General features: G+C 43.7%; 1 protein-coding gene across 2 annotated transcripts; it reads left to right on the top strand.

Annotated features, from left to right (window-relative positions):
• The first annotated feature begins 25388 nt into the window (after positions 1-25388).
• Positions 25389-129863, top strand: ESYT2 (extended synaptotagmin 2). Of its 2 annotated transcripts, XM_031007314.3 has the most exons (23): positions 25389-25853; positions 55488-55529; positions 56488-56622; positions 60786-60862; positions 72229-72301; positions 72557-72646; positions 87491-87546; positions 93119-93239; positions 96050-96226; positions 97694-97776; positions 99319-99367; positions 100713-100802; positions 101278-101373; positions 108113-108175; positions 111241-111315; positions 112687-112773; positions 117166-117315; positions 118916-119289; positions 121671-121769; positions 123604-123735; positions 125182-125287; positions 126319-126368; positions 126538-129863. In XM_031007314.3, the coding sequence occupies exons 1-23, from the start codon at positions 25524-25526 to the stop codon at positions 126581-126583; spliced, it is 2601 nt and encodes an 866-aa protein (XP_030863174.3). In that variant the 5' UTR covers positions 25389-25523; the 3' UTR covers positions 126584-129863. The 2 variants fall into 2 exon arrangements, with proteins under 2 accessions (XP_030863174.3, XP_030863173.2); XM_031007313.3 differs by lacking the exon at positions 108113-108175.
• Positions 129864-140193: the final 10330 nt, after the last annotated feature.

Here is a 140193-nt window from a genome sequence, read left to right as displayed (position 1 = left end):
GCAGGAATCAACGTTGAGAGACTGTTTTTATACAACACGTAAGGGAAAATCAAAAACTCTCAGGACCTCCGAACTCCTTCAGCCAAAGGGAAAGTTAGGGCTGAAAGCCGGAAACCGCCTTTTCAAAATTATAACTGAGGCAGTAAAAGAGGTGTAACTTAACCCACAGCATCTTGCTTCTGACCTCCAAGCTGTCCTTGTTCCTTCCTGGCAGTAGGCTGAACTAACTTTGGGAGAAACTTAGTTTATATTTTATAGTTTAAACACAGACGGTAACAGCCCTTTCCCAAAGCAGGCCTTCTTCTTGCCTGGGGACTTGATTGCCTTTGTAGGACTGATGTTAGCCACAAGATTAGAAATTACGTTTTAGGAGTCACGCAGCTGGAGGCTACAATATTCTGACCCTCCCTAAACTGCTCCTAAGATCAGTGCTTGAGATATTTTGCAGAACCTGCACTTGATGGATCAGCTGGCACCACCCAGATCAATAAACTGGCTCATCTGATCTTGTGGCCCCTCACCCAGGAACTGATAAGGGCAAGAAGACTGCTTTGACTCCCTATGATTTCATCTCTGACCAATCAGCACTCCTGGCTCACTGGCTTCCCCCCACCCAAGTTATCCTTGAAAACTCTGATCCCTGAATGCTTCAATGCTCAAGGAGATGGATTTGAGTAATAATAAAACTCTAGTCTCCTGCACAGCCAGCTCTGTGTAAATTACTCTTTCTCTATTGCAATTCCCCCATCTCGATCGGCTCTGTCTAGGCAGCGGGCAAGGTGAACCCCTTGGGTGGTTACAAGCCGAGTCGCCCAACACCCTCTTCCAAATGCACAGCTGTTGCTTTGCAGGCTGCAAGGCTCCTGCCAGCCAGGCCCCCGTGAAGGCAGGGCCGGGCACCTTGGCCCCCACCAGTCTCCCAGGTGTAAATGTTTTGCCAGCCTGGAGACCTTTCAAGATGTGTGTCCTCACTTAAACAAAGACACGCCAATTGTAACTTTAGATCTGCAACTTAAGTCTGAAACTACCTCTGCAAGAATTAGAACTGAGAAAATTATGACAGTGAAAGAGATCTAACCTGACTCCATCTTTTTCTAACCTCCAAGCTGTCCTTGTCCATTCCTGGTCGTAGAATAGTTTAACTTTGAAAGAAAGATAACAGCCCTTTCCCAAAACAAACCCCCTTCTCTTATTATTATTATACTTTAAGTTCTGGGGTACATGTGCAGAACGTGCAGGTTTGTTACATAGGTATACACATGCCACGGTGGTTTGTGACACCCATCAACCCGTCATCTACATTAGGTATTTCTCCTAATGCTATCCCCCAGCCCCCCACCGACAGACCCCCATGTGTGATGTTCCTCTCCGTGTCCATGTGTTCTCATTGTTCAACTCCCACTTGTGAGTGAGAACATGCGGTGTTTGGTTTTCTGTTCTTGTGATAGTTTGCTGAGAATGATGCAAACCCTCTTCTTGCTGGGGACTAGATGGCCTTTGGAGGACTAACAAATTAGCCATGAGATTAGAAATTATGGTTTAGGAGTCATGCAGCTAAAGGCCACAAGATTCTAAGCCTCCTCAATTACTCCTAGGGATAATGTCACTATTGTAAAACCTAAGATTGGTGCTTGAGACATTTTTCAGTCCCTTCACTCAGTGGGTTGGCTGGTGCAACCCAGGTGGATAAACTGGCTCATCTGGTCTTGTGGCCCCCACTCAGGAACTGACTCAGTGCAAGAAGACAGCTTGGATTCCCTGATTTCATCTCCAATCCTACCAATCAGCACTCCCCACTTCTCAACCCCCCCTACCCACTAAATTATCCTTCAAAATCCAATCCTCAAATTTTGGGGGACACTGATTTGAGCAATAATAAAACTCCACTGGGCGTGGTGGCTCATGCCTGTAATCCCAGCACCTTGGGAGGCTGAGGCAGGCAGATCACCTGAGGTCGGGAGTTCGAGACCAGCCTGACCAACATGGAGAAAGCCCGTCTCTACTAAAAATACAAAATTAGCTGGGTGTGGTGGTACATGCCTGTAATCCCAGCTACTCGGGGGCTGAGGCAGGAGACTCTCTTGAACCTGGGAGTGGGAGGTTGCAGTGAGCCAAGATCATGCCACTGCACTCCAGCCTGGGCAACAAGAGCAAAACTCCATCTAAAAAAAAAAACAAAAAAAAAAAACTCTGGTCTCCCATACAGCCGGCTCTTCGTGAATTAAATTCTTTCTCTATTGCAATTTCCTTTCTAGATAAATCAGCTCTGTCTGAGCAGCAGGCAAGGAGAACCTGTTGGGCGGTTACAAGTCCAGCTCATAAAAACTAAGGTCTAAAACGAAAGACTGTTCAACTTCACACTGATAATGACCAAGAAAACCTTGGTCACCCCAGGCAGATGAGGCTTCCAGGTAGCAGGCTTCAGAGAGAATCGACTGTAAATGCTTCTTACCAGACTTAAAGAAGCCTGTTCCATCCGTGATTCCAAAAGGGAGGAGGGTATCATGAGGCATGTCCATCTCCCTCTTCCCATCATGTCCTGAACTAGTTCTTCAGGTTAAGTTTGGAATGCCCTTGGCCAAGGAGGAGTGGTCCATTCAGATGGTTGGGGGTCTTTCAATTTTATTTTTGGTTTACATCCTCCCCTTGTGGCCAACATTTGTCAGAGGCAACACCAGTGGCCACCAAGCTTTTGTTTTGTTACATAGCATTGCCAGGGTGACATGGCTGCCTGCCCTGGATCTGTCCTGTCTCTCGGTGGGACACCCTATGGCCAAGAGACTTAGAGTCAAAAGACTTGTAGCCAATTAAAATGTTCTAGGCCAAATGGGAATGGACACAGACAAGCATTCATTAACCCTTAAAAATTTAAGTAAAAAGCCAACAAACAAAAAGCCAAGGGCGAGGTTACAAACCTGACTGAGCTACCAAGACTGTAATCTTGGTTTTAGTTACAGACTTATAGCAATTAGCTATACAGAACATAAGCATTGTTAAAACCTTTTAAGCTAAGGATTTTTAGAGACTTTTGTTGTGCTGCAATGCTTTTTATTGTCCTTTAGTAATTTGTCCTAAAATGGCTAATAAAATTTTTTATTTTTATTTTTTTGAGACGAAGTCTCGCTCTTATCCCCCAGGCTAGAGTGCAATGGCGCGATCTCAGCTCACTGCAAGCTCCGCCTCCAGGGTTCAAGCAATTCTCCTGCCTCAGTCTCCTGACTAGCTGGGACTGCAGGCACCTCCCACCACGCCTGGCTAATTTTTGTATTTTTGGTAGACACGGGGTTTCACCATGTTGGCCAGGCTGCTCTCGAACTCCTGACCTTGTGATCTGCCCACCTCGGCCTCCCAAAGTGCTAGGATTACAGGCGTAAGCCACCATGCCCAGCCGGTCTGAACTAATTCTCTCCCTCAAAACCAGCCCTTACAGGCTGGACGCGGTGGCTCACGCCTGTAATCCCAACACTTTGAGAGGCCGAGGCGGGCGGATCACAGGGTCAGGAATTCAAGACTAGCCTGGCCAACATGGTAAAACCCCGTCTCTACCAAAAATACAAAAATTAGCCAGGCGTGGTGGCAGGCACCTGCAATCCCAGCTAGTCGGGAGGCTGAGGCAGGAGAATCGCTTGAAACCAGGAGGCAGAGGTTGCAGTGAGCCAAAATCACACCACTGCACTCCAGACAACAAGAGCAAAACTCCATCTAAGAAAAAAAAAAAAAGCCCTTACAATCTCAGGCGCCCAGCTCTTCTGCTATGGTCCCTGGCCCTAGAGGGAGGGTGCCTGTATAGGGTTAGCAGGGCATTGGCCGTGAAAAACAGATCAGGCACAGTGGAATGCCCGAGTGCCAATGCCACATCTCTTTAGAATTCCGTGATTCTGGTTTCCTTGGAAGTAAAACAAGAAAAGATAAATAACATTAATAATTTGATAATCAGAAGAGTATTTGTGTGTCAGAACAGAAGAAAGAACCTATTCTGCTGGGGCACCAACTATAAATATGAATAAAAATTATAGCCTGGTGCTCTTTAGAGGATTCTTGCAGCCCAGAGATGATTCATGATTCAATCTGCACTCAAAAACAGAAGTCAGGACTGTCATCAGTAACAAGTGTTACACTTTTCCTTTGACTCAGTTTCTCTCTAGCCCTCCTTTTCTAATAAAGAGACATTATAATAAGATCAACTTGTGTGGAAAATACGTTTTAGTCTTATTATAGTTGGCCTGATGATTTGCATAAAGTGCAGCAAGAACCGATTGACTATATACGCTCTTCTTAAGTTGGCTTTGCTAGAACTTCACCTAAAAATATGTTATTCTTTTTTTTTGAGACAGAGTTTTGCTCTTGTCACCCAGGCTGGACTACAATGGTGCGATCTCAGCTCACTGCAACCTCCGCCTCCTAGGTTCAAGCAATTCTCCTGCCTCAGCCTCCTGAGTAGCTGGGATTACAGGCACCAGCCACCACCACACCCAGCTAATTTTTGTACTTTTTGTAGATGGGGTTTCGTCATGTTGCCCAGGCTGGTCTTGAACTCCTGAGCTCAAGCAGTTCATCTGCCTGGGCCTCCCAAAGTGCTGGGATTACAGGCGTGAACCACTGCGCCCAGCCAAAAATATGTTATTCTAATCAAAGCCCTGATAAAACAACCAGTGTCTCCAATTATCCTGTTTCAAAAGAAAAGACTCTTACGAAATGTATGTGAATAACTATATTATCATAAAATCACAAATAATTTGCAAATTTAGTCAAACTCAGAAAGGTAAATTTGCTCACAAAACCCAATTGCTCTAAACTATAAATAACTCAAAAGAAAAAGATTTCCTTGACTCTTCTTTAACTAGAGCAGTAGACTGCCAAACTAGATGTCATTTGTTCCTCTTGAAACTGTCATTCACGACCAAGCAGCTCGTTAGATGAGAGCTATTTCTCAGGCTCCGTAGACTCCAGCAGCTCCTCATAGAGTTAGAGTCCCGGGGAAAAAGAGGTTCCCTACTTAAAAGCATCTCCTCCTTGTTGCCCCAGGCAACAAGATCCTATGTAAACTATTTTTATTTTATTATGGAACTCTTTTTTGGCACCATATTCCTGTTAGCATAGGGATAGCTTCAGTTAACATTCCATAGCAAGCGGAAATTCTCTGGTCCAAAGTCCCAGTAGTCGTCATTGGGAAGGCCCACAGGTCCATAAGCCCCAGTAAATGCTCCACAGAGGGCTATGAAGTGGAGGATTTGTCCCGAGCAACATTCCAGCTTCTACCCTACATTCTGTGGGCTCAGGCAGTCTTACTAGTTCCCATTTAACATTTACAATTGATAGCACTGGCTAATGCCATCACACCAGCTGCAGCAGGGAGGCCTGGCTGGGGCTGCACACTGCGTGGAGCTGGTTGGAGCCACATCCCTTCTGAGTTGGGACGGGAGCTCCCTGGGTGTTCCTGCAGCCTCCCAAACTGTGGCTGTGGATCTTTGCCTCCCTGTGCTTTTGCCTGGGAGTGGCCAGGAACAGGCAGGATCTGCCCTCCTAGGTGCAGCTGCAGCAGCTGGACCTGTGACTGTAGACCTGGGCCTCCCACTTCCTGGAGCAGGCAGGAGCTGGGAACAAGCAAGAGCCCTGGGCCCTTCCTAGTTGGTGGGGCGGGAGCTCCCAGGTGCAGCTGTGGCCACTCTCCCAGGTGCAGGACCCAGGTGTCTCTGTAGCCTGCACCTTCAGGAGCCCCAGAAAGGATCTCCCCTCCCCACTCCCCAGCTCTGCAGGCTCAGGGGTGTCTACTCCCACTGCCTGGCCTCTCTCTGCTCCTAGCACCTGCTCCAACCTCTGAGCAGGGGTTGGGGCCATGAATGGCAGTGGGAGGCAGATTGATTCCTGGGCAAAAGGGCCAGGCCCCCAGTAAGGCCCCACCTCTAGGCCAGGGAGGGCCTGAAGGCTGGAGGCCAGGCTGCCAGTCCTACAGACCAGAGTGGGGGCTCATGATGCCTCTTTGGGGCTGCCCTTGGCCACCCATGGACCAATCAGGATGCACTTCCTCCCCTCTGAGGTCCATAAAAGCCCTGGGCTCAGCCAGAGCAGGGCAGAGGATAGCCAGAGGAGGAAGAGGAGTACCCTCTCTGTTGAGAGCTGCAGAGAGACAACCTGACAGCAGAGAGGAGCCACCCTCTCCAGAGCCTCCTCTCTGCTGAGAGCTGCAGACATCAGGACGACCAGCTGCAGAGCGGAGCTGCCTTCTCCAGGGCCTCCTCGCTGTGAGAACTAAAGACTCCACAAATGACCTGCCTACAGAGAGGAGCTATCCACTGTGGGTCTCCTCCGAGCTGTTGTAACACTCAATAACGCTCATGTTAGTGTTGTTCACCCTTCACTTGTCTGTGTACCTCATTCTTCCCAGATGCAGGAAAAGATCTTGAGCAAAGGCACTGCAACCACAGAGGTTTCCAGCCAGAAAATGAAACCCCCAAAGATCCTGTAACACAATTAACATTTCTCAAAGGGCAGACTGACATGCCTTCAGTTTGATAGTTCTAGATAGGGAAAACATTCCTCAGTCAGATACAATATCTATTTTCATATGACATTTAGGTAAGAGTCACAACTACATTTCATAAAACTTATTTAAACATCTCAAATTTCATAGTCCTATCAATCTGTACATGTTTATGTTCCCATCCCAGGAACTTTTCTTCTCTACCCACAGACCATTTTACCTTTTCTAGTAAAAAGGGATTTGGGTTCCCAACAGGGAGCTGAGCCAAGGGACTCAGGCCTTCTGTCAATCTTTATCTTAACATGCCTCAATATAAGCTTTCTCATTATAACCTTTGCCTTTTGATTTCTCTTAAAATTTCTCCAATCTGGGGCAAATACAGAAAACTTGTGTGGGCCCTTTAATGCTGGGGGAACAGCAGGGGTTCCCTTTGGTCCACCCAATTTTTTTTTTTTGAGACGGAGTCTCACTCTGTTGCCCAGGCTGGAGTGCAGTGGTGCGATCTCGGCTTACTGCAAGCTCTGCCTCGCGGATTCACGCCATTCTCCTGCCTCAGCCTCCCAAGTAGCTGGGACTACAGGCGCCTGCCACCATGCCTGGCTAATTTTTTGTATTTTTAGTAGAGATGGGGTTTCACTGTGTTAGCCAGAACGGTCTCGCTCTCCTGACCTCGTGATCCGCCTGCCTCGGCCTCCCAAAGTGCTGGGATTACAGGCGTGAGCCACCGCGCCCAGCCTGGTCCACCCAATTTTTGATGGTGTTGTAAAGACCTTTGTTTAACCCCATCAGTTTTCATTTTATTTTATTTCCTTTCTTAAAAACCATCTAAAGATTCCCACCACCCTTCTGGGGCGAGTCCTTTAACTCCCTTTTGCCTTTGCCATTTTGCTTTTTTGGTAATTGCCCTAATGTTTAATTAAGCATCAGTAAGACTCATGGGGGACAGAAAATTTGATGAGGCTTCTCAAACAGTAATATCACCCAAGGTGCCCATGTAAAATGGGCCCTTTTACAAACCCTCAATATTTACCATGACCTGGATAACAGACATATTCAGGGGGAGAATATCCCAGTCATCATAAATCCAGTCCCACATGATTTACATATAAAGCATATCAGCTGCTTCATCTGGGGTGCTCCACTCAGCATTTTATAGGGAGAGTTGAGCAGTTCCCTTCTCAGGGCAAACAGACCTTATAGCGGCAATTATCCAGTCCACTAGGCTGCTCATTCTCTTGGGAATAACCTCTTGTGCAACTGGATCACATATATCCCTCAGGGATTGTTTAATAGTGAGCTGTGGGTCCTACATCAACCCAATCATGCTCTTTCATTCTGTAGCATTTGAAGATACTGTCCATATCTGTCTTTAAAACTAAAGATGCTGTCCATTGGATACTGTCCAATAAAGTAGTTATTTTTACAATCTATTATAATAAAGGTTTCTCAAGAAGCTGATGATACCAATCTAAAAATGGAACAATTCCTTTACATCATACCCTCTAGTTTTAATAGTTACTTGATTTTGCCCTTCCCCCACACTGACTGTCTTCTTAGTAACCACAGGTCTCAGAAGTCACTTTTTTGCCTTGGCTTAATTTTTCCTTTTGTGGGTAGCTCTGAGGCTAGTGACTGAGCTGAGACAGATCCACATTGGAGCATGGCCCAGTGTTAAGGCCCAATCCAGCATTCTTTTACTTTCATTTTAGCTATTACAGAAAACAATAACCAAGGGATGAATATTTTGCTTTTTATTATTTTAAATTTCCCTTATGCATTCAGTGAGCTAACTGCCTGGGAGTATGAGTATGATCTGTCTCCGAATCCCACTGGTAGCTTTTACCTTCAGGAACAGAATGTAGCCCAGCTGCAGCTCCTTAAGAAGGGTGACGATATGGCCACCCAGGAGGCAAAGATTTCTCATTCCGTGCCTTTTTTTTCTGTATCCATTTAGTTTCATCTATATAATTTTTTCTTTATTTTAAAGGAAATGCTAAAGAGTTTAAGGTTTAAGGTTTAAGAGTCACTATTTAAAGTGACTTTTAAATAGTCTCTAAACTAGAAAAAAATACATTTTCTTTAGCAAAAACCACATCCTTGTGTTTGTATAAACCACCAGAAACACCATTTACTCTCCTACTTTTTTAATTCTTAGTAACCCAAATTCCAAGTGAAAAAAACTGAGGTTACTTAATTTAACATTACATGACTTTAAGATTTAAGACAGAATTTTGAGATTAAATTTACCAAATTAATCTTACCAAATATTACTGAAGTGATGTGAACCAAAAGGCATCAGAGCTAGCTTTTATGAGTCTGATAAGCACTTACTTTTCTTTAAGTCAATTAATAAGAACTCTTTCACATAGTTTGGTAGTGAACTATCACTTCCACATGACACATAGAAACATACAGATATTACAGACATACAGACAAAGGAAGATCCAAAAGATTTTTTCATTTTCCTGTTTTCAAATATTCTCTCCTTTACCTTAGATTATTAATTTTTAAAAAGCCAACAAAAGGTAAAGTAGCCAACAAAAGGAGAAGGAGAGAGTTACCATCCCAGGCCTTCTCAAAAGAGCTGAAGCAGCAGGGTACAGTAGAAGTTGTACTTCTGAGCTATCAATCCGAAGAATATTTCAAAGAGAAACAGATTATAGAATTTAAAAATTAAGGACTTCTTGCATTAAGAGTAATTCAATATTTTCAAAAAATCTTGTTCTAACCAATTCTTTAGTTTTGTATTATGTATTTTAATGAGTCCAATTTCTGTAAAGACTATAATTTATTTTTAATTACATCCAATTTAATTATGTAACTTTAAAAAATTCCTTTTTTTACTAACAGTATTACTACTTACATAGACAATTCCCAACATGCTTGAACTTTATGGTTTGTCTTAAATATCCCTCTTTCTTGAACAACCATTTTATTTTAGAACAAAAATTCACCATATAAGATTCTTTTTCATAAAAAATTTATTTTATCTTCTTACCAAAAAAAATCATCTTTATATCTATAACTTTCTTTACAACTCTCTTATTTCTTGGTTCCTTTTACCTTGTTTTATTTTATTTATTTATTTGTTTTTGAAATGGAGTTTTGCTCTGCTGCCCAGGCTGGAGTGCAGTGGTGCAATCTCAGCTCACTACAACTTCTGCTTCCCAGGTTCAAGCGATTCTCCTGCCTCAGCCTCCCAAGTAGCTGGGACTACAGGTGCGCACCACCATGCCCAGCTAATTTTTGTACAGATGGGGTTTTACTATGTTGCCCAGGCTAGTCTTGAACTCCTAGTCTCAAGTGATCTGCCTGCTGTGGCCTCCCAGAGGGCTGGAAATACAGGCATAAGCCACCATGCCCAGCCTACGTGGTTTTATATGTAACCTTTAAATAACCTTTGAAGTAGACAAAAAATATTCACCATTTAATAAGAACACATTTTTTAATGTTTTTCTATAATTTTTAAATTGGAAATCCTAGGCATTTAATTAATATTTATTATTTAATATAACCTTAGATTCTAAATTATATGACGTTTGTTTACAAGCATTTGTTCCGTTACATTTACCTGGTTATTTAATAGTTTATCTAGATTGCTTATGAAAACTGTGATAGTCATCATCTAAAGTTATCTCCGTTAACCATCTTTGTAGTCTATGAATTGCAGGCATTTACCTAAGTAATAAGGTTAAGTATACAGGCATTTTACCAGTAACTTGAGATTTAGCTGTTTTCATTAAACCAACAATATTAAATGTCTTATTTATCAAAAATTACGCAAGCAACAATTATTCTATTTTAGGCCTGATTTAGAGTTTTATAACCCTTACGGCAAATTTTGACACCTTATAGTATTCTGCAGGGCTAAGTATGAAACCACTTGATCAATAAATGCAAACAAAAATGTTGCCAGTTCCTCCATTTGTAACATTACTTTACCAATAATTTTAAAGCCAACTTATTGATTACAGATTTTACTTAAGTCATGTGAACTTGAGAAGCATTTGGGCTTACTATTTAATTTATGAGTACTCTTTACCTTTAAACCAATTTGGTATCTTGTGGCCAAAAATACACAACACACTCACCATACAAAAAAAATCCTATAGCTTTTACTTCAGAACTCTAGCCATGAGATATTAATACAAACTTACTGGTTTGTAAAACAACAACAACAATAAACCAGTTGGATCCAAACAGTGATTTTTATCTCAGAAGAAAAGTAACAGCAGATTTAAAGCAAGCAGAAAAGAAAATAGAGAAAGAGAGAATTATTCATGTTAACTTTGGAATGCCCTTGGCCAAGAGGAGAGGTCCATCTAGATGGTTGGGGGACCTTAGAATTTTATTTTTGGTTTACACAAGCTGATCTTCCCAGGTGCAGAACAAAGATAGAACGAGAGCAATTAGGCTGGGCACAGTGGCTCACGCCTGCAATCCTAACACTTTGAGAGACTGAGGCAGGTGGATCACCTGAGGTCGGGAGTTCGAGACCAGCCTGACCAACATGGAGAAACCCCATCTCCACTAAAAATACAAAATTAGCTGGGTGTGGTGGTGCATGCCTGTAATCCCAGCTACTCGAGAGGCTGAGGCAGGAGAATCACTTGAACCTGGAGGCAGAGGTTGTGGTGAGCCAAGGTTGCACCATTGCACTCCAGCCTGGGCAACAAGAGCGAAACTCCATCTCAAAAAAAAAAACGAAAATGAGAGCAATTGTTCCTCCACCTCCCCAGAGAGGATTGCATAATTGATTCTTCCTTTACTCCATTTTTTCTGAAAACTTTCACCTTATCTTGTGTAAAATGTAGATTTACTAGCACTAAATGAAGTCTCACAAGAACGTGACCATTTTCCTTATCACCCACCCACCCCAATTCCCACGCGCTCTCCCCCTTTAAGGAAATGAGTAAACATGAGACCTCCTGAAAACCTCCTCAGGGTCAGTAGTGACATCTGCATCTATGACCCACGTTTTTCCCAAAGGTGCCCTCCACGTCTGGCTTAGTAAACCAGACTGATTGAGATTCTTGCATTTTGGTTAACGAACACAAGAGAGGAGAGGAAAGAAACGTTAAGACAAGTATTCCATATCTCAAATGTATTTCCCTTTGTGAAAGGAAAATCTCAGGACCCCAAACTCACTTGGGAACTGAGTCAGGTGAAAACTTCCTGCAAGATGAAAGAAAAATGAGAGAGGAGAGAGACTGCCTTCCTTTTGTTCCCAAACCGATGGCTGTAATTCACATGCTTACTTTATTTCATGCAAAATATAGATCCATTGAGCTGGAGAAGAATGCATGATTGACTTTCCTGCAATTCCTTTCTTTCCACATGTAAAGTAGATTCACACTGACCGGTGCCTCACAGGAATGTAACCACTGCCTCACTGCCTACCCTCTCTCCTTTTTCTTTCCTTTTTTCTTCCCCTCCTGCTTGCACATTCCCCTTTAAATATTAAAGTTCCCAAAACCCTCTTTGGAAAAAGCACAGGACACAGATCCTACTGTAACTTGTGTCTCTTTTTCCCTGGCTTGTCTTCAACCTCAGCAAAATAAACCCCTAAACCTACTGAGATATGCCTCTGTCACATTTTAGTTTGTAATTTACAGCTTACACATAAAAGCCAATCTTGGCCAGGCACGGTGGCTCAGACTATAATCCCAGTACTTTGGGAGGCCAAGGTGGGCAGATCATTTGAGGACAGGAGTTTGTGACCAGCCTGACCAACATAGCAAAACCTCATCTCTACAAAAAATACAAAAATGAGGCTGGGTGCGGTGGCTCACACCTGTAATTCTAGCACTTTAGGAGGCTGAGGTGGGCAGATCACTTGAGGTCAGGAGTTCGTGACCAGCCTGGCCAACATGGCAAAACCCCGTTTCTACTAAAAATACAAAAAAAAATTAGGCGTTGTGGTGGGTGTCTGTAAGCCCTGCTACTCAGGTGGCTGAGGCAGGAGAATTGCTTGAACCTGAGAGGTGGAGGTTGCAGTGAGCTGATATCATGCCACTGAACTCCAACCTGGGCAACAAGAGCGAAACTCCATCTCGGAAAAAAAAAAAAAAAAAAAACTGGCCAGGCATGGTGGCACACACCTCTAGTCCCAGCTACCCAGGAGTTTGAGGTGGGAGACTCACTTGAACCCGGGAGGTGGACGCTGCAGTGAGCTGAGATCATGCCACTGCACTCCAGCCTGGGCAACAGAGCAAGACTCCATCTCAAAAACAAACAAACAAAAAAAGCCAATCTTCAGCAAGGTGGAGCGGAGGTCCTGTTGATACTTAGCTGTTTATGTAATCTGCATTTGCTCCAGTATGTGGATGTTACTTAGAGAAGATTCCACTTACTGTCCTCACAGAGAGTAGAATCTCAAATCCTGTGTTAAGGAGCATCTGAGTGGACATCTACTAATACTCTGTGCTTTGATTTCATGGTCTTTCTGTAGACAGAAAATACAGATACACAACGTGGTGTCTGCTTTGCAGACACTATTTTAACTCACATACTATTATGAATCAGCTTACAGTTTTATATCTTTCTACTTGCTTCAGACACAAAGGCCAATAACTCAGCTCTTTGCCTTACAGAAATTAAGAGCATAATCAATAAGCCTTTCTCATTTCCTGCACTCTGGTGTCAGACACGTCACTATGACCTTCTTCACTTCCACTCATCAGCACTTGACATGAGCGAAAAGGAAGGCAGGAAAGGTGATGTCTGTGACAGCTATCATTTATTTAGTGACTGCTCCAAGCAAGGCACCAAACTCAGTGCTGGCCATTGGTAATTCATTTAATTCTCATGCCATAAGTGTATGAGGAGACTGCAGGCCAGAAAGGCTAATTAGCTTGCCCAAGGTCACTCAGAGAAGCAGGTGGACGGGCTGAGGCTAAAGCCCACCTTCCTAACCAGGAGGTCACACTATGTCAGCTGAGGAAACGGTGACACTAGAAGAGCTGCCTACTCTTTGTTGAATGTCAGGTTGAATGTGAGGAATAAAACTGCCAGCCCCGGCTGGGCACGGTGGCTCATGCCTGTAATGCCAGCACTGTGGGAGGCTGAGGCAGGTGGATCACAAGGTCAGGAGTTTGAAACCAGCTTGACCAATATGGTGAAACCCCATCTCTACTAAAAATACAAAAATTAGCCGGGCATGGTGGCGGGTGCCTGCAGTCCCAGCTACTCAGGAGGCTGAGGCAGGAGAATCGCTTGAACCCTGGAGGCGGAGCTTGCAGTGACCTGGGATGGCGCCACTGCGCTCCAGCCTGGGCAAGAGAGCAAGACTCCGTCTCAAAACAAACAAACAAACAAAATACCCTGCCAGCCACAGGATCTGGAAATGTCACACACGACGTGGATGCCCCAGGCCTAGCTCTTAAGATCCGCATCCTGAGCTTCCACTGGCAGTCACAAGCTCCCATCAGAGGACTTCTAAATTATACCTTAAATCTGCCCATTCTTCCCCACTCCAGCAGACAGAACCATCTAAAATGTGAACCTCACGTCAACCTCACTTCTGTGGCACTCCCTCATTGCCAAATAGAGCAACCTAGAGTTTCCCAAAGGCGCCACATCCACAGAGCTTTGCGACGCTGTCTTCTTTTTCACTGTGCTCCATCATATTTGCTGAATAAATGGATTTATGACTAGAAAAGGACCTAAAACAATTATTTTCTGAATAGCTCATTTCCCAATCAGTTACATTCTATCTTATAATATTTCTTTCATCATTTTTATTTATTCACTATGTGACATACGGAGTTCATTTGATACCCTAGGAAGTGACAGAATGCTAGAAATAGAAAACTAAATAAAATACTATCTGGGGCCGGGCGTGGTGGCTCACGCCTGTAATCCCAGTGCTTTGGAAGGCTGAGGCAGGCGAATCACCTGAGGTCAGGAGTTTGAGACTAGCCTGACCAACACGGTGAAACCTCATCTCTACCAAAACCACAAAAATTATCTGGGCATGGTAGCACACACCCTGTAATCCCAGCTACTCAGGAGGCTGAGTGAGGGGGGGAGAATTGCTTGAACCCGAGAGGTGGAGGTTGCAGTGAGCTGAGATCGCACCACTGCACTCCAGCCTGGGTGACAGTGCAAGACTCTGTCTAAAAATACATATATATATATTTGCAGACCTACAATCTACGGTACACGGCATGTGTTTTGTGACTGGGAGTTGGGGGATAGTTGGAGATGAGGCTGAAAAGTAGGCACGATCCCATTTGTAAAGGGCCTTGAATGTTGTGATACAAAGATTAAAATTTAAAGTGTAAGTCACTGAAATGGGAAAGCACGCTGTAATTGCATGTTGCAGGATGGGCTGGTGGAGACGGAGTGGAACTCAGGGACAGTCAGGAAGCTTGTGGCCTCCGTGGGCATTGCTCTCTGCTCCAGCCAGTGGGCTGGCCGTGGTTCCCGATGAAGCACGGAGCTCTCTCTGGCCACACAGCCCCAGCACAGGCTCTTGTCGTCCTGGAGCAGGCTTCCCTGCAGTTCACAACAGGCCGAGGCCCACTAGTCTCTGGAGAGTCAGCCCAGCACCACTCCACTGAAAACCTCCCCCACTGGGGCCCATATCTGATTCGTGTGTAAATATTCTCCCAGATCCTCTTTTGTATAATGTTAAACATTAATTTCCATCTCCCTAACTAGACTATAAACTAGTTTATAATTGCATGATTTATAATTTATGATAGAAACAATCAAAACCATTTTTTTAGACGGAGTCTTGCTCTGTCACCCAGGGTGAAGTGCAGTGGCATGATCTCAGCTCACTGCAACCTCCGCCTCCTGGGTTCAAGCAATTCTCCTGCCTCAGCCTCCCGAGTAGCTGGGATTACAGGTGCCCACCACCATGCCCGGCTAAGTTGTGTATTTTTCCTAGAGACAGGGTTTCTGCCATGTTGGCCAGGCTGGTCTTGAACTCCCGACTTCGACGGATCCACCTGCCTTGGCCTCCCAAAGTGCTGGGATTATAGGCATGAGCACCAAGCCCAGCCAAAACCATTTTTTCTTAATTTCTGATTTTTTTTGTAGACAATGTCTCACTTTGTTGCCCAGGCTGGTCTCGATCCTCCCACTTCAGCCTCCCAAAGTGCTGGGACTGCGCCTGGCCAAAAACCATTTTTTCACAGTAGCAAGCAACTTTGTCACAAAAGTCAACCACCTCTGGGTGAAGTGGCTCACACCTGTAACCCCAGCACTTTGGGAAGCTGAGGCAGGAGGATTGCTTGAGCCCAAGAGTTTGAGACCAGCCTGGACAACACAGTAAGACCAATATCCACTAAATTTTTTTTTTTTTTTCAATTAGCCGGGTGTGGTGAGATGTGCCTGTAGTTCAGCTGCTCAGGATGAGGCAAGAGGATCAACCCAAGAGGCTGGGGCTGCCGCGAGCCAAGATGGAGGTTGAGGCTGCACTCCAGCCTGGGTGACACAGCGAGACCTCATCTCTGTTTTTTTTTTGAGACGAGTCTCATTCTGTCCCCCAGGCTGGAGTGCAGTATCGCTATCTTGGCTCACTGCAAGCTCCACCTCCTGGGTTCACGCCAGTCTCCTGCCTCAGCCTCCCGAGTAGCTGGGACTACAGGCGCCCGCCACCACGCCCTGCTAATTTTTTTGTATTTTTAGTAGAGACGGGGTTTCACCGTGTCAGCCAGGATGGTCTCGATCTCCTGACCTCGTGATCCACCCACCTCGGCCTCCCAAAGTGCTGGGATTACAGGCGTGAACCACCGTGCCCGGCCAGAGACCCCATCTCTTTAAAAAAAAAAAAAAAGCAATCACCTTCCTTTCCCATCCTCTTTAGGTTTTGCAGTCAGGTGTTATGGAGTTATATTAGCATAATGTCTGTATGCCCAGTAGTACACAAAGCCTACCTACAATGTTAACACAAGCAAGATAATTATACAAAGTGGCAGGATCTCGAATTGGCCTAACAGTGGCAGTGGAGTCCAGTTGCCTGAGTCCATAACCCCAATGGCTTCTCAGTAGCTGTGTGAATTAGGGCAATTTGTTTTACTACATTGTACTTCCATTTCCTCTTCTATAAAAATGGGAGCCACCCTGTAGAGCAACTGCGAAGATTAAATAAATAATTATGTAAGGAATCCAGCATGGTGCCTAGTACAAACCAAGCACTCAGTAAATGTTACTGACACGGTTGGGATGTGTGTCCCTGCCCAAATCCATGTTGAATTGCAATCCCCAGGGCTGGAGGTGGGGCCTGGTGGGTGGTGACTGGCTCACAGGGCAGTTTCTCCTGAATCATTTAGCACCATTCCCTTGGTACTGTGTCACGACAGTGCATTCTCCTGAGACCTGGTTGTTTAAAAGTGTGGCGCTCCTTCCCCCTCTCTCTAGGTCCTGCTCCTCCTGCCAATAAGATGCCTGCTCCCACTCTCCCTTCTGCCATGACTGGAAGCTCCCTGAGGCCTCCCCAGAAGCAGAAGCCGCCATGCTTCCTGTACAGCCTGAGGAACTGTGAGCCAATTAAACCTCTTTTCTTTACACATTACCGAATCTCAGGTATTTCTTTATAGCCATGTGAGAATGGACTAATACAGTTATTAATAATGTTATTATTATGGGGATTGTACATTATTACCTGAATTATAAGCATTTAGGAAAGATGAAAATGTATGGAATGATAAAATTATAACCCTGTTTTATAAATTTATAAATTTTCCACTATTACAGAAAAACCATAATTGAAGTACTTTTTGGAATTTCAGAGGGCCAGTCAATGCTCCTCTCTTCTCTCTACCAATTACGACGTTGTGCAGGCAGAAGTCTCCCCTGTGGTCCATGCTCTTGATAGTCCTCTGTCCTTGAGGGTGGGCAGAACCTGTGAATGTGATGGGCTGTCACTCCTGTGATTAGTCTACTAATCAGTTGGCTTTGAATTAGTCAAAAGGGAGATGATCCTGGTGGGCCTGACCTTAAAAAACCAAAGCCAACATGTCAGAGAGAACACATGGGCTGTCCCGGAAGAAGACGAAGCAAACGCCATGTTGCGAGAGGCCTGTGGAGGGGCCACATGGAAGGCCAAGAACCCGCATGAAGTGGGACCTCAGTCCTACAGCCCTGTAGGGAACTGAACTCTGCCAATGCACTGAATGAGCTTAGGAGAGGATCCTGAGCTCCACATGAGAACAAGCTCAGCCAACACCTTGGCTTCACCTTGCAAGGCCCAAGTGGAGGACCCACGCGTTTGGCATTTGCTAAGCCATGCAAAATATCATTTCCACTAGTGATAAAAACTAAAATGGAGCTTGTGACTTGACATATGGCCTTAGTTGGGGACTCTAATATGTACCATCAAATTCAAACTTCCCCCAAGAATATGGGGAATCCCCCTCATACGCACAGGGCAGCCGCGGGGGCTCCTGAGGACCAGCATCTCCAAAAAGAGACAAGCCCAAAGAAGCGGAGCTGTATTCAGTAGAAAAGGTGATCATAGTGACGAGCACAAGGTACAGAGATGACTGCTCAGGGGGAGGAAGACTCCACAAAAGCCATCCCAGAGGTGGACACACACACATTGGACTTGGAAATGTGAACAGGAGTTCACCAACAGGATTAGAAGAAGAATGGTCCAGGCACAGAGATGGCATGTTAGTTCGTTTTGTGTCACTGTAAAGACATAGCTGAGGCTGGGTAATTTATAAAGCAAAGAGGTTTAATTGGCTCAGGGTTTTGCAGGCTGTACAAGCATAGTGCCAGCATCTGCTCAGCTTCTGGTGAGACCTCGGGTAGCTTTTACCCATGGCAGAAGGTAGAGTGGGATCAGGCATGTCACATAGTGAGGGGGGAGCAAGAGAGAGAAGGGAGAGGTCCTAGACTCTTTCAAACAACTTGATTTCATGTGAATTAACTGAGTTAATTCATGTGAATTAACTCACTCATCACCAAGGGGATGGTGCAAAAGCATTCATGAGGGATCTGCCCCCATGATCCCGTTACCTCCCGCCAGACCCCACCTCCAACATTGGGAATCACAGTTCAACATGAGATTTGGACAAACATCCAAACCATATCCCATGATTTGAGAATAACTGGCAGCATGACACCACATAGGAAAGTGGCCGGAATAGCGGCCAGACAAGGCCGGTCCCATTTTGAAAAGCTCTGTCACACTAAGGAGCTTTAACTTCATACCTTCAGAAAAGGAAATATTTTATAAGCAGGGAAGAGATTCAATCAAATATGCATTTTTAATTGGCCATTTGATGGAAATATGGGCTTTAAAAATAATTGTTTGAAATAATTTCAAACTGAGAGAACATATGCAAGTATAAAAAGCTCCCTTGTCTCTGGCTGGGTCACACCTGTAACCCCGGAACTTTGGGAGGTCAAGGTGGGAGGACTCTGCCTGAACCCAGGAGTACAAGACCAGCCTGGGCAACATAGCAAAACCTCTTTTTTTGTTGTTTGAGATGGTGTTTTGCTCTTATTGCCCAGGCTGGAGTGCAATGGCGTGATCTTTGTTCACTGCAACCTCTGCCTCCCTGGTTCAAGTGGTTCTCCCGCCTCAGCCTCCTAAGTAGCTGGGATGACAGGAGCACACCACCACACCCAGATAATTTTGTATTTTTGGTAGAAATGAGGTTTCAATATGTTGGCCAGGCTGGTCTTGAACTCCTGACCTCAGGTGATCCACCCACCTCGGCCTCACAAAGTGCGGGGATTACAGGCATGAGCCACCATGCCCGGCCACGAGACCCCATCTCAAAAAAAAAAAAGTAAACAAACAAACAAACAAAAACAAAACTCTCTTATCTCCACCACCCAGATTCCCACTGCTAGCCTCACACATTGCTCCACTTTTCTCTATCATCTATCTACACACAGACATTCATTATCATTAGTCTTTTTCTGAATCATTTGAGAAAGAGCTTCAAATATGATTATTTATCACTTCCTATCTTAGCCCATTTTGTGCTGCTATAGGGTCCAGCCCTACGGGGCCTAGCGGGTGTTCTCCGCATGTGCAGAGACGAGATTGTAAGAAATAGACATAAGACAAAGAGATAAAGAGAAAACAGCTGGGCCCAGGGGACCACTACTACCAAGACGCGGAGACCGGTAGTGGCCCTGAATGGCCAGACACGCTGATATTTATTGCATACAAGACAAGGGGGCAGGGTAAGAAGGGTGAGTCGTCCAAGTGATTAATAAGGTCAAGCAAGTCACGTGATCATGGCACAGGGGGCCCTTCCCTTTTAGGTAGCCGAAGCAGAGAGGGAAGGCAGCAAACGTCAGCACTTTCTTCTATGCACTTATAAGAAAGATCAAAGACTTTAAGACTTTCACTATTTCTTCTACCGCTATCTACTACAAACTTCAAAGAGGAACCAGGAGTAGGAAAGGAACATGAAAGTGGACGAGGAGCGTGAACACTGAAACACAGCACCACAGGGAGGGGGTTAGGCCTCTGGATGACTGCAGGCCAGGCCTGGATAATATCCAGCCTCCCACAAGAAGCTGGTGGAGCAGAGTGTTCCCTGACTCCTCCAAGGAAAGGGAGACTCCCTTTCACGTTCTGCTAAGTAACGGGTGCCTTCCCAGGCACTGGCGTTGCCACTTGACCAAAGACCCCTCAAGCGACCCTTAAGCAGGTGTGACAAGAGGGCTCACCTCTTGCCTTCTAGGTCACTTCTCACAATGTCCCTTCAGTACCTGCCCCTATACCCGCCAGTTATTCCTTGGTAATATGAGTAATACAACAAAGAGTAATAGTAAAAGCTAATGATTAATAATGTTTATACTAATGATTGATAATGCCCATGCTCATCTCTATATCTAATTTGTATTATAACTATTCTTATTCTATTTTCTTTATTATACTGAAACATTTTGTGCCTTCAGTCTCTTGCCTCGGCACCTGGGTAGTCCTTCACCCACATGCTGCTATAACAAAGTACCTGAGATACGGTAATTTATAAAGAACAGAAATTTATTTCTTACAATTCTGGAGACTGAGAAATCCAAGATCAAGATACCAAGAGGTGCCGGGCGCAGTGGCTCACGCCCGCAATCCCAGCACTTTGGGAGGCCGAGGCGGGCAGATCATGAGGTCAGGAGATAGAGACCATCCTGGCTAACACAGTGAAACCCCGTCTCTACTAAAAATATAAAAAATTAGCTGGGCATGGTGGTGGGCGCCTGTAGTCCCAGCTACTGGGGAGACTGAGGCAGGAGAATGGCATGAACCCGGGAGGCGGAGCTTGCAGTGAGCTGAGATCACGCCACTGCACTCCAGCCTGAGCGACGGAGCGAGACTCCGTCTCAAAAAAAAAAAAAAAGATACCAAGAGGTTTGATGTCTGGTGTGGGCTCCTCTGCTTCCAAGACAGCACCCTGTTGGTGAGGGGAGGAGTGTTGAGTGCTCACCTGGCCAGAAGCCTCGTCTGCAAGGTCACTACCTCCATCCACAGGGAGGAGCCTCATGGCCTAGTCACCTCATGGTCTCACCTCCTTATACCATCACACTGACCACTAAGTTTCTTTTTTTTTTTTTGAGATAGGGTCTCACTCTGTGGCTCAGGCTGGAGTGCAGTGACGTGACCAGAGCTCGCTGCGGCCTTGATCTCCTGGGCTTAAATGATCCTCCCACCTCAGCCTCCTGAATAGCTGGGACTACAGGCACATGCCACCATGCCAAGATAATTTTTAAATTTTTTGTATAGATGGGGTCCCATTGTTGCCCAGGCTGGTCTTGAATTCCTGGGCTCAAGCGATCCTCCTGCCTCAGCCTCCCAAAGTGCTGGGATTACCGGTGAGCTACCACACCTGGCCTTGGCCATTCAGTTTCAACATCTGAATTTTGGAAGGGACACATTCAAACCACGGCACCCCCAAATACTCTAAAAACAAGGATCACCTCCACTACACAACCTTCCCAGTGGAGAAATCAATATCAATACATTGTCCAACCCATAGACCCCATCCAAGCTTCACCAACTGTGCCCACACTTCTTTTCCCATGTCTGGGGCCTCCCAGGAACATGCATTGCATGGAGTTGTTATGTCTCTTCAGTCTCATATGATCTGGAACAATTCTTAGTCTTATCCTGTCTCTTATGACAATTTATTTATTTGAGAAGGGGTTTCCCTCTGTCACTCAGGCTAGAGTGCAGTGGTGCAATCATAGCTCACTGCAGCCTTGAATTCCTGGGCTCAAGCAATACTCTTGCCTCAGCCTCCTTAGTAGCTGGGACTACAGGCTCGTGCCACCATGCCAGGGCAATTTTAAGATTTTTTTTTGTAAAGATGGAGTCTTACTACATTGCCCAGGCTGGTCTCGAACTCCCAGCCTCAAGTGATCCTTCTGCCTCAGTCTCCCAAAGTGTGAGCCACCGTTCCTGGCTCATGACAGTAATAAAGAAAACAGAATGGCCTTCCTTCTGGGTCTGATATTCCCTAGGCTAGACTGAGGCTGTGGTTTCTGGCAGAAAAGTGTCAGGCGTGCTGCTGTGCTCTTCTCAGCACAATGCACGGGGACTCAGTTTCAACTTTTCTCCACTGGTGACAGGTGCCTCATTACCTGGCCACGCTGGTGTCTGCTGGTGTTTCCCACCAGAAAGTCTCAATTTTCCTCTTTGTAATGGAAAACTATGCTGAAGAAAGATGTCCATTCTCATTCCTCATCAAATCTCCACCTACCACCCTGAGCCTCCATTGATAGCTCACTCCTGCAACAACCCCACTACAGTGATTGGTAAATGGTTATTTCCATTCTCACTCCTGCAACAACCCCACTACAGTGATTGGTAAATGGTTATTTCCATTCTCATAATTCCTTCTCCATTTATGAGTTCACATTCTACTGTAAAGAAGAACCTCCCCTTCTCCACTATTATTTTCCCTGCATTCATCACTGGTTTGTTGATCTACATCAGTGTGGACTCAACTCATGCGTTTCTATTTTGCTCACTCAGTGGTAATCTGCCAATATCATTCTTTGTTTTGTCGCTCAAATTGTCCTAGATTTCACCAGCAAGAACTCCCTCCAACTACTTTCCATGTCCTTTGATCTCCTGTCAAATCTTTGAGCACTTGTTCACTTCCTTGAACAACAAAATTATTCCAGGATCATCTTGTACTTCCACTCCAGCCCTGAAATTAACCATTTCTCCAAAGAGCCCTGATTCCTTTTGTTGGAAAACCTTATTTAGAAGATAAGATCTGGGGGCTAGCTGTGATCACTGGTACTGGGGTACCACTGCATCTAGATACTCAGCAGACAGAACTAGAAACTATTTCTGTGTTTATATGCACATATACCTACACATGTGTGCACACACATACAGCTATCTTTATATCTGTATATACATATTTTTAAAAAATGAGTTCATACTACCACTTCCAGTTCCAATCCAATCCCTCAGTGTTCTTTTTAGCCTTCCCTCTTCCACGTTTTTACCTTCTCCAACAGCAAGAAACCTGGCTTTCACTGTCCCCAGTATATTTAATTTGCTGGTATAACCTCCAAACTGAAGAGATGCAGAGCACGTGCTCCCACCCTCCATAACGAGACATATTTAGAGGTGTTGGGGAGGACCCAGAAGCAGGAAGAGTTGAACCTAAGCGCAAGATAGCACTTTCCTCTGAAACCAGGAAGGCTGGAACTTCGCAGCTGTGCACCGGAGCACTCGGAATGACACTCCAGAGAAAGCAGCACTTTTCCTTGTCTACAAGAAGGAAAGGATGGAGGGGTCATGAAAGGTCACAGGAGATTGAGGGGTATAATATTAGCAAAAATCTAAGAGCCGAGCTGGACCTGCAGTCAGACCGGACACCTGTTAAGACTGAGCTGTGGCAGGGCCTTAGGATCTGCTTTCCGCAGGCAATTAACCACAGGGAGGGGCTGGAAACCCGGGGCTCACACAGAGGGAAGCTGAGGACACTTGGGCTGACTGGTATGCAACATGCGAACTTCTCTTCAATCTAGTTTACATCCTTGGGTCAACCACTGGATGGCACATGGCACAGGATTTTTTTTTTTTTTTTTTCTCGAGACGTAGTCTCGCTCTGTCGCCCAGGCTGGAGTTCAGTGGCGCGATTTCGACTCACTGCAACCTCCGCCTCCCGGGTTCAAGTAATTCTCCTGCCTCAGCCTCCCGAGTAGCTGGGACTCCAGGTGCGCGTCGCCATGCGCGGCTAACTTTTTGTTATTTTTAGTAGAGACGGGGTTTCACCATGTTGGCCAGGATGGTCTTGCTCTCCTGACCTCGTGATCTGCCCTCCTCGGCCTCCCAAAGTGCTGGGATTACAGAATTTTTTACGTGGCTTATGTTTATGCAAGTCTTTGTAGGATGTGATCCTACAATCTTCCAGTAGAGGAAAGCTGCAAAAGAAAGGCTCAGGCTCCTTTCTGTGTCAACAAGGCAATTACTTGCTTTTGTGTTGAGGCTTAGTTTTGAATGAAAGGTGATGTTAGGAGCATTAACCGGTTGCATATTTACAATCTACATAATATAATTTGTTGCTGCAGCAAACCAGGGACTGTGAAGAGTAAGAAAAGGGAAACCACTTCCATTCCTTGCTTGGGGTTTACTGCCCTTGCCTGGAGTTGAGCGTTTAGACTCTGCAATGTTTTACCTATGTGATATAATCTCCACATACATATGCACATAAAATTATGCAGACGCAAGAACGAGGGGAGAGAGATTCCTATGTAAAGGTGACCCTGCTTCTTCTGGGCATTTGTTTATTCATTCAGTACCCGCCAGTGCCCTACTCTGTTACAAATTCAGTAAAAATTTCCTTGGAATTCACTGAATATGCTCAAAAACAGTCAAGTAGGATGTTCTTTGCTACTGTTTGGCTCGGAGTTTCCTTGAAAGAAACTACAGAACAAATATAATTAACTCGATTGAATTCACTGGAAAATAAAGTGATCAATAGTTGTGTTTTTGAGTTAACTGAAAAGTGACCTCAGGAATCACAGGCAAGGCCCAAAATTAGTCGTTTGAAACAGCTATTCATAGTTGGCCACAATATTAACACCCTCGGCGAAGCTGCGTGGTGCCCGGGGTGGAGTTCCCGAGTGTCAACAGCGTCCCTTGGGCGCTTGCGGTGGTCTTTGCCCGGCACTACCAGACCCCTCAGGGAGGACTTTTGGGATTAAAGGCATCTTAAAAGCCAACTGAACTGTGTGAGAGTTGTCAGGGTCACAACGGAGTCGTTCGTGTTTAAAACCCTGACAAGCAGGGTGGGAAGGGCCCCAGAGGCAGCGTTCTCACGCCGGAATGCCCGATAACAAGACCATCCCGAGAGACTCCGCAAAAGCCACAACCTTGCACACTGGCTAGGCAACCTCACACCGAAAAATACTGGAGGACTCCCGCCAGCGACGCCCGTCCGACCTCCGGCGGGCGGCGCCCTGTCCCCCGTCCTCGTGGCCGCGAAATTACCGCAAACAGGGACGCCGCCCTCTCATCCCACCGCCACCCCGGCTGCGCTCAGCGGCCGCGCACCCCCACGTTTGCCAGCAGCTCCCAGAGGCGGTCAGCCTTTGGGTTTGACGACGGCAACTTCCCGGGCCTCGGCGAGCGCAGCCACGCACCCGGAAGCCGCCTCGGGGCGCGACGCCGAGCCAAAACCGCCCGCGGGCTCCGAGGCCACAGGCGAGTGGGGAGGGTGCCCTGTGGGGCTCCGGGGGACGCAGGCACGCCCAGCCCACGCAACGAGCACTCTCCTTTCCCGTCCCCGACTCCCGCCAGCCGAGACACAACGCTCGCGTGATGACGTCGTGCGCCTGCCCGGCCCACCCCAGTAGTCGCCGACCCGGCCCACGGCCCGCCCCGCGCGATGACCTCAGTATCCACCCCGCCCGCTCCCGGTGACGTGCCAGCCCCAGGCCCACGCCGCTCCCGCCCCGCGTGATGACGCCACCGTCCCGGGCGGAGGCGGGCGTGCGGCGGAGCCGCGTCCCCTCAGAGGGGCGCTGGCGCGGGGCTGAGCCGCCCGGGATCAGCGCGAGCACCCAGCCCGCCTCGGCCGGGAGGGCAGCGCGGCACGGCGGGGCGATGAGCGGCGCCCGGGGCGAGGGCCCGGAGGCGGGCGCCGGCGGGGCTGGGGGCCGCGCGGCGCCGGAGAACCCCGGGGGCGTGCTGAGCGTGGAGCTGCCCGGGCTGCTGGCGCAGCTGGTGCGGAGCTTCGCGCTGCTGCTGCCCGTGTACGCGCTGGGCTACCTGGGACTCAGCTTCAGCTGGGTTCTCCTCGCGCTCGCGCTGCTCGCCTGGTGTCGCCGCAGCCGCGGCCTCAAGGCCCTGCGCCTGTGCCGCGCGCTGGCGCTGCTGGAAGACGAGGAGCGCGCCGTGCGCCTGGGGGTGCGCGCCTGCGACCTGCCCGCCTGGGTGAGTGCAGACTCCTGCCCGTCCCGACCCCTGACCACCAGTCCCGATCTCCCCTCGTCCAGGCAGGCACTCCCCTCCCCGCGACCTGCCGCCTGGGTGAGTGCAGACCCCAGCCCTGCCCCGGCTCCCGCCTTCGTAGTCCCCCACCCACCCCGGTCCAGGCAGGCGCTTGCCTTCCGCCTGGGCGAGTGCAGACCCCAGCCCCGGCCCCCGGGCCGGTTCCTGCGACCTGCCAGCCTAGGTGAGTGCAGACCCCGCCCCGCCCCCCGGCCCCGACTCCCAGCCTGCGGGCGACCTGCCCGCTAGGGCGAGTGCAGACCCCAGCCCCGCCCCGGCCTCCGGCCCACTCCCTGCGAACCTGTCCGCCTGGGGCCGCCGCCCGCTGCTCGCCGCTCCCGCCCTAGACCTGAGTGCTCAGTGCCCTCCCTCCGTCCAAGTCGGGCGTCCCCTTCTCCGCTTCCCCGCCCGCCCAGGCTCCGGGTCCGGGGCGCGTCTGCCCTCGTGAAGCCTCCCCTCGCCGTCCCGCGCGGCTTTCCCGGAGACCCCTCTTCACAAAGCCCGCTTCCCTCCCCCGGCCTGCAGACCCCGAGCGCCAGCGGCAGGTACCGGGCTTGGCGCCCCCTCTTCGGCCGCGGCCCTGCCCGGAGCGCGCGCTTCCTCCTGGTGCCGCCCGCCGGGTCTCCTTAGGGGCCTGAGCGGCCGGTTCTGCTCTCAGAGCGCCCAGCGCGATTCTCGTGCTCATTCCCAACGCCCTGCCGGCCTGGACATGCTCCGGGTGGCTTCAGCTTTTCCTTCTCTCTGTTTTAAAAAAAAACGTAATGACAGCTGGTGGGGGAGAAGTTAACTTTTTCTTCTACGGGGAGAAGACGCACTCGTGTCTTGGTTGTTTCTGACGCATTTCAAGGGCAGTGAGTGTCTCTCGAAAGATGTGGAGATATTAGATAATTGAAAGATTGTTTCAGTTTTTTGCAAGTATAATTGTGAGACTGAGCATTTTTATGTGGGATCGACCTGAATCCAGTGTGAATGTGTGTGTGTGTGTGGCAGGAAGTTTTGGAAGAGTTGCAGCAATAGCAAGAGTCATGGTATTTTTTAAGTCGGCAGTTCCCTACCTCATATATTTATGGACTATAGACACGAAGAGTTGGCTTCAAATCTTTTTCTTGTCATTCCCTAATTCTTTCTTAGCCATGACTTGGCGTCACAGTTTCACACTGCAAGAAAGGATGTTAATGATTCTTCCATTAGGCTTAATATAAACTTTGGGGTGAAGGTGACCAGCAGTGGGTTTCGGAAGGGTCATTTTCTCTTAGAGGAGAAAAGTCCCTGTTTCCGGTCATGAGACACCTGAGAAGTAAGGCATGACACAGATGGCAAACAAGAATTAGAAAGGAGGCGTGCCCAAGACACGAAGAAGGTAGTAGATGCTACTTTCTGACGTCATATTGCAACTGGAGTAAGAATATAACGTAAGGAGCTTGGGAATGTACAGTTGTGCCGATGCGTGGTGAGCATGAGGGAGTCATATTTGGAGAACCAAGGTAACTGGCATGGTGCAGCTTTTAGCTAGCGGCGGGAAAAACCGAGGGGTGTGTAGAAAAGGGAAGTTAAGAGGAACCGAGGTGGGAAAAACTAAGAACAGAAGAGGTGCACTTTAGAAATGGAAAAGGACTTTAAAGTGACGTTTTGTGTCTGTATTACACTAAGATGCATAATACTAAAAAGTGGCTAAAAACAGAGTCCATTAGTATCCATTACCAAAACAGCAATGTTATCAATGCTGAAATTTGCAGGAAGTGATGATGCTGACTTTCGTAGATACTTGGTTATTGGCTAATATCAAATTGGCTTGTTAAAAGTCTTTGTGAAACAGAGACTTTCTTTTTTTTTTTTTTTTTTTTTTTTTTTTGAGACAGAGCCTCTCCCTGTTACCCAGGCTGGAGTGCAATGGCGTGATCTCGGCTCACTACAACCTCCGCCTCCAGGGTTCAAACGATTCTCCTGCCTCAGCCTCCCGAGTAGTTGGGATTACAGGCGTGCGCCATCACGCCCAGCTAATTTTTGTATTTTTAGTAGAAACAGGGTTTCACCATGTTGGCCAGGCTGGTCTCAAACTCCTGACCTTGTGTTCCGCCGGCCTTGGCCTCCCAAAGTGCAGGGATTACAGGCGTGAGCCACCGCGCCCGGCCACACAGACTGTACAGATGAAATTGCTGCCCTATTGAAGAACTGAAATTTTTTTTTTTTTTTTTTGAGACGGAATCTCGCTCTGTTGCCAGGCTGAAGTGCAGTGGCGCCATCTCAACTCACTGCAACCTCCGCCTCCCGGGTTCAAGCCATTCTCCTGCCTCAGCCTCCCGAATAGCTGGGACTACAGGCGCACACCACCACACCCAGTTAATTTTTGTATTTTTAGTAGAGACTGGGTTTCACCATGTTGGCCAGGATGGTCTCGATCTCTTGACCTCGTGATCCACCCGCCTCAGCCTCCTAAAGTGCTGGGATTACAGGTGTGAGCCACTGCGCCCAGCCTGAAATTCTTTTTTTAAAAAAAAATACAAAGGTAATTTAGCCAAAGATTCTTTTCGAGTTTTTAATTTGTGTGACTTAAACTGATGAACTGTGGTGTTCACCTCATGAAGAATTTATGTTTTCTCCAGAATGTTTTACTTGTTTATTCCAAATTTGTACTTGAGCTCATAATCCCACATGTATAAACTTCAGTGTGCCTAGGTTGCTTAAGACGCTTCTTGAAGGATTCACGTGAAACTTGACAGTGATTATGTTAACAGTTTTAGAGAGATTTTAAAAATCTTTTAAATTATACTTATGTATCTATTTTGTGATATTTATTAAAAGTGTAATATACTTTATTTTCATAATAAAACCAGCAGGTTGCATGGTCTCGAAGTGTGCCTGAAATTCTGCTGCGCGGCAGGGGTGGTGGGGGTGGCCAAAGCACATCAATAATAGAAGAAACTATGAATAACAAAAGTTAAGATTTCAGTATTACTTGCACTTTGGATTTGTTTTTGTTTTTATTTTTTCTAGAGGTGAGTTCTTACCGTGTTGTCCAGGCTGGTCTCAAACTTTTGGCCTCCAGGCATCCTCCCACTTAGACTTCCTAAAGTGTGGGGATTACAGGTGTGAGCCACCATGCCTGGCCAATATTACTAGTACCTTGATTTTTACCATACATACATTGATGCTTGGGGTTTCTGAACTTTGGACTGGTATTTTGCCTTGAACAAGATGTATCTCTACATCCCAAAGGCTGTACTTGTTTTCATAGTGTGTCGCTGACGACCGTGAATTCATGGCAGAGTGGAAACATAGGAAAACATGAATTAAGGAGATACTAATTTCCTCACCTCACCTTTGTATATATTCACTGACAGCTTTTCTTCTTACTGAGTAAAAACTGAAGCTGGATATGGAAATGGGATAAGAGTATTAATACTTTGAGAAACTATATGTACTGTTCCTGATTGAGGCTATTAGGATGTGACAAATGGCTCTCACTTAACTGTGATAGTTCTGTAAGTTTGGTCCTACAGCTTTAATATAAACAGTGTTGTTATTCTTCACTTATTTTCCCATGAACAGTTATGTTCCAACTGCTTAGGGGAAAGGCCTGGCAGGCTGGATGCATTGAGGACAGGGCTTTTTGTTGTTTAAGTGTCTACCCTGTGTTAATGGGCCCCTTTACAATTAGACTACTCTGGGTGAAGAAGAGAAGATTTATTTATTTATTATTTCATTTATTTATTTATTTTTGAGATGGAGTCTCACTCTGTTGCCCAGGATGAAGGGCAGTGGCATGGTCTCGGCTCACCGCAACTTCTGCCTCCCGGGTTTAAGCGACTCTCCTGCCTCAGCCTCCCAAGTAGCTGGGAGTACAGGCACCCGTCACCACGTCTGGCTAATTTTTGTGTTTTTAGTAGAGACAGGGTTTCACCGTGTTGGCCAGGCTGGTCTCAAACTCCTGACCTCAGGTGATCCACCAGCCTTGGCCTCCCAAAGTGCTGGGATTACAGGCATGAACCACGGCGCCCAGCCTTTTTTGTTTTTTAAAGAGAGGAGGTTCTCGCTGTGTTCCCCGGGCTGGTCTTGAACTCTTGGGCTCAAGCGAACCACCTACGTGAGCCTCCCAAGTAGCTGGGATTACAGTTGCATCCCACCATGCTCAGGGCTGTGAGGAAGAGTTTTTATAGAGATGAATAAGGGCAATTTTTCATTACTATTTTTATTTATTTGAAAATATTATCTCTTCATAGGATAAAGTCTGACTCTATCCTGCTTTTACTATTGCCAATAAATGCTGATTGTATGGCTGCCATGGATAATACTGTCATGGATAATACTACTTAACTGTTCCGACAGTTGGTCTTTTATTACCCTCATACTTGGATTATTGAGAATTAAAGCATATTAGCTTCCTTGGTTATGTTGTTCTGTACTTTTGTATACAAACTTTCTCTGGGGAGAGCTTTCTTCCCATTGCCCTTCTGGGAAGTTCAGGAAAATTTAACTCTAGCAAAAATATGCTATGTATAGTCTAAGAACCAAATGAACAGAAGAAAATAATGCACTGTGAACTCATGTAAAGAAAGGGCAAATTTGTTTTATTCTCAGTGTTAATCATTGACTTAATACTTTAATAAAATATTGTGAAGACTTGTAACTGAAAATAGTTGGCATAGCTAATTCAGGAGCCACAATTTAGCTATTTTAAACAAGTGCTTCTTTAGCACCTGAATCCGAGTGGTCATGTGGTTGAGGAAGTGTTGGAGTCCTCATCGTAGCTGCAGATAGGATGAGGATACTGCTTGGGTTTCTTGTTCACACCCACACTGCGGCTGAGACAGAGAAGGGAAAGGATGTGACCGTTGTTGCTTCAGTTCTGTGGTCTGAGAACCTCCTTCAGTTAGAACATTAATGCCCCAAGATGGCTAAAAATAAAGCAGTAAATATCAGGTTTTTAGTTTAAGCTAAAAAATAGATTTAAATTTAGGATATATGCATCCATCAGCCTGTATGTTGTGGATTTAGTAAAATTTCTACTTAAGATTAATATTATTATCATTCTACATTTCAGGATGGGAGGATATAGAGCAAGGACTGAAATATAAATAGTTTATATGGATATATACACTTAAAACATAATATATTTTATAAGTACATATTCATAAATGTAAACTTCCATCCTGTGAAGATCAGTTGTGGAATAGTGTTATTGTTAGACCTAATGAACCTATGATCTTTTCTGTAGGCTTTCATGATTTCCACATTGGTCACAGCCTTTAACCTTGAAGTAGACATTGTGAATATACTAAAAACCATCAAACTGTATACTTTAAATGAGTGGATTGACGAGTATGTGAATTATATCTCAATAGCACTGTTAAAAAATATAGACATCAGGGCTGGGCGCGGTGGCTCACACCTGTAATCTCTGCTCTTTGGGAGGCCAAGGCAGGTGGATCACGAGGTCAGGAGATTGAGACCATCCTGGCTAACACGGTGAGACCCCGTCTCTACTAAAAATACAAAAAATTAGCCGGGCGTGGCGGTGTGCGCCTGTAGTCCCAGCTACTCGGGAGGCTGAGGCAGGAGAATGGCATGAACCCGGGAGGCGGAGCTTGCAGTGAGCTGAGATCGCACCACTGCACTCCAGCCTGGGCGACAGAGCCACAGTCTGTCTCTAAAAAAAAAAAAAATCCAATGTCTTTTTTTTTTTTTTTTTTTTTTTTGAGACAGAGTCTCGCTCTGTCGCCCAGGCTGGGGCACAGTGGCACCATCTCGGGTCACTGCAACCTCCGCCTTGCTGGTTCAAGCAATTCTCCTGCCTCAGCCTCCCAAGTATCTGGGACTACAGGCGCACACCGCCACGTCCAGCTAATTTCTTTTGTATTATAGTGGAGACAGGGTTTCACCATGTTGCCCAGGCTGGTCTTGAACTCCTGAGCTCAGGCAATCCGCCTGCCTCAGCCTCCCAAAGTGCTAGGACTACAGGCGTGAGCCACCATGCCTGGCCTGAATTTCTTTTAATAATGGATGAAAAGGTGGTCAGTTATAGTGCAAAGTGGGGTACACCTTTGCTTACAGAATTCTAGCTAAAACTGTGAAAGTTTTTAAGGAATATTGTTCTAACTTAAGTTTGGGGGCATTTACATTTTAAAGGATAGTTAATGAAAGGGTTAAGTATATGAATTTTAAAAACTAGGTAAATATTTTTAACTTAAACCTAATAGTACTTTATTTATTTTTTGAGCTGGAGTCTCACTGTGTTACCCCAGGCTGGCCTCGAACTCCTAGGCTTGAGGGATCCTCCTGCCTCAGCCTCCTGAGTGGCTGGGACTACAGGTGTGAATCATTGTACCCAGCTCTAATATTACTTTATTTTTATTTATTTTTTAATTTTATAAATTTGAACATTTTTTATATTTGTTGTAGAGCCGAGGTCTTGCCATGTTGCCCAGGCTGGTCTCAAACTCCTGGGCTCAAGTGATCCTCCCATCTCAGCACTTCTGAAGTGCTCTGATTACAGGTGTGAGCCACCACCTCGGGCCTCTAATAGTCCTTTAAACACTGATGCTATACTGTATTGGCTTAAACAAATATTAATTCTAATTGCATAACAGTAGAAATCATGCTTCAAAAATATAAAAAACCGAAATCTGTTTTTCTGTGAGTTATTCCAAAGTCTTAACTGTGATTCAAGGTATCAGTATATAATCATCACATATGTTTGAGTAGTTTAGCTTATGGATTGGTTTGTTTCATACTGGGTACATTCTATCAGAACATAATTTTATCATGTATTATAGAATACATTGTGGTCTTTTGTCGTCTCTTGCATTTTGTTATGGTTTGGCAAGTCATTATCTTTTTTAGTTTTCATGATGATTCTGTCTCAGAGGAATTTTATTTCTTCATTTAGAGATGTAAGGACCCACTATATGCAGATGATTGTGCCAACACAAGTGTAAGAAACCATCCTGTCTTCATATTTACACTCTGCTCAGAGTAGTTAGAACAAGCACCTGGGAGGCGGGCTGTGGTGATGGCTCCAGTGTCACGGTGGTTCAGAAGAAAGGAGCAGGGAGGGCTTGATGGTAAGTAAGGGGGTGTGTTACAAATTTACGGACATGTTAGGGAAGAGATTCTATTCTTACTGAAGGGCATGGCCTTATGTTCAGTGGCAACAGCGCGAGCAGCCGTGTGGAGGACAGTTGCAAAGGCAGATTTCTGGGCCGTCTCATCTGGAGGGAAATGCACGGAAGTTCTGATAGGGTTGTAACTCCTCCACCTGGTAGAAGGCTGCACTCAGCTTGGGACTTACTCTGGGCCCAGCAGTGAGGAAAGGAAGTGGTCCCACTAGACCCCAGCCCAGGTCCCCATGACCTGGGAGGAGTAGAAGTGCTCCTTCTGGATGGCTGGCCCAGGCCCTCAGGGCAGTTCTGATTTACAGGATGCGGGGACGTGGCTGGGATTACTGTTGTGCTTTTAAGACAGAGTTTGGACATGATGGGGGTGAAAGTAGTGATGTGTTCAGATCTAAGCTTGTGAAATCAGAAAAGGAAAGCTACTGTGTAATGCAGTATACTTCTATTCTTGCTGTAGCTACCAGAAAACTCACAGCCAAAATTATTGCTGGATGGTTGGGCCCTGTACTACTGTAATAGCTGGGAGTACCCATCGCACTTTTCTTCAAATAGGCGATCTTCTTTTACTCTCAATGATCTTATTGTTCCTTGAACACTGAGTCACCTCCTGTTCTTTTGGAATTGGGTGGGGCATAGTTCTTACACAGATGGTAAATATGTTAGTAGTTGTCTTTTGCATGGGATCATTTTTTCCATAAAGCATGTTTTATTTATGGAGGGTTTTCCAGAGTCTTTCTCCCTGTCACTGAATTTTTCTTCATTTATTTTTCTTAACTGTTTTTAAAGTTCTATAATGTTTGTTAAAGCAAACTATTTATTTTTGTGAATTTTTTCCTGGATCACATTTTAAGAAACTAGTCCAATTTATATGTAAGGATTAAAAATGAGTCTTGATGAATTTATAGACATTTATTAGGCATTTCCTATGTTCTAGGTACTGTGTTAGGTGCTAGTGACACAAAATATGTGTAAGACAAGGCCTTAAACTCAGAAATTTACTAGCCGGCAATAACACAACAAATCTGTTTAATCCTAGCATTAGTCATAGTGTGAATTGGTGGGTTTTTTTCAATTATTTTTATTTATTTATTTTTTGACACAAGGTTTCGCTCTGTTGCCCAGACTGGAGTGCACTGGCACAATCATGGCTCACTGCAGCCTCAACCTACTGGGATCAGTCACCCCTCCCGCCTCAGCCTCCCCAGTAGCTTGGGCTACAGGCATGCGCCACCATGTCTCACTAATTTTTAAAATTTTTTGTAGAAGGGAGGTTTCTCCATGTTACCCAGGCTGGTCTTGAACTCCTGGGCTCAAGCGATCCTCCTGCCTCTACTTCCCAAAGATCTGGGAGGGAATACAGGCGTGAGCCACTGCACCTGGCTATTGTTATTTTTTTATCTGATAAAAGTATTATTTTTATTGTGTTCAACATGTTTTGAAATATGTATACATTGTAGAATGTGCTAAATCAAGCTAATTAACAAATGCATTATGTCACGGGCTTACCATTTTTTGTGGTGGAACACTAGAAAATCTACTCTTAGTGACTTTTTCAAGAATATATTATATTGTTGCTAACTGTAGTTACAGTGTTGTACAATAGATCTCTTGAACTTATTCCTTGTAATTGAAATGTTTTATCCATTTGTTAGTATCTCTCTAGACTCTCCCCCATTCTTTTAGTAAAAATAATACATGTTCACTTTCTTAAAATCCAAGAAAAAATATATTTAAAAGGTCATCCATAATACCAAACCATCCATAATGGTAGTTGGTAGTAAAGTATAAATTGGATGGGGTTTAATGGATTACGGCAGTGTCTAGATGAAAGTATCAATACAAAGTAAGAAGCACATCCCACGTGCACTTGTGTGTCGCAGCAGCAGTGTCCTTTCGGATAACAGCTTCAGTTTTGTGCTTGGTGATTGCGTGCTGGAATTAGTGATAACCACACCAACAGCAGATGTGGAAATACTAATATGATGGTTTTCATTATGCTTTCTTTATTACTTGTAAAATTGTCATTGAAACTGAGTTTCTTTTTTTTAATTTGTTCAGTTACACGGTGAAGTCCCCCTTTATCTTTCTATATTTAATGAACATGTAGTTGTATTTTTCTTCATTTCTTATGTTATGGCTAGACAGGTTTCAAAAACATTTTTTCTCATTTAAAGAAGAAAGTATGCTCATTGAAGAATAAGCTTTGGAGAAGAATAAAGAAGAAAAAAGTTACCTGCAGTTCTACTAACTAGTGATAACGTTACATTGGCAACATTTCCGTGGATTTTGTTAATGTTTTAATGATATGTTTGGATATATGGGTGTGTATAGTATCCTCCTTTCTTAAATGCTATATTATGGATATTATGTTATTCTTTAGAAATATGACTTTGACTATTGCAGTATCATCTGTCTTATGGAACTACCAGACTTTATTTAAATGATGTCTGATAGACATTTGAAAAACTAGATTGTGAGATATGATATAATTAGAAGAGTTAAAAATAGAATTTGAGATATTTAATTTTCTGCTCTTTTTACGTTATGAAAACGTATTTACTAGAGCTATTTATTAGATCTGTGTCTAGGATATATGAATTATTTTTGAACTCATTAGACATGATAATTTTATAAGCAAAAGTCTGGCCATGGAAGGCAGTGTTTGTTTTTGCATGGTATGATGTTAAAAGACAGAAGATTTATCCCTATCTCTTATTGTCTGAATAACCTTTGGAAGAAAGCATTCCCTCCATAATGAGTCACAGCTTCAGATTGCTTTTCTTCCCCTGTGCTGTGTTGGTATATTAAAGTTTGCTAACAGTTACAAGTATTTTTAACTGCCGTGGTTTCGTGTAGCACAATTGAGTGATGGCTACTTTGAGGTTCCCGTGATGATTTGTTGAATTGGGGTGTCCCTGTCTGGACATGACCAGTCATGTGGCCAGGGCCCGTGCGAGTGGGGCTGCCCTTCTGTGGGGTGTGCTGAGGTGTGGCCACCGGCCTCTGGTTAGCTTTGAGGCTCCCACCGTCTCGCAGAGCCCACAGCTCAGGCTCTGGCTCTGGTGGGTGTGGGTTGCGCCCTGAGACCCACCCCTTCCTAACTCCCTGCCCTTGGGTGAGTCAGGTCCAACTCTTAGAACCTTGTTTCCTCTTTGGTTTGATGGGGGTTGAGCCCGACTCTGCTGTGGTTGTGAGGCTGGAACGGGGAGAGGCCAGTGAACACACTGGACATGGGCGGGCAAGGAGGCATGTCCTCGGGTCAGCCGTCTGAGTCACAGGCCCAGAGATGCCCAGCTGTGACCAGTGCTCCGCTTGCAGGCAAGTCCTGGTGTGGCCTTTGCCACCTCCCTCCCCCACCTCTGCTGAAATGGAACAGATGAGCCCTGGGGTTTTTCTTTGTTTCTGTTCCACCGTGGTTTGTTTACGCTGTTGCTAAGAATTTATCTACCATAATGCTTTGTTGTTATTAACACTTGCAAGTATGTGTGCCGTAAAATTTCACTTTCTCAACCATTGTGGAAGTCAGTGTGGCGATTCCTCAGGGATCTAGAACTAGAAATACCATTTGACCCAGCCATCCCATTACTGGGTATATACCTAAAGGACTATAAATCATGCTGCTATAAAGACACATGCACACGTATGTTTATTGCTGCATTATTCACAATAGCAAAGACTTGGAACCAACCCAAATGTCCAACAATGATAGACTGGATTAAGAAAATGTGGCACATATACACCCTGGAATACTATGCAGCCATAAAAAATGATGAGTTCATGTCCTTTGTAGGGACATGGATGAAATTGGAAACCATCATTCTCAGTAAACTATCGCAAGAACAAAAAACCAAACACCGCATATTCTCACTCATAGGTGGGAATTGAACAATGAGATCACATGGACACAGGAAGGGGAATATCACACTCTGGGGACTGTTGTGGGGTGCGGGGAGGGGGGAGGGATAGCATTGGGATATATACCTAATGCTAGATGACGAGTTAGTGGGTGCAGCGCACCAGCATGGCACATGTATACATATGTAACTAACCTGCACAATGTGCACATGTACCCTAAAACTTAAAGTATAATAAAAAAAATAAAAAAATAAAAAAAATAAAAAAATAAAATTTCACTTTCTCTCTCTTCCTCTCTGTATATCCCTAAAATAATATCCAAGGAGCCCACAGTGTCACTCCTCTTCCTTGCCTTGATTTGCTCTGTATCTTCCTTAAAACAAATATTGTTCCAAGGACATGGCTAATCTTTCTTGACTCCACTTCCAGGAGTCACCCTGATGCCATAGATAATGATAGTTAATTTTACATTTTGTACATATAACATTTAATTATTCTAATATTCATTAACTTCCTTTTGTGAATAAGTGCTGGTTAGGGACTAAAAAGTGAGGATTTGAAAGTGCCCATCCTATTTCGGGGTCAGTTGTAATAGTTTAATTTTAACGTGTATTATATGTGGAGTTGTTTCCTGTCTGAGGGATTGATATGTTTTAAGCTTCCCAGAGTAAGGTAGATCTGTAGAAAATAAATCCAGTGATTTGGGAGAACATTATCTAACTTCATGCCATAAATATTATACTGGAGTACCTATTATATGCTAGTTTTTGATTATGCTGCTCACATTTCGAGAACCAGTATCAAATTGCTAAAATTATTAATCTGAATGATACTTTCACCTTCCATTTTCTTATGAAACTTTGTTACATATTTGTTAAAGCATTTAGTTTAATCTGTAAACCAAAAGTATTTGAGACAAGTCTCAATTAATTTAGTATTTTATTTTGCCAGGTTTAAAGGATGCTGGTGACATAGTCTCAAGACATTTGCCCAAGGGGGTTGACCTGTAAGTTTTAGGGATACATAAGACATCAATCAATACATGTAAGCTGTACATTGGTTCAGAAAGGTTGGACACCTGGAAGTGGGTACATTGGTTCAGAAAGGTGGGACACCTGGAAGCAGGTACATTGGTTCAGAAAGGTGGGACAGCTGGAAGCGGGTACATTCATTCAGCAAGGTGGGACACCTGGAAGCAGGTTGGTGTGGGGAGTGCTCCAGATCATAGCTGGACTCAAAGATTTTTCTGATTGGCAATTGGTTAAGTTACTGTCTAGAGACCTGGAATCAATAGAAAGGAATGTCTGGATTACCTCGTGGAGACCAAGGTTTTATTGTACAGATGAAGCCTCCAGGTAGCAGGCTTCAGAGAGAATAGATGGTTAATGTTTCCTGTTAGACTTAAAGAGTCTGTCAGTTCTTCTGTCAGTTCTGTCAGTCTTAAGTCTGTGTTGTGGTAATGAGGTGTGTCCGACGCCCCACCCCCTCATTGTTGCCTGAAGTAGTTTCACAGGTTAACTTTGGAATGCCCCTGGCAGAGAGGAGGAGCTGTTCAGATAGTTGGGAGCTTAGAATTTTGTTTTTGGTTTATACTTTGTACCCAATTTGTAAAATGTTATATGAAGCTGGTGTTGATATTTATACACAATTAGAAGTGAATTGCCTACTGAGATCATTAATTTATTTCATTTGTGCTACAAATCTTTAAATGGCTAGTAAGTGCGTGCCTAAAATTTGTTAACACCGTCTACGTTAATATCTGAGTGCTAGAATTTTGAAACCAAAACTCCAAATATAATCCAATACAAAGTAACAATACTCTTCCTACTTATTTTTTCACACATATAAAGATCTTGGAATTTATCCAGTAACTAGTAGAAAGAATTGATTTTACTTAATCACAAATGGTGCTGTGTGTGAAACAAAGTTTTAAAAGAAATGCTCCGTAGATGTCAACGTCAGTACTGGAGCAGGAGGGAAAGGATGACATGGTTGGTGCATTAGGGCGCCTGTGACAAAGTGCCATCAACTTGGTGGCTTCAAACAACACTCTTATCTTTTAAGGGAGGCCAGCAGTTGGAAATCAGTTCCTCTGGGCTAAAACTGAGGGGTGGGCAGGCTGCGCACTCTGGAGGCTCCTGGGGAGAAGCTTTTCCTGCTTTTCTTGCTTCTCAGCCACATTCCATGGTTGCAGGCCCTTCTCCGTTCAGAGCTGGCAACTGCTTTCATCCTCATGGGGCCATTCTGCTTTCTGTTTTGTCAAATCTCTGTTCCTCCCTGTTTTCTTTCTTTTCCTTAGACAAGGGTTGAGGCTGCAGTGAGCTGTTTGCACCTAGGCTGGAGTGTGGTTGTGTGATCGTAGCTCACTGCAGTCTCGACCTCCTGGACTCAAGCAACCCTTCCACTTCAGCCTCTCGAGTATCTGGGACTACAGGCCTGCACCACCACACCCAGCTAATTAGCTAATTTTAAAAATTTTTTGTAGAGATGGAGTCTCACTGTGTTGCCCAGGCTGGACTTCCTCCGTTTTTAAGGATACTGGAGATGGCATTTAGGGCCTTATGGATAGTCCTCCACCAGCGAAGATCCTCCATTTTACCACATCTGCAGCGTTCTTTTTGCCATATAAAGCGACACTCACAAATTCCAGGGATTAGGACGTGACCATCTTTTGAGGGCTGTTACTCAGCTTCCCACACTACCCTGTTTCTTGGAGTATTCAGGAGCCAGGAAGGCTTAGTTCCAGCACTTTCCCCATGCCGTAACATCTCAGAAATCAGATTTATTTTACAAGGGTGCATCACTGTTAGTGGACTGTGCTCTTAGTGGCACATAAAGTGATGGTGCAGCTTATAATTGATCACATCTTGGATTCAATACTAAGGTTTTTTTCCATTTTTGGCGGTAGTCCTGGTGTCTGAGGTTGGATGTGGTCTTTCAGAGGTGGGATGAGGAGGAGCTGTGCAGTGGGAAGAAGGGTTAGGAACTGTGGGAACTGAGGTGACCACAGGAAGCAGCACCGTAAGTTACACAAGTGGAAGAGTTGGGCTTGATCCCTAGACACAGGGCAGCATCCAGATATCCACTAGAGGGATGTGTCCCAATTTAAAAGGGGGGTTTAGCAAGATACGTTTGGCAGGGATATCCAGAGGGACTGGGGACACACATCTAAGCATGAGGGGGAAGGAGTGCCTGAATGTCAGGGGAATAGCTTTGGGGAGGAAGGAAGATAGATGAGTGAGCCAGGAATGTGAACAACAACCCCAGGGTGTAGACATGATGCTGGAACAATAGGAGCAGTAGTTTGAGGCTGGGGCTGCGGTGGGAGATTACTTCAGTCTTTAATGTTGGTGTAAGAAACCCAAGGAAGTTCCAAGAGGACTCAGCCCAACAGCAGCCAGCACCTCCCTGGAGAGACAGGAGACAGGCAAGCGAGAGGAGGAAGATCGTGTGGATAGCTTCACAAGGGGGCTGCCTCTCTGCACTCGGAGGAGTGTAACAGAAAACCCATGAGAAAACAAATGGTGAATGTGCTTAGCACTCATTGCAGGCTCTCTTCTAACTCTTTACATGGAAGTCATTTAAACCTCACAGCTAACCTGCCACCTTTGTTTTACAGGTAAGGAAACAAGCTCTGCTAATGTCAGAGGTGAGCACAGGCAGCCCTTGACCTGTGAGGTCTGTGCACTGCCGTGCATTCTCTGCTCTCTCCTCTCTCTTGATGGCAGTAGGGGAGGAACTGGGGATTTGGCACCATCTAATCTAGTCATTTTTACAACCCCAAGAGAATTGTATGTCATTTCCGCTCTTCAGAGGAGGAGCTAAGGTCTGAGAGACCCTGCAGTCACCCCAGTACAAGTCAGGTGTACCCGCCTGGTCATACTCAGTGCCCTGGGAGCTGGGCCCAGCCCGTAAAACCTGTGCTTTGCAGAAGGCACCAGAGACACCAGGGTGGTGGCAGGTTACTGTTTCCAGAAGAGCAAAACCAATGCAAGTGAATAAGCCACCACCTTGTTAGCCAGTGGGAGTTTCTCTGGGTGTTTTAAGTTTATATACTGTTAGCATTCTTAAATACGTTAGGAGGTGACAGCCAGACTGTGATATGTTTTTAAATGTTTCACATCTGTAGAGTAATCGGGACGAGTAACGTATATTTTTAAATGTTTTAGATCTGTGAGGGTAATCAGGACGAGTAATGTATAGTTTTAAAACGTTTTTGATCTGTGAGAGTAATCGGGACGAGTAACATATATTTTTAAAACGTTTTTGATCTGTGAGAGTCATCTGGATGAGTAACGTGTATATATACATATATATATGTATATATATATATATATTTTTTTTTGAGACGGAGTCTCGCTCTGTCGCCCAGGCTGGAGTGCAGTGGCGCGATCTTGGCTCACTGCAAGCTCCGCTTCCTGGGTTCACGCCATTCTCCTGCCTCAGCCTCCCAAGTAGCTGGGACTACAGGCACCCACCACCACGCCCGACTAATTTTTTGTATTTTCTAGTAGAGACAGGGTTTCACCATGTTGGCCAGGATGATCTCGATCTCCTGACCTCGTGATCCGCCTGCCTTGGCCTCCCAAAGTGCTGGGATTACAGCGTTAGCCACCGCGCCTGGCCTGAGTAACGTATATTTTTAAAATGTTTTTGATCTGTGAGAGTCATCGGGACGAGGAACGTATATTTTTAAAACGTTTTTGATCTGTGAGAGTCATCGGGACACGGAACGTATATTTTTAAAACGTTTTTGATCTGTGAGAGTCATCGGGATGAGGAACAGAGGTGCTCTTCCTTGGTCTTTGTTTCCTTCTTACTGTTAACATGTTTTGTCTGGGATGATTTTCCTCCTGCCTGAAAAACTTACTTTAGTATTTCTTTTACTGCAAGTCTACTAGCAATGGATTTTCTCAATTTTTGTCTGGAAAGGTATTTATTTCCGTTTCACTTAGTTAAATTAATAGACTTCATTTTTTAGAACAATTCTGGATTTCCAGAAAAATTGAGCAGATAATACAGAGCCCCCACATCCCTTCTTACAACTTCCTTTGCTATGTCTGTCACAACTAATGAGCCCGAGTTGATATATTTAATACTAGTCTGAAGCCCACAGTTTACAGTACAGCTCATTCTCAGTGTTGTACATTCTGTGGATCTTGACAAATGGATAATGGCATGTATCAGCTATTACAATGTCATACGAAGTAGTTTTGCTGCCCTAAAATCTTCTGTGCTTCAATTCAACTCTTCCTCTCCGTCTGCCTGTGCTTACTGATCTTTTTACATAGTTGTGCCCTTTCTAGAATGTCATATATTGAAATTATAAAGTATTGGCCTTTTCAGATTGGTTTATTTCACCTAGAAATATGCATTTTAGGTTCTTCTGTGTCTTTTCATTGCTTGATAGCTCATTTGTTTCATTTTTATTGCAATAAATTCAAATAACATAAAACCATTTTAAAGGACACAATTCAGTGCCATTTACTACCTTTACATGTAGTGTAATCATCACCTCTCTCTGGTTCCAAAATATTTTCTCTGCCCTAAAAGGAACCCTGTTTTGTGCCCATTCGTGGTCACACCCTGTTTCCCCTCCCCCAACCCATGGCAACCACATCTGCTTTGTATCTGTGGGTTTACCTGTTCTGGATATTTCCTGTAAACAGAGGCATGTAATATGTGTGTGATCTTTTATGTGTGGCTTCTTTCAGTTAGCTTAGTTTTGAGGTTAATTTGCATTGTAGCGTATACCAGTGTATCATCTCTTTAAGGCTGAATATTCCGGTACCACAGTTTGATTATCCATTCATCCACAATGGCCATTCGGGTTGTTTCCACCTTTTGGCTGTTTTGAATGGTGCTGCGATGAACATTCATGTACACGTTTTTGTTTGAATATCCATTTTCAGTTCTTTTGAGTATATACCTAGGAATAGAATTGTTGGGTCTATGTTTAACATTTTGAGGAATGCCAAACTGTTTTCACAATGCCTGTACCATTTTACATTCTCACCAGCAATATATGAAGGTTGAATTCCTCCATATCCTTGCCAACACTTGTGTTTTTCTGTTTTTATTGTTATTGCTGTCCTAGTGGATGTAAAGTGGAAGTCACTGTGGCTCTGACTTACATCTCCCCGATGACTGACTAGTACCACCTTTACATGATTTCGTGCATTTCTTCCACCTCCACATTCAGTTAGGTCATTCGGTAGCTTGAAATTGGCCATGGTGGGAATATTCACACCTCAGAAGTTAGCAGTCTCGGCGAAGTGGCTGTGAGCAGGAGCCAGCCCAAGCCCATCCCTGCTCTGAAGCATGTACTCCTCCAGAGGGGCTCCCCCGTCCTCTGGAAGGCAGAGTGGGCACAGGCTGCCCTCTCCAGGGTGGGTCTGAGCCGGCCTGTGGCTGTGTGGCAGAAGGAAGCTGTGGCTGCCTCTGATACTCTCTGCTGTAAGGCCCAGCCCTCCAGATGTTGTGACTGGGAGTCTGCAGTGTTTCCTAAGTGCCTCCTGGTCTGTCCCAAAGTCCAGTTTGTGCTTTCTCAGTACAACATCTTGCCAGAAGCTCTGTTTTGCTCCTTCGAGGCTAGCTTCTTGCCCTGGGTAGCTTAGGAATTTAGCAAATTCCTCTTGAAAGAGACTGTACCCTTCTTCCCACTTTCCTCTTTCAGGGATCTTGGCCCCTCAGGTTCCGGTTGTTTAGCTGACCCAGACTCCAGTTCTTGTCCTGCCAATCTCCTGAGACGTCCATAAACCCTGTTGGCTTCTTTGAATCTCAGCCACATTTCTCTGGATTTCTCAACCTCTTGTAGCACAACCTTGAAGGAGAACAGCCATAGAAAGTTGACTCACCACTCTGTGGTCTCTGCCTCCCCTGAATCCTGCAACGTTTCCAGTGTTTGCAGGTGTGTGTGTGAGCTGTGGCGGCCTGTGCACACGTGCGGGAGCTTGTGTTCATGCGCCTGTGTGTTCCCGTGAACGCGCATGGTTCATCTTTATGGTCTCACCAAATACTTCAGTTCTGATGTATTTCTCAGTGATTAACTAGTTTGGCAGATAATTTGGGACCCACAAGGGAATGGCTTTGCCCCTCATTTATCACTGAGCTGAGCCATGTGCTCTTTAAGGACCAGATAGCTCACTGGGTACCTTTGTTGGTTGGTTAAGCCACGAACAAGGAGCTCTGAATTAGGCCACTGATTTACTTTGGGTCCTCTGGCTCTACTTACTTGGTTCTGTCATTATTTGGGGAAGTATCTGATTAAAATAAATGGGCCATGGTAAAAGCAATATGTGTTTTATAGATTGAGATATTCATTTCTTTTTTCTTAATTTTTTATTTTTTATTTTTTAAGAGACAGTGTCATTCTGTTGCCACGCTGGAGTGCAGTGGTGCAATCATGGCTCACTGCAGTCTTGACCTCCTGGACTCAAGTGATCCTCCCACTTTGGCGTCCCAGAGTGCTGGGATTACAGGCTTGAGCCACTGTGCCTTACCCCTTTTGTTTTTTTTAACAGCTGTATTGAGCTATAATTCACATACCATACAATCCAGCCATTTAAACTATACAATTAACTGTTTTTCAGTATATTCTCAGGATTGTGCAACCATCACCGAAATCTCTTAGTAGATCCTTTTGTCTTCTGTAAAGAAACCCTATACCCATCAGCCCTCAATCCTCAGACCCCTCCACTGCTCTCCCTGTCACGCCCACCCTAGCCACCCAGTAATTCGCTTTGTCTCTAGAGGAAGACACCTTCTGGACATCCCATGTAAATGAAATATTATAACATGTAGTCTTTGTGATGAGCTTTTTTTTTTTTTTTCCCCCAAGACAGGGTCTCACTCTATCACCCAGGCTGGAGCGCAGTGACACAATCACAGCCCATTGCAGCCTCCACCTCCCAGGCTCAAGTGATCCTGCCATCTCAGCCTCCTGAGCAGCTGGGACCACAGGCATGTGCCACCATGCCCATCTAATTTTCAGATATTTTGTAGAGATGGGGCTTCACTGTGTTGGGCTGGTCTTGAACTTCTGGGCTCAAGTGATCCTCCTGCCTCTCAGCTTTCCTCCACAGTGCTGGGATTACAGATGTGAGACACACCATGCCCGGCCCACTTCTTTCACTTACTAGATAGTGTAACATTATTAGTGTTTCGTTTCCTTGTATTGACAAATAATTCTGTTGTATGAAAAGGCTATATTTTGTGTAGCCATTTATCAAGTAATGATCCTTTGAGCTGTTTTGACTTTTAGGCAAATATAAATCATGCTGCTGTGAGCATTCATGTACAGGTTTTTGTGTGAATGTGTGTTTTCCTTTCTGTTGCATATATACGTGTGGGTAGAGTGGGTCATATGGTACCTCTATGTTTACATATTTTGAGAATATGCTAAATTGATTTTCAAAGGGGCTACATCATTTTACATTACCACTGGCAACAAATGAGAGTTCGATTTCCCCACGTCTTCACCAAAACTTGTTGTTAAAAGGAAAATCTCAGACAAATTAAGTTTAACGTAGTTTAATTGAGCAAAGAATGATTCACAAATTGGGCAGTCCCTGAACCAGAATAGGTTCAAAGAAGCTCCAGTGCATCCATGTAGTGGAAGAAGATTTATGAGCAGAAAAAAGAAAGTGAGCTACAGAAAGAGCCAGCCAGGTTATAGTTCTGCATTTGCCTTATTTGGATGTGGTTTGAACAGCTAGCTGCCTGTGATTGGCCAAAACCTGGTGATTGGCCTAAGAGTACGCTAGTCTCTTCACACATCCAGTTAGGAAACCTTCAGGCTGAAACTTACAATATGTTAAGGAGACAGCTTTAGGCTAAACTTAACACTGTCTATATTTTAACCATCCTAGAGGGCATGAAGTGATACCTCATTGTGATTTTGATTTGTATTTCTCTAACTCATAATGTTGAGCATCTTTTCATGTGCTCCTTGGCCATTTTTATATCCTCTTTGGAGAAGCGTTTATACAAATACTTTTGCCCCCCTCCTCCCCCCTGGTTTTTTTTTTTTTTTTTTTTTTCTTGAGATGGAGTCTCACTCTGTAGCCAGGCTGGAGTGCAATGGTGCAATCTCGGCTCACTGCAACCTTCGCCTCCCAGGTTAAAGCGATTCTCCTGCTTCAGCCTCCCCAGTAGCAGGGACTACAGATGCACGCCACCACGCCCAGCTACTTTTTGCATTTTTAGTAGAGACGGGGTTTCACCATGTTGGCCAGGATGGTCTTGATCTCTTGACGTTGTGATCCGCCCGCCTTGGCCTCCCAAAGTGCTGGGATTACAGGCGTGAGCCACCACGCACCACGCCCAGTCACTTTTGCCCATTTTTTAATTGGCTTAATGTGATCCAAAGTTTACTACAGTAGCCCCCCCTTATCTGTGGGGGATATTTTCCAAGATCCCCAGTGAAACAAGATAGTACCAAACCCAGTTGCTGTCAGTCAGAACATCTGTTTTGTCTTCTACCCACAAACTTATTTATTTGTTGGTTTTGTTTTGTTTTGTTGTTGTTGTTTTCTGAGATAGAATCTCACTCTGTTACCCAGGCTGGAGTGTAATGGCGCAGTCTCAGCTCACTGCAACCTCCGCCACCCGAGTTCAAGCAATTCTCGTGGCTCAGCCCCTCCCAAGTAGCTGGGACTACAGGTGCCCACCACCACACCTCGTTAATTTTTTTTTTTTTTTTTTTTAGTAGAGATGGGATTTCGCATGTTGGCCAGCCTGGTCTTGAACTCCTGACCTCAAGTGATCTGCCGGCCTCAGCCTCCCGAAGTGCTGGGATTACAGGCAAAGTCCTGGGATTACAGATGTGAGCCCCTGTGCCAGGCCCCAGCCACAAATTTAATGCCTTTTCCATCTTAAAGTTTGACATGTGACAGCAAAACTAGCATGAAATTATTTTCCTTCTTCAGTTTCACAGATGGAAGATTCGTTCTTACATCTTAGCAACCTCAGCGTATGATACTTAGTAAGTCAAGAACTTTCACCTTTTCACTTAAAGGAAGCACTTGATGGCTTCCCTTTGGCATATCTGAATGGCCAGCATCACTGTTGGTGTGTTTTGGGCCATTAAGTAAAATAAAGGTGACTTGAAATGAGCACGTGGATCCCACGACACTTGAGCTGACGATCAAGACAGCACAGGTGAGTGGGCGGGAGCATGCTCGGCGCGAACGTGCCGGACGGGGCTCGTGTCTCAAGCTGGACAGAGTGAGATTTCATCACCTTACTCAGAACAGCATGCAGTTTAAAACTGATGAATTGTTTGTTTCTGGAAGTTTCCATTTAATATTTTCTGACCTTGGTTGACTGCGGGTGATTGAAATCACAGACAGTGGGACTGCCGATAAGTAGGGGATTTCTGTAATAGGTAACAAATTGGAGGTCAGTGGGTTCAGTTTTCAAACACTTTAGTTACCCCGATTTTAAGATTTGGGGTATTTCTAATAAAAAAAGGAACGTTTGGCAGGCATTTTTCTGCACCTGGAGCTGTGGGGCCTGCTCTCTGGAGAGAGAGGCTGGACGGCCCTACCCCGTGGCGCCATCCTTTTGCGGGTTTGCGCATCCTTCTCAGCGGGCAGCGAGCCTCAGCTCATGGCCTGGCCAGTGAACAGCTTTTACATTTTTTAATGGCTGGAAGAAAGTAATTTGTAGGAGGTGAAAATGTTATGAAATTCAAATTTCAGTGACCATATTAAAGTTCTTTTGGAACACAGCCGTGCTCATTAGTTCACACTCCAACTGTGGTTGAGTTGTAGTGACAGAGACCTCATGGCCCGTAAGTGCCTCAGATATTTCCTGTCTGACCCTTTATGGGGAATGTGTGACAGCAAACAGCAGTGAGGCACACAGGCTATAATTGGGAAAGATGTTCTGGAACCTTGGTATCAAACATCCAGTGAAGGTAATGATCATATTCAGGAAAAAAGTACTAGTGTTTTCACGTGTCTGATTATTTACTGTTTCTTCATTGTGTACAAATAAATAATTAGGAAACAGTAAGTTTTAGGGTGGTAAATTTCCGACCTCCTTCTCATAAGTCGCGATAATTTCCTATCTGCATGAGAATAAAGTTAAGCTCCTAGGAGATATATAAACTTATTTCTTCAAAATGTAAAATTCACAGATAAATTTTAAGTCCGATGTTAATTCTGAATCCATGTAGATAGATTTTTAGTATTCCAGTCACTTCTGTAATTCTTTTTTTTTTTTTTTTTTTTCTTCAGACGGAGTCTTGCTCTGTCGCCCAGGCTGGAGTGCAGTCGTGCGATATCGGCTCGCTACAAACCCTGCCTCCCGGGTTCATGCCATTCTCCTGCCTCAGCCTCCTGAGTAGGTGGGACTACAGGCGCCCACCACCACGCTTGGCTAATTTTTTGTATTTTTAGTAGAGACGGGGTTTCAAATAACCCTGTTTTTACAATCTCATGTAGTTTCTCATATATATATATATTAGAATAAACTATATATACTATGTATATAGTCACACAAAGCTGGATTCATTTAAGTAGTATACAGAATATATGCAATTAATTCAGTGCTACAATTGCCCATCTATCTTTTAATCCATTCCAGTCAAAACATAAGCGTGTATATTTGAATTAATATTCATTTGATTTAAATTTAAAATAAAAACAACCGGATTGTCTTAGGTGTTTTAGTGAAGGAGATGAGAAGACAGATTTCCTATTCTTGGACTTATTTTAATTTGTGATATTGATGTAACTCATGCCAGAACTTCAGCTTAAATCACGATTATCAAATAATTGTGTGACCTTTCTTTTAGCAGAGACAGGAAAATGTCTAAAGGACTTCAGAATTTTGTGAGAATATGCTTCAAATCTTTGAAAAATATTCTTCACGGACTTGTGTTTATATGTAAATAAGTCTGTTGACGTTAGTGTTTCCATGAAGGGATACCCTGTTCTCCTGAGTAGAAGCTGTGAGGCATCCCTATTTTGACTCTGCCATTGAATATTAGTCCTGGTTTAAATTCTCCTAATATTTCACGCATGCACTAAAAGGGGGCTTAACCCCTTTAAAAAATAAATGGATAGAGGAAGAGTATATGTCAGATATAACGTGAAATTCAGGGTACGTTCTCTTAGGAATTTAAGACTTGGATTTCAAGTGACTTAGACAGCTTTGTTATGAAAGGTATGCTGGGATGAACCTAGTTTTTAAGTTTTTCTTTGACTCTGTTTTCTGATCTACCAGAATAGATAATGGTCACTTGTCTAATGAAGAAATAGTGATGAAGTGTTGCAAACAGTGAGGAAGCCCTCTCTAGGCCAGTGCCTCCAACGCACTGTGCCCCAGCGCCTCCTACGCGGTGTGCCCCCGCGCCTCCTACGCATTGTGACCCAGCGCCTCCCACGCGCTGTGCGCCAGTGCCTCCCACGCATTGTGACCCAGCGCCTCCCACACGGTGTGCGCCAGCGCCTCCCACGCGGTGTGCCCCAGCGCCTCCCACGCGCTGTGCGCCAGTGCCTCCCACGCATTGTGACCCAGCGCCTCCCACACGGTGTGACCCAGCGCCTCCCACGCGCTGTGCGCCAGTGCCTCCCACGCATTGTGCGCCAGCGCCTCCTACGCGGTGTGCGCCAGCGCCGGCTCTGCTGCCAGTGTCCTCCTTCAGGCCAAAAGAGCCCTGTGTCCCTGGGGCCCATGGTGGCCACAGCTGTGGCTCAGCCGTCGTTCCTTTCGTGGCAAGAGTCCTTATTTTAAACTGTTAAGAGTTTTAGGTGACATAAGAAAGTAACAATTTGCCATAGCTCTGGTAGACAACACCATTTGATTTGTGGTGAGAAAGTCAAGGAGTGACCATGATCACTACCTGTGGTCTCAGTTAAAAACTTCAGGGATATTAGTGTCTTTGGGGATTTCCTAGTGAAATTTCTCATTAATGTAAAAAGCACCTGGGGAGAATTTTGAAAATGTTTTCTGTTAAGAAATGACCTTAAACAGATGGATGTTTAAGCAGTGTCATTGCACCAAAGCATTGGGGTATCCAGTTACTCTGTTGCAGTAATCGAAGCCCATAAACCACAGAGAAAATTACAACCTTGTGGATTTTGGAAAAGATCAATTGCTTTATTTACTGTGTGAATTAATTGATGGCCTGCTTTTTATGTAGACTAGAAATAGATAAAAATGGTTATCTTGTGCAATTTCCTTTTACTATTGGAGGTAGTAATTTGACCATACTGTGACAGCTTATTACAGGGTTGACAGATGTTTTTAGATTCCTCTCTACCTTTTTAACCTTGACTACTTTCTTTGTAGAAGCAACTATTTGGATAAAGCATCCTAATATCTTTGAAAAAAATACCATTTAATCAAGATTTCTGACCTGCTTTTTCAGTTTCCATGAATACTGACCAAAGTCTCTAGAGAAGACAGGCAGATAGGATTTGAGGATCTTGAGGAGGGACAGATAGTTTGGGAGATGAGTAAAGACATTTGATTACACAAAGATCAGAAGGCACAAATTTGTGTTGGTACCAAATTATATTTAAGTCACTCTACTGCTAAGTTCAGCAGCCCAGCTGTGGGGACGAGCAGAGATCCCCACTGATGTGGAGAGCTAACAAGTGCTCCGTCAGATCCTCGTGCCTTACAGTTCTAAACATTTAAGCGCCGTGTGCCTGGAAGTCTCGTCCACTGTCAGGAATACTGTCCCTAATACTTTTTCTCATCATAATCTGATAATATGAAGAGGTGGCTCCGAGTTGCTTTTCCCCAGGCCCCACAGAAGTGCTTCTTTTCCCTCCAGTGCAGGACACCAGCTTTCTTGGAAAGCAGTGAATGAGGCCTTGGGTTTTTCACTCGCCTCACCCTTCTCGGCCGTTGGGGTTTTCGCGCGCCTCACCCTTCTCAGCAGTCCCCAAGTCCTGGCTGCTCCAGGAAGGTGTTCTGTGTGTGTTAGAACCTTGGACTCCCTTTTGTTGTGCTGTGTGTGAACCAAAATTTTCTGGGCAGTTTTAACTTTCTGCAAGTCTTTTTGACCATTTGCGCTGACTTTAATTCATATTCAGAGAGAACAATATAAAACATTTTAAATATTTAACGTTTTTAGTATTTCTCCAGAATTATTTGAACGCAGGCTACATCTGTTTAAGTAAACCTGTAGTATGCCGAGTGCTTCCAAGTAAAGGTGTGTTGCTTGCCTAAAGGCTTCTAGAAACCAGAGTTTCCGATTTCTCTTGTGATGTAACTGATAAAGAAGAGGCGTCTCATGTTCTTGTAGAACCGAGGTTCTCTGGTCCTTTTTGCCTTATCTGTTCCATTTTTGAGACTGTGTTGATTTTACACAAGGAAACAAAGCTACCTGCTTAGATGTTGTTCATTTTATAGGCTTAACGTAGAACTAGCCACGTGGTGTAGGAAGGTTGGTGTTTTCAGATGGCCAGTAAATGGGTGACCCTCTCACTTAGGTGTGCTCCGGGGAACGGCGCGTTGGCCCCCACCTGTGCTGGTGGGGCCTGCCCCAGGGCACACTCTCGATTGCCGTGCCAGGGACTCAAGATTCCTTCTTCCTTCCCCTTTAGTTGTGGTCTAAGAGAGGGAAAGAATTCTTCCCTGCAACCAACCATTGCTTCCAGTAAGAATTTTGTGTGTTTTGTTTTTTTCTTTTTAAAATAGTGCCTAAAGGGTTATGCAGCATTGAGCAAAGCTCAAATCCTTCTTGGAATGAGGAAGAATCTTGAATAAATGAACTTGATTGGCAAGTTCATGATTTCATGTTTAGTGGCATTTTGTTTCTAAAAGAATCATTTTATCCATTTATCTTTTAAATTTTACTTAAAGGTATTAAATCAGCAATGCCTGAGGTATAGCATCTTTCTTCATATTTTGTCAGACATTACCTATCTAAACTTATTCTAGGCTTTTAATTTTTAAAAAGGAATGAGTCAGCAGAATTGATACTGCATATTTCAGTGTTACTAATGTTAATGGAATTTTAAAATAACTCCTCTACATTCCCTGTCAAGTGCCTGCTGTACTTTTTTTTGTAATTAAAAATGCTTATATCAGCCTGGTGTGGTGGCTCATGCCTGTAATCCCAGCACTTTTAGAGCCCGAGGCAGATGGATCACTTGAGGCCAGGAGTTTGAGACCAGCGTGGCCAACATGGCAAAACTCTGTCTCTACTAAAACTACAAAAATTAGCCACTTGTGGTGGCGGGCACCTGTAGTCCCAGCTACTCGAGAGGCCTAGGCAGGAGAATTGCTTGAACCCGGGAGGAGGAGGTTGTAGTGAGCTGAGATCGTGCCACTGCACTCCAGCCTGAGTGACGGAGTTAGACTCCATCTCAAAAAAAAAAAAAATGCTTATATCGTGCATAGGACATGGAATTTATGAACAATAAAATCCTATGCAAGTTCTGATTGTTAATACTGGTCTTCAAGGGGAATGTTGTCTGAAGAAAGACATTCCTTTTACTTAATTTTTGTTTTAAATGTTAGCTGTCAATTTTTTTATGTTTGGATATAGGAAGAATATGATTTAATTGGCAAGAAAATTTTGACCAGTTATGTCAATTCCATCCTGTATACTTCAGCAGGGCATAGCAGGAAGGACTCTGGAGTCCTTTGGGTCTGGATCTCTTTATTCTACCTGTTCCCCTGAGGCGTTTTGTTTTCTGTTAGATGGAGCCACTAATTGTTCAAAGGTTCTGGTGAGGATTAAACAAAATATTGTATGTAGAGTTCCTGGAGCACAGTTAAATGTTCTGTCTTTGTATATTTGGTTTAATTTTTCCAAACAAAACAACTTTGGTAATAGCAGCAGCGTATTAGAATCTAAAATACGCCTTTGTTCTTTTAAAAGATAACATTAAAGAGATTTTTGCGGGTGGTGTCAACTCAAATATAATAGAAACGTGAATAATCGTACAATGACTTTCTAGTTCATACAGATAATATAAATATAGAAATTTGTTTTATAATTAGAACTTAAGAGAGATTTGAGTCTTTTTTTAAGTTGAAAGATAAGATTTAAAACCGAATCTGTGTTCCTGTGTTCCTGTGTGATTGAGGACTGTGTTTTCTGTGATCCCTGTGTGTCCCAGTCTTTCTCTGTGATGTTTTTGCTACTTTAGATTCTGTTTTATGCGAAATAAGCAAATGTTTATGAATATGTATTAGTGAGAAGCAGATTTTTGACTTAGTGAACAGAATTTAAAATTTCGTAACAGATTTGCTTTGTTCAAATCTGATATATTCTCTTTCTCTTTTTCTTTAGCACATTGGAATAATCACTCATAGATGAAAAACCTCAGAACTATTGAATGCCTTGGGATAACACTACTAAGAGACGGCTCGATTTTCAAAGCCGCTTTGTGTAAATTCTAATACAAGCCAGTTAACCAGTAAATTCTAATACAAGCCAGTTCACTTATATTCAAAGCTTATTTGGGCAGAGGGTTTCTCTATTCATTCCAGAATAGAATGGGGCACTACAGGCAGCTCCTCCCGTGCTCCTGTCCATCGCTGCCTCACTGCAGGAGTGGGTGCCGGCTCCTCCCACGCTGCTGTCCATCACTGCCTCACTGCAGGTGTGGGTGCCGGCTCCTTCCACACTCCTGCCCATCACTGCCTCACTGCAGGCGTGGGTGCCGCCTCCTCCCGTGCTCGTGTCCATCACTGCCTCACTGCACGTGCTTTCTGTGCCACTTGGGGGGGTGCTGATGTCACCACACACCACACTACAGTGAGGCAGTGATGGACAACATGGTGAAACCCCATCTCTACTAAAAATACAAAAATTAGCAGGGTGTGGCGGTACCCGCCTGTAATCCCGGCTACTCAGGAGGCTGAGGCAGGAGAATCACTTGAACCTGGGAGGTGGAGGTTGTGGCGAGTCGAGATCGTGCCACTGCACTCCAGCCTGGATGACAGAGGGAGAGTCTGTCTCAAAAAAAAAAAGAAAAAAGAGAAAGAAAGAAACCTATTAAAAAAAAAAGTGGACTGGGCACAGTGGCTCACACTTGTAATTCCAACACAGGGGGAAGCTGAGGCAGGAGGATTGCTTGAGGCCAGATGTTCAAGACAAGCCTAGACAACATAGTGAGATCCTGTCTCTAAAAAATTTTAAAAATTAGCCAGTTGGCACACGCCTGTAGTCCCAGTCCCCGCTACTCAGGAAGCTGAGGCGGGAGGATCATTTTGGCCCAGGAGTTCCAGGCTGCAGTGAGCCATGATTGAACTACTGCTCTCCAGCCTGAGTGACAGAGTGAGACCCTGTCTCTGGATTTAAAAAAAGAGAAAGAAAATATTTTCTCTGCCATTGGGGCTAAAATAAAATATCCTTGGCCGGGATCGGTGGCTCACGCCTATAATCTCAGCACTTTGGGAGGCAGAGGCAGGCGGATCACGAGGTCAAGAGATCGAGACCATCCTGGCCAACATGGTGAAACCCCATCTCTACTAAAAATACAAAAATTAGCCGGGCGTGGTGGCGGGCGCCTGCAATCCCAGCTACTCAGGAGGGTGAGGTGGGAGAATCACTTGAACCCGGGAGGCAGAGATTGCAGTGAGCCGAGATCGCGCCATTGCACTCCAGCCTGGCGACAGTGAGACTCTGTCTCAAAAAAAAAAATATTAAGAGGCCACATAGTCTTAAAAATATCGTACGCATATGCAAGTGTGCATAGAAACATGTCTAATGTAAGTTATACATGCTTATAAATGCATAGAAAAGAGGTTTGCAAGAATATGTTGGCCAGGCTGGTCTTGAACTGCTGGCTTTAAGTAATCCACCCACCTCAGCCTCCCAAAGTGTTGGGGTTACAGGCATGAGCCACCATGCCTGGCCCTAAATAGGTTTCTTTTCTCCTGTACAAACCCTTCTCCAGTATCCAGGCCCTACCTGGAGAATTGTAAGAGGGATCCCTATCTGGGTGAAGGTGGGAGATGATGGTACGGAGAGGAGCCACGTAAGGAAAGGTGTCTCTTAGCTGGTTTGGGCCAAAAGAGAAAAGCAAAAGGGAAGAGTGAATTTTATTTTAGTTTATATTTTGTTACTTTATTTTATGGAGTCTCATTATGTTGTCCAGACTAGGGTGCAGCACTAATCACAAGCATGATTGTAGCACATTGCAGACAAGCTCCTGGGCTCAAGGGATCCTCCCACCTCAGCCTCCTGAGTACCTGGGGCTTGCAGGTTTGGGCCACCACGGCTGGCCTGGGAAGGGCAGGGGCTCTGAGCCTAGATTGCCAGGACATGATGATAATACTACTGACAACTTAGAAACATTTTTTTTAAAAAGGTAGAGGTCAGTTTTGTATAATTTATGATGTTTCAGATTCCAGTGAATTTCCTCTGGACAGTGGGGTGCAGAGAAGACTCTGATGGCATTTTCCACACTCAACTTTTCTGCTCATTGTGTTCTCAGAACGCGAAGAGCTGGGGTGCCATGCATTTCACTTTCCCTCCTTGGAGACCAGTTTCCAAAGCTTTAAAGCAGAGTGTTTTAAAGAAGCATCTTGTAAACATAGGACATATGATGAGAATATGAAATTGCCTGCTTGACATTTTATTTACAGTTGTTGGGAGTTAATAAGTCATATGTGTGTATTTTCCTCCTAGGTTCATTTTCCAGACACTGAAAGAGCAGAATGGCTAAATAAGGTAAGATTAGACTATACCAACTACCATCCATCAGTGGAATTGGAGGATGAGATACCATCTTTCCATATTTGGGGATTTGCATGTTGGTAATATTTGAGCTTGTTTGGACTTTAGTGGGTTGGCTTCTGGTCCCCAAAGACTTCAGTCATAACAAATGCATTCTTTTCTTTCCAGAGAGTGAGAACTGTCTCTTTGACTTGAGAAAAGTATAGGCATGTGCATATTTGTGTCTCTGGCCATGTGTCTTCTTTTCTGAACAGCCAGGGCTCAAGTCTATTTTAAAACAATCATAAGTTTTAAAAAACATGACAAAGAAAGAAATAACTTACAAGAAACTCAATAATCAATAACAATCTTTTTTTTTTTTTTTTTTTTGAGACAGAGCTTCACTCTTGTTGCCCAGGCTGGAGTGCAATGGCATGATCTCGGTTCACCACAACCTCCACCTCTTGGGTTCAAGTGATTCTCCTGCCTCAGCCTCCCGAGTAGCTGGGATTACAGGCACGTGCCACCACGCCTGGCTAATTTTGTATTTTTAGTAGAGATGGAGTTTCTCCATGTTGGTCAGGGTGGTCTCAAACTCCCGACCTCAGATGATCCACCCGCTTCAGCCTCCCAAATGCTGGGATTACAATTGAAGAACTATATAAATATTAATGTTGTTTTCAGCACCAAGTTGAAACCACAGGACTTCTAGAAATCTTTAAATGTGCTGACATATTTAAACAGAATATTTAACCAGAATAACTAGTTCCTGCAACGTATTGGTTAATCAGTAGTTGGTTTTTCTAATAACTTTTTAGAATTTAGATCATGTTGATTTTGCATAACAAGAAGATCCTCCCGCCCTTTATTTTCAAAACCAGGTTTGGTCTGTTGCGAGAGTTTCTCACGAGCACTCGTGTGTGTCGTGCATTATATAGCATTTTGTTTAAACTGAGTTATTTTTCCTTTCCAGACTGTAAAACACATGTGGCCTTTCATTTGCCAATTTATAGAGAAGTTGTTTCGAGAAACTATAGAACCAGCCGTGCGGGGAGCAAACACCCACCTTAGCACCTTTAGTTTCACGAAGGTCGACGTGGGCCAGCAGGTCAGTGTTCTCTTAAGTATCCTTGTGTGCACACAGTCAGATTGCTGTGAAAACACAAAACAACACATTTTCTTTTTTTTTTTTTCTTGAGACGGAGTCTTGCTCTGTTGCCCAGGCTGGAGTGCAGTGGCACTATCTTGGCTCACTGCAAACTCTGCCTCCCGGGTTCACACTATTCTCCTGCCTCAGCCTCCCGAGTAGCTGGGACTACAGGCACCCTCCACCATGCCCGGCTAATGTTTTGTATTTTTAGTAGAGACGGAGTTTCACCATGTTACCAGGATGGTCTCGATCTCCTGACCTCGTGATCTGCCCGCCTCAGCCTCCCAAAGTGCTGGGACTACAGGTGTGAGCCACCGCGCCCGGCCGAAAAACACATTTTCTTTTAAAATTTTTTTTTTCAGGCGGGGCCTCACTATGTTGCCCTCCCTGGCCTCAGACTCCTAGGCTCAAGTGATCTTCCTGCCTCAGCCTCCCAACTAGCTGGGTGTATGTTTTTTAAACAACTTCAACTGGGAGCGGTGGCTCATGCTTGTGACCCCAGCACTTTGGGAGGCCTGAGCTTAAGAGTTTGAGACCAGCCTGGGCAACAAAGTGGGACTCCGTCTCTACAAAAAAATTTAAAAGTTAGCTGGGTGTGGTGGTGCACACCCTTCTATATAGAAGGTTGAGGCAGGAGGATCACTTGAGCCCCAGGAGGTCGAGAGTGCGGTGAGCCATGATCACACTACGGCATTCCAGCCTGAGTGACACAGCGAGACCCTATTTCAAAAAACAGACAGACAGCTTCAAATTATGTTCTGAAGAAAATTGTTCACCAAGGTCTACCGGGTGCCCCTGTGTTTCCCACTCAGGCTCTGCCTCCAGCCACGGTGCCTTTTCCCATCTGTCGGGAGGCTGTCCTGCTGCCCTCTCGCCCGTGGTGCCCCTTCCTGTCTCTGTCACTCAGTCTCTGCCTCCAGCCGCAGTGCCTTTTCCCGTCTCTGTCGAGAGGCCTTCCTGCTGCCCACTCGCCTGCAGTGCCCCTTCCCGTCTGTCACTCAGGCTCTGCCTCCTGCCACGGTGCCTTTTCCCGTCTCTGCTGGGAGACCGTCCTGCTTCCCTCTCACCTGCACTGCCCCTTCCCATCTGCCGGGAGGCCGTCCTGCTGCCTTCTTGTCCGCGGTGCCGTCTTGGCCATGTCAGCCTCCGTCTCATGGCTTCTCTTTAACACTGACTTTTTCTCCACCACATGTCTTTCTGCTCCACTTTCTTCTGTTAGCACGCCCTTTTCGGAAGCACTAGTTTTAAGTAGTCTTTCCTGTGAGCGAGTTTGATATGTGAATTCATGCTAAATGTGCAGTAATTGACAAGTTTAAGGTGTTTACCCCTCTCGGGATGTTAAAAAACAAAACTACTAATGACTCTAATGCTGGTATCTTAGGTACAACATTCATTACGTAGGTGGAAGGAAAGATGCATTTTGTTAATGGAGTCACATTATATAAAAAGGAAAGCTGATACTTCCTAATACCACCTTTTGTAAAAGCCTCAAGAGTACATTTAGTTGATCATGGGAAGTTTTTCTTTTTCTATTTTTAAATCAGTGTTTAAGTAGCAACAGTCCAAGGTAACATTGTTTTATATGCCTAAAGACTCAGAACGTGATAGTTCTTGTAAACACACACACAGTCCGCACACGTTGTTGCACACACAGCAGAGTCAGCAAACAGACATCCCCGTACAGTGCGGTTCAGGGTTGTGATAGATGTGGCTGTGGGAGGGTCTGGCATGGTCACTGTGTATTTGCCACCTGTTAGTGGGCACCAGTGTACACCCCATGATCTCCAGGCTGCTGGCCACCTTTCTCCATCAGAGCTGACTTTCTGTGTGCAGAGAATGCTCTGTCTCAGAAGCAGTTACTCCAGACCCCGTGCCTCCAGACCCCGTGCCTCCTGTGCAGCCTTACGTGTGACACCTGCCTGTATGTGCTGCTGCTTTTCCTGTGACATGCCTGAGGTGTGGCCATCCTGTGCAAGAGTCCATGTCTCTACACAGGACGCCCGTAGGACGAGCCCATGTCTCTACACAGGACGCCTGTAGGACACTTTCAGTGTTGACTTTACCTTCAGCACCTAAAATGGTAACCACAGATGGGAAAAAACACAATTACAAGTTAAAGTGCTGTGTGAGTGCAGGTTAAAGTCCCAGTGACAAGTTAAATGCTGTAAAGCAGGGGCTGCATGCTCTGTCTCTACATGGCCGCAGGGGCTGCATGCTCTGTCTGTATATGGCCAGGTCATACATGTTTTAGCTCGGACTCCGCCTTAAGTCTCTGTGGCACATTGTCCTGCTGTCTCTCCCTCCCTTCTTCTACAGCCCTTTAGCCAGGTGAAAACCATGCTAGCTCCAGGGCTGTAGAGTCAGGCCAAAGGCCACATTTAGCCTGTTATGCCCTAAGTTACAGCATGTTCGTGTTTGTGGATATTTAAAATTCCATCTCAGCCGGGTTTATTTTAGGAATAATTTAATTACGTTTGAGTTCCATCACACACACTTTTTTGATACCAGCTGAATAAGAAGATCCTTGGAGAATAGCAAGAGTATTAAGAGGAGTGCTGATTCAATAAAGATAGCTTTGGCATTTTCATCTACTGTACCAATGTCTTATAAGTGTCAAACCCAGGCTTTCTGATGAAGGGATGCATAGAATGGCATGTGGAGTCCTGTGCAGGGTCCTTGGCCAGACTGTGTGCTGACCAAGACTCCCGGCAGCTGGGCAATGTTGCCTTCTGGTGTTTGTCCTTCATTAGGTAATGCCCAGTCATCTGGAGTGGGGTTGGTCCCCTCATCTCCACGTCATTTGGGGAGTATGTTATCTGATGCACATCATGCCTGCCACATTTTCACTTATTAGAATACTGTGTTGATTGTGTTTTTTAGTGCAGTCTGTACGTGGCTTAGCTAGTACCATAAAGAAAAAGCCTGGGAACTTGGGAGCATAGGAGGTGGCTAGACTTTCAAGTAAAGGCTTAGAGTTTGATTTGACAGCTCGTTGAGAGGTGTGATTTTAATACACTCATGCTTGTCAAAGTAAGCAGTAGTACTCTAAAGGCAAAGTGCTTCTTTCATTTTTGAGACAGGGTCTTACTCTGTCACCCAGGCTGGAGTACAGTGGCGTGATCACCACCGACTGCAACCTTACCCCCCCGGGCTCAGTGGATTCCCCCTACCACAGCCTCCCGAGTAGCTGGGACTACAGGTGCACGCCACCACGCCTGGGGAGTTTTTGTAGAGATGGGGGTCTCCACTCAGGCTGGTCTCAAACTCTTAGGCTCAAGTGATTCTTCCGCCTCCACCTGCCAAAGTGCGGGGATTACAGCTTTGAGCCATTGTGCCCAGTTTTGTTTTGTTTTCAAGAGATGGGGGTTCACTCTGTTGCCTAGTCAGGAGTGCAGTGGCACAATCATAGCTCACTGCAGCCTCAAACTCCTGTGCTCAAGCAATCGCCCCACCTCAGCCTCCTAAGTAGCTAGAACCACAGGTGTGCGCTACCATCTTAGCTAATTTTTTTTACTTTTTGTAGAGACAGGGTTTTAACCATGTTGCCCAGGCTGGTTTAAATCTTCTGGCTTCAAGCAGTCCTCTGCCTTGGTATCCCAAAGTGTTGGAATTACAGACCTGAGCGGCCACGCCTGGGCGTGAAAGTCTTAAGAAATGAAAAATTATGAGACATAAAGAATAAATGAAAGGAAATTATGTTTCAAACATGGTAGTAAGGATGGAGTAGAGGGAAAGGGTCAAGTTAGATGTGAAGAGACGAGAGTAAGAAGCTTGAAAAGAGCACATACGTATTGTTACATGTGCTGACAACAGCAGTCATACCCAGTGCTTATTAACTGCTGTGGGCAAGGCATGCACTGCTGCCTTGACATTTATTTTGTCACCTAATTTCACAGTAATCTCATGAAACAGAGGCCCTTGTTTTCTGCAGCTCACAGGGGAGGAAGCTGAGGAACAGGTGTTAAATAGCCGAAAATCAAGCCACACTCTGTTATGAAGGCAGAATTTTAATTCCTGTTGTAGTCTGAAATTTAAAGCTTGTTCTGTTTGTCTCTATGGTATGTTACACAGTTTGATTTTTTTAACCTCTGTATTTTAAAATAAGCTACTTCTTATTTCAGCCCCTCAGGATCAATGGTGTTAAGGTATACACTGAAAATGTAGACAAAAGGCAAATTATTTTGGACCTTCAGATTAGGTAAGTTTTTATTTGTTATATTTGTGTCATGGTTAATGGCGTGTAATGTCACTTAGCTGTACCTGTAAGGTGGAGGATACAGTGAGCACACGTCTTACCTGCTGTTGATTGGAATTCGACTAAATTCTTGTTAGACATCCAAATATTATTTACCTTCTGGGTCTCAGTTTCTAACAGCCTTGATAATTGCCATTCACAAAATGTGTTAAGAAGAAGTTAAAGACACTGCAAAAAAAGAAAACTATGGACCAATATTCTTTATGAACATTGATAAAAAAAATCCTTAACAAAATACTAGCAAACTGAATTCAGCAGCATATTAAAAAGATTTTACACCATGACCAAGTAGGATTTATTCCCAGAATGCAAAGATAATTCAGCATACAAAAATTTGTCGATGTAATACACCACATTAAAAGGAAGGAAAAAACCAAATCGTGATTATCTCAGTTGATGGAGAAAAAGCATTTAACAAAATTCAATACCCTTTCGTGATAAAAACACCGAATGAACTAGGAATAGAAGGAAACTAACTCAACATAATAAAAACCATATAAGAAAACCCCACAGTTAACATTATACTCAGTGGGCCAGGCATGGTAGCTCATGCCTGTAATCCCAGCAATTTGGAAGGCCGAGGCGGGCGGATCACGAGGTCAGGAGATCAGGACCATCGTGGCTAACATGGTGAAACCCCATCTCTACTAAAAATACAAAAAATTAGCCAGGCGTGGTGGTCGGCGCCTGTAGTCCCAGCTACTCGGGAGGCTGAGGCAGGAGAGTGGTGTGAACCTGAGAGGCGGAGCTTGCAGTGAGCCGAGATCATGCCACTGCGCTCCAGCCTGGGGGACAGAGCGAGACTCCGTCTCAAAAAAAAAAAAAAAACCAAAAAACCCACATTATACTCAGTGATTAAAAACTGAAAGCTTTTTCTTTAAAATCAGGAACACTGAGGTACCGGGTTCATCTCACTAGGGAGTGCCAGACAGTGGGCGCAGGCCAGTGGGTGCGCGCACCGTGCGCGAGCCGAAGCAGGGCGAGGCATTGCCTCACCTGGGAAGCTCAAGGGGTCAGGGAGTTCCCTTTCCGAGTCAAAGAAAGGGGTGACGGACGCACCTGGAAAATCAGGTCGCTCCCACCCGAATATTGCGCTGTTCAGACCGGCTTAAAAAACGGCGCACCACGAGACTATATCCCACACCTGGCTCCGAGGGTCCTACGCCCACGGAGTCTCGCTGATTGCTAGCACAGCAGTCTGAGATCAAACTGCAAGGCGGCAGCGAGGCTGGGGGAGGGGCGCCCGCCATTGCCCAGGCGTGCTTAGGTAAACAAAGCAGCCTGGAAGCTTGAACTGGGTGGAGCCCACCACAGCTCAAGGAGGCTTGCCTGCCTCTGTAGGCTCCACCTCTGGGGGCAGGGCACAGACAAACAAAAAGACAGCAGTAACCTCTGCAGACTTAAATGTCCCTGTCTGACAGCTTTGAGGAGAGCAGTGGTTCTCCCAGCACACAGCTGGAGATCTGAGAACGGGCAGACTGCCTCCTCAAGTGGGTCCCTGACCCCCGACCCCCGAGCAGCCTAACTGGGAGGCACCCCCCAGCAGGGGCACACTGACACCTCACACGGCAGGGTATTCCAACAGACCTGCAGCTGAAGGTCCTGTCTGTTAGAAGGAAAACTAACAAACAGAAAGGACATCCACACCGAAAACCCATCTGTACATCACCATCATCAAAGACCAAAAGCAGATAAAACCACAAAGATGGGGAAAAAACAGAACAGAAAAACTGGAAACTCTAAAACGCAGAGCACCTCTCCTCCTCCAAAGGAACGCAGTTCCTCACCAGCAACGGAACAAAGCTGGATGGAGAATGACTTTGACGAGCTGAGAGAAGAAGGCTTCAGACGATCAAATTACTCTGAGCTATGGGAGGACATTCAAACCAAAGGCAAAGAAGTTGAAAACTTTGAAAAAAATTTAGAAGATTGTATAACTAGAATAACCAATACAGAGAAGTGCTTAAAGGAGCTGATGGAGCTGAAAACCAAGGCTCAAGAACTACGTGAAGAATGCAGAAGCCTCAGGAGCCAATGCGATCAACTGGAAGAAAGGGTATCAGCAATGGAAGGTGAAATGAATGAAATGAAGTGAGAAGGGAAGTCTAGAGAAAAAAGAATAAAAAGAAATGAGCAAAGCCTCCAAGAAATATGGGACTATGTGAAAAGACCAAATCTACGTCTGATTGGTGTACCTGAAAGTGATGCGGAGAATGGAACCAAGTTGGAAAACACTCTGCAGGATATTATCCGGGAGAACTTCCCCAATCTAGCAAGGCAGGCCAACATTCAGATTCAGGAAATACAGAGAACGCCACAAAGATACTCCTCGAGAAGAGCAACTCCAAGACACATAATTGTCAGATTCACCAAAGTTGAAATGAAGGAAAAAATGTTAAGGGCAGCCAGAGAGAAAGGTCGGGTTACCCTCAAAGGGAAGCCCATCAGACTAACAGCGGATTTCTCGGCAGAAACCCTACAAGCCAGAAGAGAGTGGGGGCCAATATTCAACATTCTTAAAGAAAAGAATTTTCAACCCAGAATTTCATATCCAGCCAAACTAAGCTTCATAAGTGAAGGAGGAATAAAATACTTTACAGACAAGCAAATGCTGAGAGATTTTGTCACCGCCAGGCCTGCCCTAAAAGAGCTCCTGAAGGAAGCGCTAAACATGGAAAGGAACAACCGGTACCAGCCGCTGCAAAATCATGCCAAAATGTAAAGACCATCGAGACTAGGAAGAAACTGCGTCAACTAATGAGCAAAATCACCAGCTAACATCATAATGACAGGATCAAATTCACACATAACAATATTAACTTTAAATGTAAATGGACTAAATTTTCCAATTAAAAGACACAGACTGGCAAGTTGGATAAAGAGTCAAGACCCATCAGTGTGCTGTATTCAGGAAACCCATCTCACATGCAGAGACACACATAGGCTGAAAATAAAAGGATGGAGGAAGATCTACCAAGCAAATGGAAAACAAAAAAAGGCAGGGGTTCCAATCCTAGTCTCTGATAAAACAGACTTTAAACCAACAAAGATCAAAAGAGACAAAGAAGGCCATTACATAATGGTAAAGGGATCAATTCAACAAGAGGAGCTAACTATCCTAAATATATATGCACCCAATACAGGAGCACCCAGATTCATAAAGCAAGTCCTGAGTGACCTACAAAGAGACTTAGACTCCCACACATTAATAATGGGAGACTTTAACACCCCACTGTCAACATTAGACAGATCAACGAGACAGAAAGTCAACAAGGATACTCAGGAATTGAACTCAGCTCTGCACCAAGCGGACCTAATAGACATCTACAGAACTCTCCACCCCAAATCAACAGAATATACATTTTTTTCAGCACCACACCACACCTATTCCAAAATTGACCACATAGTTGGAAGTAAAGCTCTCCTCAGCAAATGTAAAAGAACAGAAATTATAACAAACTATCTCTCAGACCACAGTGCAATCAATCTAGAACTCAGGATTAAAAATCTCACTCAAAGCCGCTCAACTACATGGAAACTGAACAACCTGCTCCTGAATGACTACTGGGTACATAACGAAATGAAGGCAGAAATAAAGATGTTCTTTGAAACCAACGAGAACAAAGACACAACATACCAGAATCTCTGGGATGCATTCAAAGCAGTGTGTAGAGGGAAATTTATAGCACTAAATGCCCACAAGAGAAAGCAGGAAAGATCCAAAATTGACACCCTAACATCACAATTAAAAGAACTAGAAAAGCAAGAGCAAACACATTCAAAAGCTAGCAGAAGGCAAGAAATAACTAAAATCAGAGCAGAACTGAAGGAAATAGAGACACAAAAAACCCTTCAAAAAATCAATGAATCCAGGAGCTGGTTTTTTGAAAGGATCAACAAAATTGATAGACCGCTAGCAAGACTAATAAAGAAAAAAAGAGAGAAGAATCAAATAGACACAATAAAAAATGATAAAGGGGATATCACCACCAATCCCACAGAAATACAAACTACCATCAAAGAATACTACAAACACCTCTACGCAAATAAACTAGAAAATCTAGAAGAAATGGATAAATTCCTCGACACATACACTCTCCCAAGACTAAACCAGGAAGAAGTTGAATCTCTGAATAGACCAATAACAGGAGCTGAAATTGTGGCAACAATCAATAGCTTACCAACCAAAAAGAGTCCAGGACCAGATGGATTCACAGCCGAATTCTACCAGAGGTACAAGGAGGAACTGGTACCATTCCTTCTGAAACTATTCCAATCAATAGAAAAAGAGGGAATCCTCCCTAACTCATTTTATGAGGCCAGCATCATTCTGATACCAAAGCCGGGCAGAGACACAACCAAAAAAGAGAATTTTAGACCAATATCCTTGATGAACATTGATGCAAAAATCCTCAATAAAATACTGGCAAACCGAATCCAGCAGCACATCAAAAAGCTTATCCACCATGATCAAGTGGGCTTCATCCCTGGGATGCAAGGCTGGTTCAATATACGCAAATCAATAAATGTAATCCAGCATATAAACAGAGCCAAAGACAAAAACCACATGATTATCTCAATAGATGCAGAAAAGACCTTTGACAAAATTCAACAACCCTTCATGCTAAAAACTCTCAATAAATTAGGTGTTGATGGGATGTATTTCAAAATAATAACAGCTATCTATGACAAACCCACAGCCAATATCATACTGAATGGGCAAAAACTGGAAGCATTCCCTTTGAAAACTGGCACAAGACAGGGATGCCCTCTCTCACCGCTCCTATTCAACATAGTGTTGGAAGTTCTGGCCAGGGCAATCAGGCAGGAGAAGGAAATAAAGGGTATTCAATTAGGAAAAGAGGAAGTCAAATTGTCCCTGTTTGCAGACGACATGATTGTTTATCTAGAAAACGCCATTGTCTCAGCCCAAAATCTCCTTAAGCTGATAAGCAACTTCAGCAAAGTCTCAGGATACAAAATCAATGTACAAAAATCACAAGCATTCTTATACACCAACAACAGACAAACAGAGAGCCAAATCATGAGTGAACTCCCATTCACAAGTACTTCAAAGAGAATAAAATACCTAGGAATCCAACTTACAAGGGATGTGAAGGACCTCTTCAAGGAGAACTACAAACCACTGCTCAAGGAAATAAAAGAGGATACAAACAAATGGAAGAACATTCCATGCTCATGGGTAGGAAGAATCAATATCGTGAAAATGGCCATACTGCCCAAGGTCATTTACAGATTCAATGCCATCCCCATCAAGCTACCAATGACTTTCTTCACAGAATTGGAAAAAACTACTTTAAAGTTCATATGGAACCAAAAAAGAGCCCGCATCGCCAAGTCAATCCTAAGCCAAAAGAACAAAGCTGGAGGCATCACCCTACCTGACTTCAAACTATACTACAAGGCTACAGTAACCAAAACAGCATGGTACTGGTACCAAAACAGAGATATAGATCAATGGAACAGAACAGAGCCCTCAGAAATAACGCCGCATACCTACAACTATCTGATCTTTGACAAACCTGAGAAAAACAAGCAATGGGGAAAGGATTCCCTATTTAATAAATGGTGCTGGGAAAGCTGGCTAGCCATATGTAGAAAGCTGAAACTGGATCCCTTCCTTACACCTTATACAAAAATCAATTCAAGATGGATTAAAGATTTAAACATTAGAACTAAAACCATAAAAACTCTAGAAGAAAACCTAGGCATTACCATTCAGGACATAGGCATGGGCAAGGACTTCATGTCCAAAACACCAAAAGCAATGGCAACAAAAGCCAAAATTGACAAATGGGATCTAATTAAACTAAAGAGCTTCTGCACAGCAAAAGAAACTACCATCAGAGTGAACAGGCAACCTACAACATGGGAGAAAATTTTCGCAACCTACTCATCTGACAAAGGGCTAATATCCAGAATCTACAATGAACTCAAACAAATTTACAAGAAAAAAACAAACAACCACATCAAAAAGTGGGCGAAGGACATGAACAGACACTTCTCAAAAGAAGACATTTATGCAGCCAAAAAACACATGAAAAAATGCTCATCATCACTGGCCATCAGAGAAATGCAAATCAAAACCACTATGAGATATCATCTCACACCAGTTAGAATGGCAATCATTAAAAAGTCAGGAAACAACAGGTGCTGGAGAGGATGTGGAGAAATAGGAACACTTTTACACTGTCGGTGGGACTGTAAACTAGTTCAACCATTGTGGAAGTCAGTGTGGCGATTCCTCAGGGATCTAGAACTAGAAATACCATTTGACCCAGCCATCCCATTACTGGGTATATACCCAAAGGACTATAAATCATGCTGCTATAAAGACACATGCACACGTATGTTTATTGCGGCATTATTCACAATAGCAAAGACTTGGAACCAACCCAAATGTCCAACAATGGTAGACTGGATTAAGAAAATGTGGCACATATACACCCTGGAATACTATGCAGCCATAAAAAATGACGAGTTCATGTCCTTTGTAGGGACATGGATGAAATTGGAAACCATCATTCTCAGTAAACTATCGCAAGAACAAAAAACCAAACACCGCATATTCTCACTCATAGGTGGGAATTGAACAATGAGATCACATGGACACAGGAAGGGGAATATCACACTCTGGGGACTGTTGTGGGGTGGGGGGAGTGGGGAGGGATAGCATTGGGAGATATATCTAATGCTAGATGACGAGTTAGTGGGTGCAGCGCACCAGCATGGCACATGTATGCATATGTAACTAACCTGCACAGTGTGCACATGTACCCTAAAACTTAAAGTATAATAAAAAAAAAAAAAATCAGGAACACTGCAAGAATGCCCTCTTTCACTACTTCTCTTCAACACGATATTGTGAGTTCTAGTTGGAGCAGTTAGGCAAGAGAAAGAAATAAAGGGCACCCAGGCTGGAAAGGAAGAAAGACATTATATATATATATTTATTTATATATGTATGTATGTTTTTGTTTGGTTGGTTTGTTTTTGTTTTTGTTTTTGACACAGGGTCTTGCCTTATCACTCAGGCTGGAGTGCAGTGGCACAGTCTTGGCTCACTGCTGCTTCGACCTCCCAGAATCAAGCGATCCTCCCACCTCAGCCTGCCGAGTAGCTGAGACTACAGGTGCATGCCACCACGTGTGGCTAATTTTTGTATTTTTTTGTAGAGATGGGGTTTCACCATGTTTCTCAGGCTAGTCTCGAACTCCTGGGCTCAAGCGATCCACTCACCTTGGCCTCCCGAAGCTCTGGGATCACAGGCGTGAGCGACTGCACCCAGGGGAAGGAATTAATCTTTCTGTTTACAGTTGAGATTATCTCATATGTAGAAAACCCTAAAGATCCCACCAAAAAAAAAAAAAAAGAACTCGTGGAACTAAGAAATAAATTCAGTAAAGTAGCCGGATACAAAGTGAACACAGTAAAATCAATTGCATTTTTATACACTAACAATTAACAATCCCAAAAGAAAATGAAGGAAACAATTTCATTTGTAATAGAATCAAAAAGAATAAAATACTTAGGAATAAACTAAGGAGGAGAAAGGCTTGCACACTGAAAACTAAAATATTGCTGAAAGAAATCAAAGAAGATACAAATAAATAGAAAAACATTCTATCTTAATGGATTAGAAAACTTAATATTGTTAAGATGTTACTACTACCTAAAGCAATCCCAGATTTAATGCAGTCCCTATAATCATGAATCCGATAAACAGTCATCATCCAGGATATATAGAGAACTCCTGAAATTCAACAACAGAACAACCAAACAGCCCTATTCAAAAATGTGGAAAGAACTTGAATAGACTTTTCTCCAGGGAAGATACAGAAATGGCTAGGAAGCACATGGAAAGATACTGACCATCACTAACCATTAGGAAAATGCAAATCTAGACCATAATGAAATACCACCTAACACCTATTAGAAAGGCTACTGTCAAAAGAAACCCAGAAAATAACAGGTGTTGGTGAGATGTGGAGAAATTGGAACCTTTGTGCACTGTTGGTAGAAATGTGAAATGGTACAGCTGCTGTGGAAACAGTTCCTCAAAACCTTAAACATAAAATTACCATGTGATCCAGAAATCCCGCCTCTGTGTACATACCCGAAAGAATTGAAAGCCGGGACTTGAGTAGATATTTGCACACCCACATTCTTAGCAGCATTTTTTACAGTAGCTACAAGGCGGAAGCAGCCCAAGGATGCGTGGGCTGATGAATGGATAAGCAGAATGTGGCCTGTACGCCTTAGAAACATGGGACTCCTGCTCCAGGCCGCCACATGCTGGACCTTGAGGACCTTATGCTGAAGGAAACAAGCCAGACACAAAGGGACAGCGTCTGCATAATTGCACTTGTGTGAGGTTTCTGGGGGAGTCAAACTCATAGACAGAAGCAGAATGGTGGTTGCCAGGGCCTGGGGGCAGAAGGAATGGGGAGTTAGTGTTTAATGGGGGAAGAGTGCTCATTTTGCAAGTTGAAAAATGTTCTGGAGATGGATGGTGGTGATGGTTGCACGTTATGGATGTGTTTAGTACCACTGAGTTGTACACTTAAAAATGATTATGAGGGTAGATTTTTTGGGTATTAATTAATTCATTTATTTATTTTGAGACAGAGTCTCACTCTGTTGTCCAGGCTAGAGTGCAATGGCACGATCTTGGCTCACTGCAACCTCCGCCTCCTGGATTCAAGCAATTCTCCTGCCTCAGCCTCCTGAGTAGCTGGGATTACAGGCACATGCCACCACGCCTGACTAATTTTTATGCTTTTAGTAGAGACAAGGTTTCCACCTTGTTGGCCAGGCTGGTCTAAAACTCCTGACCTCAAGTGATCCGCCTGCCTCGGCCCCCCAAAGTGCTAGGATTACGGGCATGAGCCACCATGCCCAGCCAAAATTTTTGTGTATTTTAATACAGTGTTTTACATTGGAAACAAACAGAAATTGAAGATCTGCCAACTACCATGCCTAGCATAATAAAAATGGGCTTCCTTCCCCCCACACCCCCCATAGGGTCTCGCTCTGTCACCCGGGCTGGAGGGCAGTGACGCAGCTGTGGCTCAAAAGTGGGCTTCTCTTGTCCTTCATCCTCATTCTTCCTTGAGCTTGCTCAGGGCTTCCTGCTCCACGTGGGGCCTCACAACACACTGTGTGTGGTGCCCAGTGAGTACTGTGCACTCAGAACAACCATGTGGTGTCTAGCAGCTCAGAGTTGTGTGCTGTTTTTGATCCTTTACTAAGGATCATTTTATTAAAATGATCATCTTTGAGTTTACAAAGTATTTAAATATAGTGAATGTACAAAGTTGGTACCAAATTACCTTTATTTCAGAAAGAAGCATAGACTTTCTTTAATATGGAAAAATCTGCCTCTTTAAAATATTTGGTGCTAGGGCAAACACCATTGTCACCAGTGGAATGAAGGAGGAGGCCCACATATGTCTCGGGTCAGGCAGTGCCCCAGGAGGACAGTCCACCCCCAGGCGGACGGTCCACCCCCAGGCGGACGGTCCACCCCCAGGAGGACGCTCCACCCCCAGGAGGACGCTCCACCCCCAGGAGGACGCTCCACCCCCAGGAGGACGCTCCACCCCCAGGAGGACGCTCCACCCCCAGGAGGACGCTCCACCCCCAGGAGGACGCTCCACCCCCAGGAGGACGCTCCACGGGGCTGATACCAGGCTTCGTGAGGGTCGGAGCCTTGTGCTGTTGTCCAGTGTCCCCAGCACCGAGCGAGTTTGAGTCCATCAGTCAGTGGATGCCATTTTGAAGGTGCAGTCTGGTTTCATGGTTAGCTGCCATAACATATGCCAAGTATCCTGCTCAGATTTATGTCTCTGAACAAATACGCATCAGTCTGGATTCATGGTTAGCTGCCGTAACATATGCCAAGTATCCTGCTCAGATTTATGTCTCTGAACAAATATGCATTCTGCTTTGTTGTGAGTTCCAGACAAGCACTTTAACCAAATTGGCAGGTAGTAGAGATAGGGAAGGAGTAATTGAAAAGTATTAGAAAATAAAATGATCCAGGCCAGGTGCGGTGGCTCATGCCTGTTAATTCCAGCAGTTTGAAAGGCCCAGGTGGGTGGATCCCTTGAGGTTAGGATTTCAAGACCACCCTGGCCAACATGGTGAAACCCCATCTCTACTAAAAATACAAAAATTAGTTGCGCGTAGTGGCACACACCTGTAATCCCAGCTACTCGGAAGGCTGAGGCAGGAGAATCACCTGAACCCAGATAGCGGCCGTTGCAGTGAGTCATCATTGCACCACTGTACTCCAGCCTCGGCAACAGAGCGAGACTCCATCTCAAAAAAAAAAAAGAAAAGAAAATGATCAAGTCATAGAATGAAGAAAAGGAAAGTTTTTTTAATAGTTTCGCAACAGGTTATTGGTGATTTTACCAACTAGGTAGAGAGTAATTCTCAATGAGAGGAATCTGTAGGTATTGGCTTTAACACCAGGACAATAAATATTGGAAGAAACTTATCCCAGATTCCTTTTGTTACTATTTTGTTTATCTGCTTAGACATTCCCTTTCTAGCATTTATCAAACTTACCAACAAACATTGTCAGGTAGGAGTGTGACATTCTACCTCCAGGAGCCAAGGGTTGGGGTCAGGTCCTACACTAACCCATGGAAAAAGTATTTGACATTTCATGTTTATATTAAAAACAGGTGCAAATCTTGCCTTTAGCATTATGTTTGTTTCATATTAATATTTGAAATGACTTAATCATTGAGTAAAATTGAGGCCCCAAACAGATACACTGTTTCTAGTCTTTGATGTTATAGAGGCCTAGGGCACTGTGAGATTTTTCATGATTGGGAAGCAAGGTGTGAAATTTATTTGTGTGAAATAAAATTAAACTTTTTAATGTTTAAACATCAGATTTATAAGGCAAGAAAACTACATTGCATCAAAAGACTGCTTCAGAAGTTGCAGTTTGTTATTTGCATCTTCTTTTGAACACGGACATTTATATTTAGTTAAGTGTTTTATATATATAAGACCAACAACAACCACAGCCATTGATTGATTGATTAAGAGTATTCCTCCCAACGTCATAGCAGTGTTGGATCTGATAACAGCCTGCACACCTAGAGCAGTAAAATACTATAATCTGATGGGCCACATTTCAGGGTTTTTACCTACAATCTGATTTGGTTGCTTTACTATCATTTTATTCAGATTATACATCTTGCAGGTCTATAATGATTAAGAGAATAGTTCATTTCACTTACATTATGTAATGCAAAATTTTTTGTTAGTTTTGTAGGAAATTGTGAGATTGATTTGGAGATCAAACGATATTTTTGTAGAGCTGGTGTGAAAAGTATCCAGGTAAGTTTTTTGTTTTTTTTTTTGTTTTAATTTGACAGTTTTCTAAAGTTCTCTAAGCTGTATTCAAAAATAAAATTAGGAAGTTTTTTTAGCTTGGAATTTTTTTGACGTTCAGTTTTTAGCTGTAGGTCATAGTTGAGATAAATAAGAAGTCACATGCTCAAAAGTTACTAAGATTCGCATGCAAACTCCTTGCGTTAAGCGGCCCTGCAGAGTGTTTTCTATTACATATTTTGGTTTCCTGTTTGAGTTTAGATTCATGGTACCATGCGGGTGATCCTGGAACCGTTGATTGGAGATATGCCCTTAGTCGGAGCTTTGTCTATCTTCTTCCTTAGGAAACCAGTAAGTCAATATTTATTTCATTTTTATTTTCCCATTTGGTGGCAAAAATACATACCCGTGGAAGAATATATAAAGTGGAGAAACAAAATTTTATCAACTCACCGTTGTCCCTTTCTGTTGTGTGAATCCTGTGGGAGTTTTTTGTATTTCTTTGTGCCTTAACTGAGAGCTTATCTCTTGATAAACAGCTCTCTTTCCTGATTATAAAAATGTTACAAAAATTTGGAAACATGGACTTCTTCAGAAGAGTGGGTCTTAGCTCACATTTTATTCACCACCTCACTGAATATGATTTATAGATATTTGCTCATTTAATCCTCATGACTCTATAGCTAAATGTTAACATTGTTTTCTCTTACTGTTCAGAAACTGAGATTTTGAAAGTCTTATTTTTCCAAGTCACACAATTAATAAGAGCCTATATACAGATCCAGTTTAGTCTGATACAGAGCTCATGTTCCTGAACACTTTGTTGAGAAGACTCATCTGTAAACCTCCCTCTTCTCCCCTCCAGAGATAAGGGCTGCTGTCATTAGCATGCATCTCCTTCCTCGTTTGGGGTGTGTTTAATGAACTGTACATACAGTTTTATATACAGGTTGAATGTTATCGGAGATGCTTGGGACCAGATTTGTTTCAGGTTTTGTAATATTTGCGTTAGACTCCAGTGAGTATTTCCTTTGAGCATGATGCTAGTACTCAAAAAGTTTCTTATATTGAAGCATTTTGGATTTTTAGATTAGGGATGCGGAACCTATACTGTGTTGTTGTTGCTGCTGTTTTACAGTAGTTAATACTATTTGTTATTTCCCACGAAACCAAGACAACAGAACTGTTACTCCCACCAGACAAACTCCTTCCTCCTTCCCTGGGCTCCTGCAGCCTCTGTCCAGTGTCTCCCTTTGCTGCCCTCCGTGTTCACTGTGCTCCTGGTCATCTTCTCCAGGTGCACACTGCCCATATGGTTGTCTGTATCAGCCCACACCTTGCCACTACCTCCCTGTGCCTTTTTCTTTGCCGCAGAAGGCTTTCTTCGCCCCTTTTGTTTCACTTTTGTGAAACTTTCTTCGCCCCTTTTGTTTCAGCAATTTCTGCACAGTTATTGTTAGCTCTTTAAAAGCAAGGATCATAACTGTCTCCTTAGAGTTTGGCAAATGAATGATGCAAGATGTGCCATTGATGAGTCCTTTATGGAAGTACCTTCAACATCATTTGTAATTTAAAGTAGGAATATTAATTCATATAATTTGATTCAAATAACTTATTAAAAATTGTCATTTGGCTTTTAAAATACGGGTTTATCTACACCTGTCATAAACTAAGTTTACTATAGCTTGTACTTTTTCTGTATAAAAACAAAAGAATTAAGTGTCATCACTTTCTGTTATGAATAAAATAATTGTTCTGATTTTCTTATTACTGAAAGAATGGGCTTATTTTGAATCAATTTTAAGTACACAAAACATGGGAACATCCAAAAACTCCTAGGTCATCTCTGTCAAATTTTACTGTTAAAATTAAATTTTACTATTCAGGAAGTTAAGAGATTCATAAGATTTAAAATTAATGTGTTTTTTTCCCCCATACCAGTCGTTAAAAGTCCTGTATGTTTAAGAAATGAACTTCATTAGTGACCAAAAAAACCTCAGTAATCTTAACAAATTGCTAAGTATTTTTAACTTACCCATCTTTAGCCAGGGACATTTTTAACAATTTAGAGAAAGACCTTTTTAAAAAGTTCATTTCAGAATGTAACGAAATCCAAATCTTCAAATCTTCTTCAAAATTTAATAGTGCTGTTACTTAGTTTGGATCTTCCATCGATGACTTTACTTTTAAAATAACGTATTAACTTCCAAATGAAATTTAGTGCTCAGAAAAGAAGGATGGGGCTGAGAAGTTCCGAGTCACTCATTTCCTTATATGGTGAGTAAAGTCATCAAACGTACTCCAGTGAAAAGGAAAATTTTCAGTTTATTTTACTGGAAAATATGAGAACAGAGTTACTGCTGGCTGCCAAGTAATTCCTCCTCATCCTGGTGAAAGATATTTCTAGAAAGGTTTTTATTTTGTGGGTTTTTAAAATTTCTTTCTACTATTTGGATAATTTAGAAACCCTTACGAAACCTTTATACATTTTTCTACTTGTTGGCTTGTTTAGTTTTTATAATGTAGAACTTGTTGAAGGAAAAAAAACCTAAATATTGCTGAGGTGACGAAGTTGGAGTGTAGGTGAAGAAGGCAGCACAGTGCTGTGGTTAAGTGATAGACGTGTGTGTTGGACAGCCTGGTTTTCCACTCCTAGTTCTTTCTCTTACTGTAGCCTTTGAACAAGTTACTTCTCTAAGCCTCAGTTTTCCCATCTGTAACATGTCAGGACAGTAATACCTACCTCACACAATTAAATCTGAAAATTAAATGCCAATGAATGTAAACTACTTAGTATAATACCTAACAGATAGTAGTCTTCATATTTTAAGAAATTAAATATTTCTCCTACATGTAGATTTAGTCCTGACACTGGAGGTTATTTATTTATTTATTTATTTATTTATTTTGAGACGGAGTTTCACTCTTGTCACCCAGGCTGGAGTGCAGTGGCGCAATCTTGGCTCACCGCAACCTCCACCTCCCGGGTTCAAGTGATTCTCCTGCCTCAGCCTCCTGAGCAGCTGAGATTACAGGCGCCCACCACCACGCCTGGCTAATTTTTTTCTATTTTTAGTAGAGACGGGGTTTCACCATGTCAGCCAGGATGGTCTTGAACTTATGACCTCAGGTGATCCACCCACCTTGGCCTCCCAGAGTACTGGGATTACAGGCGTGAGCCACCGCGCCCGGCCACTAGAGGTGAATTATCAGTAAGGAGAAAAGCTTGGATAAATGTTCTGGTAAGAACTCAACCAATTGGTGTTTGCCTTTGGCTGTGCATAGGGAATCCTTCTCACTTGGTAGTTGTTGGGCAGCATACGGTTTTAGGGTGTTTCAGAGTCCTTAGTCTTGTTGAGATTTATCCCTCAACCAGAGGGGATCCAGGAGGTCTTTCCCAAAACTTCCCTTAGAAATGGTCCTAGGCTTACTCCAAATATGTTCATCCACCAACGTTCGGGGTCTTCCAGCCCAATGCGGAGGTGCTGGCTGCTGGCATCTTTTGAACCGCAGATTCCATTTCTTCCTCTGTAATGGAAACAGTGTCTTCTGTTATGAGAAGAAATTGAATCCTATTAGCCAAGGACTCCAGAAATTGATGTGCTTTAAGCAAATGGGGATAAAAGGGAGAGGAATTTATTTAAAACATAAAAATAGCATATATTGATGTCTCATGACGTGTACAGGGGACTGCAGTTGAGTCTCAGGAACAGAACGGAACCGGGAATTCGAAAGCCTTCGTGACTGTCCCCACCTCTTCTCGCTTTTCTCTCCCTGTGAGACTAGCTTCATCTGGTTCTGCAGTCCACATGTGGAATAGCATGCCTGCCAGCACTTCAGAGAAAGCCTTGCGTCTTCCTGCATCCTTGGCCTCTCCCTTCGGCCTCCCAGAGTACTGGGATTACAGGCTTGTGAGCCATTCCAGCTGGGTCAGATACCGACCCCTGGACCCACTGGGGGTAGGAGGGTTGCAGTGTTTGAACAGGGCTCCCTGAAGCCCATTCTTAACAGCCTTGCAGATGAGGCTGCAGTGAGTTCCAGAGTCAGGGCCACAGGCACATCCACAGACTCAGACCACACATCAGTAACTGGGAGTTTTTGCAGTATTTATCCTGCTCTTTTCCCCGACTTTCTGGGATCTGTGGTTTGATGTTTATATTATTTTGGACAGTCTTGCCTACCCCCAGTAGAGGGGGTACAGAGGAGCTTCCTGTTGTCCTGGTCCATCCTAGGTCTTGGGGCCAGAGCTCTCCCAGAGACCCTGCTCCTCCTCCCTGTGCCTTGTGTCTTTGGCGGGTCTTTTGCAGGAGAGAGTCTGCACCTGCCCCAGCAGTAGAGGTCTCTACCAGCCTGGGACATTGTCCTACCACGTCCTTAAGGGACCTCTCCCCAGCTGCAGTGGGTTCTTAAGGTGCTTCCCTCCCCCATGGCTTCTGTCCCTTAAGGTGGAAGGCGGGGCGGGGCTTCCTTTGTGCCCTTCTACAGTGGCAGCTGCCTCCTCCTGGGCTCCTCCCCATGGGAAGTATCCTCCCTGGGGTCGTCTTTGCACACCGGGGATGCAGGTGCCACCACGTGATGTGCACACCTCTGTGGTTCTCTGACTCACCCACACTTGGCCTGTGGCCTTTCATTAGGATCTTGCTGGAGTCGTCTCACTTGTTTTGTGGGGATCTCGTCCCCCTTCAAGTTCAGCTCACTCCTGCCTGTCCTCCCTCAGAGCTGCCCAGAAGGAGGGGTTTCAGGCTGGCTGGTGGCTCAGGATGTCAGCTCTCCCATGTGGTCAAAAGTGAAGCTCTCAGAAGTCCTGGGACTTAGAAACATAAGAAAAACATTTTTGAACTTTACCAACAGCCCAGATCTGCTAAATAAAAAACTGGAGAAAGGTGGGAGCCCTGAGTTTGTATTTCCAACAGACTTCCCAGGTGATTCTTGTTCTGAACTGTGGCGCTCAATGCAGCCAGGATGCCAGGCATACAGCACGTGGTCAGGTGCCAAGCAGCTGCCCTGGAATTGTAAACGTTACCCACACCCGTGACAACGGATTAGGGAACGTAGAGAGAAGAGGGGCATCTGTGCGCTTCATGAAATACGTGGATACATCTGTGTCGTTCCAGTTGAAACCTGACATTGTTTTCCGATCTTGGAGTGCCGTACACGTTCTGCTTCTCGTAGAAGAGCCACAACAGCTCAGAGGTGACTTCCTGTCCTTTGGAAATGCCTGTTCCACTGGCTTTTCAGTTTCCTGAAATAGCTCAGTCCTCCAGAGGCGAGGCTCCCAGCATCCTGAGGCACGAGTCCGTGGGGAAGGAGGGGCACGCTCATTTTAGTTGCTTTTCCAAAGGCTCCTTCTTTTAAAGCCAGGCCTTTATCGGGCCCTGCTGGTGGCTTCTCCATGGTGCCCTCGTGTGGACCTCAGACTGGGCTTTGGAGCCTCCTGTCTCACACACCCATTTTGTCCTTCCCACACACTCGTTCTCTCTCACTTGTTCTTTCACACTTGTCCGCACTCATTCTCACAGACTTGTTCTCACACGGTTTCATTCTCACACATTTGTTCTCATGGACACACATTTTCACACTTGTTCTCACACATGCTTGAGCTTTCATACTCATTCTCACACTTGTTCTCCTGCAGACTCGTTTTCACACCCATTCTCACACTTGTTCTCACACTTGTTCTTTCATACTTTTCTGTTCTCACATACCCACTTCACATATTCTCATTTGTCACACGCTCTTGTTCCTTCACACTCATTCTTTGTTGTCACACTCCCACTTTCACGCTACTTCTCACACTCGTTCTCATTTTCTTACACTTGCTATTCCACTCACACTTGTTCTCACTCGTTCTTTCACACTCACACCTCTCAGTTTGTTCTCTCACACTTGTTCTCACTTGTTCTTAACTCACACCTCACACTTTGCACACTCGTTCACTCACTTGTTCTTACACACACCTCACTGTTCTCACTCGCTCAGTCGTTCTCACACTCACCTCACTGTTCTCACACTGGTTCACACACTTGTTCTCGTTCTTACACACACCTCACTTTGTTCTCACACTCGTTCACTCATGTTCTTACACTCTCACCTCACACTTCACACTCGTTCACTCACACTTGTTCACTTGTTTCACACACACCTCTTTGTTCTCACACTTGTTCACTCACTTATTCTCACTCGTTCTCACACTCGTTCACTCACACTTGTTCTCACTTGTTTCACTCACACCTCACTTTGTTCTCACACTCACTTGTTCACACTTGTTCTCGTTCTTACACTCACACCTCACACTGTTGTCGTTCACTCACGCTTGTTCTTACACACACCACACTTTGTTCACACTCGTTCACTCACACTTGTTCTTGTTCTTACTTACACCTCACACTTTGTTCACACTTCACTCACACTTGTTCTCATTACACTCACATCTCTCACACTTTGTTCTCACACTCGTTCACACTTGTTCTCGTTATTACACACCTCACACTTTGTTCTCACACTCGTTCACTCACGTTCTCGTTATTACACTCACATCTCTCACACTTTGTTCTCACACTCGTTCACACTTGTTCTCGTTCTTACGCTCACACTTCACACTTTGTTCTCACACTCGTTCACTCACACTTGTTCTCGTTATTACACTCACACCTCACACGTTCTCACTTGTTCTCGTTCTTACACTCACACCTCTCACACTTTGTTCTGTCGTTCACTCACACTTGTTCTCACTTGTTCTTTCACACACCTCATTTCTCACACTCGTTCACTCACACTTGTTCTCGTTCTTACACTCAAACCTCTCACACTTTGTTCTCACACTCGTTCACTCACACTTGTTCACTCACACTTGTTCTTACCTCACACTTTGTTCTCACACTCGTTCACTCACACTTGTTCTCGTTCTTATACCTCTCACACTTTGTTCTCACATGTTCACTCGCTTGTTCACTTGTTCTTTCACACTCATACTTCTCACACTTTGTTCTCACACTCACTTATTCGCGTTCTTACACTCACACCTCACACTTCGTTCTCAACACTCGTTCACTCTCACTTGTTCTCACTTGTTCTTACACTCACACCTCACACTTTGTTCTCACACTCGTTCACTCACTTGTTCTCACTCGTTCTTACACGCATACCTCACACTTTGTTCTCACACTCGTTCACTCGTTCTCACTCGTTCTTACACGCATACCTCACACTTTGTTCTCACACTCGTTCACTCACATTTGTTCTCACTCGTTCTTTCACACCTCACTTTGTTCTCACACTCACACTTGTTCACTCACACTGGTTCTCGTTCTGCCTCTCACAGTTTGTTCTCACACTTGTTCACTCACACTTGTTCTCACTTGTTCTCACTCACACCTCTCACACTTTGTTCTCACATTCGTTTCACACTTGTTCTCACTCGTTCTCTCGTACTTGTTCTGACATGTGTCTCACATTCGTTCTCACACTTGCTCTTATGTTCTCACACACTCCTCACATTCTCACACTTATTTTCTTTCTCACGCTCATTCTCACATTAGTTCTCTGTCCCTCTTTGTCACATATTCACACAGCCTCTCACACTCTTTTCGTCTCACACACATTCTCACTCATACACACGTGTTTCCTTTCTCTCTTTCCACTTGCTCCCTCCGTCATTACAGTCTCTGGCTCTTGCTCCTTCACCATTCCCTGTGCTCAGGGACAGGCCTTTCAGTGCCTTGAACATGGGGACCCCTTTGCCTGGTGCCTTCTTTCTTGCATTCAAATCTCTTCCTTTCAAAAGCCAGCTGAGTCCTTTCCTTCCGCAATTCCTTCTCCTGCCTCCCTGACGATTAGTTTCTCTCAACTTCAGTAGCACTTAAATGTATCTCAGTCTTTTCAACAAGGCCCACGTGGGCATGCCCTCTGTTGCCTGACAAGCTTATACTAAAATTTCCTTGTTTTGTGTTTTTAATACTCCATCGTTGATAGTTAATATTCTTTTTGAGGTTTTGTTTTCGACAAAGTAATGAAGTTGTTTTTCTGAAATGATTCTAAGACAATTGGTCAGAAATAGTCTCTGCTTGTTTGGTTTATGTTTGGTCAGTTGTGCTTTGATTATAGATGGTTCCTCATCTGAGATTAAAGTGGGACAGAACTTCAAAAGTAAAAGGATGAATGTTCGTTGTGATGCTTATGTGGCACATGTGCTAGTCCTTGATAGTGGCCAGAAAGATCTTAATTGCTCAAAGGGATTTCCAGGGAAGGAAGCCCTCAGGTGATGACTGCAGTCGCAGGCAGTGGGCTTGGAGCCAGGCGCGTGGCCTCTGTGCATTGTCTGACTTAGTCCTCACAGGATGGGATTGTTCCCGTGTTACTGGTGAGGAAAATAAAGGCCAGTTTATCATTAAAATGGAAACTTTGATAGGGATGCTTCTAGTATTGACATTTATTGTCTAAAATCTCCCAAATTGTACTTTAAAGTTTAGAAACTTTGTTCTTGAATGGTCTCTTTCGTAGGTAGTCATTCTGAGTGACAGATTTGGAAATGGATGTTTAGGGTGTCACAATAATGGGGGCTGGGGCCCTATTGCCCTTAGTGGCAGAAACCAAGTTGGATGCTGACCACTTAAGTGTCTTGTGCCTGTCAGTGTTGTGTAGCAGAGGACTGTCCCTCCCCACCCCAGGGCCAAGAACCCCCTGTTCATAAGCTCTGCATAGCCTCTGTAAGCAAATACCCGAGTCAAGGTAGCTAGGCATAGAAGCAAATATGGGCCCGGGCTGTCTGCCGGTCATTCCACGTAGAGAGACTTAGAAGCAAGTGAGAAGTCAGTGAGCAAGATGAGGCACATCAGAGACAGGAGCAGATTGGATGGTTTAGAGCAGAAGGGGCCGCAGCACCGTCTGCACAGCTGTCCTTAAAAATCAGTCGTTTCTTCCCATCTGGGTCCAGTGAAAAGATGAGGATTTCATTCTGTCCTTGGCTTATCTCGTTGTGAAAGGCAAAAGGTTACAGGTAAGATTACTTCCTCTAGGTCTTAGTTTACTTAACTGTGAAACTAAAATAAAAGATTTTCTCAGTTCTAGGACTAACTCTGAATTTGAAGACCCACTTTTTAGCCTAGTTTTATATGTAATTTTCAAAATGTATGTCTGTTTGGCTTCTTTTTTTCTTGAGATGGAGTCTTGCTGTGCTGCCCAGGCTAGAGTGCAGTGACTATTCGCAGAAGGAATCATGGAGTGGAGCACACTGCTACAGCCTCACACTCCTGGGCTCAAGCAATCCTTGTGCCACTACACCTGGCTCTCTCGCTTTGTTTTTGAGCTTACTCCAATAACCCTTCATGCTCTTTGCTATAAATAGAAACTTCTTCCTATGTTTGATGCCTTTGATCTTTTGTTTTGATACGCAAGAAGCCATCTTTCAGGTTTCTAGATAGCCTTAAGGAAGTTTTATCTAGATAGTTTGCCTACAAGAGGAGCATTAATACTACCCATTTATGGAGGTTTTACTTGCCACATTTGGGCAGTTTTTATCACTTAAAATCTAGCAAAACATTATGTCAGTGCCCTCCCAGGCCTTTAAAGTCTTCATGTAACAGCAGGCTAGGGGTTTTGTCAGCTGTAAAGTTACATCTTCTGTTCCTTCAAACAGAAACATACTTTTTAATCTAAACAAGTGGATACTTTTCTTGGGAGCATGTTAAAAAAAAAAAAAAAGTGAAGCCAGCCAGTCACACGGTGTGATGTCGTTTTTACGTAGCACCTTTATACACGATATAAAAAAGTAGGTTTTTTGTATCAACTGCAAACATGTTTTGTTCTCTGTGGATTGGAATCTTGGTGAGGAAGAGCATTGCATCCCGCAAAAGGCTTATGAGTCAGTTAGCTGGAGAGACAGTGCCATCATTCTGGGTTGCAGTTCTGGTGAAGTAAGTAGGATGTTAACACTGCAGATGGAAATGGTTTTCAGATTGCCACATGGAATAATAGTATGGAACGTGAAATTTCAGGAATAGGAGGAGATTCTTTTATTATTTTCCTCCTTCCACTTTGTACATTCTTTTAATAGCCTGCAACTAGTTACATTTATCTTTTTTTTTTTTTTTTTTACATTTTTATCCATAATACAAGTAACTTGACTAAAGCCAGTGTCTGTTTCATGTAAATATATTAACAGGTCCAAAATCACCAACTAAAATTAGCTTTATACTGACTTTTTCTAAAGTCAGTCCTTGTCTCACCCAAATATTTTAACAAGTCCAAAAATACCACATAGCTACTTGGAACCATATTAAAATCTCATTATAACATAAATTTCAGGTATTCTATGTTGTAGACTTCTCCTTGAAAGATAATGACATTGAAAAATGCTCTTAAGAGAGTTGTTAATTCTGTTTCCCAAAACTTCCTGGATAAAACAATTCTACCTTAATGCCATTAAGACTATGGTAGGTGGTTTTTTTCTTTAAGTAACAAGACTGACGTATAAAATATGAATGCGACATTTAAGATGAAAGTGTTCATAGGCACACCTCGCTTTATTGTGCTTTGCTTTATTGCACTTCATAGATACTGTGTTTTTACTAGTTGAAAGTTTATGGCAGCCCTGTGAAAAATAAGCCTGTCCGTGCTGTGAAGTGAACAGCATGTGCTCACTTCATGGCTCTGTGTCATGTTTCGGCAATTCTCACAGAATTTCACACTTTTTCATCATTATTTTATCTGTGACTGTGATCTGTGGTCAGTGATCTTTGTTGTTTCTAATGTAATTGTTTTGGGGCGTTACAAACCATGCCTGTGTAAGATGGCAGATGAGTCCGTTCTCACACCGCTATAAAGATTCTACCTGAGACTGGGCATTTTATGAAGAAAGGGGGGTTATAAAGATACTACCTGAGACGAGGCATTTTATAAAGAAAGGAGGGTTAATTGACTCAAGGTTCTGCATGTCTGGGGAGGCCTCAGGAAACTTACAGTCATGGCAGAAGATGAAGGGGAAGTGAGGCACATCTTACATGATGGCAGGAGAGAGAGTGTGCAGGAGAAACAGCCACTTTTAGAACTATCAGAACTCATGAGAACTCCCTCACTATCATGAGAATAGTATGGGAGAAACTGTGCCCACACCAATCACCTCCTACCAGGTCCCTCCCTCGACACATAGAGATTACAGTTCGACATGAGATTTGAGTAGGGACACAGAGCCAAACCATATCAAATGGCCAGGTTAATTGGTAAATGTCGTACCTTCTGACTGCTCCACTGACTGACTGTTCTATGTCTCCCTCTCCTGGATCTCCCTATTCCCTGAGACACAACAATATTGAAATTTTAGGCGAATTCACAACCCTGCAGTGGCCTTTATGTATTTAAGTGAAAGAGTTGCACGCCTCTCACTTTCAGTCAGAAGCTAGGTGGCTCACGCCTGTAATCCCAGCACTTTCAGAGACCAAGTGGGGCAGATCACTTGAGGTCAGGAGTTCAAGACCAGCCTCGTCAACATAGTGAAAACCCCTCTCTACTTTAAAAAAAAAAAAAAAATTACAAAAATTAGCTGGGTGTGGTAGTGTATGCCTGTAGTCCCAGCTACTTGGGAGGCTGAAGCAGGAGAATCACTTGAACCTGGGAGGCTTAGGTTGTAGTGAGCTAAGATGGCGCCATTGCACTCCAGCCTGGGCGACAGAGCAAGACTCTGTCTCCAAAAAAAAAAAGCGAAGCTAGAAATGATTAAGCTTAGTGAAGAAGCCAGGTTGAAAGCCAGCACAGGCTGAAAGCGAAGCCTTTTGTGCCAAACAGCCAAATTGTAAATGCAAAGGAAATGTTCGAAGGAAAATAAAAGTGCTGCTCCAGTGAACACACCAATGATAAGGAAACAGCCTTCTTGCTGATAGGGAGAAAGTTTTAGTGCCTGGAGAGATGATCAGCCCAGACATTATATTTCCTTAAGCCAGAGCCTAATCCACAGCAAAGTCCTAACTGTCTTCACTTCTATGAAGACTGACAGAGGTGAGGAAGTTGCAGAAGAAAAGTTTGAAGAGGTTGGTTTATGAGGTTCACGGAAAGAAGCCATCTCCATAACATAAAAGTGCAAGGTAGAATAGCAAGTTATCCAGAAGATCTAGCTAAGATCATTGATAAAGGTGGCTCCACTAAACAACAGATTTTCAGTGTATATTAAACATCCTTCTGCTGGAAGAAGATGCCGTCTGGAACTTTTCCAGCTAGAGAGGAGAGGTCAGTGCCTGACTTCAAGGCTTCAAAGGACAAGCTAACTGTCTTGTCACAGCTAATGCAGGTGGTGACTTTAAGTTGAAGTAAGCACTTATTTCACATTCTGAAAACCCTTGGGCCCTTAAGAATCATGCTAAATCTACACTGCCTGTGCTCTATACCTGGAAAAACAAAGCCTGGATGACAGCACACCTTTTTACACCCTGGTTTACCAAATATTTTAAGCCCACTGTCGAGACCTGCTGCTCAGAAAAAAAAGAGTCCCTCAAAATATAACTGCTCATCAGCAGTGCACCTGGTCACCCAGGAGCTCTGATGCAGATGTACAAGGAGGTGAATGCTGTTTTCTTGCCTGCTGACACCTCATCCATTCTCCAGCCCATGGATCAAGGGGAAATTCAACTTTCAAGTCTTATTATTTAAGGAATACTTTTTGTAAGACGATAGCTGCCACGGACAGTGATTCCTCTGATGGATCTGGGCAAAATAAGTCGAAAACCTCCGGAAAGGATTCACCATCCTAGATGCCATTGAAAACACTAGTGATTCATGAGGAGACAAAATATGAATATTAACAGGAATTTGGAAAAAGTTGATTCCAACTCTCATGGATGACTTTGAGGGGTTTAAGACTTCAGTGGAAGAAGGAAGTGCAGGTGGAAGGGAAATAGCGAGAGAACTGTAGTTAGAAGTGGAGCCTGAAGAGGGGGCTGAATTAGTGCAGTCTCAGGATCAAAGTTTAAGGACGAGAAATTGCTTCTTATGACTAACAAAGAGAGTGGTTTCCTGAGATGGAATCTACTCCTGGTGAAGATGCTGCAAACATTGTTGAAATGACAATAAGCGATTTAGAATATCACATAAATTTAGTTGATAAAGCAGTAGCAGGGTTTGAGAGGATGACTCCGCTTTTGAAAGCTGTTCTGTGGGTAAAATGCTATCAAACAGTGTGGCATGCTACAGAGAAATTTTTTTTGAAAGGAAGAGTCAGTCAATGCAGCAAACTTCACTGTTGTCTTACTTTAAGATGTTGTCACAATCACCCTAACCTTCAGCAACCACCACCCCGGTCAGTCAGCAACCATCAGCACCGAGGCAAAACCCTCTACCAGCCAGATTATGACGCGCTGAAGGCTTAGGTGATCGTTAGCATTTTTTAGCAATAAAATGTTTTAAAATAAAGGTATGTACATTTTTAAAAAGATATAATGCTATTGCACACTTAATAGACTATAGTTTAAACATAACTTTTGTATGCCTTGGGAAACCAAAAAATGTGTGTGACTCACATATTGCAGTATTCCCTTTACTGCACTGTTCTGGAACCCAGCCCACAATATCTCCGAGGCATGCCTGCATAGGAAAAATTCTTTATTTCTTTGTTAAATAGCATCTTTGAATTGTATTCGCTTTCCTGTTCTTTTAACTACAATGGCCTCATCTAATTGTATTTAGAAGCTTACCTGCCACTTTCCTTGACACAGCCATCCTTTCCTGAAGTTCACGTGGCCCCTGTGTCTCATGGCTCTGCGGATGGAGCAGTCACCAGTGGGTGTCCTCTGATGGTGCGCTGTGTGAGGTGCTTGCATTTTAACCTGAGTCAAATGCAAGATTCTGTGCTATATCTTTGATATGTTCTTACTTCCTGATGTAGATTTGTGATCAGAAGTAACAACCTTCAGAACTAAATGATAGAATCCTGTTGTGATGCCCTTTTAAATCTTAGTTTCCTCATAACAGGTATTTTTGTATGACCAGAATGTTTTGTTGTGGCAGGGAGTACCTGTTCCTTTTTAAATTGTGTAAGAGAAAAGAGAAAGGAAAATGAGCTCTTAAGTCAGTGTTTATAATATATTCATATGGTTTAGAACGTAGAGGTTTAGCCCGGCGGTTCAATGGGTGGACTACGGAAAAACATTGATTTTAAGGGGGGGTAAAGCGTAGGTTGATACTGATGTCTGCAATCCAGTTTGAAGATTAGTTGCCTATTTTTTCCTTCCTAATATTTTATATTTATATCTCATTTCTGTTACATTGAGAAATCTTAGCCTTTCAGGATCTTAAAAATTGTTTTTTGTTTGTTTGTTTTTAAGTTTTGTTCTATCTATAAGAATCTTGACTCTTCCACTTTATATTTGCTTGCAACCAAAAAGGGATTGCAACCAAAAAGCAGTTTTGTTACTCAACTATATGGGTGATTGAGATCATGCAATTGTACTTAGAATTTCTTCTACAAATATAGAACACAAGTAATTTTATTATGTGCTGTTTTGTTAGGAAAAGCGGTATTTCTAATCAATAGTTTTCATCAACCCGCATCTACTTAATGGAATGTTAGCTAACTGTATGGGAATTATTCTAAGATAAACACAGATGTCAAATGAGTGGGTAGAGCATGGTCTGCTAATGGGAAAATACAAAGTAAAACAATGATAAAGTCCATTGTTTAACTGCCAGATAGGCTGGGTTTTAGTATTGTTTTTGGTGAGGTATGTGAAAAGGACATTTTCATACACTTTGGGTGGGAATGTAAATGGATACAGTATTTTTGGAGGGCAGGTAGGTACCATCTATTGACATTAAAAATGAACATAAGCCTTTGACCCCAAAATCTCACTTTTTGAATGCTAGTCTGCATATGTATACGAGAACATGTATGTAAAAAGACATTCCCTGACTCATTATTTGTAATTACAATAAAGAGAAATTGTCAAAATTCTAAGTATCCATCCATAGGAGAGTGGGTAAATAAATTATTTTATGATTTTACTAGCAAAAACTGTGACATTATCAAAAAAAAAAAGAGGCAGGTCTCCACGTACCACCAAAGAAAAATGTCCTTGGTATATTACAAAGGATGAAGGGTGTGGGTCTGTGTTGTGTACTAACCCATTTTGTCTACAAAGAAACAAGCCTGTGTGCACCTGATTCGATAATTGGAAATTGTTTGGAACTTACTATTTTGTCCTTGTTTTAAAACAGCTTTTAGAAATTAACTGGACAGGACTGACGAATCTTCTGGATGTCCCTGGATTGAAGTAAGTCTCGTGTCTGGTCCCGGAGGCTTAGCGTTCGAGGGCGTGTTGTGCATTTTGGATGTCTTGACAATAGTGTGAGAATGGTTAAGACCTGCATCTGCCAGGTGAATGGGTGCCTTCTCCACAGGCTGTCGTGAGAAACAAGCAGAGGGTACAGGGGCTTTGTTCTGCCCGCCGGGAGCTGCTGGGAGGCGATGGGCCAGGGCGGGAGGGCTCTGGAGTGCCAGCCGAGGACGCAGTCTTCATTTGCGTTTGTTCACCACAAGGTGTCTTCCTGGCCTTGGCATGTTCAAAAAGTAGAGGTCTTTTAATATTTTGTAAAAACAGTTTGCAAATTTTTTTTTTTTAATCTTCTCAGAAACAATAAAGGAAACTTTAAAAGGAAATGCTTTCCAGGGTCTCTCCAGCCTATGGCTACCCCACCCTTTCCGCCTTTTTTTTTTTAACCTTTATTCCATTCCTTTTTGAAATGGGTTGGGGACAGTGTGGACTTCTGGACTTCGCCAGAACTCTTGAGTGTGAGAGGTGAGGAACTTGAAGTTCCGTATAATTTCACTGGGAGTCCCTTCACTATTCCGTAGCGATCTAGTGTCTAAAACAGGAGAAAAATGTTCCATAACAAGCATCTGAGGCCCTGGAGGGTGCATCCCTGCTTAGAGACAAGGAGTCATTCTAGTTGCCGTGGTGCCATTACCTGAAACAGTGCGTGGGGCTGTGGGTGGCAGACCTGTTGGTCACCTCCAAATAGGAAGTTTCGAAATTACAGCCTCTAAATGCTTTTGATGGCTTTACCGTTTTATTTGAAAGTTAAAACATATCACCTGTGGGTTAAAGTTATATGTTTCTAGTGGATATTTTCTAGTGTGATTTGTTTTTCCTAAAATAGTTTAGAAAATTATGAAACTTGGTTTCAGACTATTTTTTTATTCTCATATATTTGTTTATGCCTCTGAAATGGCCTTTCTAAAGAGTTTTGTTTCATTATTAGGGAAAAATGAGGACTTTAATTATCTGAAGCACAGTCATCATGAAAGTCCTTTTTAGGTGCTGTGGTTTACTGGATACAGAAAAATGCTGTGATCTTTAAAAGATCTGCGGAAAGAAAGCACAACTTTAAAAGATTGGTTAAAGAGTTCGTTAAGATTCTGGTTGCAAGCAACAAACCTGACTTAAGTGGTCTTAAGTAGGTGAATAAGTAAATTTCTTTTTTTTTTTGAGATGGAATCTCACTCTGTTGCCCAGGCTGGAGTGCAGTGTTACAGTCTCAGCTCACTGCAAGCACCACCTCCCAGGTTCAAGCAATTCTCCCTGCCTCAGCCTCCCAAGTAGCTGGGATTACAGGCGCGCACCACCACACCTGGCTAATTTTTGTATTTTTTTAGTAGAGATGGGGTTTCGCCATGTTGGCCAGGCTGGTCTTGAACTCCTGACCTCAGGTGATCCGCCTGCCTCGGCCTCCCACAGTGCTGGGATTACAGGCATGAGACACCGCACCCGGCCAGTAAATAATATTTTCAAAAAGCAGTTTATTCACTCTTCCAACAGTGGGCGCCCACTGCCTGCTCTGAGCTAGCCGCAGCCGCTCGTGCATGGGACACAGCTGTGCTTGTTTCCTGCTTGGCAGCTGGAAAGCTGGTGTGTCTTCTGAGGGATTTCAGATGGAGCCGGTGTTGAGCACCATAAGGGCTCTCTCGCCAGCTCCCCACCCATGCAGGGTGGGCGTGTCCCTCGTGGGCTTGTTTTCAGGCAGTCTCTTGCTGTGCCTGCAGCTACAAGCATTTAGTCTGCGGACTTAGTCGCCTTTCCCGCTAGGTCCCGGCCCAACTTGTGTGTGCAAGGGCCACCCTTGGACAGATTCCTGCGACTCTGATGATCAGGTTTCAATCTCACACACACCCCTACAGAAGGCAAAGAAATGGAAATTCCAGTGAATGGGGGCACCCCCCAAAGCAAAAACTTTCTCTAGAAATAGGGGGAGGAGATACTGTTTAGCCAAAAGGAACAAACATCCACACACATCAGTGTAGAAAAAGGTATTTGATTTTGCCTCCCTTCAGTATCATCGGAGGACTGAAATAAAACAGCATTATTGAACATCTGCTCTGTAAACAACGTTGTATTAATACTGGCAACCTGAAAGGGCAGTCAGAGAATGTGTTCTGCCCCGGCAAGCCTACAGTTTGGGGAAGTTGATCCCCTGATTCATTTTATTTAAAAGTCATTCACACATACACATGTAAATACAGAGATAAATATGCATGTATAGCTCCATTCTATTTAATAATTTAGATGTAGGCTCTTTTTATACAGTAGTCATTTCTAGCTATTTTATTTTTATTTTTCATTTTGTTTTCAGAGATAGATCTCACTATGTTTCTCAGGCTGGTGTCAACCCCCTGGGCTCAAGGGATCTTCCTCCCTCAGCCTCCCAAGTAGCTGAACTATAGACTTGTACCACTGCACCCAGCTTCTCTTGTTTTATATGTAGATTTTATATATGTAATACAAAAATACAATCATAAGGCCAGGCGCGGTGGCTCACGCCTGTAATCCCAGCACTTTGGGAGGCCGAGGCAGGTGGATCACGAGGTCAGGAGATCGAGACCATCCTGGCTAACACAGTGAAACCCTGTCTCTACTGAAAATACAAAAAAATTAGCCGGGCATGGTGGCAGGCGCCTGTAGTCCCAGCTACTCGGGAGGCTGAGGCAGGAGAATGGCGTGAACTCAGGAGGCGGAGCTTGCACTGAGCAAATATCGCGCCACTGCACTCCAGCCTGGGCGACAGAGTGAGACTCCATCTCAGGAAAAAAAAAAAAAAAAATATATATATATATAATCATATATGTATAATTATGTCATTAAAAATATATAGTTACCTAACAGATAAATACACAAACACCATTCAAAAAACAGGCTGTTGTATAAAAGGGAGATGTAAAAATATCTTTTCTAAGTTTATATATATAGGTATATATAATTTATGCACAATTATGTAGATTTTATATAATAAATTATGTTTACATAAATGTTATGTACTAAAATTTAATAGATATGTACGTAAAATTGGGGCTACTAGTTGTCACTCATTCTATCAGATAAATCACAGCTATAGCAACCCTTAGGTTATAAAAGTGAATATTAAATAGCTATGAGGCTGAACGCGGTGGCTGACACCTGTAATCCCAGCACTTTGGGAGGCTGAGGCGGGTGGATCGCCTGAGGTTGGGAGTTTGAGACCAACCTAGCCAACATAGTGAAATCCCATCTCTACTAAAAATACAAAAATTAGTTGGGCGTGGGCACACACCTGTAATCCCAGCTACTCGGGAGGTGGAGGTTGCAATGAGCCAGGATCATGCCATTGCACTCCAGCCTGGGCAACAGAATGAGACTCTGTCTCAAAAAAAATAAATTAATTAAAAAAATAATAATAAATAAATAACTATGAACTTAACATAATGAAATCTTGTCCCAAGCTTTATAAAATGAGCATCCACATGTTACATTAATTGATTACAAAAAGAAACCCCAGACATTATAGAGTAAGAATAATGCCTGAATTCCTTCACTACACCATAACTTTGGGCTATCCCTATTAAACATCCATTGTGTTTTGATAAGCGGCTCTAAGCTGAGTGTTGAAGGCGTAAGAAGGGTGAAGATTATGATTAAATATCCGTTATGTTTTGATAAGCGTCTCTAAGCTGAGTGTTGAAGGTGTAAGAAGGGTGAAGATTATGGTGGAAACAAAACACAGGTGATGAGTAGTCGTGGTTCTGAAGGACACACAGGGAAATAGTGACTCCCAAGAAAGTAACCACTTCAGTAGACACTTCTGTGGAGACCTAGGGGAGCAGCATCCACATCCACAGTTCGGGGACATGCGGGGTGTAGTGGGGTGAGGAGGCGCAGTGAAGGGAGCCCCGCCAGGGAGCTCCGTCAGAGCTGCTGTGGCCTCGGAGGCCAGGAGTCTGTGTGTGAGAAAGGTGGGTGGGTCCTGCCTCTGCGTGGTGAACACACAGCCAGTGTCTGCTGGCTGAAGCCCTCCGAATCTCTGTGGAAGTATTAACTGTCTGAATAACTGACCTGTTCATAAGTAGAGTAGTGTTACATATGGTTTTTCTTTTGGGGATTTAAAAAATTTTTTCCCATATTAAACTGAAAAGTCCTTGAGGTGCTGGGTCATCACACGTGGATACTGTCTTGCAGTGGGTGCTTGGACATTATTTGTTGAACGCTGATGATTATCACTGTCTCAGTGGATATTTTTATTTGTAATTATGTATGTTAATAATTTTAGCATCTAAAACATTACTGGCGAGAAGCAAAGTACTTTCGCAACTTCACAGTTCAGGTAAAGGTGTTATACAGCAATGAAACTTAGGTTTATAAATGTGTTTAAAAGTGCTGCCACATACGCATTATTTAATTCTCACGTTTACCCTAAAGAATAGGACATATATATGTTTGTTTGTTTAAATAGAGATGAGGGGTCTCGCTCTGTGTTGCCCAGGCTAGTCTCTAGCTCCTGGGCTCAAACAGTCCTCCCACGTTAGCCTCCCCAAAGTGTAGGGATTACAGGCATGAGGCACCATGCCCAGCCAAAAAAGATATATTAAAAGTACATCTTTGACCAGGCGTGGTGGCTTACGCCTATAATCCCAGCACTTCGGGAGGCCAAGGTGGGTGGGTCACCTGAGGTCAAGAGTTCGAGACCAGCCTCACCAACATGGTGAACCCTGTCTCTACTAAAAATACAATATTAGCCAGGTGTGGTGGTGCGCACCTGTAATCCCAGCTACTTCGGAGGCTGAGGCAGGAGAATTGCTTAAACCCAGGAGCCGGAGGTTGCAGTGAGCTGAGATCATGCCGTTGTACTCCAGCCTGGGCAACAAGAGCAAAACTCCGTCTCATTAAAAAAGCAAGTATATTTTTTCCTTTAGCCTAAGCAATTTTATTCACTTAGTTTGCTGTGCAGTGATGTATAGTATTTCAAAGATTATCAATGTGTCCAATACTCAAAGTGTTGGATAATGGATAAGAGAGAACAAAGTAAGTTCTCCTTCAGTGGGGACTGGTATACAACAACGGAGAAATGGGATGTGTATATGAACATGAATGTGCCAATGAATGTTATTCTCTGTACTTATATGTATGTTTGAAATAGTTTATGTTAAGTCAATGAGGTGTATTTTAGTAAATAAGTATAAAATCTATGATGAAGTAGGAATACATTAAATGTTATTTAGGAAATTATGAAGTGTATTAGGTTGGTGCAAAAGTATTTGCAGTTTTTGCCATTTTAATTGCAGAAACCACATTACTTGTGCAATAACTAGAATTTTACCTTGTATTCTATAAATAAATTCTGTATCATAGTCACCATAGTGGTATCACAGCTAAAGAATTGAAATGCGGGTTGTAAATATTGCACTGGAGGAATGAGATAACCCCTACTCTGTAAATAAATGAGACTTACATCATATTGGTGGTAAGTCTGTTGTCAAAGGTGAGGGAAGCATTCACGTGTCTGATAGTCCGTTTGCTCTTTTTGTCTCCCAACTAACAGTGGTTTATCAGATACTATCATTTTGGATATAATATCAAACTATCTGGTGCTTCCCAATCGAATCACCGTTCCACTTGTCAGTGAAGTTCAAATAGCTCAGTTGCGGTTTCCTGTACCAAAGGTAAGCATGTCCTGGCATCCATTCACATTTAAAAACATCTTGGAGACCTGCCTGCCTGTGGGTGTGGCATTGGGTGCTGTGACTCTTTGTCTCTCCCCAGCAGCCAGCTTGCCACACAGGTCTTGATGCATTGACTATTGGTTGTCCGTCACTTTCCTTAAGAGACTTGACTGATGTGCGCTGATCCTAAAGCTTGTCATGGAGACAGCAGGATGATTCTCACCCCATAGCTGTGTTCCTCAGAGGGGCCCATAGGGATTTAAATCTGCAGGGGTACATGGCCCAGACATCTTAGTTACCTCAGAGAGCACATACTGCATTTGTTTTTATTAAAATGGACAGCCCTCAGCAACAGGCACCAGTTTTCCTGGCAGTCATGATGAGAGCTTCATGTAATAATTTGTATATTTTCTCTCAGATGTTAGAATTCCATTGCCTCTGAAGCCATTTAATGAGTAACCTGGTAGAAGAAGCACTTATACAACAGCTGACCTGGATAAAATGGAAAGAACAAAACTAGATTTTTGTCGCAGCTCTTGAGTTTAGCTGTAGCTTTGCTTTTATGGGTATATTACTTGCTGTGGCTGGGCCACAGTTTTGTCATCTGTAAAATGGGACAGCACCCAGCACACTGAGCTGGTTGCAGATACTGATGTCACCTTCATTTGAGCAAACTAAATAAATAACTGCAAAGTAGTCAAGAACATGAGATTCCTTCTGCTGACTATGGAAGGGGTGGGTGGAGTGAAGGATCTCTCATGGGCTAAGGAGCTTTTCAGTCACTCAGGTGTTGGATCCCATGTCTGTTTAGTCTGTCTGGACTTTGGACTCCAGAAGCCAGTGAGCATTACCACCGTGGTGGTGTCTGTAGTAAGCAGTGCACACCACATTATTTATTTTTACTGAAACAGGATGTGGTAAGTTGGTCCTGTTTCAGTGGATATATTGTTTTTATTTTTGTTTGCTGAAGTAGAAGTAGATCGCTTTCTCCTGATGCCTTTTTACTTTTTCTGGTTTAATTAGATCTAAATAATGGTGCACAAATTAACAGACATGCAGAGGTATCCTTATATTTTTTAAGAGTAACAATATGCCAGTAAATTTGTTGCTCAAATTGGTTATATCGCTGGCATTCAACAGCTTTAATGTGATGCTGTATATTAGAAAAGAATATCTTTTTTCCTTAACTTCTGACTCTCACCTCTGGAAATGCAGGAATCCCTTTACTTGTAGAAATCCTTGTGTTCCTCTGCACCTAAGCCTCTTATGCTCTGAGTACAGGTGAGCACCTGAGCCTGGATCTGGCTGCCCTCAGCTGCATGGGCTTAACAGCCAGTGCCGTCAATAGATGTGGCCAGATTATCTCAACTTCAGACATGTGAAAATATAAACAAGAGCTGCTTCGAGTTTTCCAAGTGTGTTCCTCTGTGGGGGGACATGTATTCCTGTGCTGATTGAATGAGGAATATCACTCTGTAATTTTTTTTTTTTTTTTTGAGATGGAGTCTCGCTCTGTCGCCCAGGCTGGAATGCAGTGGCACAATCTCGGCTCACTGCAAGCTCCGCCTCCCGAATTCACACCATTCTTCCACCTTAGCCGCCATCACACCTGGCTAATTTTTGTTTTTTAGTAGAGATGGGGTTTCACTGTGTTAGCCAGGATGGTCTCGATCTCCTGACCTCGTGATCCGCCCACCTCGGCCTCCCAAAGTGCTGGTATTACAGGCGTGAGTCACCGCGCCTGGCCATCACTCTGTAATTTTAAAAAAGGATGTGTGGGGGCAGAATGCTTCCTACCAAAAGGTGACTTGAGCATCTTTGTTTGCCTTGGAAGAAATAAGAGTGAATTTTTTTTTATTTTATCAATAAAACAGTATTTTCGGGAAAGGACTATATTTGGTTTTTTTGTTCGTTTATTTATTTATTTTGAGACAGGGTCTTGCTCTGTCGCTCAGGCTGGAGTGCAGTGGCGTCATCTCAGCTCACTGCAAGCTCTGCGTCCTGGGTTCAAGGGATTTTCACACCCCAGCCTCCTGAGTAACTGGGACTACGGACATGCACCACCATGCCTGGCTAAATTTTTTGTAATTTTAGTAGAGATGGAGTTTTGCCATGTTGGCCAGGCTGGTCTTGAACTCCTGGCCTCAAGTGATCTACCCACCTCGGTCTTCCAAAGTGCTGGGATTACAGGCATGAGCCACCGCGCCTGGCCAAGACTATGTTTAAAGTCTATGAATAATACATATTTCAAAGTTGCAGTTTTCTCCTCTCTAAAATAAGTTTAATGACAGGATTGCATAGAATTATTCTGAAAATGGAGCAGCATAGTTACTACATGTCTAATGCTTAGTGACAGGTCTGATACAACCTCTCATGTTATTACTCACTGTAGCACCAGGATCTAGTACAGCTTGGTGGCCTGTGTCACCAGCCTCCTTGAGATAAGCACGGTACTGTGCTGGGTCCTCTGCACTCGGCGTCCCTTTGCCAGGAGCGCGCTCTGGGGCTGCGTGGGGCTGTCTGTCCTCGTGTCTCTGTGGAGGGGTTGTCCCTCCAGAAGCCCATCTGTTCTCCTCTGAGCCAGCCTCACCCGGGCACTGCTGCCTTGCCCTGCTCTTGTTTGTCTCAGCACCTGCTTCTCCTGTACACATTTGCATTTCCCCGCTGCTGGGATGTACTCGGCACCAGAAGAGGGTCTTTATTCCCTCGGCACTCCCAATTCTCGAGACGGGGTCAGGTGCGTAGCTATCTTCCATGCCAGTTAAACAAGCCAGCCAAGGGTCTAAACTTCAGTTTGTTCTTCTTTTCAGGGTGTTCTAAGGATACATTTTATTGAAGCTCAGGATCTTCAGGGGAAAGACACTTACCTTAAGGGACTTGTCAAGGGAAAGTCAGACCCTTATGGAATCATTAGAGTTGGCAACCAAATCTTCCAAAGCAGAGTCATCAAGGAGAACCTCAGTCCAAAGTGGAATGAAGTCTATGAGGTGGGGTGTCGTGTCTGCTGTGTTGCTGGGGTGGTGGGCTGAGCCCTGAGCGGGATGGCCAAGCTCTCATTCCAGCACAGTCACGTGGGAGTGTGGCTAATTTAGGCCATCATTTAAATGTTCCTTGTTTAATTTCCCATCTTTAAAAAGTGTCGTACCTTCTTTCCTTACTACACAACATTCTTGTCATGCCAACAAGTAATGTTTTAAACCTTAATTACATAATGCTATCATACTGAATGATCAGCAAAATATTTTTCATAACGTGAGTAGCTTGTCTTTCTAAGTATAAAATGTTACGTGTGGTTATTAATGCAGTAAACACAAAAATGAGGTTAGTTATATACCTCCTTGCAAGCTTTTTTTTAAATTAGGACATCTTCACATGTCAATGAATAGAGATCTACGTGATTTTTAATAACCATTCCATCGAATAGACGCCTTCATCTGTTTACCCAGAGAGGCCCAGGCTATTCAGTTCAGCATTACAAACAGTGCTGTACAAGTAGAATGTGAGTGTCTCTTTCTTCACTCAGCCAAGTTTTCCCCAGATAAAGCTCTTTAAAGTGAAATTGCTGGATCAAAAGTTACACATTTTTAAAGGACTGAAATATCTTTGTAGAATTACCCTTCAGGACAGTCGTGTGATTTATACTTCACCGTACGACTCCTCTCCCCCACTCCTTTGTGAGTCTGGTCTCTTGCCAGTTTCTTACCCTGAGTGGTGCTAAGCAGATAACTCGTGGTTATTCCAAGATAGCATCTGAGTGGAGCCACTTCAGGACTAGAGGGATGTGTCCTGGATCTTTGGTCTGTCTCATGCCTTGCACCAAGCTTGTGGGTGACGTACCATGACCTTGTTGGAGTGATTGAACTTGATCTATTGAGTCGCAATCCAGGATCCCTAGAAACAAGCACGGTAGCCTGTTACTGTGTGGCAGGTGTTTCAGTGACCTCCCGTCATCAAGAGGTGTGTGTGACTCGACAATAAAAAAATAAGTGTTCTAAAAGAATTTACCAGCTGGGTGCGGTGGCTCACACCGGTAATCCCAACGCTTTGGGAGGCCGAGGTGGGTGGATCATTTAAGGTCAGGAGTTTGAGACCAGCCTGGCCAACATGGTGAAACCCCGTCTCTACTAAAAATACAAAAATTAGCCAGGCATGGTGGCGCATGCCTGTAATCCCAGCTACTCGGGAGGATGAGGCAGGAGAGTCGCTTGAACCCAGGAGGCGGAGGTTGCAGTGAGCCGAGATCGCGCCACTGCACTCCAGCCTGGGAGACAGAGCGAGACTCCATCTCCAGAAATAAATAAATAAATAAATAAATAAATAAATAAATAAATAAATAAAAAGGATTTACCACCAGAGAAAAGTACCTGGTCATATTTACTACAATCATCATATCATACTCAGTGTATGACTATATTAGTAAAAATGCACTGAACTACTAACCATTGATGTTTTAGGCTTTAGTGTATGAACATCCTGGACAAGAATTAGAGATTGAGCTCTTTGATGAAGACCCAGACAAGGATGACTTTTTAGGAAGGTAAATAAAGCCCTTTGTGGTTATTGGAGGAGGGCATGGGGTCAGTCTTTTTGTTTAATAATCAAAAATATGTTTTAAAATACATTTGTATACTTGTTGTATATTCATTAAATGGTTCTTAGATATAACAGTTGTTTCACCTTGGATTTCTTAAAACATTTTTATTCCTAAAAGTTTCACATTTAAGAGAAGTGAGTCTTCTAGATCTGTGCTGTCTATTACAGCAGCCACTAGCCTTAAGTGAATTAAAGTTCAATAAATTAAAAACTCTATCTGAGTGGCACTCTCTTTGTTTACAAGGCTTAAAGCTACATGCAGAACCTGCCGCCGTACTGAGTTCTAGTGGACAGTTCTATTCCAGATTGCAAAAATGGGTTTTTTAAGTTTTTTGAGTTGCTGGATTAATTTTTGTCAGGATATAGTAATTCACATTGGGAAAATAAATACTGATTTGTTCACTTCAATTGAACAACTAGTATAGCTTTAAAAATAAACTTTTAAAATGGTTATTGTTTGACCACCATTTGTTAATATCAATTATTTCTAATTAATTTAACCTAATTAAGTTATTTGACTGAATTAAATTGTGGCAAAAAAGATGTAGGGATAGAATACATTGGAGAGGTTCATACCTCATCAAGAATGGCCCTTGCACGTTGCGGCCTGACTTGAGAGTTCATGAGACTTCCCAGGACAACTAGGAACAATTGAGAGATTTTAAGCCAGACAGGGATAGATCAGGTGCTCATTCTAGGAAAATCGCTATGTGGATTGGATTGTCGGGGGCTGAGCTTAGAGACTGGCAGACCAAATAGGAGAGTGTGTCATAGACCAGGACAGAGAGAAGGCGGTGTAGACATAGATTGTGGGGGGCAGAAGAGGCTACAGGAAGAAGTGGGAGTATAATCATCACATCTAGTTGTATCTGGCGTCTGGGGGTGGTGCCAATCTTGGAAGTACAGGAGGTTTAGGGGAACGGGAATGGGCCTCCTCTCAGATGCACCGAGTGAGGGCGTCCATCGGGCTCGATGCAGCATTGGGTCTAGAGCCTGGGAGCAAGGGTGGGGGAAGGTGAGGTTAGCGTTCACTGTGCGAGTGAGGAATCCACAGTAACGCACAACCCTACTGGAGTTGCGAGTGAACGTATAAAATAAGACGTTCCGAGAGGACGTGTAAAATAAGAGTGTTGAGATGCTTTTAAACATTTTTTGATGCATATAACATTGTAGGGAAGATGAGTTGTTTTTGTTTTTGTTTTACAGCTCTAACCTCAGCTGGGCCAAACTCAGTATTCTGAGCTCACAGAAACTCCACCTCACTCTTCCTTACTCTCCTGACACTGGGGGTGAGCTGGAGGAAGCTTGTGGAAGAATAGTCTGTTCCTTGATAAATTATTAGCGTTTTGTTGCATTTCTGGAGTGCTTGTTCATAGACAAATGCTTAAGGTTGTTTGAGGAAGAAATGTGTTTTCTATGTTTTAAAGTTGTTTCAGTAAGAAATGTGTTTCTATGTTCTAAAGTTGTCGTATTGTTATTTTTATAGTCTTATGATTGACCTCCTTGAAGTTGAAAAGGAGCGCCTTTTAGATGAAGTAAGTTTCCCTGGAGTGCGGGTCTATTTACAATTGTTGACTGAGCCCCTGCCCTGTGCCAGAGGAGCCACGAACCACCCCTTCACCATCGCACAGCGCAGGAATCCTAATTAGTATGGCATGAACGACATTTACTTCACATATACTAAGAATTTAGGCCTTTTAGAAATAGCAAATGAAAAATAAATTTAAGAGTCCATTCAGGTGCATGTTGAGTCCCTACCATATGCTGGGAATCCTTACGGATATGAAGCATAAACTGACGTTATTGCAGACAAATATGCAATCCCCTGCAGGAGTAAGGGCAGGGCTGTGCGAGATGCCCCCTAGTGATGGAGATTTTCAGGTGGTTGGAGGGAATGGTGGAGAAGGCACAGTGCAGCCAGTGAGGCATCTCACGTGAGAGATGCCTGTAGAGACAGTGGGAACTCATGGCAAGGAGACTCGACTTCCACCATTTTATTGCTATCAGAATAAAAAGTATCAAAAAGGAAACATTTGTGGTGGCTTCTAAAAGAAGGGTAAGATTTAGATAAATGAAGCAAAATTAAACAAAAGTGTTGAATTCTGCTGCTTTCGTAATCACACGTTTCCCTCCCTTGAGTGTTCATCATTCATTGGCTGTGACATCTCGTTTTCCTGGGTGTGCCAGGCACTGGATGGGCAGTCCTGCCCATGGCTTCTATCATTTAGCATTTGAGGAGCATCTTTGATTAATTATTTTGTGACTTTTAAGCTGATACAACTGTATACTATTTTATTAGTATAGAGTGATGAATTAGAACAAACATTAAATCGTTTGATACTGAAATTCAGTATTTGGAATCAATGTTGTATTACCTCTTACCCTGTAGATTCCGTTAAAGGCCATTTGGTGGAGCATGCTTGCCTATGCCTGTGGTCCCAGCTGCTGGGGAGGCTGAGGCAGGAGGATCGCTTAAGCCCAGCCTGGGCAACACAGCAAGACCCCTATCTCAAAAAAAAGAAGTCTATTCATAGAAGACTTTACTGTCTCTAGGTAGTGCTAGAAAACATTTGAATTCTTACGTGTAAAGTAGGAATGATACTAGTACTTGCTTAGGGTTTCTGTCGGGGTCACGGGGTTCGTGTGTGTAAAGCACTTAGAATGGTCGCTCACCCCTGTTGCTGCCATCGCCTCCAAACGTGAGGTCACTGGCATCCACAGAGCATAGAGCTGGATATGGTGAGGCTCAGCCTTTGCGTTACTGAGAACTGTTGATGCCTCGTGGTTACTGAGCAGCATGGAACATTTGTAGAGACTGGGTTTAATTTGGATTTTTGATTCAGAAGAACTTTTGCTGAAGTAAACATTTTTTCTCTTCAGTGGTTCACTCTGGACGAGGTTCCCAAGGGGAAGCTACACTTGAGACTGGAGTGGCTCACGTTAATGCCAAATGCGTCAAACCTCGATAAGGTGCTGTGAAGCATGTGCTCTTGAAAACTACCTAACCAGCTACTCCTCATAACTGAGCTTGGTCTCTCAGTTGTGTTGCTACTTGATTTTCTAACAATTATAGCAGTAATTTTCATTATTGTGTAATAAGTCACTACAGTAGCATCAGGGATAAATTAAAGGTAATGGAGTTTTTAAAATGAAATTTATAGGTCCTTCATACCTGTTTTATCAGATCTTCAGTTTTGAGCTTGTTAAAGTGCAGGGATTTGTAGAGCCAGAAATCACCTGAGTGCTTCATTTAATTGACTTATATATGGAATAGTAGTCTTGTTATTTAAAAGGCATTTATTGTTTTAGTTCTGTCTCTATTGCATGGATTGGATGGTTTCTCACCTTTCTTATTTTTAGCGTAATCAACATGATAGAATCAGATAGAAATAGTATCTAATCCTGTGGAAACATGGCTGCTAAGGGCTTTTTCCTTTCCTTTTAGGTGCTAACAGACATCAAAGCTGACAAAGACCAAGCCAACGATGGTCTTTCCTCTGCATTGCTGATCTTGTACTTGGATTCAGCAAGGAACCTTCCGGTAGGTAACACAGTGGTAACACCTGTGGGTGCGTATTTCCTAGCAGCTGCTCTTGCTTGTAACCACTGCTTTGTGCAGCACTCTGCATCACCTGTTCTCTTCTTGTTGTGTTTTCACTTCACGTCCAAGTGCAGGAGAGTGGCAGTGGAGAGGGAGAAGTTAGTGTTTGCTCTGGGAGTGCATACATTTCTATTTACACATTTAGCTGGATTTGTGCAGTACATAGGAAAAGAAGATGAATAGTGGTTAGGAGAAGAGGTTAACTCTCTAGAAAATCACTAAGTATTAAAACTTAGTTGCCTTAGGATGGAAATTGTTTCTCTTTGGAATGGGAATAAAATGAAGCAGCTCTGATTACAAAAAGCAGATTCCTCATGGCTGTCGCAGGGCTGTGCGTGAGCCGCTGGGCCTTGGCGATCCGTGGGGCATCAGATGGCAGAATGGTGCTGCTGCACGAGCGAGCTGGCCTCCGGGTGCCTGGGATGTTTCTCGCAGAACAAAAAGGAAGCCATGTCTTGGAATGACCTACTGCCAGATACAAGACACTCTGTGCCTAGAAGCATATATTTTTGTTTGTATCAGAATTGTTCATTCGTAGAGAAAAAATGTAAAATGTTGTTTTATAGGTAATAACCGTAACCATAGAAAAGGAAGATCTTACTAATTCAATCTTGTGAGGCATAGTGTGCTCTCCCGTCATCCTACCTTAAACCCTGCTAGTGAGGATAGTGGTGTGGTCCTTAGTCATGTCATCTTGTTTGATGATTTTAGAGTGCCCATACACTTGCTGACCAGGCACTCAGTGTTTATTTCATCGTGTCCACAGCTGCTTTTGTTGGAAGAAAGACTGCTGCCACCCGGTACAGAAGTTTCTTTCCTCCCCAAGTTGTTCATTGCATAATTCCTCCTCCACAGTAAATACTCATCCACCCAAGTGCATTTGTACATAAATCGTCTTCCTGTATCTTTTCTCCCTTTGTCAGTGTTTACCAGGGAGATAGACAAGAAGGCAAAGAAGCGTTTAACTCACTTCTCGACACACATCCTGGACCTCAGTTATCGGCCTCTCGATCCCCTGTAGTCTTGCCTTGCCGTGGTCAGACTACGCTTCATAGTTCACGATATGCACACCCTTGGCTTCCTCCAGCACCTTCCACGTTCTGAGAACTGTGCATTTCCTTGAGCTTTGCACAGAAATGAAGTAAATACTTGTGCACCGGTGCATTTTATTTAAAGTTATCTACAATTAAGATATGATTGATCACTTATATTTCATACTGGGAGGATGTGATTGTACTCTTTGTTGTATATAATTGTATATAATTGCACTGTTTATTTCAATGAACCTTTCTTGACCGATTTTAACTTCTTAAAAGAATTCTTACATTTCTCTTAAAGTATTTACCTTAGCCTTTGATCAGTCTTCCAGTCTAAAGTCTGTGACTTTACCTGTTACAATTTCAATTTGGAAAAAGTTATTTCATTAAGTATTTAATCTTTCCACAGAATTTCTATACAGTAGAATTGTTTGCTTTTAGCCATGGTAATGTTTGTTGTAAAGGCTTCCATAATGCCTGATGGAAGTGAATTTGTTTTCTATTTTAGGGTAGAGAGAATAGTATCAGTGAATTGACTACAAAGGGTTAGGCCTCTTTAGAACTGTGTGTGTTGTCACATTAAATTGAAATTTGAATAATGTCACATAAGCAAAAAAACAAAAACAAAAAAAAAACCCCAGAGAGAATGTATTGATCTTCTGTTAAAAGGGCACTTTGTGCATGGAATGTGCTGTGGCCATCAGAAGCAAAGGACCTTTGCAGAGCCGCGGGGTGCCCGGCGCGGGATTAAGGGGCGTCCCGCGGGCTCTAGGATCCTTTGGCTCTGGATTAAGGAGCGTCCCGCGAGCTCTGGGATTCTTTGGCTCTGGATTAAGGGGCGTCCCGCGAGCTCTGGGATCCTTTGTCGCTGGATTAAGGAGCGTCCCGCGAGCTCTGGGATCCTTTGTCGCTGGATTAAGGGGTGTCCCGCGAGCTCTGGGATCCTTTGGCTCTGCCTCTCACTGTGGTGCTCCTGGTGCTCTCATTGACCACAATCCACCGTTCTCTGCTTTCTCCCCTGGCTCCACTGCCCTAAGAGCATCTACGAGGGAAGCTTTGGGTGTGGCTACTTAAAAGAGAGGCGAGCGTCGGGACTAGTGTTTTGTGAAAATACCGCCTCAGTCTATAGAGCACTATTTGTGAGTCCTCCGGGGTTCTTTCTTCCTTTGTCTGTTTGGAAACTGCCAGAATGTGGACTGGAACTTCTAACGCAGTTGGCTGGTGGTGGACTGATGTTGCATGCTTTTATTTTCTTGCATGATTTTAACTATTGTGTATTTATTTTGTGCTTGTTTTGTGAAATGTAACACTGTTGTAACATTGGAGAACATCTGACCATGAGATGAACAACCCTGGCAAGTAGAGAAGTGGTCCTCCATTCCTCAACTGCTACTGGCTCGTTGAAAAAAACCTCTCCTGAGGAGAAATGAAGCCATAATGATTAAAATTCATTTTCTTGTGGTTCATCTCAATGTGAGATGTAAATTTTTTTGTAAAGTTTCACAAAACTGTTTTAAAATCTATCCCCTCCTTTTTTTTTTTTTTTTTAATTTGAGATGGAGTTTTGCCCTTCTTGCCCAGGCTGGAGTGCAATGGCATGGTCTTGGCTCACTGCAACCTCCACCTCCCGTGTTCAAGTGATTCTCCTGCCTCAGCCTCCCGAGTAGCTGGGATTACAGGCACCCACCACCACGCATGGCTAATTTTTGTATTTTTAGTAGAGACAGGGTTTCACCATGTTGACCAGGCTGGTCTCCAACTCCTGATCTCAGGCAATCCACCCGCCTCGGCCTCCCAAAGTGCTGGGATTACAGGTGTGAGCCACCATGCCCGGCCTATTATCCCTTCCTGATCAAACACGCAAGAGTCAGAACTAGGGCCTTCTTTGAAAACCCTGCTGTGTAATCAACTCTCAGTCGTTTGGGGGATGGTCACGTGAAGATAGAAATTCACCCATTTTTTTAATAAAAATTTGCCTTCACTTACATGATTTACCCAGAGCTCCTAAGGGAGAAGAAAACTATATTAAGTTTGTGATTCACTTTCTTTTAAGACACTTAAAGACCTTCCTGGAGTGGATAATTGAGCGTGTCTTTGTTCCCATCTCATCATATGTTGCCCGTGGTCTGTATGTCTGGCACTGGATACCTGTGCTGTTCTCTGCTTGCAGTAGAGAGCCGTTTTCACCTGCTTCAGGGCCACAGGGGTCCACAGCGTCTTAGTCATTAGCCTAGAAAGTCAGACTTCATCCAATTGACAGTGAGATTCTTACGGCCCAGTTGTCCATTAATAGAGCAGTGATAGCGCTTTGCATTTTTGTAGAGTTTTCATTTCTATTTCCAAAGGATTTCCCTATGCATTCTCAGTTTATTCTTATTTTTTAAAGTAGGGGGAGGGTAGGGGGCAAAACTTGAAGAGCAGGTATTTTGTTTGTTTATTTACTTATTTATTTTAAATTATATTTTTAAGTTATAGGGTACATGTGCACAACGTGCAGGTTTGTTACATAGGTATACATGTGCCATGTTGTTTGCTGCACACACCAACTCGTCATTTACCTTAGGTGTTTCTCCTAATGCTATCCCTCCCCTCTCCCCCTACCCCCTGACAGCCCCCAGTATGTGGTGTTCCCCGCCCTGTGTCCAAGTGATCTCATTGGAAGAACAGGCATTTTGCCCTATCTTACAGATGAGGAAAATCAAGACCCTGAGGGGTTAGGTGAGCTGTTCAGAGTCACAGCGATAGTAAGTGGTAACCACAGTCTCTCTGGCTGTCTACTCATATATGTCTAAGGCCTTTTTCAAGTCAAAATGAGGTCAGCAGTACCTGTTTTACTGCTTAAAAGTAACAGCAGCATATCCTGTTACTTTTAAGAAAATAATTTTTTGCTTCTGATGATTGTTAGCAGAAAATTTCATCATAGACTAGTGTAAATGTGACTAGATAGCTCCCCTGTGTAAAGTGTTAGTTTATCTCCAATAGCTTTTCCAAGTTGCTTTTTCCCATTCTACAACTGCTTCTTTTTGCAGAAAGGAAGTGTCTCTGACCTCGTATCAGGAGGGTTACCAAAATCAGCTTTCCTGCAGCATTATCCAAGTTGCACACTGTACTTCCTTATTAGAACATATGCATCACCTAAGATGTTCCATAAAACAAATGTGAACTTTTCCCCCACCCATTGGTTTTCAACATGAAGCCAGATCAGTGCTTCTGCAGTTTTCCCCAGAGGGCTGAGAGCCTTGCTGTCACTGGTGAAGGCTTTGACGGCTGCCAACCCAGTGCTCTCTTACTTCCTACCCACTCAAAACCACCTTGAATTCCAGCTCCAGGAGTGCATTGCCACCAGCGATCCCCATCTGCAAACTTAGGACAATAGGAATTTTTCCTAGGCTGGAAACGACCTCTTCATAATGTGGATTCTTAGAACTTTGCCCTCCTTCTTTTGATGAAATTCTGGGCTTTAATTTCAGGCTTGAACAAGAAGGACTTTCTCTGACTCATGGTGGCCAGCTTTACATCTTAAGCCTGATATGACAGCATACTTACTGAGCACTTTCCAGGAGCCAGGCAGGGGTCTCAGGGTGCTACTTGTTTAATCCCCAGACCCTCATTATCACTTTACAGATAAGGAAATTAAGACAACACCAAGAAACCAGATGACACAGACTAGAGATTCCCAGGCACGGCTTCAGTGCGTGGCAGAGCTGGAATTGGAACTCAGCGTGGGCTCAGAGTTCGGGTGCTTGGCGCCTCCTGTCCCCTCGACCCTAGTGCAAAGTGAATTTATTGTCACTTTATTAAGTTCATAGATTCATCAGTCTGTATGTGGAATTCGTCTGAGATGAGTGGTATTCGCACTAATGCCTTAAACATAACAGTGCTAGCTGGATAATAGCCACCACTGCAGAGGCCCTTAGGCCTAGTGATGCTAGGAGCTTTGTGCAAGTTATTTTGGCTGTTGTTTAAAAAAAAAAAAAAATGCCGGGCGCGGTGGCTGATGCCTGTAATCCCAGCACTTTGGGAGGCTGAGGTGGGTGGATCACAAGGTCAAGAGATCAAGACCATCCTGGCCAACATGGTGAAACGCCATCTCTAGTAAAAAAAAATACAAAAAATTAGCTGGGTGTGGTGGTGCATGCCTGTAGTCCCAGCTATTCGGGAGGCTGTGGGAGGAGAATTGCTTGAACCCAGGAGGTGGAGGTTGCAGTGAGCCAAGATGGTGCCACTGCACTGCAGCCTGGTGACAGAGCAAGACTCCGTCTCAAAAATATAAATAATAAATAAATAAAAACAAAACAAAAAACACAGGTGGCTCCCACTGCTTCCTGACGGTGAGTAGCCCGAGGCTGCAAGATGAGTAACTCCAGAGGCCTCCCGACGGGGCACCTGCCTGAAGCACTTGCATGGTCTAGTCTGTCTCATCCCCAGAGCCACACAGCTGTCCACTACCTTACACAGCTTCTCCTGCATCCCCTACCCACACACCGCAGCCTCTCTCCTTGTTTTACTTTACTTGATGCATGTTAGAATAATAAGTGTCTTTGGTACAGCCCATATCTATCCAAAAGTGAGCTTCAGGAAGGGTTTGTAGGATATCTGAAGAATGTCAGTCCTTCCGGGCAGCAGAGTTCCCATCCTCATTGTATATGAGCCCCTGGGAAGTGTGTGAAGGATGCCCTCGTCCAGGCTTCACCTAGAGACGGACGCAGTGGATCCAGGGACTTTTGAGAGCTCCACCGGCAGCTTTAAGGTCATGTGAATTCCTGCCTGGCCGCATGTTCCATCTTCTCTCCTGGCCCAGGCTGCCAGTCATGGAAGATTGAGAGGCTAGTTACTCATCTTTCTTCATTATAAAATCTTTTGCTTAGCAAAAAAAAAAAAAAAATTAAACATTTAGTTCAGCTTGTCACAAGTTTGAAGTTAATTACAACTAAAATGATAAATTCTTTAATCTTGAATACTAGTCCTAGAAGGAGCTTGCAAAACAACTCAGTCTTGCCTTTTTGAGGGCAAGAAACTAATGAATTGGAAAAAAATCAATAAAAGTAAACATAAAACCCATAATCATAGGACTATATTTAGAGCCCAAGAAGCCTCTGTGGGGATCCAGCCAGCCCTGACTCCTACCCCGGAAAAGGACGAGGAGCAGAGAGGAGCAGCTCCTCTGCTGGGTGCTGGGTGGGAAGGTGCGTCTCAGTGGCGGTTCCAGGACCTGACCTGGCCTGAGAGGGACTTGGGCGGCTGTGGCCCATTCATTGTGCTTCAAATAAAACCTTTAATTATGATTGGTATTTTAGGGGTTTATTCAGCATAGAATAGTAAATCGAACCCTTTCCTAAAGTCCCACTCTTGTATTTGTGAAATCACAAAGGATCAAGAGGGTGGGGGTAGTAAAAGAATATTAATCATAGGGGATAAGGAGCTGTCTTTTGATATTCATAGATTAAAGGTTCATTCTAAGATGAAGTCTTGGGCATAAAGAATTTTATAGGTGGCATTTTGGTTGTTTGTGTAATTCTGGTGGTTTTGTTTAAAGATTTTTGTTTGTTTATTCCCATAAATTTTCATGTCTTTAACCTTACATAAACTTCATTGCATGTTTTATTAACCCTTGGCATATTCGTTTTCTTCTGACTTGAAAGAGTAACCCATTAGAATTTAACCCCGATGTCTTGAAGAAGACTGCAGTTCAGAGAGCTTTAAAGGTAAACTGTTTTCCCTTCAGGTCACAGAGTCAATGAAAACATATTGAAAGAGATGATACTTTGTCTCATAAGTTTATTGGCAGATTACCTCCCATATTTATATAGTAATTAATTGTCTAGTGGAAGAGACCCTACTTTTGTTATCCAATAATTCGTAGTTAGAACAATTAAAGTCCACTTTGAAGGTAAATTTTATAAAGTACTAGTATGATAAATTAGATTATTTTCCTGTTGGCTTTAGGCAACTCTCTCTAAGGTGATTTAAGTGTCTATTTTAATTGGATTTGAATTTGTGAAAATTGTGATATAGACATTCTACTTAAAATCTTAACTGATGTTTAAATCATGACTTAAAGGGTATGCCTTGTGAACTGTGAATATACATTTAAATATCACCTCTTCCAATATGTTGAGTTAGGGTCATCTCTGAGTCAACAACTTCATGGCTTCTGGTGCTGCTGGGTTTGGGTGATCTCTTGAGAAGCTTTCAATTTCATTAAATGAGGTCTATTGAAAACTAAGCTCCACTCCCTAAAATATGACATCCACGTGTGTGCTCTGGCAAATTGTTTAAAAGTTTTCTTATGATTTAATGTTTTATTATTTTTTCTTTAATTTCTTTGAATATTTTAGGCTTAAATTTTAGGGAGAGGTGGGGAATTTTAAATGAAATTATTTAAAGAAAATTCTATCTATTCTAAAGAAACAGGAACTGTTTTTAACCAGTCTCATCTGGAAAAAATGAGTTAGATTTCAAAAGTGCAGGAGACTGGCAGAGTCTGCTTTATATTGTGGTATTTGCGAACCCCCACTTCGTCCTGCACCAAGGAGATAAGCTGTGGGTTACTAGGGGTTCCTCCTGTGGAGTACTAGTTAGCACAGTAGTTGAAATAACTGTGCCCTCCAGAACATTGAAAGGAATTACATCAACACTCTTCTTTGCTATCTGAGAACATAACGTTAAGGCTGAAGGCCCTGAAATCAGACTGTGTTTAAATTGCAACCCAACTACTCAGCAAGCAGTGTGACCTCCAGCAAGACACTTCGTCCACTCTGTTGTGTTATTTGTAGAATGGAAGGAGTAGTATCCTCTTCATGAAATTATCTAATACATTAAATAAAAGAATACATATGAAAGTGCCCAGTGTAGCTAGGATAATATATATTTTAATTGTTATGTTATTAAATTAGCTCACCTAGTTTCCAAAAATGCCCATTTTGTAAACATGCAAACTGAGGTTCAGATAGATGCAATATTTAGGTCTCAATAATCAAGGGATAAATAGAGCTGAGGTTTAAGTTCAAGACAATCCAACTTAACGCTTATATTTTTATTATACTTTGTCCCTTTGACTTGTGCTGATGGATTTTGAATATTGCATCATAGTAGAAAACTTAATGATTTAACCTTGTTTCATAGGATTGAAAACATCATCCATTTTAAGATACATCATTATTTTATGAACCACTAAGATTTTAAATGCCGCTAAGTTTTGACAGTGTTTATTTTATACTTAGAGAATTTTAGGATAAACAGTTTTATCATGTCACTGACAGGTATACCTAAACAGAAAATAGAAGCGAAATAAATTGGTTAGGGCAGTGACAACTCTCACTACTGCCAACCTCCCCCAAAAAGGTATATATTATCGATTTAAGATTCATTCTGTTTTCAGGGATGTTAGAAAATTGGGGAAAAAAAAGTACATGTTTTAAAATTGACAAGATGCAGTCAATCTCTAGGAACAGGTGACCACTTTTTCAGAGATGAAGTGTTTATATTAGTTAAGGAGCACCCTTGGTTTCTGTATCTAATAATAGAACTGACTTAGAAGTAGCAGTAGGTGATCTCCCTCTAAAGTCCAGGGGTTCTGGCCTGGGGGTCTGCCACGAGCTACCTGTGGCTCCAGCCCGAGGGGACACAGCCTCCTGTGGGGCCAGAACTTAGTTACTTGGCCGTGCCTGACTGCAAGGGAGGTTTGCCAACAAAATCTTTATTTACAGAGGACTTGTGCTCAGCTAAAACTTGGGAATTCTAATATTAAAGGAAAAAGGAGAAAATTAACTTGGGGAAAAATTAGTATTCTCTTCCACGGTAATCTGTAGCCTTGGAAACTTTTTTTTAACAGTACTTATTTCATTTTGCAGAATTCATTCACATCAGAAAGATGAACCAGAAAATAGATTATTGCAGTAGGTTTGAACTAATAATATTTCTTCCAATAATGATAGGATTTTGACACCTGTTTCTGACATTGCTGTATTGTTGAGTCTTGACTCTAAAATTATTTAACTCAAAAACATTTTTGTGACCTTCTAATTAATTTCCACTAACACAGATATTTAACTGCATCTTCTTGTGGGGCTAAGTTATAAATAAACCTCATGTCACACGTATCTGCTGCTTTACTATCTTCTCCTATCAACTATCTGTGCTAGTGTGTACTTCTTACCGTTTTCCCTAGTCCTGAATTTTTTCTTCATATTTATATCTGCTTAATTTAATATGATTCTAAACTGATGATTATTCTTCCAGTCAAAATTATTTAGCAGCTGGTAAGCAAGATTTGATATATGAAAGCTTAAAAATGCTCAAACAGAAGACGCTAAGTTGAGAACATAAAACCATATATCTGACACTCTGTACTATTTTTATTCCCACCAGAGAAATATTCTGAATTTTACGTTCTTTTACATTTGTCTTTTAATGATTTTTGGTTTTCATTAATTGCACTTTATTCATTTTCGTTATCCTTGTAAATAAAAGAACTTTCGAAAAGTGTGATTAACATTAAGAATTTTTAGAAGATTCAGTTTTCCAAGGTAGTTGGCTTTAAAAATACCAGACCCTAACCTTTAAAATTTGTGTGCAAAGGAAAGTTTTGTGGTTATGGTTTGGGGTGTGTGTAGCGTATGTTTTCCCATTAAATTGTTCCCAGATATTCCCTTAAATATCAGAGATAAATAAAAATGACTACTAATATAAGCCAGTAATTTCATTTTTGGTTAAGACCCATTTAAAATGTGTTTATTTATTTTGTCTGTTTTCTGTTTGTTTTGGGTAGTCAGGGAAGAAAATAAGCAGCAACCCAAATCCTGTTGTCCAGATGTCAGTTGGGCACAAGGCCCAGGAGAGCAAGGTAAGGCGCTCGCCCTGGACTCAGCCTTGGTGCCTGTCGTGCGGGCGCTGTCCGTGTTGCCGTCTCACCTGGGGATGCTGGGTTGCAAATGCATTCAGTTGTGTGATAGCGTGGGCATCGAGACCAGGGCTTTTCAGATCTATTTTTTCTTAAATCAGTCATTTGATATAGATAACCAGCTACTTGAAATACCAAGAAATATACTGTTCATTTTTTAAAATAACTTCAGTGGCTAGGTGTGGTGGCTCCTACCTGTAATCCCCACAATTTGGGAGGCCGAGGCGGGGAGATCCCTTGAGGTCAGGAGTTTGAGACCAGCCTGGCCAATATGGTGAAACCTCGTCTCTACTAAAAATACAAAACTTAGTCGGGCATGGTGCCGGGTGCGGTGCCGGGTGCCTGTAATCCCAGCTACTCGGGAGGCTGAGGCAGGAGAATCACTTGAACCCGGGAGGCAGAGGTTGCAGTGAGCCGAGATTGCACTACTGCACTTCAGCCTGGGCGACAGAGCAAGACTCTGTCTCAAAAAACAAAACAAAAATAACATTAGAAAGTAATAGATGAATATGTTTTTGCTTGATTTTATGAGTAGACACATGGGAACAATTCCTAAGTTTGTCTTGAGCACTCTATAAATATTGTTTAAAAGAAAACCAACAGTGCTTAAAATTCAACCAATACAGTTAGAATTACGACTTGAAAAGAGGGTATTGCTATTACATATTGCTGTAATATGTTCTACTTTCCTTACAGGAGAAAAAAAATTAGCTGGGCGTGGTGGCACGTGCCTGTAATCCCAGCTACTTGGGAGGCTGCAGCAGGGGAATTGCTTGAACCCAGAAGGTGGAGGTTGCAGTGAGCTGAGATTGCACCACTGCACTTCAGCCTGGCGACAGAGCAAGACTCTGTCCCCCCTACCAAAAAAAAATAAAAAATTAAAAAAAATAAGAAAGAAATTGCCCAAAGTTACAGGTCGTCACTCGCTGAATTGTGAACAGTTTAAGAGACGTGCCCAAGTGCTCACCCTCCTCAGTTCGGAGGAGCTATTACGTTGGTGCAAAAGTCATTACAGAACCGAGGCCAGGCCACGCACACAAAGCCTTTGTCTGTGGGCGCACAGGTTGGGGCGTCATGACACACTCTAAAGGCTTTAGACCGTCTTGTTATCTTTACAACACATCCACGATCAATATATAATAGTGCATACCTGCAAATACGTGTCTTGGAATTTAATTAAGGTCAACCTAAGCTTCTAGTTTTTTGTTTTATTTATTTTCTTTTTAGTTTTCATTCTAAGCTTCTAAACACATAAAACGAGTAGCCCTTTTCCACAGAAAATATCAGAGCTAATAATTTGGATATTTCTTCCAGATTCGATACAAAACCAATGAGCCTGTGTGGGAGGAAAACTTCACTTTCTTCATTCACAATCCCAAGCGCCAGGACCTTGAAGTTGAGGTATTTTATTTGCATTTTTTAATACCAATTTATTGAAATATAATTGACTTTTTAAAGTGTACAGTTTGCTGAGTTGTGACCCATGTATACACCTGGGGATCCATCGCCAGAATCAGGACAGTTGGTAGATCTCTCTGTAACCCGGACCTCCCCCAGCCCCAGGCAAACACAGACCTGCCTTTGGTCACTGTAGATTACTGTTCACATTTTCCAGGATTTTATACAAATAGAATTATGCGGTATGTACTCTAGTTGTCTGTATTCTCTGGTGATAATTATTCTGAGGTTTACCTGTGTTGTTGCAGATACCCACAGTTTGTCTTGTTTTATTGTTGAGTAGTAGTTATGGATATACCACAATTTGCTCATCCATTTACCTGTGAGTAAGACATTGATAAAAGATTGGGTTCTTTCCGGTTTAGACCTATTACATATAAATCTGCCATGAATATCACATACAAGACTGTGTGTACATATGCCTTCATTCTGTTGGGTAAAATGCCCAGGAGCAGGTTGCCAGGTTCATGTTTAGCTTCTTAATAAACTGCCAAATTGTTTTCCAAAGAGATTGTGCCACGTCACATTCCCACCGAAGTGCATGTGAGTCGAGCGGGCCCCACATCTCGCCAGTGCTGTGGTGTTAGTGGGTAGATAGGAGTATTTCCGGGTGGTTTCAGTGTCATTACTAATGACGTTGAGCACCTTTTTATGCTTTTTTACAGTCTGTGTATCTTCTATGGTGAAATGTCTATTCAGTTTTTTTGCCTGTCTTTTTTATTAGGTTATTTGTCTTCTTAATACTGAGTTTGTAAGACGTTTGGGGTTTTTTTTTTTTTTAATGTTTCATTCTTTTTGAGATGAAGTCTCACTCTGTCACGGAGGCTGGAGTGCAGTGGTGCGATCTCAGTCACTGCAGCCTCCACCTCCTGGGTTCAAGTGATTCTCTTGCCTCAGCCTCCTGAGAGCTGGGATTACAGGTGCGCGCCACCACACCTGGCTGATTTCTTGTATTTTTAGTGGAGACGGGGTTTCACCATGTTGGCCAGGCTGGCCTTGAACTCCTGACCTCAGGTGATCCACCCACTGTGGCCTCCCAACGTGCTGGGATTACAGGCGTGAGCCACCGCACCCCGCCTCTTTGTTTTTGAGAACAGAGTTTCACTCTGTTACCCAGGCTGGAGTGCAGTGGTGTAATCACAGATCACTGCAGCCTCCACCTCCTGGGTTCAAGTGATTCTCTTGCCTCAGCCTCCGGAGTAGCTGGACTACAGGCAGACACCACCATGCCTGGCTAATTTTTTTATTTTTTGTAGAGAATTATTTTATTTTTTGTAGGGTCTCACAGTGTTGCCCAGACTGGTCGCAGACTCCTGGGCTCGAGCAGCGATGTTCCCACTTCTGCTTCCCCAAGTGCTGGGATTACAGTTGTGAGCCACGGTGCCCAGCCTCTTTTTCTTAATATGGCTGTGTAGTTGTTCAGCGTTTGTGCAGTTGTTTAAGTCTTTGTTAAAAAGATTATTATTTGCCCTAATTTATTAGCTTAGCAACTTTCCAGAAATTCAGTTGCCCATATGTATAGGTCTGTTTCTGGAACTCCTTCTGTTCCATTGTTCTATATGTCTGTCTTTATGCCAGTATCACACTGTCTTTATTATTGGTGCTTTATTAATCTTTTTATTTTTTTTTCTTGAGGCAGGGTCTCACTTTGTCACTCAGGCTGGAGTGCAGTGGTGCAGTCATGGCTCACTGCAGCCTTGACCTCTTAGGCTCAAGCAATCCTCCCGCCTCAGCCTCCCAAGTGGCTGGGACTAGAGGTGCACACCACCACACCCAGCTAATTTTTGTGTTTTGGGTATGTGTGTATGTGTGCCTCAGCCTCCCAAGTGGCTGGGACTACATGTGCATGCCACCATACCCAGCTAATTTTTGTGTTTTGGAGGGGCGTGTGTGTGTGTGTGTGTGTGTGTGTATTTATGTATGTAAAGATGCGGTTTCACCACATTGCCCAGGCTGGTCTCGAACTCCTGAGCTCAAGCCATCCACCCACCTTGGCCTCTCAAAGTGCTGGGATTACAGACGTGAGCCATCATGCCTGGCCTGTCTTCTCTCTTCTTCTTCCTAATAAGTCTTACAAGATGTTTATTGATTTTATTTTCTTAAAGAACCAATTTTTTGTTTAATTGTCATTATTGCTTTTCTTTTACTATTTCATTGATTTCTACTATGATCATTATTATTTCAGTCCCACTTACTTTGGGTCTTTGCTTCTCTTTTTCTAGTTTCTTAAAGAAGAAGCTTGAGACATTTCTGTTTTTATAATGTAGGCATTTACTCCAATAAATTTCACTTTAAATTCTGCTGTAGCTACATCTCACAAATTTTGACTTGCAGTTAATGTCTCCTTTTGATTATTATTATTTCCTTAATTTCCCTTTCAATTTTTTCCTTTGACCTGTGTATGGGTTATTTTGGTCTGTTATTTAGTTTCCATATGTTTGGGGATTTTTTTTTTAATCTTTCTATTATTGATTCCAATTTCATTCCATAGTGGTCAGAGTACATACTTTGTATGACACGAGCCCTTTTATGTTTGAGACCGGCATTATGGCCCAGAGCACTGCCTGTCCTGGGACACGCTCCACGTGCACCTGTAGGCTGTGTGCCTTTCTGGTGTTGACGAGTGTCTCATGAATGTCAGTAGGTCAGGGTGGTTGGTGGCATTCGCATTGCTCAGGCCCTCTGGGGCCTTACTAGTTCTCAGACTGCTTCTTATATCAGGTATGAAGAGCATGGTGTTTAAATCTCTGAATTTATGTTTTTTCCTCAGCCTCTGTTTTTGCTTCTTGTATCTTGAACCTTTCTCAATAGGTGTGTGTGAACAGCCAGGCCTAGGAGACCTGGTCATGCCACTTGCCCGGCCCTATCTCATTATTCTGTGTTGGTTGTTTTATTAGGTTGGTGCAAAAGTAATTGGAGTTTTTGCCATTGAAACTGCAATTACTTTTGCCCCAGTCTGATACTTTTTTACATTCTGTTTTATACAAAAGGATTTGTGTTTTGTCTAGCTGGTTTTTCCTTCATAAAGTGCACTTCTATATTCTCAAAATAATCTATGCTTACTGGACCTTGGATTTTAAAAATAATTTTTAAAGTTCCACAAACATTGTCATAGTTATTTCATTTGAAACTGCTTTTGTGATTATAGTTTAGTTTAAAAAGAAATATGCAATCAAGCTTTTAGGTTTTCCTGAGTAGTTATGTGTTAATTTCTCTGACCATTTTTGTATAGCCTGAGAAACCTTCAGAGTTCTTACTCTATTTGATTAAATTATTTTATATTGCAGCCATCTAACAGGAATAATTCCTGTTGCAGAGATAATGCAGAAGGTTATTATACAGGAAAAAGAGGCTGGGCATGGTGGCTAACACCTGTAATCTCAGTACTTTGGGAGGCTGAGATGAGAGGATCACTTGAGGCCAAGAGTTTGAGACCAGCCTGGGCAACATAGTGAGATCCGCCTCTGTTTTTAAAAAAATTTTTAAATGCCTTGCTGTAAATTTTCTTTAATGTGGATTTTGAATAGAGAAGGCTTAAAAGGTACTTAGAAATGTATTGTCTCCATAAATGTCATGAGTGGAAACTGTATACATCATTATGAATGTATATTGCCACCATTTTCCCAGGGGTTAAAAGACAGGTAGACTATTGCCTGTTAACCCAGGGTTCTCCAAACCGATTGGTCATTATTGTCGTTACTGCTTTTCTCATTTGTCATTATTACATCATTTCTTTCTGTGCTCATCGTAATCTATAATGAGGTAATAGCAGATCTTTTGCTTGTTAACAGTGTTTTGTGTCTTTGTTAGGAGATTTCGTACCATGTTAATCATTATGGAAATACTACTTAAGAGAATATGGCTGAAATATGTTTGGGTTTTTAAAAATATCTTTCTTACAGACTAATATTGTCTGTGGACCTTTCTACATTTGTTTGTTTGTTTTTGAAACAGTTTTGTCACCCAGGCTGGAGTGCAGTGGCGCGATATCAGCTCACTGCAGCCGCCTCCTCCTGGGTTCAAGCGATTCTCATGCCTCAGCCTCTTGAGTGGCTGGGACTACAGGTGTGTGCCACCATGCCCAACTAATTTTTTGTATTTTTAGTAGAGACGAGGTTTCACCATGTTGGCCAGGCTGGTCTCGAATCCCTGGCCTCAGGTGATCTGAGCCTCCCAAAGTGCTGAAATTACAGGCGTGAGCCACCCCACCTGGCCCCTTTCTACATTTTCTAAGTTCCTATCTCTGAGGACAAAGGGTCAGGAGCTTAGAAAACGTAGAAAGGTTCTGCAGACATGATCCTAGTTATGCCAGTGTTTCCACCCTGTGTTTTGCAGGTCAGAGATGAGCAGCACCAGTGTTCCCTGGGGAACCTGAAGGTCCCCCTCAGCCAGCTGCTCACCAGTGAGGACATGACTGTGAGCCAGCGCTTCCAGCTCAGTAACTCGGGTCCAAACAGCACCATCAAGATGAAGATTGCCCTGCGGGTATCGTGTCGTCCTGCAGTGAACACCATAGGGGATGGGGAGGCGGGTGCTGGCAGGGATACTCATGGGCCCCGGGCATGAGGCCGGTGAAGAAAGCTCTGTGTCGGCTGCAGCTCTGGGCCGCAGGAGGGCGCCGGTGCAGCGAGGAGATATTGTTGCTGGGTATCAGACGGTTCCGGGGAGAAGACAAAGGCTGGGACTCAGCCATAGAACAGGCCACGTTTCCAGGTTACCTGAGCAGGTCCACGGCTACTCACAGTGCTTTCCTGTGAACCCAGCAACCTTACCGTTATCCTTTGGCCCAGAAAGTGTTACTGTTGGTATCAACAAGGTTTTCTCCTAAGTCTAACTTTTCAAAGGTTGTTCAGAAGAGAGAATTTAATAAAACTCCACGAGACAGTAGAACTTACAGGAAAAAAATATTTTTTGTCCAAAATCACGATGCATTTGTCAATAGCTAAGGAAATATTGAAAGTAAAACTGGCAAACATATGGGGAAATACTAAAATTCATGAATCAAAGAAATGCAAATTAAAATGAAGAGCCAGCTTTTTAAGAAAATTACAAATGTCTTCTATTGAGGGGGCAGTGGGAACAGCCTCCTTGCCCCCGGCAGAGACTGGAGGTGTCGCACACCTCTCCAGAGGGAGCTGCGGCAACCCTGAGCCACTCATCTGAAGGCTCCTTGGCCTTTCTTCTAGAAACCTGACTTTTGTTTTGGTGATACAAAGTGTGGGGAGACCAGGAACATAAAGATGTTCACCGCAGCGTTATTTCCTAAAACCAGAAAAAATCTTTAAGCTGTCACGTGAGTGGAGTGATTTACAAGGTGTAGACTTTGCTCAAGCCAGCCCAGGGACCAGCTCGTGTGCTCACACAACTGGGAGACCCCAGGCCCTGCGGGAACCCCCTGCTCCTGCACTCATGCCAGGTTGTTGGGGTGATCTTGCTGGATAGCAGGGGTTCTGGACTTTCTTCCTCCCTCTGGGGACGCCGGGTGGAAACGCCTTATGTAGAATACGGGATTTGGTCTTGTGTCGAGGAAATGCGACTCTGGGCTCTTGACGTAAAAACATTGTCCCACAGTTGTGTAGGAATACATGCAAACGGAAGAGATTAGAGGAATACGCGGAAGTGTTATGGGGGGCTCCTTGCCTGAGGCGTGGCCTGGGGAGGATGGAGGAGCTTCTGCCCAGGTTGTGTGGCACCAGAGGGTCAGCTTCAGGGGGGTGGCCTGCCCTTCCACACCAGGCTTATCACTGCCACCGCCCTGTTGCTGCCACCAGAGCCTGAAGACGCAGGCTGAGGCGGGAGGATCTCTTGAGGCCAGGAGCTTGTGGTGTAGTGCACGATGGTCACCCCTGTGGAGAGCTACAGCACTGCGGCCTGTGCAGCTTAGCAGGTCCCCATCTCTAGGAAAAAAGTGGTATTTGTATCACAGAAGTGATATTTTGGTTACCTAAACTTTCCTTTAAAAAAAAATTTTTTTTGAGCTAAGTTTTAAAGAAATTTTTGCAGGTAAAGACATCCCAGGCTGTTCCAGTATTAGGATGTTACCAGTGTCACCAAGTTTAATTTTTATGTTTATGTCCACCTCTAGGTGCTCCATCTCGAAAAGCAAGAAAGGCCTCCAGACCACCAACACTCAGCTCAAGTCAAACGTCCCTCTGTGTCCAAAGAGGGGAGGAAAACATCCATCAAATCTCATATGTCTGGGTCTCCAGGCCCTGGTGGCAGCAACACAGCTCCATCCACACCAGTCATTGGGGGCAGTGATAAGCCTGGTATGGAAGAAAAGGCCCAGCCCCCTGAGGCCGGTCCTCAGGGGCTGCACGACCTGGGCAGAAGCTCCTCCAGCCTCCTGGCCTCCCCAGGCCACATCTCAGTCAAGGAGCCCACCCCCAGCATCGCCTCGGACATCTCGCTGCCCATCGCCACCCAGGAGCTGCGGCAAAGGCTGAGGCAGCTGGAAAAGTAACTAAGTGCCACCATGTTGTTTCTCACCAGCAGAGCAAGCGCCCCCCACCCCACGCTGGGAGAGAGTCGTTTAACGCAGCAGAGCATGAGGCCGGCATGCTTTGGGGAGGGAGGCCTAATCTTAGGTTAACTGACAGCACTTCAGGTTGTGTTGCTGTTTTGCTTACTGCATCTCGGACTTTGGAAATAAAACCTGCCATTTTCTAGGATTTAGTCATTAAAGATTAGAACGTGATGGAGTAATAGGTTTCACAGTAGGAAAGACAGGAGGCAGCGCCGGAACGCTGCTGTGTGCCTGGGCCTCTGCCAGGAAGACAGACGCAGAGCTGGCCCGCGGGCCTCGCTGCGGCCACCAGAGAAGCCCTGGCCTCCCCGTTGTGTGAGGACAGACCTGCTCTTTCACGTAGTCGGATCCCATCGCTGTTGCTCAGTCTCTTTTGTTTGTCTTCGGATGTCTGTTTTGGCTCCTTATTTAAGCCCCATGACTCAGGTGTGTGTTAAGGGTTTCTTTAGATATGGAGGAAAAAGTTGTCTGTAGTTATCACAAGCTTCAGATGTTAACCTTTTCCTCTTGGTGGAAGAAACAAAATTGACCTTTGAAATAGTTCTCCCTGTGTGGTGTTATAAGAGGTGTGTTGAGTAATACGAAAATAGTAACAGAAACAGAGGCAAAGGTGCTTCTGAGCCATTAGAAAAAGCACACGCAGACTGTGGAGCTTGCACAGCCGCCCTCCCCTGAGCCACACTCACTTTTTTCTTTCATGCTTTCTCATGTCCACTATTTTGGAAAGAAGAAAACATTCCTTCTCTCTTGCTCCAGAAGGAAATAGAATTTTAAACAAGGAACTACTTTTTCTCAGGAGCTCAATTTGGGAAGTAGAAATGATCTTAGGGGCCACTGAACAAGACCAGTTGTCATTTTGGGGGTCTGTGTTCCATCCTTGAGCAGAGAGAAATGGAAGGAAGGGCGCTGCAGTCTCATCAGATGGGAAGAGAGCACGTGGCTTGCATGAGGCTTTGAGACGGGACATGCAAATTCGGGTAGGACAGGCTAGAAACTGCTTAACAAGGACCACGGGGCTGATGCTTGTAATAAGGACGCTGTGTGGTTTTAACCTCGGGTGCTCAATTGGTGAATCATAAGATCTGCACATTTAGAAAGGAGACTATTCCTTATAGGGTTGCAGCCTGCAGGCCGGCCAGCCTGACAGGCCCGGAAGCACCTCAGAGGCGGAAGGGTAGGGCAGGAGCTTTGTGCGGAGCACGCGTCCTCAGCAGGTTCCAGGAGGAGCTGTGAATGCCGCAGAGTGCCCAGCCTCTCTAGAATAGCCAGCAGCAGTCCGTGGTCAGGGTCTGCCATCAGGAGGAAGTTGTGAAATCAGCCTCTCGTCAGTCAAAGCTGCAGTTAGCGCCGGTGGAGCAGGGGTCAGTGAGTCAGCATCTGCATCAGGACAAGCTGGGATTTTGCTTTAACACTGCTGCTCTCGAGGCCAGTGCTTGTTTAGCTGCTGGAGAAAGAAACACCTGGCGGCAGGTAGAACCCAGTTTATTCTGTTAAGCGTTGGGTGTGAGGTTTACCCTTGCCTGGCATGGCCCCAGGTCTTCTTTGTAGCTTGGTATCTTATTGCCACAAGGAATCTGTTCCTTCAGTATTAACGATCTCTGCTGCAGCATTAATGCCAGTCGGTTGTTGCATCTGAACTGCGAAGGGAGGGGTATAAATAACCTCTCGTCCTGTTGTGGTCAGGAACTCAGTGTTTAAGGTTTCTCTGGGGTCCCCTGGGTCCACTCATGTGGGAGTGGGGTGGGGGCTTAGGATTTTACTTTTAGTTCTCAGGACCCTAACTAAAAAACTGTCAGTTGGCTGGACGCGATGGCTCACGCCTGTAATCCCAGCACTTTGGGAGGCCGAGGCAGGTGGATCACCTGAGGTCAGGAATTTGAGACCAGCCTGGCCAACATGGTGAAACCCTGTCTCTACTAAAACTACAAAAAATTAGCTGGGCGTGGTGGCGGGCGCCTGTAATCCCAGCTACTCAAGAGGCTGAGGTAGGAGAATCGCTTGAACCCAGGAACAGTGAGCCAAGATTGCGCCATTGCACTCCAGCCTAGGCAACAAGAGTGAAACTCCGTCTCAAAAAACAAAAACAAAAGAAATAATGTCAGCTTTGAATAATTAATTTATATCGAACCCTCAAGTAAAATATTCATCTGTTTGACTTGTACCCAGAAGTTTCAAGTTATGTTTAAGTTCATGGGTAATTTGGCTTCTTTTTGTCTAAATGAATAGAAATTATCTTATTGTGTACAGTGGACCAATGAATCACAACGTTCTCCAGTCTCAGGCAAGCTGGTGACTTTCTGCTCTTTTCCCACAGCGGGACGACCCTGGGACAGTCTCCACTGGGGCAGATCCAGCTGACCATCCGGCACAGCTCGCAGAGAAACAAGCTTATCGTGGTCGTGCATGCCTGCAGGTGGGGGCTGGGGTCCCACGCGCCCGCTGCTGTGCTGCTGAGTGTGGATGCTGGATAGGATGATGTAGACACCGCCTTTAGGATTTCCAAACATCCATTTATGTTTCATGTAGAAAGGACAAAGCAATTAAACCTCCAGAGACGGTGCTCGTAAAGGGTGTCACCACTGCGTATGTCACATGACAACATTTTGGTCACCGAAGTACAACGGTCCCCTAAGATCATACTGTATTTTTACTGTACCTTTTATGTGTTTAAATACACAAATATGGCTTGGCGTGGTGGCTCACGCCTGTAAGCCCAGCACTTTGGGAGGCTGAGGTGGGCAGATCACCTGAGGTCTGGAGTTCGAGACCAGCCTGACCAAAATGGAGAAACCCTGTCTCTACTAAAAATACAAAATTAGCCAGGTGTGGTGGTGCATGCCTGTAATCCCAGCTACTAGGGAGGCTGATGCAGGAGAATCACTTGAACCCAGGAGGCAGAGGTTGCTGTGAGCCAAGATCGTGCCATTGCACTCCAGCCTGGGCAACAAGAGCGAAACTTTGTCTCAAAAAGAAACAAAAAATAAACAAATATGTCACAATTGCCTACAGTATTCAGCACAGTAGCATACTGTACAAATGTGTAGCCTAGAGCAGGAAGAGTGTGTGTGTGTGTGTGTGTGTGTGTGTGTGTATTTTTTTTTTTTTTTTTTTTTTGGAGACAGAGTTTTACTTTGTCCCCCAGGCTGGAGTGCAGTGGCACAATCTCATCTTACTGCAACTTCCGCTTCCTGGGTTCAAGCAATTCTCCTGCCTCAGCCACCCGAGTAGGTGGGATTACAGGCGTGCACTACCTCGTCCGACTAACTTGTATTTTTAGTAGACACTGGGTTTCACCATGTTGGCCAGGCCTCCTGAGTAGCTGGGACTATAGGTGGAAGCCACCAGGCCTGGCTAATTTTTAATTTTTTTATGGAGATGCTGGTCTCTAATTCCTGGCCTCCCAAAGCACTGGGATTATAGACTTGAGCCACCATGACTGGCCTAATCAGGAAAAATTTATTTTAACTTGTTCGTTATATTAATAAGTATAAAGTCAGGTGACTGTTGCATTAATTGCATTTGTTAACAGTGATACTGTGGGCTTACGAACTATTTTCCTTTTATGCAATTTTCTCTGTCCTATTAGTGGTTTAAAATATGATATAAAAATTTGGTGCTTATAAATAGCTGTTGGAAACATAGGAAAATAAAATTAGCACCGTTTAGAAAGATGATAAAACTGTAGAGTTCAGTACATCACTCTTGAGAAGTTCATATATTCTTGCCACTAAGATAATGATCGTGGGGGATACTGTTGTAGAGGAGTCTAGCAAAACAATCCCTCCTAGACTTTGTGGTCAGTCAGCAAGCGAAGAATGTGGGGGCCTGTGCAGCTGGGCACCTGACCGCGTTTGTTACAAAGGAGCAGCCCCCGTCTGGAGGGGTAGGCACTGTGGGGTGGGGGCCTGGCTTTCTTGGCTGTGAGAGAGAAAATGGCAGAAGCATTATGGAAAGACAACCGTCACTCTGTTACAAGCAGAGACCAAGGACTTGGAACGTCCTCCAAACTCTGGGCTTGAGAAATGAAGGCCGAAGTCGCTGCTGAGAAAGCCACTAAGAAAGGAGTTTGGGAGATGCCACCAGGCAGCCGTCGGGGGCGGCAAAAGCGCCTCACGCATTCTGTTCCTTGTTGCTTCTCGGTTTGTAGATAAACATGAAATCAAAGCTTGATAAAGCACATCTGAATGTGCTGCTAATTCTCTTTTTCTCGATCCTAATACCTCGTCTTCTCTGGTTTGTGTTGTAAGAAACCTCATTGCCTTCTCTGAAGACGGCTCTGACCCCTATGTCCGCATGTATTTATTACCAGACAAGAGGCGGTCAGGAAGGAGGAAAACACACGTGTCAAAGAAAACATTAAATCCAGTGTTTGATCAAAGGTACGGTATTTTATCCAGCTGAGGATAGACTGCCTGGTTGAAGTGACGGATTAAGAAGGCCCTAAATGGTGCCTTTGAGTGGCCAAAGCACATAAATCAGCTGTTGAGAAGTTCAATCAGAAACCAAATTTTAGCAAACATACTTCTCAAAACAAGCATTTTGACCTTCATGTAGAAGCTCTAAATACAGTAGATTCAAGTTATAACCCTGTGGACATGGAGACTAGTGATTAAATAAAGATCAGGTTATTGATGGCCCGGAAGAACTCATTTTTGGGGGTTATATCTGTTGACACTTAACTATGTTATCAATTAAAACTGAGAATTTAAGGATACATATATTTTTAATTTTATTTTTAAATAACAGTAAGCCCCAAACATCTTAACGTATGACATATTGGAAAAACAACTGTATTTCCAAAAATAAAAAACATAATAATGAAAAGAATGGTGTTATTGTTCAGCATTTTTGCTCATCTCTTTAGTGGTCTGGCTCAAGAGGGGCTGGAGCCTGCTTCTGTGGTCAGGGTGATTTGGTGACCTCCTAGGAGGGTCTCAGAGACACGCCCAGGGGTCATTGGCCCCCACTTTTAAAGAGCTGCCAATCTGTACCATTTTGGTATCTTAGGTGATTGTCCCCTAGTGCTTCAAAACCCACCCGTGTTTTGGGAAATGATAATAATACAGTTGTATGGTGTCGCTATCTGCTAATTCAGTTTACATTTCATCTTTAAACATCCTCCTCATTCATTGTACTTTCATACAAGTAGCTTTATGTAAAACACACATCAGAAACTGGCAGGCGTGCATCAACCCCTGATGAGGTTGTGCAGAGTGCTCCTACCCATAAGCATTCAAGTGTCTGGAGACTCCACATGCCCATCTGGGTTTCCAGCACGGTGGCCTGGGGCAGGCACCCGCAGCCCCGAGGAGAGACGCCCTGCAGGCGCTTTAGTGCAGCGTCTGGCTGAGCATCAGGAGTGCTTTGGAGGCCTTCTCCCTCCTGCGAAGCTGCAAGCACATACTTTTTTTTATTGGAGATAGTGGGAATAGGGCCTGAAGACTAAACAAGACTGAGTGGAAAGCCTGAGTGAGTGGGCTGCTCTGGAATTGCTGTTTTGTCAACATTATCCCACATTTTAACCCCCAGGAAGAGTCAGACATGTTCAGAGACGCTCCTCACCCACCCATGAGTGAGCCAGGGACCTTGGGACCCAGACATCTATGGGATGCCAGAGCCTTCTCTTATGTGTGGGAAATGAAAAAAATGTTGGTTTTTGAGTCTTCCTGAAATGCCAGATTAAAACATTAGGTAAAAGAACTCAGTTTTATAATAAAAAACAAACATGACATTTGGAATGATCTCATGAGCAGAAATGCCATTTTTAGTTATAAGAAAATACAGCAGAACGATGGATAAAGTAAGGCACTCGTTTCCTATTTCAGCTTTGATTTCAGTGTTTCGTTACCAGAGGTGCAGAGGAGAACGCTCGACGTTGCCGTGAAGAACAGCGGCGGCTTCCTGTCCAAAGACAAAGGGCTCCTTGGCAAAGTAAGTGCCAAACGAATCCTCAATCAGTTCCTGCACTTTGTAAAACTGAACATTTACCTGCAGTGCAGTGTTTAGACCATGTCTGTGTAAGCGGAAGGGGCGAACTTACGAGGTCGATGCTTGTTTATAAATCATGGGCTATAAAGACAGTCAAAACATCTGTGCTTTCTGAAGAGATTTTAAGTTAAGTCTTCAAATTTTTGTTCAAGTATCACATTGAAGGAAAATAATCTCTTACAATTCCATCTCCTCAACTGACGGCTCTGCTCTTTTTCTAAAATTCTTTGGCTTTATTTATGTGAATTTCTTCTAGTCTTTGTCCGTATTTCACATTTCACTTTGTCATGTGGGTGTATGTTATTTAGGAATGAGAGTAGATTCAGTTGGGGAGGAAGAGATTTCAGTCACGGGCATCATTTCGTCAGCTGTGCTGCCATGGAGGGCACGTGGGCCACCCCTCCTGTGAGTCATCTCCGCTGATATTCCGTCATAGCTGAATTTTAAGACTGCTGGTTGCATGAAGGATTTCTTAGATGTATTCAGCGATATAGCTTACAGGTGCTCACAGGGGTAGAAGAGATTGAAAAAATAAGAGCCTTCAGAAAAGGGAGAGTCCACATTCCTAGATGAAGACAGAAGATTAGAGAGATGAGAAGAAGTGGTAAAAGATCTCAAAGACATTGCCTTAGCCTACTTTATGTATTTGTTTATTTATTTAGAGACAGGGTCTGTAGAAGCACAGGCTGGAGTCCAGTGGCGCGATCATGGCTCACTGCAGCTTCAAATGCCTGGGCTCCAGCAATCGCTGTCTCAGCCTCCCGAGTTGCTGGGACCAAGGTGCGTGTCAGCACGCCCAGATAAATTTGTTTTATTTTTAATAGAGACAAGGTTTCACTATCTTGCCCAGGCTGGTCTCAAACTCTTGGGCTTAGGCGATCCTCCCATCTTGGCCTCCCAAAGTGCTGGGATTATAGACGGGAGCCAGTGCCCCCAGCCCAGCCTACTTTAACTGCTTTTTTAAAAACCCACAGGTATTGGTTGCTCTGGCATCTGAAGAACTTGCCAAAGGCTGGACCCAGTGGTGAGTGTCCCTGCTGCAGACAGAGAACCCCAGTGTGTAGCTAAAAACGCTTTCCCCGCCCGGTGGGTAGTGTCCCCCATAGACAGTGGTGGAACCCGACACGTATCTGATAGGCTTTTCCTACTTGGTCCTGTATCCGTCACCACCTTCCTGTCACTGTCTTTCTCAGGTATGACCTCACGGAAGATGGGACGAGGCCTCAGGCGATGACATAGCCGCACCAGGCAGGAGAGGTCCTCTTCAGCGTAGCTCTCCACCTCCACCCGGAACACACCCTCTCACAGACATACCAATGTTATTTTTATAATTTCATGGATTTAGTTATACATACCTTAATAGTTTTATAAAATTGTTGACATTTTAGGCAAATTTGGCCAATATTATCATTAAATTTTCTGTGTTGGATTTCCTCTAGGATTTCGCCAGTTCCTACAACGTGCAGTAGGGCGGCGGTAGCTCTTGTGTCTGTGGACTCTGCTCAGCTGTGTCCGTAGGAGTCGGATGTGTCTGTGCTTTATTATGGCCTTGTTTATATATCACTGAGGTATACTATGCCATGTAAATAGACTATTTTTTATAATCTTTACATGCTGGTTTAAATTCAGAAGGAAATAGATCAAGGAAATATATATATTTTCTTCTAAAACTTATTAAATTCGTGTGACAAATAATCATTTTCATCTTTGCAGCAAAAAGTTCTCAGTGACCTATTTTGTGGTGTTTCTTTTTGAAAAGAAAAGCTGAAATATTATTAAATGTTAGTATGTTTCTGCCCATTATGAAAGATGAAATAAAGTATTCAAAATATTAACATTTTCATAAATAGAAGGATGTATTATTGAGAAGTAAGTTGAAGGGCTTATAAGGAAAAATGTTTTATAACTGAGTAATATAAGATATTAAGAGAATTGTCATGGTTCATAAATCACATTGTGCTAATCTGAAATTTCTTACATAAAAATGAAATGTCTTATGTTTATTTTAATTGCTGTTGTAACTTACTTATGAAACAGTATACAGACACCTTGTACTTTTCCTCAACTGTAAGAGCAGACTTTCAATGTTAGCAATTAAGCTGTTGTCAAACAATCAGTCATGAGCTTTGTTAATTTTCAATGTTTTCCCAGCCTATAAAAAAGGAAGGTACACATTGTCCTTTTAAAGGTTGTGAGGTAGATTGGGGTGAGTAGACAGGATATTGCATTAAAAATTGAAAGCTCAATCTCATTATTGTCAGGAACCCCCAGTGTGACCTCACACATAGGATGTGGGACCTTTGAGCCGATGTGCACTGGCCACCACCAGGGTTGGGGTCGCCACAGCTGCGAGCCCGGCCCCTGCTGTTCTCAGCAGCCGCTTCCCAGGCTGCCTCACTTTATGCCATGACTGACCTTAATATTGGGATATTGTTATGCAATTTTTATCCTGTTTAGACTGTTAAAAGCAGGTTTCTGTACTTAAGAGTCTCCCAGACCTCCTGTGAGGTGAGGCTCTGTTGCAGTGTCATAGGCTGTGTGTGTCTGTAAAGAAAGAATGCACATATGTAGACGATTAAGTGTATATTATAAGCTATATGCTGAAAATGGCTTCCATAGCCATGAGAACATCTTAAAACTATGTATAAATATATTAAGGAAAGTATAGCTTTGTAATTTAAATTGGAACTCTTAGCTTGTTTCATGGAACTATACAACTTGTGGGTAAAACTCACATGACCAAACAAACCAAAGTGCCTGTGACGGGGCGGGTGGCGTCTCCCCACCCTCCCTTCTAGCAGATTCTTATTTTGTTTGAATTTATAAACAAGGCTGGTGGCTGTCTACCCACCCTCCCTTCTAGCAGATTTTGATTTTGTTTCAATTTATAAACGAGGCCGGTGGCTGTCTACCGACCCTCTCCCTTCTAGCAGATTTTGATTTTGTTTCAATTTATAACTTACACTTTGAACCATGGTTTTACTTATAATGGAGTCTGTAGCTTCACAGCATATTTCATGTAATCATAAAGACCAGTTTATTCTCTGCTGCTGAATGACATGCGACTGTAAAGCCTCTTTATAAACCATTTCCAATGTTAGTATATAGGATTATTTGGGAAGCGTATCAATACCTTTATAGACACATACGAACGTATATGCACACAAAACATTTAACTATGGTATTTATGGAAGACAGGTAACAACATTAAATCTAGTTGCTTTCCCTTAGTATTAGATTTGTTGAGGGTTTTTTAAAAATCAGGTCTGTTGAAAGTCTTCTGTCATAATCTATAAAGCAGCAGCACTCATGGAAATTGTAGCATGCCAGTAATTTTTACCAACATCCCATACATCTGAGTTCTGCAGTCCAGTGTGTAATCCGCTCCATGTGTATTTTGCTTAATGGAATGCTTTATTTAAGCACTTAGGCAGAGTAGAGACAATTAAAGGTACAAAGCCCAGAGGAAGTGGTAGAGCAGCACTGCGCCTGCCCTGAGGCAGTGGAGTCAGTAGCGCTGTCTCCAGGGCCTTGAGTGCCTGGAGGTTCTTGGCCTCCAGTTGCTGTCTCCATTCTCTTTAAAAAAAAAAGTGGGTGATTCTGAGGCACTGAAGTACCTCCCAGATGTGGAGGAGTGAAGCCACCATTGAGGCCACACTCAGCACTCCAGGATCCCAGCGATGTCAGACACTCTTGAGTTGTCAAAACGTTAATTTTCAGTTTTAAATAATCAGTTTATCTAAGAAAAGGGAATTTTAACTTTTCTACCTTGAGCCAAGCCAATGAAGGGAAAATTAACTTAGTAAAGTTGAAGTGCAGCTCTGTTAGCTCGTACATGTGGGTTCTTATTGCTGATCCTGTGCCTTAAAGTAGGAAGGTGTTTCCAAGTTCAGATTAAAATAGAAGCAGCTGACCGGGTGCGGTGGCTCACGCCTGTAATCCCAGCACTTTGGGAGGCCAAGGCGGGCGGATAACCTGAGGTCAGGAGTTCAAGACCAGCCTGGCCAACATGGAGAAACCCCATCTTTACTAAAAATACAAAAATTAGCCGGGCGTGGTGGTGGAGCGCACGCCTGTAGTCCCAGCTACTCGGGAGGCTGAGGCAGGAGAATCGCTTGAACCCAGGAGGCGGAGGTTGCAGTGAGCCAAGATCGCACCACTGCACCCAGCCTGGGCAACGGAGTGAGACTCCGTCTCAAAAAATAAATAAAACAGAAGCAGCCTTGTAACTGTATTTACCATGATAATATATTCTGCACGGTAAGAATTCCTTTTACAGACATTCTCTATCAAGAGGTCGGCCCTTCTTTTTCAGGCACGTAAGCCAAATGCAGGCCTGTGTGTAGCTGTGTGTTTTTTCTGTGCTTGCTGCATTTATTCCGCCTCCAGCTGGACCCCCCACTGCAAATAGAGAACAGCGGTGGGGGTGGGGTTTAAAAAGTAGAGAACGTCCTTTCTGTTCAACTAATTTCACATGGCAGTGCATGTATTTAGTCAATAAAACTTTTATGTTAGCTCAGTCGTGATTTGTTTTTCTCTGTCTTTTGAAGGGAGGTGTTCAGTGTGCAGTCAGATAATTTGAAAGGAGACGTCGTGCACTGTTTCAATTGCTGTCTGCGCTCACGTTTTCCCAGCAGCTACGTCAGAGCAGCTGACATCCTTCCTGTTCCCAGCTCAGTTTGACTCTCCTCTGCACAGCACATTACATTCTGCATGTCGAAAACAGCTCTTCTAAAGGATAATCATACGTAGAAAAAATAGACTTTAAATGTGTTTTTAACTAGGGCTCTGAGAAGTGCAGCGGGGGCTGCCGAGACACCTGAACGTTGGAACACTGAGGGTGATACTGGAGTATCCCTTCCTGTTGCGTTCGTTACTGGTGGTCTGGATCGACTTGAGTGGAGCCCTTGCGCTTTTCCTCGTAGCCGCTCAGCATTTCACACCGGGCACTTCCTTTCTCCTTGACTGTGGGCCTTTGACAGCGGGCACTTCCTTTCTCCTTGATTCTCGGCATTTCACACTGGGCACTTCCTTTCTCCTTGACTGTGGGCCATCCTTCTTGGCCTCTGTAGCGCCTTCCTCTGTATTTTCCTTGCACATTATTGGCCATTTTCCAATGCTGTCTTCACCTTCAACCAGACTCAATAATTGGCATAATGTGGGTTTTGGTTCTGATCACTTTTTATTTTTATGTGGTGTTCTTAATACCATCAATACCCTGGTTTCCAGATGTATGTCACTGATACAGATGTTCTCTGAGCTCAGGACAAGTTCATCCCACTGCATCCCCATCCTCTGTGTCACATGGACACCTCAAGGCACACCCTTTGTCCATCTGTCTGTCCATCATCTGTCTTGGTGCTGGAGCTGAGACCTGGACAGCACCAACCACCTCCCACTGCCTCAGCCCATGTGCAGACACCAAGTCCTTGAGCTCTAACTGGAGAATGTAGCCACCTCAACTCTGTCCCCTCAGTCCAAGCCACCGTCCCTCTCTATTTCTCAATCTTTCTCCCCTGCCTGCTCCATTTTCCATACAACAGTCAGGAGAATCTTTCAGACAAATCACTCCCACTCAGCTGTGTTCCACTGTTCAAGACCAAGAGCATTTCCTGACTTCTGCGGCTGAGTGTTTCTTCTTCCGCTGGCCCTCACCCACTGTACCTCAATCAATGCCTCTCAGTTCCACGGACGGCCCCTACACATTCCCACTAAACACCCCCAGGCATGCTCCTCCCCGCAAGCACCTCCACACCTGCTCCAACCCTCCCGCCTCCACGCTTGCTCCTCCCCGCCAGCACATCCACACTTGCCCCTCTCCCCAGCACCTCCACACCTGCTCCAACCCCCCCACTTCCACACTTGCTCCTCCCCCCCAGCACATCCACACTTGCTCCTCCCCCCCAGCACATCCACACTTGCCCCTCTCCCCAGCACCTCCACACCTGCTCGGAACTCCCCAACACCTCCACACTGCTCCCCCCAGCACATCCACACCTGCTCCAACCCCCCCACCTCCACACTTGCTCTTCTCCCCTCCCCAGCACCTCCACATTTGCTCTTCCTCCCACCTCCACGCTTGCTCCTCCCCCGCAGCACATCCACACCTGCTTCTGCCCCACCCACCTCCACACCTGCTCCTCTCCCCTCCCCAGCACCTCCACGCGGGCTCTTACCATGACTGGCCCAGCTCACATCCACTCCCCGTAACTTCTCAGTTGAAAGCTGATCTGTGTCCTGTGAGTTTTCTTAGCATCATGTGTGTGTGTGTGTGGTTTTTTTGTTTTTGTTTTTGTTTTTTTTTTGAGACAGGTTCTTACTCTGTTGCCCAGGCTGGAGTGCAGTAGGGGGATCAAGGGATCCCCCCCACCTCAGCCTCCCAAAGTATTGGGATTACAGGCCTACGCCACCATCCCGGCCTGTGTTACTTTGATTCAGCAAATTTAACGTAATTACAATTTAGTTTTATTTAAAACTTTCCTACATGGACTGTAAACTTTCAAGGGCAGAGATTATGTGAGTTTTATTTAAAACTCACTGGTCGCCTATCACTGTTCCAGGCACATGGTAAACCAAATATCTGTTGAATAAATGTATAAAGTTTGGCAGACGGCTCACACCTGTAATCCCAGCACTTTGGGAGGCCAAAGCAGGTGGTTCACTTGAGCTCAGGAGTTCAAGAGCAGCCTGGGCAACGTGGCAAAACACTGTCTCTACCAAAAATACAAAAATTAGCCAGGCGTGGTGGCGCATGCCTATGGTCCCAGCCACTCGGGAGGCTGAGCAGAAGAAGGATCACTGGAGCCAGGACATCGAGGATGCAGTGAGCCATGATTGCGTTGCCGCACTCCAGGCTGGGTGAGACAGCAAGACCCTGTCTCAAGAAATAAATACGTTTGGCAGACCAAAATATAATTCATCTCGTCTAACAAGTTTCCATTCAAAAAAAGATATATACCTACTAACGGTTTTTAGTGACGACTAAGGAGAAGATACTGCAAGCGTGATGGACACGATTGAGAGAAAAGGCCAAGGGCATCCGCATCTGAGAAACAGTTGAGACATGAAAGTTGGAAACACCCAGGAAGTCTGCCTTTAACTATTTACTGTTATTCTCAACTTCCTGGGCAATATAATACAAAGAAAAAAGATTATCTGGAAATTTTTACAAAGAGATAGTCATTTTCAGATACAAGATTGCCTACCTGGAAATCCCAATAATAATACTCTGCAAAGAAGGCCAGGCACGGCGGCTCACACCTGTAAGCCCAACGCTTCGGGAGGCTGAAGCAGGAGGATCAGTGGAGCCCAGGAGTTTGAAACCAGCCTGGGCAACAGAGTGAGACCTCATCTCTATACAAATAAAAAAAACTAGCTGGGCATGGTGGGTGCACACTTACAGTTCCAGCTACTTGGGAGGCTGAGGTGGGAGGATCTCTTGAGCCCAGGAGGTTAGGAGGCTGCAGTGAGCTATGATTGTGCCATTGCACTTCAGTGTGGGCGACAGAGTAAGACCCTGTCTCAAAAAAAATATCTGGGCTGGGCGTGGTGGCTCATACCTGTAATCCCAACACTTTGGGAGGCCGAGGTGGGCGGATCACGAGGTCAGGAGATTGAGACCATCCTGGCTAACGTGCTGAAACCCCGTCTCTACTAAAAATAAAAAAAATCGGCCAGGTGTGGGGGCACACGCCTGTAGTCAGTCCCAGCTACTCGGGAGGGCGAGACAGGAGAATCGCTTGAACCCGGGAGGCGGAGCTTGCAGTGAGCCAAGATCGCGCCACTGCACTCCAGCTTGGGCGACAGAGCGAGACTCGGTCTCAAAAATAAATAAATAAATAAAAATCTGGAGGCCGGGCATGGTGGCTCACGCCTGTAATCCTAGTACTTTGGGAGGCCAAGGCAGGTGGATCACTTAAGGTCAGGAGTTTGAAACCACCTTGGCCATCATGGTGAAACCCCATCTACACTAAAAATACAAAAAATTAGCTGGGCATGATGGTGCGCACCTGTAATCCCAGCTGCTCAGAAGGCTGAGGCAGGAGAATCACTTGAACTGGGGGAGGCAGAGACTGCAGTGAGACGAGATCATGCCACTGCACTCCAGCCTGGGCGACAGAGTGAGACTCCATCACAAAAAAAAAAAAAAAAAAAAAAAAATCTGGAAAATATTTGGATGTAGAAATGTCTGTGTCGTATATGGTAATGCCAATAGCTATTGGAAAATATGGAAAAAATCATACAGCAGCAGCCTTAGAAGTGCAACAGCAGAGATGACCAGCAGCTTTGCTGCCTCTGGAGGGGAAAGAAGGAGCTTATTGCTCTCCAAAAGTTCCATCCCCAGGGAACTGTCACTATTTGAACTCTCAGGCTCCCAGGAAAACTCCATCTCCAGGTTGGTTGGTCCAGAAGAATCGGTGGCGGTTGTTTAACATTGCAGCTGCCTGAGGCAGTGGTAGCAGTTGGGACAAACAAGAGGCCAACCAAACACTTTGAAAGGAGAACCTAGGGGATGAGACTGTCCACAGAGGGCTTTGTAAAACTCTGGCATTGCTGGGGTGCTAGACACATGCGTGCGCTGGGCTGTGCACATCCCCAGGAAAGACCTGCAAGAGTTCTCATTTCTGGCTGTGAGGTGCCTGCTGGAAGATTGAAGGCACCCAGCACACGCACAGGGCCCCTTGGCAGCAGGTGGGAGACCAACTGGTCTGAAGTATTCAAAGAAGTCCTTTCCAATCCTTAGCTGGCACGTGAGCTAACCCAGCAGAGGCTTCAGAGGCAGCATGTGACAACACAGCTTCTGGAGAGTCCAAGTATGTTACTAAACACAAAGAAACAACAGTGACAACCATCATCAACAACAAAGCCAGGAGTGGAAGAGGGATCTTGTCTACAGAGTTGCCACACTATATTATCTTTATTTTTTTTTTATTTATTTTTTAGATGAGTCTTGCACTGTTGCCAGGCTGGAGTGCAGTGGTGCCATCTTGGCTCACCACAACCTCTGCCTCCTGGGTTCAAGCAATTCTTCTGCCTCAGCCTCCCAAGTAGCTGGGACTACAGGCGCCCACCACCATGCCCGGCTAATTTTTGTATTTTTAGTAGAGACAGGGTTTCACCATGTTGGCCAGGCTGGAGTATATTATCTTAAATGTCCAGATTCAATGAAAAAAGGATGAGGCATGCAAAGAAACAGCAGAGTAAAGGCCACACACGGGAAAAAGGTAGTCAGATAAACCACCCCAAAGGAAGTCCTGGTGCTGGACATCATGTGGACGAAGACAAGACCCTGAATCCACTTTTAACGTGTTCACGGGAATAAGGGAATCATGTCAACCATTACAAGAAAGTATGAAAATGATGTCTCACCCAAACAGAGAAGATCCGTATAGAGAAATTACGAAAACAGTAACCAGAAAGCCTGGGGTTTAAAGTAAAGAAGTGTAATGCGAAATTCACTAGGGGAGCTCACCCATGTATCTGAGCTGACAGAGGAAAGAATCAGCAAACTTGGAGGTGGCTCCATCGAGATTATCCAGTCTGAGGGACAAAAAGAATAAAGAAAAACGAACCTGACATACGTGCAGTGAGAGTTCCAGAAGGGGAGGAGGGAGAGAAGCACCAGTGAAAACACTGAAAGAAATAATAAGCAAAAACTCCCTAATTTGGAAAGAGCCACACCCAGGCACATCTTAGTTAAACTGTTTGAAAAGACGATGCAACTAGAGAAAGACTCATCGCCTCCGCAGTGCAAACTGCTGAGTTCTCATCAGAAACCCTGAAGGCAGAGCAGAGGGATGAGGGATTCAAGGTGCTCACAGAGCCTGTCAGCCAGGAATCCTGTCGGCAACAGCTATCTACAGTGAAGGAGAAACTAAGGCATTGTCAGATTTTTTTTTTTTTTTTTTAAAGAGAACTTGTTGTGAGCCAGCATGCCCTGCAAGAAATACTAAGGATAAAGTCACTTTTTTTGTCTTTGCGTACATGTCAGGCCCTAAACAGAAACACCTCTCTAGAGGGTCTACGTTTTCATTTTGCAGGACCTCAAGTCTGGGTAACAGGGAGGCCCAGTGCGGTAGAGCATGGCTCTGGAGTCAGAACCCCCAGGTTCAAGCCCCACTTCCATCCCGCGGGACCTGGAGCAAGTCAAGTAACTTCTCTGCCTCCATTTCCCCCTCTGCAGAGCAGGAATCGCTGTAGTCCTTACCTCAAAGGCAGAACTGAGGATGAAGTGAGGTCATCCCTGGAGAGCACTTAGGACAGCACTGGCCCGTCGCATTGGACGATCATCAGCCACCACGTCCACTCTCTGTCCTCGGCTTTGCACGACCGTCAGCCACCACGTCCACTCTCTGTCCTCGGCTTTGCACGACCGTCAGCCACCACATCCACTCTCTGTCCTCAACTTCTATCAGAATGTGGCACCCTCCCCTCCTTGTCCACTAGGTTAGGACAACAATAGTGTTACACTTTCTCTTATACTCAAATCCCCAAATCATTAAGGCATGAACCTTCCACCAACCTAACTGTCAGAGGTGCCTCTCCCCTCTCCAACTCCAGATTCCTTCCCCACATACCTGGCTATTCAGTATCTTCTAGAATTTGCTACTCATTTGTCCAAGAACAAGGCCCTCTACTCCCCTGCCTTTTTTGTTGTTGTTTTTGTTTTTGACAGAGTCTTGCTCTGTTGCCCAGGCTGGAATGCAGTGGCATGAACACAGCTCACTGTAGCCCCAACCTTCCAGGCTCAAGTGATCCTCCCACCTCAACCTCCCTAGTAGCAGAGACTACAGAAATGCACCACCACAGCTGGCTAATTTTTTAATATTTTGTAGAGATGGGGCTTTGCCACATTGCCCAGGCTGGTCTCAACTCCTGGTCCGGAGGGCTCATGTGATCTTCCCGCCTCGGCCTCCACGGTGCTGGGATTACAGGCGTGAGCCACTGTGCCTGGCTACCCCCACCTTTTTGAGGTCATACGTCTGTTGGGCTTGTGTATCCCCAGTGACGTCCCCCAGGGCTCCACTTGGCCTTTTGGGGCCTCCTTCATTCTCCACAGTACAATGAGGCCATGCAGTTTCTTCTTTTATTCATGGTAGCATAGGTGCAGACAGAAATGTGCACAAATCCTATTTCACTGCCTTGATGAATTTCCAAGCTGAACACACCTGTGTAACCAGCAGCGTCAGAAGAAATAGCAACATCAGAGTCCCAGGCACCCTCTTGTGCCCCTGCTGGTTCTGCCCTCACCCTACCAGGGGTCACTCCGCTCCTGACGCCTCGCCCTGCAGATGTGTTTTGTCAGATTCTGAGCTTGATGGAAGTGGAAGCGTTCAGTGGGTTCTCCTGTGTCTGGCTGCTTTTATTCAACATTGTGAGAGGCAACATGGTGCCTTTTAACAAGGTTTGACTGACGACTTGGGTGTAAGTGAAGCTTAATACAGAAAGAAAGAATTGATACCAGATGAGGCCCAAATCAGGCTTCACAGCCAGCCCACCTCCAAGTCCACACCCACGACCACAGCTGCATCCGTGTCTTCGGCCTGCGAGCCCAGGCCTGTAGGCAGGAAGGACTTCTAGGCTCACAGCTGAGGCCTCACCTGCACCCAGCATGAACACTTGGGCTCCGCAGTTCACCAGTGGACGGCACCCCCGTTCAGGCCTGGCTCCTTCCATTTCCATAACCATGAGGGCACCGCAGACCAGGCCGGCGACGCCGCAGCCCCATGCCAGTGTTCACAGGCTTTTCTGCAACAGGGACAGGGACCGGCATCTGAACCTCACTTGGATCAGACACAGCAGAGGTTGCTCTCAGTTCCCAGTCTCTCGTGAGAACCATCACACACACACCACACACATGGACAACACACAATATGCACACAACACATACCACACGTATTCATACAGATACAACACAGAACACAAACAATATATACACACCATGCATGCATAACGCACAATACACACAAAACAATACACACAACAAAATACACATCACACACATTCACATGGACAACCAAGAACACACCACACACTTGCACAACAGACAATATACACACAACATACACACAATACACAATTCACATACCACACATTCATAAAACAGCGTATAACACCACACTACCACACAAATACACAAAACAATACATCATACAATATATACACAACACACAAGACATACTACACACACTCAGACAACACAACACAATACAACACAACACAAAATATACATACAAAACAATGATAACAGGACACACAACACAACACACATACAACAGTATAACACACAACACAGTCCACACACATGCACACAGTACATGCTCACAGCTTCCTAGAATCTAAATCTAACCTGAGTGGGGAGCACTGGCCTGGGTTCTGGATGACGGTGCTGCCTCGGGGCTAACTCAGACTTACAGAGAAGTGCATAGGATTGCTGTGGCCCACACGGACACAGTCAGGGCCTACAAAGTTCAATTCCAGTCTCTACACTGAAAAGAGACTCTACTCTGAAAGAGAGCTGTTGATGACCATTTCTCTAGTTAAACAAACTAAAGGTATGGCTCTCAGGGCCCTCTGTTCCCTGCAGGCAGCCCCGTCAGTGGATGGGTGCTTTGCTTCTCTGTAACCTTTCTGACAATGCTCACTATTAAACAACCTCTTTGTTTGGCTCAAGATTCACTTCCACTTGTCCATGATTCTCCAAGCTTCTTCAACCCTCAGTTGAAAGGTGAAAGCTTTTTATTTATGATTTTTTTTAAGAGATGTGATGGCTATTCACAGGCATGATCATAATTCACTACAGCTTCAAGCTTCTGGGCTCAAGCGTCCTCCCATCTCAGCCTCCCAAGTAGCTGGAACTATATATATATATAGTTATATATATAGTTACATATATAGTTATATATAGTTATATATATAGTTATATATAGTTATATATAGAGTTATATATAGAGTTATATATAGTTATATATAGAGTTATATATAGTTATATATAGTTATATATAGTTTAGTTATATATAGTTATATATAGTTATATATACTTTTATATATAGTTATATATAGTTATATATATAGTTATATATATAGTTATATATAGTTATATATAGTTATATATATAGTTATATATAGTTATATATAGTTTTATATATAGTTATATATAGTTATATATAGTTTTATATATAGTTATATATAGTTATATATAGTTTAGTTATATATATAGTTATATATAGTTATATATAGTTATATATATAGTTATATATAGTTATATATATAGTTATATATAGTTATATATAGTTATAGATGTAGTTATATATAGTTATATATAGTTACATATAGTTATATATAGTTATATATAGTTGTTATATATTGTTACATATAGTTATATATAGTTATATATAGTTATATATAGTTATAGATGTAGTTATATATAGTTATATATAGTTACATATAGTTATATATAGTTATATATAGTTATATATAGTTGTTATATATTGTTATATATAGTTACATATAGTTATATATAGTTATATATAGTTATATATAGTTATATATATAGTTATATATAGTTATATATATAGTTATATATATAGTTATACATAGTTATATATACAGTTATATATAGTTATATATAGTTATATATAGTTATATAGTTATATATAGTTATATATAGTTATATATAGTTATATATAGTTATATATAGTTATATATATAGTTATATATAGTTATATATAGTTATATATAGTTATAGATGTAGTTATATATAGTTATATATAGTTATATATAGTTGTTATATATTATATATAGTTATATATTGTTATATATAGTTACATATATAGTTATATATAGTTATATATTGTTATATATATAGTTATATATATATATATAGTTACATATATATAGAAAGAGAGAGAGTAAATTATTTAATTCCTTCCATAATGATTTAGAGGGACTATCTTCAAAGCAGTACAAATGTTTCATAAATAATATCTGGCCGTTTTCTAACCAATTGAGTAATTTGTTGCACAATAAGCCACCTCACAACTTTCGAGTCGATTTTAATCTATTAAATTTGAATAGTAAAGATGTTACATAATTAGGACACAATTAAAATTTGGTTTAAATATTTCTGTGGGGGAGAGGACGCCACACTTGTACTCAATGAAGACAAACATTTTTACGGTCCAGAGGTCTTTTATTTTATTTTCTTTGAACACCTATGATGTCATGAATTCACAGGGAATAGCTTCCAGCAGCTCAGTCTCCTTCCCCTTGGTTCTCGCACAGTGAGCTTTTCTGGGTGGAGCAGGCTGCAGCTTCAGTTGAACCAGGTACCTTTCTCTTCGGCTTCTTTCTTTTTCTGATCATTTTCCTCCACACATTTCAGGAAGCCACTTAGAGTGCTCCGTGTGCTCAATACGCACATAATTCTCTCGGCAGGAATCTTGCCCTTAACTTGTTTGTTTGCAACAGCATGCTGGAGACCGCTGGAGACTCCCAGCTTTGCCGTGGTCACACCTGTGGAGCTTCCTTTTTGAACAATATCTATTCCCTGGACGTCTACAGTATCACCTTTCTTATAGACTCGCATATACGTGGCCAAAGGAACAACTCCATGTTTTCTAAAAGGCCAGAGAACATCCATCGGGAGCCTCTCCGCTTTCCCCTCCTGTTCGTCATTTTGGCAAATGACGGAAGATGGCGGTTCCGGCCGAAAGGAAGCGTGGCTGAACTGTGCTTGTGCATTACCATGTCCATCTCTAGATGAATATTTTAACTTACAACATAATAGCATAAGCTTCTTGGATCACTTATTATGCAATAATTCTTCCAAAAATTTGCCCAGAGATAGT

The sequence above is a fragment of the Gorilla gorilla genome, chromosome 6, assembly GCF_029281585.2.
Source record: "Gorilla gorilla gorilla isolate KB3781 chromosome 6, NHGRI_mGorGor1-v2.1_pri, whole genome shotgun sequence".
Classification (NCBI taxonomy): Eukaryota; Metazoa; Chordata; class Mammalia; order Primates; family Hominidae; genus Gorilla; species Gorilla gorilla.
This window is presented reverse-complemented; position numbering and strand designations above follow the sequence as displayed.

Bases quoted from the DNA above. Each gene is read 5' to 3' on its own strand.
- ESYT2 (XM_031007314.3), top strand. From the start codon at position 25,524: ATGAGCGGCGCCCGGGGCGAGGGCCCGGAGGCGGGCGCCGGCGGGGCT. The intron at 55,530-56,487 runs GTAAGATTAGAC...TTTCCTTTCCAG, and splicing joins GAGCAGAATGGCTAAATAAG to ACTGTAAAACACATGTGGCC. The intron at 97,777-99,318 runs GTAAATAAAGCC...TTATTTTTATAG, and splicing joins AAGGATGACTTTTTAGGAAG to TCTTATGATTGACCTCCTTG.